The sequence below is a fragment of the Festucalex cinctus genome, chromosome 9 (genome assembly GCF_051991245.1).
Source record: "Festucalex cinctus isolate MCC-2025b chromosome 9, RoL_Fcin_1.0, whole genome shotgun sequence".
NCBI classification, from domain to species: domain Eukaryota; kingdom Metazoa; phylum Chordata; class Actinopteri; order Syngnathiformes; family Syngnathidae; genus Festucalex; species Festucalex cinctus.
The window spans coordinates 2945103-3089281 of record NC_135419.1 but is presented as its reverse complement, the minus strand read 5'-3'; the positions used below and the strand labels follow the sequence as shown (position 1 = coordinate 3089281).

Below are 144179 nucleotides of genomic sequence, written 5' to 3'. Positions count from 1 at the left end.
GGCAAGCAAAGGTAAGAGGTTCAATCTTTCGAGTTGCAAGTTTGCAAGTCTAAAATCGTCAAATTCATAACATGAGTGACTCTAGTCCAAGTCACATTACCCCTTTCATAGCCAAGTTATGCGGTGTAAGAGCGCATTTAGATCATAAAAAGAGCATAAGAAAAAGGTAGAAAAAAAAATGTTTTAATGTGGCTAAGCCTCACCATCTTAGCAAATGAAGAGCTATTAAATCTAAGGAAGATTTGCCTGCAGGGGATTTTCGACAAGTCTTTGCGTTTAAGTGGGTCAACTATTAAGACCCTCTCAACATCTTGTTCAAAAAAAGAAAAGAAAAAAATCACACCTTGAAAACAATCAGCAAAAGTCTCATTTCATAACACACCAACCCCACCCGGACCCTGACACCCCATTGTAAAACACCGCTAGGCTCACCTTGTGTATTTGCTGCACCTTCCTTCTGATCGCTGTGAATGCTTCCTTTGTTGAGCCTGCTGGATGGCACCCAAGCCTTGCGAGGTAGTTGAGAGGTAGGAGTCGAGGGAGGACCCATGGAAGAGGGACACGGAGTTGCAGGTGGACGGGATACACTCAGCTGGGGTTTGACACGTGCCGCCGAGGCTTGTTCTCTTGTTCCCCAATTCCTCTGACTCCCCGCTATGAAATGGAACGGAAAAAAAAACTGGTTAGATTGGACAGACTGCTTAGTGGCGCATTTCTCAGGACTGAAACACAACATTTTATAAAACATATTCAACATTTAATACTGTTAATTAAAAAGTTAACCTACTCTATTCTTAAATGACCATACGTAAATAAAACTCACCAATGTTATGTACTCCAGACAACATGGAAAATTTACAACAACAAAAATATTGCCTCAAGTCAGAATGAATCCTTTTGGAGAGTGTCTGTTCGTGACTGTGCTATTTAAACATTAATATTCTATGTGAACAGCAGTGCTGAACTTTCCCGTTCCTCCCTATGTTTTTCCAAACACCAAAATGAGTTCTAATCACAGGAAGACTCATTTTCCTTCCCCAGGACTGCTCTTAAAAACGATGACCAAGGGAAAGTTAGGAAGAGGCTGTTTAGACTAGACAAGAAATCTGACATGAGATTATTCTAAGGGTCGTTTCCCTGAAATACAAACTGGTAAATGTCACCCTCTAATGGAGAAGCTGCTAAACTTTTTCAAAAATATTGTAGCAACCAAGCGAATAGATACTTTATAATTTATACAACTTTAAATGTACTTGCAATGTTATTATTTACCTGCAATCCTATTCTGCTTAGACTGTGGGGTGCCAACAGACTGAGGAGCAGGCCTGGGACTGGCACTGGGAGGTTGCGAAACATTTGGTCCTTTTGGTTGGTTTTGGGATGGCTCCGATTGGGTTCTGCTCTTTGCCCTGCCAGATACTGTCTGCAAAGAGGTTGGTGTAAGACTCCCTCCCAAACTTTTTTTAAAACTTCCCGTTGAAACCGATACATCAGACAAACAGATCACAGTCACATCTAGAGAATCCTTCATGTTCAAGTCTAGACCATTTGCAACTCTTTCAGGAACAGTTACATTCGTATAAACAGTATATGGATCATTGATTTTGAAAGAATGACAAAAATCTACTTACCATTAGGCTGATTTTATTCAGCACCCGAGGACTAGGGCTTGCAGCAGGCCTTTTAGAGGCCTCAGTCTGCGGGGCCAGTTTTCTCTGGGAAGAGTTGTTTGGGGTTGCTGGTTTGTTTTGCTTCTCCTTTCTCGAAATTGTAATGCTAGATGAGGATTTGGAAATCGTTCTCCGTTCCTTGGGTGGCTGAGGCGAGGAAGGCAAAGTCTCTGACGAACAACGAAGCCTTGTCTTGAGCTGACGCAAAGCTGGGCATAACTTGAACCCAGTTTTGTTTGATGTATTCTTTGGAGTTGGTTTCTGACCTTTCTGGAAACTTTTATCGGGGGATTTTTCAAGGGATAATACGCAGAAAGTTTGGTTGCCCTTGGACTGAGCTGCTGAGTGTTCTACTTGGCTTAAACCGGTTTCCTTTTCTGTGCTGGCTTTGCTGCATTGCGCTACAGAAGATTTCATTGCTGTAGTGGATACGTTACTTTTGCATGCTCCATTGCCCACAGTATTCTCAGATGACTGTGCGATTGTTAAACCCAAGTGAGCAGCGGTTGGATTGACTCGTCTCTGAGCATTGTTTGCTCTTTTTGCAGGATCAGGAACAAATACATTGACATTCCTTATTTTACTTGGACTAATTCTGATAGTTCCGCTAGGAGGTTCAGAGCATTTAGTGAGCACAATTGTATGCAGTCGTTTATTTTGTGGCGATGACACTGACACCGTTTTTTTGTGCACAGTTCCTGTCATAACTTTAGAGTTTACATTCCTCAAAGCCGACTCAATTTGCTTGATTTTTCTGAGAGATGCAGGTAGTCCCATAGCACAACGATTTGGAGGCGTGATTGATGATGGTTGCTGTTCATTGGGGAATATTGTTGGACTGCTTTCAATGCAAGGGGATTCTAAAAGGGAAGGAAGCATTTGTTTTGCAATGTTTAGTACTGGTGTGGAAGTCTGATTATCGTTATCCATGTCCTGTAGAGTTGACAGAGAAGGCACAACGGTAATACATTTTTCTGGTGTAAAAGCTCCAGAGAAATGCGTCAATGGCTCCGATTCAACACAAGCCAACTGTTTATGATCTGGAGATTCTTCACACACAAAGGTCCCCTGAAGACCGCCAGGATTTCCATTTGGCGTGAACATAGCAGATTTCGGCAAACTCAAATTGTCGTCCTCAGAAGCAAGCTCAAAGCTTTTCGACGGTGTGAAAGTCGTGCCAAGGTATGGACGCCCTGAGTTCAAACAAATTTTTTCACACACATCTGGCAGTGTGGCTGTGGGCGGCATGTTGATGTCAGGTGAGACGCCGGCCTCTCCATCACTGTGATGAGAGATTCTACCGGAGAAGTTCGGTAGTGATGGAGCCAAGAATACGTCGGCGTAAGGACTTTCAGCAGGAAGACACACATGGATGTCTTTGTGTGGTACAACAAATTCATTGTAAGTCAAGTTAAGCGTTGAATTAGACATTGAGAGGTTGTGGCAAGGTAACAGTATCACGTTCTGAAAAAGACATCCGTTTAGCAGCACTAATCCAGACAAATGTGCTGATCCTCCATGAACATCTGTAGACGAGGAAAAAAAAATTGTTGTTACTTCTAAATAACCATAAATGCAAAGTGCTACAATGTTAAAAAAATAAAATAAAAATAAAAAAAGGACTTGACTCATTTTACTTTACTTATACAATAATTTGAAAGCCAAATCCAATGAAGTTGCGATAACCATCCATTTTTAACCGCTTGTTAAATAAATAAAAACTGAATACAATGATTTGCAAAAGATCTATATTTAACTGAAAGACTACCAAAACAAGATGTTTAATGTTCAAATTGATGTTTTTTTTCCTTTGTCTTTTATTTTTTATCTAGTACAATATCTTTGAAGTACAATTCAGTTGAATTTACCTTGCAAGTAAAATACATTTGCACTTTATTTTTCAGAATTTTTTGTCTCCATACGTTTATTTAGCTCAAAGTTGTATTTCTTCTTTTCTATGCACAATGTTAATATTTAAACTGCGCATGTTGCAGTATCTTAAAAATGTTCAATGTACTTTTTAGGAATAAAATATAAAATTTTAGATTACCACATAGACCAACTATACTACTATATTGGACATTTTGGCCATACTTAGTGAGTCAACTATTTTTTTTATTTATTTATTTTTTTTTTTTAAAAAGGTGGTATACTTGGTTTTAGATGGAAACGGATGTCACGCTTCCATGACCCCAAAAGACAAAGGCTGATGATTGTAAAATGATGCTTGAAGTTTCAAAAGAGCGTTTGCTTGCACTCATCATAGTCCACCATTGTAACAGTATCTGAGTGAACAAATTATTCATGACTTTTTCGGCTCAAAGAAAGCGCTTTGTTTGAGCCACGAGCAACACAACCCTTTACAAACAGCACAGGCACAAGCTGTTTCTAAAACGAGTCTACTGAAATTCAGTAAGTTGCAATTAGCCAACTCTCGTTTTTAAGTCTTCTTCTAAGACAACAAAAGCACCATTGTGGTTCATACCACAGGAGAGCATCATATCAACAGTGTGAGCATGCAGATTGACTACACTTAAAAGTGAAGTGATATTTAAAAAGTTCTTGCTACAGCATGCTTTGCTTACATTTTAGTTTATTTCATTTGCCAATACCTTTGTTAGCAACATGATAGGAAAACCCTATTTGAGTTTCTCAGTTATAGGGAAGCAGCAAACAGCAAGATAAAGACCTAACGTCATTTGACCGTTTGATTAGTCTCGGTTTTCGATTATTCAAGTTAAGAATTCCATAGAAAATACAAAAAAAATGTTCTTACACGAACACATTTTGCTTATTTGATCCAGTATTCTTATATATAATAAGCACAAGTAAACCCCAACATCATGTATGGTAAAATTGTACATCAAGAGCAACGACACCTTGGAAAAATAAACATAAATGAAATAAAACATCACTATACGACCAACTAAAGGATATTGACCAACTGAGCTAGCAGTAGTTATGAGACTCACTTAACGGCAATTGTGCAGACGCAGCTCCCTCCTCGTGTTCAGTCAACTGTGCAAACAATGTCACATTTTGGGTCAAGGTGCTTAGCTCTTCTCTTTTTGACGGCCTTTCATCAAAAGCGACATTTCCTACAATTCTTGGTAGCAGTGCAAGGGTCAAAGTCTGTGCCCAGATCCAAGTCAGCCAAGAAATGAACACGTTAACTCATCCCTGCTGAGCCCAGGACAGGGGCGTGCGGGGGGAGTGGCCGCAGACTGCCAGGCTTCAATGGCATTCACTGTTGCTAAGCAGCCAAAGTCTCTCTTATGAGCGAAAGGATCAGGCAGCCTTTTAGAAACGGATAAGTAAAAAGAGGATCGGAATGCGGTGTCACAGAGGAATCCTGCACAATCCTAAAATTCTAGACAGAAAGCAGTTTGCAAGTAATCCTACTGGTACTCCCCCTGACAAAACATGACACAATAACTGATCTTTCAGCAAAAACATCACCTGTCCAATGACTAGACTAATGCTGAATACACACACAGCTTGACACTTGATCCCAACACTACAGCAGCAGTGTGACACCAAAGTCCAAGACCCCTAAGACACTTGCTATTTATGCTTAATCTATACGCGTTACGAGACCCTTGACAGCCAGGTACTATGGTCCAATCTGGAGAGGAGATAAATTTAACTCATGGGGAAAGAGTTAAAGAGTCTAGGAACCTAGACAATTGATATGATTGTATTTTATGCATTTTACCAATGATTTTCCAACTACAGTAGTTGTGAAGAGTCATTTTAGCAGTGAAACAAATTTTGTGTTTTAAACAGAATGAGCGCAAAACCCAAGCCATATAAAAACAGTGATTTCTACTTTCCTAAGACTTTTGACAAGTTGGCACAAAACGGATTAGGTTGCTTTCATCTATGTTAAAATACTGTTTTTTTTCCCCCTTCCTTTTCCCAACCCCCTCGACTAGCGTGCAAACAAGCTAGAGTAGATTTTCCCTTCCAAACCCAAAATGCAGGGTGACATTTTAGGGATTTTAGTCAGTAATAGGGACAAAAGGTGTCCTGAGCTCCAGAAGGCCGAGGGCTGCCTCCTCGTACCCGGGCGGCGAACTAAGGATTTGGGGCTCGCTCCGCGGGCCGGAGGTCGCTCCAGGTGGCACGGGGTTCGTGCCAGCAGGGGAAATGCCAAGAGCATGACAGCCACAGAGCACCTCTTTGGGGTGGCAGCAGCGAAGCCTGGGTGCTGCTTAGCCACTGCCAGGTGATTTTAGCTTCGTATAGCCTTCCTTTCTGTGGCGTTGGCTCCAGACACCAAATATTTGGTTTTCTTTTTACGTTTTTACAATGTGTGCGAATGATTTGATGATGATCAGCAGTGGGAGGAGAATGTGTCAGGATAGTAAAACCCAAAAATGGGGGAATTAATAGGTGTGCAGTGCATTACTTGGTGAAGACACTGGCACTAGTATATGAATGCCATTGAGTGAGCATGGGTGACTACTGTTGGGGTTATTTGCAGTAATGTTAATTTAAAATCACCTGTTTCCACACACGAGATGATTGCCAACATACATAACGGCCGGATTATCCTCCAACAAGTGGTCTCTATGTATAGATCAGACGACAAATATATGGTAAATGCTCCTGCTACTATAGTCCATAAATCATGCTTTGAACAAAGGCTACATGACAGCTACTGCCAATTTAAACCTCATTCGTTATTAAAGCTATAAATTGCAACGACTGACGATTTACTACATTTAGGAATAAACAAACACAAGTGCCACAATTAACTCGCCAGAGAGAGGAATTAGTTCGACGTCAGAAACATGACATCATTTGCTCAATTATCTCAACAGCCTCTAAATGGAATAGTGGAACAAAACTGACATCGTAACATCGTTAGCGTAAGTCACGATATGTTTGTGTTTGTCAATTTATTATCAGTTAAACTACGGGCACGGGTAGAATGAATGCAAAAGCAGTGGTTTGTAGCCTAATAAACGTCTTGAAACAAAATGTTTACCTACTGTGATGCTAGCTTCGAGGCAAAATGATTCCCTCAATTCTTCAACAATGCTGTTTTAGAGCTTTAGAAATATCAAGAGTTGAGCTCCAATTTTCGAATCACGTTCACATTTCTTGCACACGTGTGACTCGATTAGTTGTATGAACTTTGACCCTCCTGCTTGTGCTTACGTCGATTAAAATACATCACCCTTTCATGAGCCTTTTTATGTTGCCGTTTTTATTGAATCTGTCTTAAGTTAGTTTTAAGGTGTTTCGAAAGTCATCATTTGCTTATTGGTTAATAGTTCGCAATGCCAGTTTTAATTCATAAACCTGATGCTGAAAATGGTTTTGGAATTTGTCTGTGACATAATCTCGTTTTATACAAAAATATACCAACTGGTTACTCCTCTCATATACTAACTTTTTTTTTTTTTTTTTTTTTTTAACACTTTTACTTTTTATAAACAACCTGCTCAGGCCTTACAGGTGGAAATTAGCTCATGCTATACCTGGCACCATAAGTATGTTTTCTGACTTTGTCTTGGTGAATGTGTTGTGCGTTGTCCCTGTTGAAACAAATGCATACGATACCATATCAGCAAAACATCAAGTTGTCATTGGCAAAAGTGTTGAACTGTAAATATTTACATTTTCCAGTTTTTAATATGTAAATCTGGCTTAATTTGTTATACTGCTGCAGGCATCAACCCCATAATAGCATCAGGTTTTATTTCAAATCATGATGTACAGTTATTAAATACTTCCATGATTATAAACAATATGAACACACGAAGACCACACTATAAGCAAAAGACAAAAAGGGGCATTGTTATGTGACCTTCAAAAATAAAATAAAGTCAACAGGACTTTGTCAAATGGAAAAACAAAACAAAACACAACCATCCATGCCGCTTATCATCACATTTTGAATTAGTACATAATTGCCACCAATCATCAGTTACATGCCAGATATTTAATATTACATACATAATCATTCAGATGTACGATATTTTTTGTATAATATTCTGCATATTTGTTTAGTATTCTGATTTACAGCATTTACTGAAAGATATACTATGTGATTATGGGGACACAAAGATTTACAACATCTATGTTTGATATTTCTAGGACCCCGGTTTATTTGTTAATACTAATATTAGTATTCAGTAAAGGGACCAGGGACAGTGTCTGGTCGCTCTTGTCCACATTACTGTAGCTTGTCGTTTCAATTACATCAAGGCTCATCAGTGCACATTAATGAACAAGCATGTAAATAAAGTCATCTTTTGGTGCTATCAGTTTGAATGGAAGAAACACGGATGCAGTGAAAGTGCTACAAATCAGACAAAGTGCTACAAATCAAACGGACAAAAGAGTTGAAGACGAAACTACAGTGCTGCAATCAGTTGTAGGCCAGCTTGCTGCTGTCCGTTTGGGTGGTACGAGTGGAGGACTTGCTCTCCTGAGGGTAAAGTGTACACTATCAAAAGCAGCAGTGGGAGCACGTGTCTTTCAGGTGAACTGAGGCGAAAGTAAAGCAAGCATAATGTCCTTTTTCTGTCCATTGGCAACCACGACTCAAAAGGCGCTTCACTCCTTTTTCCAAATCAGCCCATATTTCATGCCCATGGTCTTCTCATTTGACACAAGTGGGCCAGGAGAGGCCGCCACAGGAAGCAGACACAATAATGTAAATGACCACCTGAAAGAGGCAGAGAGAAATACGTTCATTTTCAAAAGTGACATTGTTTGTACACTACGTATATATCACAATAGCAATGTCTTTACAGAAACGGTAGCTAACCTAATCTAATGTCAGCTTATGCTCCTCCGGCAGGGCACATTAAATGCTTATTTCCGAAAGATGCTACTCCAAAGCAGTATCGCTAATGCAGTTACATTAACCTTTATTTGATCTTATAAAAATAAATAAATTAATGAAAAATAAAACCTTCACAAGCTAACCATCTCTTGGATTGCGTGCATTACAGTTGACCAACCATCTGTGGAGTACTTTTGGGTGTTTTTTTTTTTAGCTGTCTCTTTATTGCCATTGTCCGATGCCCACCTTCAAATCATAAACATCTCCTACAAACATGGTGCAAAGCAGTAATCATCCCCTCCAAAGTCCTAAAGTCAAAGTCAATAAAATCACAGAAACAACCATATGAGCTACAGTTACTCACCAGGCACACCAAGACAATAACCAAGGTCAATTTGAGGTTTTTCATACACATGGCTCTGGCCAAATTACGACTTGTGGTCTTGAACGTGACAGACTAAATTGAAAGCAGGAAAGGAATGTCAATCACTTTACATAAATAGCCAGCTCTTATTAAGTATACACCAGCAAAAAATAAAATAAAAATAAATAAAGACAAAATACTTACAGAATCAACCAGATTTTCTGTCTTGTCAATCAACAACTCCAGTTTCTCACCTCTCCGAGCAACCAAATCTGCAAAACATATGAGGAGATAATAAAGATATAGATAATAAAGAAATATTTTACTAAGGACTTGCTCTTGCTCAACCAATTATCAGAAGACTACTTTTTATTTTTACTTTAGTTATATTATTCTAAAGTACCAATACTCTTCCTTGAGCACACTTTTTACATACTCTGCCAACCTCTGATTGCCAGGGAAATAAATCTTTTTTTTTTTTTTCTTAATCAGTAATGGATTTTACTTAATGCATGCATTACATTATAAATCAACTTCTAAACTTCGCTCGGACAGGTAAGGACGTTTTTATAAATGTGGCAGTTTAACCATAGAATGGATTCTTCTGATTTAAATCATTAAAGGAACACTTTACTTATTGATCCATTTTTAGCAGCAAAAAGTTGCTACTTTTTCAATAATTAATTTGGTGACGTGATTATTTTTTTATGTACATTTAATAACTTTTAAACCGATGTTAAAATGAATCGAACGCCGGCATGTTTGTTACACGTGACTAAATAACCCGGATGTTTACGTCACTAGTGTGTAAACGCTACACTATGGAAGCACTATGCAACGCAGCCGTGCATCTCGCGTCAAACCCGGAAGGATTAAACCTTATCGCTTCGAGCCAACACGACAAAATAACTCTACCGAAGGAAAGTCTGCCTTGGATGTGAAAGTTGTGGCGCCAGATGGTCTTTTCGGGCACAAAATAAACTTTGACGAACGAGTGAATCAGGCGGGGGGTGAGTGGTGTTCGTGCGGGAGCTGCACATGAATGGACAATCCGCAAATGAATGTGTGCTGTCTGGAAATGAAAAAACTCGAGGATCGGTTCCTTGCGGACAATCTCAACTGCATCCTGGAACATCAGACATTCAACATGGCAATACTAAATAGACATTCTCAGGATAGCTTTGGTTGCGATGAAAGATGTGAAGAAGAAAAGTCTTGGAGGAGCAAATATCCAACAGGTAATGTGACACACAGTACGAGCAATGCAAAACGTGTGGAACTGACGAAATATTTCAGGAAAAAGAAAAAATAGTAAAATTAAATGTATCGTCGTTACAGCACCCAACCTCCCCTAGCTGTTTTTTTTTTTTCTTTTTTTGCGGAGCGTCCCACTGCGGTCAGGCCAGCCGCCACTCGAAAAGACGAAGTCAAGCCAGCCGCCCCAACGATTGTTAATACTGTGCATTACGGTAACGTGCCGACGTGCCCCTGCGTTGGCCACCTTCAAATGAATTATGAAATAAAACAGTCCGTGCAGTATAATAACGAATGCCCCCCCACCCCCGAAACATGCCTACCTTTCGCTTTACATTTGCTTCGCTTCTCCGAGATCTTTCAGTGGCCGTAGGGAGACTTCGATTTGTGCCGGCTGTTGTGAGAGTGAGCTCCGTGTTGCTAGCAGAAGTAGCCGCCAGAGATCCTCCATCGGCTTGATTATTTCCCACGTCTGGTTCTTTAAAGATACTCGGTACTGCGTTGGGCTTTAGTATTAGGCGTGTGGCGTACCCCATCTCAAATTGTAACATATTTTGTATGTAAGTCCTCATGCCTGAAATGTTCGCTGCGCGCACGCCTGCTTGTCCTTCTACTCATGTCGGTTTTTTTTTTTTTTTTTTTTTTTTTTTTTTTTTAGGGGGTCTCGCGGGTTTTTCCTTGCCGACGCCTTGCAAAATTTTGCAATACACAAAGGCATAAGTGACAGTTTGTGTCCTCCCCGTTGTTATGTCTGCGTGAACTACTGTTCGCCAAGCGAGTATACACACTAGTGACGTCACCACTCGGGGGCGTTGCAACACGGAAGTACTTCTATGTTGAAGAAAAGTTAAATAAATCAATATAAGGGTGTATTCTTCAGCTCTTATGCATTTTTCGTAGCTAAACTAACTATTTACTGCCGATCAAGCCATACATGTAAAATTAAAGGAGCCTTCCTTTAATTAAAAACAAATCAGAGATTGACTAACATGACAGATTGGATTGTGTTTGGTCTTGGAGGGGCCACAGTATATACAAACATAAGTCAAAACACAACCCTCTACATTGATGAGACACACACCGATATTGCGAACCATAATGCCCTTCAGGTCATCCACGTGCATCTGTGTTTCAGTAAGCCGATCTGATCCCCGGGGATCCGAGTGGTGTTTCTGCACAGAAAATTGCATATAATATGAGAACACACATACTGTAATTTCTCCAGAATAACACTCACGCAGGTGTTTTATTTTCCAAAACTTGTTTTACACATATGGCAACGTGTTGCTTGGAAGCATTTCATATTTATTTAGCCTAACAAAATGAATAAAAAGCACTGCTGAAACTATATCAGTGGTATTATTAATGAGATATGAAAGCTACACAAGTAGAGGTAAGATTCACTGAGGGAAAAAAAAAAAAAAAGACAGCAAAAAATAACTAAAAATTCTCAGAATATTGTTGTCATATTCACCATCTGGGCAGCTAGCGTCGCTGAAAACTCGCTGTTCATGGCGTACGGCAGGGCTGTTTGTGCTCGTGAGCCATATGTGGTCTGAAAGCGCCTCTTGACCTCACTGAGGAAGCTGAATGCACGAGACCTTTCAAAGTCCTTTTGCACACACACACAATGCGTAAGAATAAATACATAACACATAATCTGAAATGAGAGACATGCGACCCTCCCATACACTGAAAATAACAAGTGCTGTGAAAAACACATTACTGTACAATAATTGCATGTGTTTTATTGCATGTCTTGTCTTGCAAAGTGGCTCAGGGGTCAAGCAGGTTATACAGAATATTAAATGATGACATGAACCAATACTTACATCATCAGTGATGCACAGGTATATGATTCTGTCATGGCAGATGTAATGGAAGAGATAACTGAAAGACAAGAGGGTATTAAAGAATATTATTTCATATTCTATCACATATGGTTAAAGAATCCTGCTGGAAAAAAGCAGTGGCTCTTTTTTCTTCCCAATGAAAAAAAAAATGAAACTCTTTCTTTAATTGTCAAAGTGCTTGTTTGAGGCCACATAGTTTATATACCATGCTCTCATTTTATACTGATTCAGTAACTGATTTGGTCATAAAAAGTCACAAAATACATACATACATACATACATACACAGGCAAATGTGGTACTATAATGACAAGTACATGCCCCATGTCATTTACTGTGGGTGAGAGGATGCAAACTTTATGCGTGTGGAGCAAATGCACACCTACCTGCCATGACTGTAGGTCAATTTGTTATTCTCGGATGGAATTTTGGCAAGGATCTGTTCAGTTACTTCCAGGAAGTTCCCGCCACACCATGCATGTTTGGCTAGGACGGTTGTTCCTCGAGCCACCACGGCAAATAGAATTGCCATGGTCGCAATTGGCCACGGATCTGTCAACACAAGAACATGAAAAGATCGGAGGAGATGAACCTGAAACATCCGTGTATACTGTGTAGAACGTTTTTATCAAGGGTGACTGGCAATGTAAATGTCTGCGTCAACGTTCATATCAGATTGTAAATACAGTAAACAGCTTGAGGTGAGTTTGCTGACAGGAGGTACGCTACCACAAAGACAGCACTAGGCATTACGCATTTAATGCTGATCAAAATATGCGCTAATAGCAATAGAATGTCATATACAACACTTACTCCAAATCCTTGATTATAAGCGGCGTTCAAAGAAGCACATTTACACTAAAGAGCAACATCTCACAAGACTTCCGCACCTAGCAAATCCCTTTCGAGTGACTTCTGCTTTGTAACTAGCAGAAACTAATTCACTAGGTTAATTGGGTAATGTAGTTCATTGTACGTGTCATAAACGCAAGCTCCGTATAATTGACTACACTCATTCACTTCCTGTTTTGTTAGCGTTCTAATTACGTCATTGTATTGCGACAGTGAAAGACTCGCTAATTTTCTCCCTATCAATATCCTACAGGATATTTGGAAAGAATTTGTTATATAATAGCATTTTATTCAACTTTTATATAGCATCAAAAATAAGATGATAACACAACTTCGGTTAATTGAAATATGTATTGCTGCGTTTTCCAGACAGTAAACAACTTATCCGACCGTTGCCTGTCAGACACAATGCCGGGTAGAGTGAAAATGATTGTCGACACTGGGCCAGTGGAGACATAAACGTACAGCATGGCTGCAGAAGGCGAGAAGAAACGAATTCTTGAAATGGTGAGAGGATTTAGACATATCACAAGCGGGGTGGGATGTCCATTTGTAAATTCATTTTGCAAACAACCAGACCGCTCCGTTAGCTTTAACTACAGTGCTGGATAGCAAAAGTTGCTATGCTAATGCACGTGAAGCATTCGTCATCAAAGCCACGACTGACTCAATACTTACGTTTTTCACATTCTCAGTGATCTTAATTAAATCTCTGTAACTCTTATCATGTCGCGGAAACGACATTTGTTTTATATCTCTCTTTTGTTTATTTACGCTGTGGGCCAAAACGTGATGCTTTCCACTAGGGAGCGCTATTGTTAGACGTCTTAATAACTGTATTATTTTTTCCATATTGTATTATTGCAGGTCCAAGCCGATGGATCCGATGAGGGCAGCGTGACATTTGTGATGCATGATGAAGACCATACCCTGGGGAACTCTCTGCGATATATGATCATGAAAGAGTCAGTGTTTTTGACAAATTTTGTCTAAAGTAGTGTTTCATTAATTTCAAGCATAAAAAAAGTATAATAATCTCACTTCTGCTTACACCAGCGAGTCTGTTGAGTTTTGCGGCTACACCATCACCCATCCATCAGAGAACAAGATCAACTTTCGCATTCAGACACGAGGTAATGTACACTCCGATACCAATAATTGATTTTTTTTTTTTTTTTTTTTTTTTTAAGAATAGTTTTGTTTCTTTAACCAGACGTGTACAAATTGCAAAAAAGCAAGAGAGTAACCATTTTCTTTGCATATGCTATAAAACTCTACAGGCTTTCAGATACACATACACCTCATTTTGAAAGAGCAATAATAATTTACAGTCAATTTTTTTCAACCTTGATACTGTCTCAAAAGTTCCATTAAATGGTTTTCATTTTTGTTTTGTACAGACAAATGGAATTCAGTTTACAAAAAAACTGGCCCAGAGTAATATCACTTTTTGTGTGAATTAAAATGAAAGATAACAGAAAAAAAAATACACTTTACATTTTACAGACATTAAACTATTGCAAATGCTAATACATTGGTTTGCCAAAAAAACATGTTTAATTATGGATTATTTGTGGCTTGATCAAAAAGAAAATTTCCCGTGGCTTTTTATAACCCACACATTCCACTTTCATGAAAGAAAGCAATGACTGCACTTACAAAACAAAAATATATTTTTTTCAACTGTGGTTTCATCACATGAATGATCTACTCAAAACTGTCTTGTTGTCGTTGGCCTCAGGAAGGGAATTCTTGAAGAATTCTCGGCCTCGAGCTTATAACCTTGTAAACAGTGACCTCTCTAGGAGCAGGAAGAATGTGACTAGTTTATTGCACTTTTTTTTTTGTCCTCTTGTAATGTGACTGTGAAAATGGGTCAATTAGGGAACTTTTTAATCATGTGCATTATTATACACCTACTTTTCCCCTAAAAAAAATAAATAATCACATGCTCTTTTTTTTATTAATATTATTATTTGACACCTGCAATGTTCTCATTGGCTATACTGTACTAGTTTATGTTGCTTTATTGCTATTTCGCTTCAACTCAATGTAATGTGTTTTGTGTGCATCACAAAATGGTAAAGCAGAAACTTTGGAATGAAGATGATAAAGAGGATTTCAAACGATACTAAGTTACGGTATCTTCAAAACAATGTGTTACACTTCTACGGATGAGAGAATAGTGATTCTAGGGTTAGTCGTTTCCTCACAGGTATCTGCTGTTGTTGTTTTTTTTTTTTTTCCCCAGATGGAACTCCTGCCGTCGAGCCTCTGAGAAGGGGCCTGACTGAGCTCCGGAATGTTTGCCAACATGTTCTCAACACCTTCGAGGTAAGCCTTCATAGACTTCAACTCAATAAAGGCAACACTGAAAAACATCCTGCTTGGGTTTGCAAACGGAGTCTCGGAACAAATTAGGTTTGGGAACCGATGTTGCATATAATTAATCGGGCGACTCACTGATGTTTGGAGCGTCTGCATCTGATGTGAAACGATTACTGTCTCTATGTGCCCCATGTGACTGGCAACCACTCCAGGGTGTAATTTGCTTTTCACTCAAAATCGGCTGGCATAGGCTCCAGCTTTCCGCAACCCAAAACAGGATAAGCGGTAGAGAAAGTCGATTGATAAATAATTTCCGTCCTACAATAACCTTGTCGGCAGTATACATACACCACACGCATCATTCCCATGCCTTGCTTCACAAAGTGCAGCTCATAATCTGCTCAACGTCACAGATGGTCATGACAGGCTCTTTCTTTCTTTTGGAACATTCTGAATCTGATCCAAAATGGGAGAAAATCTTCAGATCTGAACGAGACTTGAAGCGGCTTGGCGGGAATGTCACATCACATGTCCAATGTATGCAAAGACGAGCTTTGATGTTTTTCGTCAGAGTACTTTGAAGAAGCAGAGAGTCACGAAAGTGCATGCTATTCAATGCATGACCTCAAAAATGAATCATTTCCTTGGAAAACAAGTAGTGCCTTTGTTTCACTGGGCTCAGCTAAATGAGACCTAAAGCACTTACTTGTCTTTACGAGTGTCTACATTTGAGCAATTTCCCAAAGAAATGTAGTAATACATCATATACAATGAAATAAAGTGGAAAGAAACTCAGCAGTTGAACACCCCCCACGTGGTGTAATTTGTTTGTCAACCAACATTTTCTGGACAAAAAAAATAATTTGTTTCAATACACTTTTCAGAAGACCAATATTTCTGTTTGAGATGCTTTTTTGTTGCATGAAATATTCAAATGTGAAACTGATTTTTGGGTGTCTTTCTGCCATAGTCATCAACATTGAAACAAATAAAGGTGGTGAATGAATATAACATGGAAGTTTCACTTCGACTAGGGATGTAACGATAAGGGCAATATCGTGTTATCGTGATGTTAAGACACAATATCGTCGTCATCATGTTCACAATATTTAAAAGGAACACATCTGTTAAAAAAAAGTCAGGTTGATTTCCATTTGTGCAATTCTAGCACCCTCTAGCGGCTAGTTTATTAGTGCAATTTAATTTTCATTAGGGATGTTTTGGCCTTCTATGTTTCAAATCTATGCTAATTGTCAGATGAAGGGGAACCTAATTTGCTTGTGAAGCGATCAATGTGCGCTTGCATTACCAAGTAAGTGCATCAATATTGTTATTAGAGATTGTAGGTGGTTTATATGCATTGCTGTTATGTACAAAAGCACAATATTGTGCTTTTTTTTTTTTTTAGTATGAGCTTTTTTATTTATTTATTTATTTATATATTTAGTTATTTTTTTTATTTTTTTTACAATATTCTGATCTTTTTTAAATATCACACCCCCTAAACCCCTAAATACACTACGGCACCTAAACACTGAAATATTGGACATTTAACCCTGATAATACTAACCAACAGTTATCATGCATCTTGTTCTATATATTTGGTCTGGGTTTAAGTTGGTTATATTGCTACTAAGGCTTTGCGCCGCGACTGCCTTTGTGTTCAAGTTCAGGAATCACTTTCATCTTCCTTTAGTGTCAGCGAACGCTGTTCTCAGCTTGCGCAGTTTTGAACCCATGACACATGTCAGCAAGAGGTTCTTGTGTCCGTGTCCCAACTCAAGCCGAACGTTCTGTTCTGCTGTTCCAGGCAAGAGTGAAAGAGTTCAAAGAGAAGCAAGAGCAACCCATGGAATGAAGACCATCAAGCAAAATGCGATAACATCATATCTTCCTGTGTATATACAGTTTTTCTTGTTTATATAGTAAGTATAATTTTATACAGAAGACAAAACGTGTTCAAAGGTATTTACATCCCTTTTTTTTTGCGAGCAAAAGCTTTTTTTTTTTTTCTTGACCATATTTCCTGATTTGTCGGCTTGAGGAGTGAAAACATTAAAGTTCAGAACACAAGTGTTCTGTGTCAACTCATTTTCCCCCTTTTTCATTGTTCAATTCCTCCAAGATCTCTTTTGCGATATGTCTTGTCATAACTGTTCGTGTATGACCCCATTTTTAAGCATTTTCCAATGTATTGATGCACGTTGTCCTTGGAACACAAAATTGTTCACATCTGTCCATTTGAAGAGGTGTTGGACATCTGAAGGGAACTTTGGATCTTAAGCTTGTATAATTGGCTGAAGAATGCGGTTGAGTTATTTTGCATTGCGCTGCCAAGACAGAGGCAGAAAAAAAAAAGTGAGGGTATTGAAGTGTAAATAATAGCGTGGACGTTTTTTGGGGTTAATCATGTCCGTCTGTCAGTCACATATAAAAGCATGGTTGCATATGTGGTTGGCAGCTTTGGAAACAATTGTCAACACATTTTTGTTTTTGTTTTTGTTTTTCAGGAAGGAATTTATATGCTGGAACAATTATCTTGTGTTTCATTTTAGCCACGCTCTCAGGAGACATTTAAATGTCAAATGTAAGTCACATTATTGATGGACATGCACTGCTAGATTGTAATGACAGTAAAGTTATTCTGTCCTATGATTCCAATTAGAAACGTATACAAGAGTTTATACTAGATCAGGGGTGTCCAAACTACGGCCCGGGGGCCATTTGCGGCCCTCGATCCATTTTTTTAGTGGCCCGCGACATATGCTAAAAATGGCATTTGACTCGGGTCAAATAAAATATAAACAAAAAATGTGTGGAGATGGTCAAAGTAAGAAGGGAGGGTGTCGAAAAAACAAAGGTGCTATTAAAGATTATTTTAGTTAACTAAAACTAATGAAAAAAATAAAATTCAAAAAACAATTTCGTTAACGGAATAAAATAAAAACGAAGATGCTGTTTTAAAAAAAAGAAAACTAACTGAAGCTACATTTTATGTTTACAAAACTAACTAAAATAAAACTAACTATAATTATAGCAAAAATGTCCTTCGTTTTAGTCTTTGCTAATTAATTTAATGCATGAGCCTTTGGGGATGATTTTAAATGTGATTTTTAGTAGATTTATTCTTGATATAAACCGGAATAATGACATCACGCCCATGGTGTTTTTTTATTTATTGTTTTATTTTAATATTGCGCACAAGTAATACACATTTAAAAAAAAAAAAAAAAAAAAACTAATACTGAAACTAAACTAAAACTAAGCATATATTAAAGAACTAAATCTAATTTAAAAAAAAAAAAAAACTGAACCACCCTGAAAACTAATTAAAACTAAATTTAAAAAAGCAGAACTCAAAACGAAATAAAAACTAAAATGAAAAATTCCAAAACTATAATAACCCTACTGCCATATTACAAATAAATTAGTTTATATACTGCAGCATTTTTCTAAATATGCAAAAGCACAAATAAATTATTTGTACAATTTTTAGAACTAAACACAATTTCTCTTCACAACATTATGTGGCCCTTGCGTCCTTCTGATTTTCTGGATGTGGCCCTCAAATGAAAAAGTTTGGACACCTCTGTACTAGATGGTTTTCAAACTTCAAACTTTTTACAGGCAAGAATCTCCTTATTGGGCCGGCACATGCACTACAAAGGTTTGCACGAGTTATTAATTGCACACAATATCCATTCCAAGAGCTGTATCAAACAAAATGTTTTTATTTACAACAGTCAGAATGCTCAGTTTTGATTGACACCTTAAAAATATTGTGGACAGTTTGCAGTAATGTGTACCACATCATGAGAGCTATGCATGTCTAAATCTTACACATTTTCAATCCAACCAAACAGTCTTTGTTATTCTGCCCAGTTAAAACTTGGAACGTGTCTTCTAAAAGTGTCCAACAACAGATCAGATTTGTCTCATTGGATCCAAAAGTACAAATTGAATTTGGCATACACTTGCAAAAATGTTGTTTAATGCCAATAGTGACAATTTCTGGTCCAAGCCAACAATCTTCAGGCTTGAATTTTCCTGAACAGACAAACCGTAGTTATCCTTACAGCTAATACTTGGCCTGAAACGCAATCAAGTTGCATGTAAAATAATGTATCAAGTTTATTTAAAAAAAAAAAAAAAAGAAGTCACCAGATAGTAATGTATGATTTTAAGGTGTTGACAAGTACAAGGAATCCCTTCAAAAGTTCAGTCAAAAAGACATATCAAGCCTTGGAGTACACCCACTTTTTAAATTCAGTTTAAATTAGAAAATAGACCAAATAAAAATATCTGAATAAGATTGCTATTTTGGTTGGAGACTCTTGTTCAATGGAGGAGCTGTTGAACATTCTCCCCTCTTCACTGAAAGCACCATGAGCACATGTTGGTTTTGTGTGTTATTTCTTAATGGTGGAGTATATTTTTGCTCTTTTTTTTTTTTTAAATTATTTTTTTATTTTATTTTCATTATTTTTTTTATAAAGACGAACCAAACTGTAATCATCAAACCGTCGTTTTATTTTAACCGCAGTTCCGTCATCACTTTGTCGCCACTATTTTAGGCCTAACAGACCGAGTGTGCATTCTGTCAATCGTCAAAAAATAAATAAATAAAGGTAGTCCATCAGTGACAAATTACGTCGGTACTTGACCCGTTTATTATTACAGTGATGGGCAAAAACTTACTTCCGTCAGAATGTCGTTCCATGCAGTATTCCTTTTTAAATTGTCCTTTTAAAAAGGATGTGCCGTGTCATATATATAATTGTGTTGCTTTCCACCTCGATTATAAATCCTCGTCCATGTTCGCCGGTGTTTAAACAGTGAATTAAGCCTAAAGCATTGTGACGTTTTGCCGAAAATGATTGCGAAATAGGAGCGGGCGAGTGTTTTATTCTGAAAAGTACCCGGAAATTTATTTTGAAATTGCGTCGGTCTTCCTGTCCCGCTCGATGTGTTCTGTGCTAGCTTGTCGTTTTGTACGTCAAGGCATGTTTGCAAGAAACTTGACCATAATCCCATTTGGGATGCTCCCATTAAGCATTGTACAGTATTGAGTAATGACCTCTAACCTTTTACAAAAAAAAAATCATACTCCAACATCTTGTAGAGACAGTGTTGTCACTTTTATTCCATTCAAAGTTCCTGTAATAGTCAGGTGTCCCGGCATTCGTGTCCAGGCCGTGTACGGTATAATGGCACAAAAAGTTTAGTCACAAATGCTGAGCGAGCTTTCTAGATATTCTTGCTACATCTCTTTAAAAACATACTGTCGTTCACATTGTAAGGTCTCTCGTTTAGAAATGCAGAAGATTTCAAAAAGTTGACTTCCAGTCCACGCAATACATTTAATAGAATGATATTGTATAAAACATATGCTTCATAAAGATGTATAAACATGAGCAAAAAAAAAAGTGCTTCTTAAAAACAGCACAGTCCTTCACAACTAATTGAACAAATTTTCAATTAATCTCTTTGAAGCGGTTTCCTGTTGTGGCCGATGGGGCCGAGCCAAAAGTCGTAACAACAGCAACCACATAGCAACGGAGGTGAAAATAATAACAAGACAGCACGAGGATCCTCTTAACTAATTTTGCCTTGCAACAGTCGCCGTCATAAGACAAGATGTCATACACTGGAACGAGCAATAACAAGCAGGAATAATGAAATAATAGCAGCCATTATGACCTCCTCACTGTCACCAAATGTCAATGATCTGGTACATTATATCTTTTTCAAAACAGCTCCCCTTCGCTTGACATTTGACAACGTGACATCGCCACGATTTCTCTGGCATGACGTTGAAGGCAGCTTTTGCATACTGATTCTATTCATATGCAGAAGCATGATTTGCCATTTTCAAAGCAATGACATCTGGGTCTTCTTTTCCCACATTGACTTCTCTCTGAGCTTATGAAAGCCTCGGGGCTCTTATTTGATAGTGGCTATATCTCTCGCTAGACAGATAAAATATACAAGTATATACAGTACATTTATATGCACATAGCAAATCTATAGATGTAGATATACATATAGATACAAAGTAGATAGATGTAGTTATAAATACAGTGTATATATTCACACTCATATGTGTATGTTTATGCAATTTTGCATGGAATTAATACTGTCCAGACGTTGACTAGGACTTTAATAAATGCATTTAGCATCCTCTGAGCAGCATTCAGCCGTAAGGAGCCTCGGTGTGGAATGTGAACGGAACGCCTCGGTGCCGTCCCGCTGCAGGTACAGTCCAGTTTTGGGCTGACCCCTTTGATATCTTTCAGTCCACTTCGAAATTGAAGTCTCGAAGATTTCAACATTGCACTGATATCGCGTCCACATTGGAAAAGAAGCGCAGGTTAATCGTGTGTATGTTTATGAGGAGCTTGTGTATTTCTGACTGGAGCGGGAGCTGGAGCGATCGAGTCCATTGCCGTGGCAGGAGCCCTTCCACCCAGGGACGGAACCTCGCTCATCCAGCATCGATGTTCCATAGCACCAGCAGCACAGGCAAGACTGCGAGGACACAATTGTTATTATTAATCATGTTTCGTGCAGGAAAGGTCTTATCCGTAGGGAGCCAATTAGTCGGCCCTCGGGGACTTTCCCATGGGTGAACACATGCATTGGCACACAATGGGGATGTGTTGTATAATTAATGTGCTCATTTTGCTTGATAGTTATGAAAGACTTTGCACAATAGAAATACAGATAATGACTGGACAATTACTGTAAATAAGACACACTGTAAAGTAAAGTTACAGTATACAATCTTGTATTATGGGGTGTTGGCTAAATCTTGTCGCCTTGTGATACTTTAGCTCAGTGGTGTCCAAACTACGGCCCGGGGGCCATTTGCGGCCCGCCGTCCATTTTTTAGTGGCCCGCGACATATGCTAAAAATGACATTTGACTGAGTTCAAGTAAAATAAAAACAAAAATGTTTGGAGATGGTCAAAGTAAGAAGGGAGGGTGTCAAAAAACACAGGTGCTATTAAAAGTTATTTTAGTTAATTAAAACTAACGAAAAAACAAAAATTCAAAAAACAATTTTGTTAACGAAATAAAATAAAAACAAAGATGCTTTTAAAAAAAAAAACTAACTGAAACTACATTTTATGTTTACAAAACTAACTAAAATAAAACAAACTATAATTATAGCAAAAGTGTCCTTCGTTTTAGTCTTTGGTAATTAATTTAATGCATGAGACTTTGGGAATGATTGTAAATGTGATTTTTATTAGATTTATTTTGATATAAACCGGATAATGACGTCATTTAAAAAACACCTTGGGCGCATGGTGTAACATAAAAAAAAAATTAAACTAATACTGAAACTAACTAAACTAAAACTAAGCATTTATTAAAGAACTAAAACTAATCAAAAAAACAACAGAACCACCCTAAAAACCAATTAAACTAACAAATTAAAAAAATAAAAGAAAAAATAAAAATAAAAATTCCAAAACTATAATAACACTACTGCCATATTACAAATAAATTGGTTTATATACTGTAGCAGTTTTCTAAATATGCAAAAGCACAAATAAATTATTTGTACAATTTTTAGGACTAAACACAATTTCTCTTCATAACATTTTGTAGCCTTTGCGTCCTTCCGATTTTCTGTATGTGGCCCTCAAATGAAAAAGTTTGGACACCCCTGCTTTAGCTAATGCTAAATGCTAGCTTGGGTGACAGTTATGCTAACTTGGTTCAACAGTGCTAAACAAGTTGGCTGTTCCATTCACCTCACTCCGGCCCCGTATTATAACAAAATGCCACTAAAAAGCTCAATGGGTCGAACACCAGTATTAGGATAGTAACTTAGACACTTTGACACAAATTTAGACAGGAAGTAGTTTTAATTCTGGTATCCGCTGCGTTTGGAAAGTTGTCCTTTGGCTACATCCGTAGCAGGAATATGGTGGCGAAACATGGCAGCCTCTTGTAAGGCGTTTATATTATTTCTATTGCTATTTTCTATACTGCTTCTGTTTTTCCAAAAGGGAGGCTACGCTATGGGCTAGTAACCACGCAAGTCAACGCATATCGATTCCGCAACAATTTGTACTCGGATTCAAAATGTCGCTGACTGCGAAATGAGCCCACACCGGCTCCACAAAGACACTGAAGTCAACCAACATCGTGTTTGTGTGCCATTATTCTGCATTTTCACTTTTATAAATGCTAACTGTGAATTTAAGTATTAGCTTTAAAATGTGTTTGCCAGAAGCCAACTTCCTCCTTTCTGTTGATTTCCATCTAGCTTGACAACTTTATTTTGAGTTGTGTCTTGGCAATCTCACCTGGAAGCAGTTTTTGAACTTCTGACTGACAAAGTAGAGGGCAATGGGGTTAATGCAGGAGTTCAGGGAAGCCATGTTGATGCCAATGTAATCCATCACTAAGAGGAAACTGAAAAGAGGGAGTGGGAAGTGATGACAGGGGTTTACGGTCAATTCAACAGGAAGTCACAAGACGCAGAACAATGGGTTCTCGTGACGTGCGCAAGCGTATTTGCCTACCTGAGGAGTTCACAGCGGTTGGGGTCATTTTGGTCGTAGACTGTTTTCTTCAGAATACGGCTGAGGTGAAGTGGCAGCCAGCAGAGAGCGAAAATCAACACAAGGCAGAACACCGTCTTGGCCACTTCCCTCCTCTAGACAAACACATAATGGTGTTCAATTTGGGGGCTTTTAGGGTGACCACAACTACTAGGGCAGATTCAGTTATCGATGCATCACAATGCTTTGCACACTTCTTGTTCATTTTTCATTTGCCCAAATTAAATGTACATTTATTCACTCAGATGGCTTGTTTTGTTGGCATAGTGGTTGTCATATATAGTTATGCACTATTTTGTCCTCTCTTTATGAATGTATTTTAAATAATAACGTGGACCCCTAGGAGTTTGGAGACCAAGTAGTGGTATTTAAGTCATTCTTCTTTTTGGTACACGTTATCCACTAGGGTTGTAACAAGAAGGGCAATATCGTGATATCGTCGTCGTCATTTTCACAATCTTTAAAAAGGAACACATCTGTTAAAAAAAGTCAGGTTGATTTCCATTTGTGCAGTTCTAGCACCCTCTAGTAGCTCGTTTATTAGTGCAATTTAATTTTCGTAAGGGATGTTTTGGCCTTCTATGTTTAAAATCTATGCTAATTGTCAGATGAAGGGGAGCCTAATTTGCTTGTGAAGCGATCAATGTGTACTTGCATTACTTAGTAAGTGCCTCAATATTGTTATTTGAGATTGTAGGTGGTTTATATGCATTGCTGTTATGTACAAAAGCACAATATTGTGCTTTTTTTAGTATGAGCTCTTTTTTTTTTTTTTTTTTACAATATTGTCATCTTTTTTTAATATATATATATATATATATATATATATATATATATATATATATATATATATATATATATATATATATATATATATATATATATATATATATATATAATATGTGCAAGTTTTATTTCCACCGGCACAAATAAATTTTTTCTACCATGTGTAGTACAATGTTTTCAGTCATACCTGTTTCATGTGGTCATTGAGTGCAATCCGCATGCCTTTCTTGCGACTCAGCATCTCGCAGGACATGAGGCTGTAGAAGATTCCTGTGCAGGCAAGTGGTAGGCAGAAGTAGAAGCCGAACAGCCACCAGTCTTTTACATCCTGGTAGAACTGGAACGATGCAAACACGCTCAAAGGAAGTGCATTTTCAAACGATTGAGTATATGAACAACTCAATCAAGTTCTTAAACATTACTAGCTGTATCCCCCTTCTTTATTCTGTCAATATTCCACAAACAGTTTTTGTTTGTCATATTTCATTGTTGCACAAGGAACCATATTTGGTGACATAAAACCAAACCTACAACAATTTACAAATGTTTTGGTACTTTATATATTTTATGGATTTATTTTATTTTTTTAAAATAAATTTTGCACAGTTGTAAGTGGGCATAAATGTGCGTTTGCGCTGTTATAGGACGGAAAATAGCCGACTCCTGGCCAATCAAAGTGGTGACACCTGATCTACAATATTGCCTACTAGGGGTGTTAAAAAAAAATCGATTCGGCAATATATTGCGATATTAAATCACGCAATTCTCGAATCGATTCAATAGGCGGCTGAATCGATTTTTTAACTTCCATTTTTAATATAAAAATATTCAACAAAATGTCTTACTTCGGGTTAGGGTTCACAACTTAAGCATGGAAGAATGTTATATTAATTAATGGAACATTAAGCCTTAATATTTTATTTCAACGCTGTTCAAACATGAAACAGATTACAACCTGTATAAGACTTGAGTTTCAGATAAATAAAGAATACATTTTCATACAAATCTTACACTGGACAAGTTTACCGATTAGTATTTTCTAAATTTGAAGTAAAAATAAATAAAAAATTGTAACAACCGATTTATAAATTAGTATCGGGATTAATCGGTATTGAATCGAATCGTGACCTGTGAGTCGTGATACGAATCGAATGGTCAGTTACGAGGCAATTCACACCCCTACTGCCTACCTTGATAAAGTTGGAGTTCTGCTCTGGATGCAGCAGACACACACGCAGCTTGTTGCCTCTGTACGGCATCTCCAGCATGTCAAACGCGAGCGCCTCGGGGACCGCTAGCAGCAAGGCGATCACCCAGATCAGCGTCACCTCCACCGCTTTCCACACGGGGATGCCCATGCCCTTCACCCTGCTCCATGATGTGACCGCGTGGTAGCTGCACATGCAATGCACACGTTTGTTGTCAGCCACTTGCTCGCACTTCAGTCGCACGCACTTGTTTGTTTGTGGATTACGAACATACGCACCGGTCCACACTTAGCGCGCACAGGCTGAGAACTGTGATACCCACTGATGCTTTTTGGATGAATGGTATCATCTTGCAGACATATACTCCGAATGGCCAGTCCTCTGCTATTAGCTGCAGACGGTAATAAACACAGACACATTTGCGGTTAGGGAATGGTTTATTACATTGTGGTTCAATTGTATTGCTCTGTTTTTCTCCTTTAATATGGTAGTCCATGCCAAAAATAACAGTGCAGCGTGTCTCCTTTCAGATAAATTATTTCTCCCAGGGGCTGATCAAATCAGTTCAGCATCAGGGCAGTGTCTCAAATGATTGTGTCTTGAGAAGAAAAAAAAAAAAAAAAGTTCAACATCCTAAACCTCAATGGTCTTTTTAACACGCGCTGACAGCTTATTATTAAAATGTCATCTTACGTTCCAGCGTTACAGACTTAGCTGTACTACACCAAAGTAACAGAAATACTAAGAATTCCAGTCATCCAATTTGATTAAGGAAATTATACTATTCCTGTCCAGAGTTTTGTGATTAGCATACAGTATCTGGGTTAAGTGCAAGGACTGATTTTGTGCATTTTACCCCCACAAAAATCCACTCATTCAAAATGTTAATTATTTAATTGCTCAAATTGTAGTATAGGGTCCTTCCCTCCTTCCTCTCTTTGGTTTTTCCTCTGGTCTCTTGAGATCTCGCTAAATTTGCTGGAATTTAGAGGCTTCCGGGGTTGGCGTAAGACTTTGATTTTGTAATCATGGGGAAGGCAGGAAGTGTTTGGTCGGTGCTGGATTTCACTTTGATTTATCTTTCTTTTCTCTTTATTTTTTTCTGACCTTTTCTTTGGTCTCCTGACCATTTAAACCTCACGACTCTGGCAAGATTCTGAAGTACCTGGTTAAGGCGAAGGGTAATGGGATATTTATAAGGCTTTAGGTGAATTAATGAGTATAAATTTATACGTATTTGCACGCACACGCACGCACGCGCACGCACGCACGCAAACGCACGCACGCAAACGCACACACGCAAACGCACGCACACACACACACACACAAAAAAAAAGAGCAATGATGATAAGACGTTGAATCGGTAAGACTACCGAATGAACAATTCTGAGCTCTAAAAAAAAAAAAAAAAAAAAGGAAAAAAAAAAAAAGTATAGGGTGATAGAAGAGTCGGTGCATGTGCAACATTGATAGACCTTCAATACATATTTTCACATGGAAAGGGGTTTCACGACCAAAAAAACCTCTAAAACAAACAAAAAAAGGTAAATATTGAAAGAAAAAAAATCTGCAAATGGTGCCGAGTCGTGTATTTGGAGCTCCACTGTAATAGAGGAAACATTTGATTTCCTCCCTCCTCAATTGCTGCCACTATATACTGATAATAGACTCGCCACTAAACCACTGTTAACTTTACATCGTATAAAAATTCTGCATTCATACTGTCACATAAAGGGATGGGTTCTGAATGTACAATAAAATATTTATTTTCTAAAGTTTCACACGCTTGTTAACAAAAAAAGTGGAAAAATGTTAAACTCACAATGAAATATGGCTGCATCTTTTAGTCATTGATACAGTAATCTCATAATTCATAAAACTGAGTTAAAATTAAGAGGAAGTACTGTAAAAATAAAAAATAAAAACAAGCGTAAAATAATTTGTATTGAGGTCATTTTTCTGCCATTAGATGGCATAATTGCATTTGTAAGACACTGGTGACAGATCATTGCATTTTTATTTTCATATTAACAGTGATCTATTCTTTAAAATGAAGTATATATATATATATATATATATATATATATATGTATATATATATATATATATATATATATGTATGTATATATATATATATATATATATATATGTATATATATATATATATATACTGACTAACTGAGAACCGATAATAACCCATTTTTGTGGCGAAGCACACCACCGTGGGGCAGTGGGAAGTTTCCATCCCTCAAAGACCAATTAGTTCACGTCCTTACCCGTGACAAAGTTTAGATAAAATCTAAGCATTTGGAGGAGTAGAATATAACAATGTAATTTTTATCGGCAGAGGCCAAGAGTCCCACCATGCTTTGCCCACAAGCTGTGATGAAAATGTTGTAATTAACATGGTCGGTCCATAGCCGAGACATGACCTCCATCACTAACAAAACTGTGGCTAAGTGAATTATTTCAATTTCCTAGCTCGAGAGCATCTCAAACAGTCCTTAAATGACAGATTGCATTCCTAAATCCGTAACACTGCCTGTCTCTAGGGCAGTGCTTCTCAAATAGTGGGGCGGGCCCCCCCAGAGGGGCGCGAGGCTCCATCAAGGGGGGCGCGTTTGACCTCGGGGAACATGCTTTTTATTTTTTGTATTTTTTATTTTCATTTTTTTACTGTCCTAGAATAAAGTGCAATTGCACCTCCACTACATTAGGGGGCAGTGGCGCTCTCCTTATTGGCAGAGTGTGCGCAGGGAGCATTCGCTCGGTGGTGTCGGGGTTTTGTTTGCACTGAGCATGCGCTCTTTGCACACAGCAAAAAAAAAAAAATAAATCACAAATTATTTTAGATTTTTGTTTTGCAGGTTAAAGGTTTTTTTGTTATTTTTGTTATTTTTTATTTTTTTGTTTTTTTTAAATATTGTGCTCCTGACTTAATGTTGGTGATCAGTTTGAATGCATTGTTATTTATTGATTTTATGTAATTTTATTTTTCCGTATAAGAAGGTTTGAAATGGTCAGTCAAAAAATGTTTATAGTTTAATTAAGGATTTAATTAAATTTTTGAATTTCAGATGCACTTTAAATCTTTTCTGTTACAGTTAATAAAGCTATTCTTTGTTGTAAGTTGGTCCATATTTCTTTCTTTTTTTTTTTTTTAATTCTCTTATACGTTAATGCGGATACAGTGTTATGCAGAGGTGTGCTTATAACAATTTTATAGACAAATTATACTACGTGGGGGTGGGGTGGGGGCGCAAGATGTTTTATTCTTACAAAGGGGGGGGGGGGGGCATGACAGAAAATAATTGAGAAGCACTGCTCTAGGGCAACATAAAATGTGCAAATCCACAGAGAGCAATCCAAACGCACACATTTTTTTTCTTTACCTTATACACATTGATGGGGATGGCGATGATGATATAAAGTAGGTCCCCCAGTGCCAGGCTGCCAATCAGGACGTTGGGTCCATTCCTCATACACTTGTTCTTGTATATAATTCTCAGCAGCGTGGAGTTGCCAATGATCCCGACCACAAAGATCAGGCAGGACACAATGGTGTTGACGTACTTGAAGGCGTGCTTAATCTCTGTGGGCTTTACGCACATGGGGGGGAAGGAGCCCCTCGGCCGGGCCGGCTGTGGGGGTTGTCGCGCGGCGGAAGAATTATTCTCGAAGACTTCGGAGATGTCAGGCACAGTCGGGGAGTCCCGGATGAAGCGAGAGGCCTCCACCTCCGCAACCATCAGGAAACAGAGCAAAGCGATGGCCTTCATTGTGGAAGAATGGGAGCTTCTTTCGCTCAAAGGCACGGCAGCAGTCTCAACATACACAATCTCACATCGCCATTTTCCACACGTTATTGCTTTTGGCCTGGATTCCTTTTGCAAGATGTATGTCCTGGGGAGAAAATAGACAAATCATCATGTAGGACAAGTAAAAAAAAATAAATAAATAAGCTGTATGTGTTTAGAGGAGCTTTCAAACAGGCTCCCAAGTTCATTGTTATGAATGCTTGAGATGGAAACTTTGAGTACATCCTGAATTTATTAGCCAATTAAAGTTTAAGTAGTCAAGTATCACACGTGTCATAATTTGGCTGTGCACGGGAACAAAATATGTGTTTGTAATTATCCATCTTGTTCAGGTTCACGTAAGGTTGATTAAGAACCCGAATCTCCGAATTGCATCTCGGCTAAATGCATGTCAAGGCAAGGCAACTTTATTTATAAAAGCACGTTTCATACACAGGCAAACTCAATGTGCTTCACACAAGCAAAAGCACAACATTAGAACAAACACAACAAGTGAAGACATTCACAGAGCAAAGAGGACAAAAAGAGATTATGAAGAAGATCATATTTTGACAACATTTAAGAACATTTGCAACCAAAAGATTCGGACACTAAATGTAGGGATGTTCGATGACCCCTTTTTCAGACAGATATTAGTATGAGTACTCAATTCTTGAGTAGTCACCGATACCATTCATACTTTTGATACACAAAATACTCCCCCCCTAAAAAAAAACAAGAAAAAAAACAGAGAATAAAAAACAACAACTATATAATAATATAGCATTTATGAAAAATAATGACAATTTTCCATTCGTCTAATTTCTAGTTGCTGATTATAAAACGGCCAGAAGAGGGCAGTCGAAAGTACCAAAACCTTTAAATTAAGTCCGGGTATCTGACCGAAACCGATACATGGTATTGGTACTCGCCCATTTATAAGAATTTAGATTTGTGATTTATACCATTGAGTGCAGCATAACTGCCAAATGCTGCTTCGCCATGTTTACTTTAAAACCTGGGCTCCACTAATTGACCTGAGTCTTCCAGACCTCAAAGCCCTGAAAAGGTCACAAAATAAGAAAAAGTTGGCATTTAAAGGGCGGTCTACTGTGCCCGCCGGCGAAGTGCACATTGTTGCGGGATTCATCCCATACCAGACAAAAGCCCTTGGAACAATTTAAAATCATTTTCTCTCGGGGGATAAATTCTACAAAGTTTTGTAGCCAGAATCCTTTGACATTACATTTATGACTTGAACCAGTTTTGCACATGAAAAAAAAATAAAATAAAAAATCCCTAATGCAAACATTTTTTTGCAATGACGTGACCAGAGAGTCTTTAAAAAGAGCCAACTGTCAAACAATTGGAATGGTGATAATGGATATTACCAATTTACGAGCTGGATAGGAAAGTCGTCTTCAGGGAGTGCATGTGTGTGTCATGCATAACTCTTCGAAGGCTTTGCCAGGGGCATCTCTCAGGGTAATAAAAAAATCTGTTTACAATCACCCATACATGCGCGATATCCATCCGTCTATTTTCCCAATCCTCATGAGAGTCGCAGGTGTGCTGGAGCCCATCCCAGCTGTCTTTTTGGCAGGGCACACCCCTGAACTGGTTGCCAGCCAATCACAAGGGCACCCATAGATGAACGGACAACTATTTACACTCATGTTCACACTTATGGACAATTTAGTGTGTTCAATCAACCTGCCATGCATGTTTTTGGAATGTGGGAGGAAACCGGAGAATCTCATAGAACGCGCGGAAACTGTCTTCAAATAAAATGCTTGTGGACTTGAATGCTGATTTATACTTGCACAGCCTGCCAATCAGAGTATGACATATATTTGTATGCACAAAAACGAAATCACATGGATGAAATCACACATATAACACAAAAAAAAAAAAAAAGGAAAAAATGGAAAACTTCCACCCCAATTCTCTCTCCAGCTGATTTGTGCTGACCCATTTTAGTCCAGCGACATGGTCATTAGGCACCGAGCGTGCAAGCGAGAACAATGTGGTAGGATGTGAATTTGCGCTGTTCAATCCAAAAGATTTACATCTGACCTTTAGCTTGTGATGGCTCCAAAAATGAAAAGGGAGGAGGTCTGCAAAAATGGCAAGCTCAACCACGAATGAAGGAAAAGAGCCAGGGGATGAAGGGGTCGTGTATGCGTGACCTTTAGGCGATGGACTGCAATGACCGGGACCGGCAATTTGATTCACGCAAGGTGTCAAAGTGCACACAGAGGCCGTGAGGATGAGCTGTCAATAAAAACAGCAGCCAAAATGCCAGTGGATACAAAAGTAAACAACAGTCCTGATCAGCAGCTATTTAAATTTGGGCTAGCAGAAATGAATGTAATCACCACATTTGTGCTAAACTCTCTTTGTTCGTTAGCTCTAAAACGGAAAAAACACTTAAAATACTGCATATTGTTGATTGCGAAATAATTCCCAGTCATACACTAATGCTTGTGTTTTTCTTGTGACATTTTTTTAAAGACTTAATTTATGTATTCTATTTATTATTATTATCATTATTATTGTTATTATTATTATTATTATTTATTTATTTATTTATTTATTTTTTACAATGTTTTGGTATCGGACTGAATGTTCCTGTTAATTTATGAATGTCCTTTTCAGAGACAAACACCAATGAACGATCAAAAGAATTATCCACGGGGAGAAAACAAAACAAGCTGCCATCCACAAACAAAACAAAAAAATAAAAAATGCTCCAAAGATTCTGACTCCTACCATGAAACGTGTAGTTTGCTGCACAAAACTACAAACCATATTTGGATGAAACATGCAATCACAAGTGCTATTGTTTCAACAACTGTAAAACTGCAACATGTGTGCTTTTGTAGCTGCACATGCAGAGACTGGACATCATTTAGGTGAAATGCGTGCACATTGTGCAGCTGTTATTTTAAGTGCACAGTAGCAAAATCATGAGCTTAAGAAAAAAAAAAAAAACGTACTCGATAAGCATCTTGGAGATAAATACGTACGTACATACAGTGTCACATTTTAAACCATTAGGCTACAAAATTTGTTTAGTTATACTGATAATAATTTAGTTCCTGAAAGCATATACAACATATATATATATATTAGAAGGGGCCCGATTAAATGAATGGTCTGATTAATTTCATTCAAAGTTTTATCATCAAATGGAGATAATTGATTACCAAATGCCCAGATCATTAAAAACTGTTTGTCTCAGAGGCCAGCTGGTGTTCTGCTTTAATGCGGATTCTTTCGATTTTAGTGATCTATCAACATTTTACCATTTTGAATTTCCAAACTGAATTAATGCTTTATAAGACTACCCAAATTTTTGTCATCTCAATTAGCTTCTCGGAAAAGTCACAAATGAATCAAGAATTAACCAAGAAAGCCTTTTTTTTCCCTGTTCAGAAAGGCAAAATGACTAAATTTCAAATTAACTACAAATAAATAAGAATAATCAATGTTTATTAATGTGTTTTACTATTTTTTTTTTTACTCATTTATGCAAACAAACTTAAATTTCATGGGGAAAAACACTCAAATTAGGCACCAAAACAACATTCCAGAATTATATACAACAGATATAAATTATAAACGTAATACAAAAACTATATAGGTCAGCATTCAGTTGTTGTTGTTGTTGCTGTTTTTTGTTGCCTAATATATTTTTTAAGCACTGCAACGTCCAATTGAAGCGTCTGATTAACTTTTCACGTGACATATTCTGCCAGGATTTAAGCGTGCACTTAAATCTAAACAACCAATCGGTGTCAAAGCCTGTCAAGAGGTGTTCTAACTTATTCATCCAACTTATTATCCATCATAACGATCAATTATATTCGTCAAAACCAGCCAAATTGCTCACCAGAGCTCACAAATGCCGCGACTTGTCCTTCGGGGGGGGTGTTTAAAATTTCCTCATCAACATTCCACCAGATTTCCAGTCATTATCTTGTTGGATGGATAAATGTCTCCAGGTTCTTTCGCGTCGCGTCCAGTACGTCCTCGTTCTGCTTGGCTCTTTTCCACTCTTTTCCTTGCGGGAGCTCCTCTGATGCTGCTCGAGCACAATGCGCGGCTTTATATGCGCCGAACAGGCTTCCAATCACGTGACAGCATGGCCGACCGAAGTGCGCCTTAACTACGCTTCCATGCAACGCTTTTATTTATTATTATTATTTTTTTATTTATTTATTTATCATTTGCAAACGTATTTGGGCTTCAACCTATCCTACTCATAATGTCCTATACATTTATTGTATACAATTCACTTGCCACATAAGTTATCGTTCATATGAGCTGTTTTTAAGAAAAAATAAAAATACAAATTAAATAATTAATAAAAAAAAAAATCAAGAATTATCCATCCATCCATCCATTTTCTTGACCGCTTATTCCTCACAAGGGTCGCGGGGGGTGCTGGCGCCTATCTCAGCTGGCTCTGCGCAGTAGGCGGGGTTACACCCTGGATTGGTTGCCAACCAATCGCAGGGCACACAGAGACGAGCAACCATCCACACTCACACGCACACCTAGGGACAATTTGGATGCTCAATTAACCTGCCATGCATGTCTTTGGAATGTGGGAGGAGACCGGAGTACCCGGAGAAGACCCACGCGGGCACGCGGAGAACATGCAAACTCCACCAAGGAATATCAAGAATTACTTCTTTTTTTTTAAAGTGATAGTCAAGTAGCCTATTTGAACTTGACATTTAAAATGCACTTATTATAGTGGTCGCAGATTCTTGTAGAAATGCTGGCTGCTTCTATTTCCCATAGTAACTAAAATATGAAACAACTCTCAGTATGATGTAGAAATTAAATACACTTTAAACAGCAAGCCCATTAGTACTGTGTCAATATACAAATGATTATTTTTAGGACTTTCAGTTTAATGTGCAGCTGTGCCTAATGTTGTGGCCATATACGGTACATGTTCATAATCTTCCCTGAAATGGTGTACCTCCCCTTTGCAGAAACATAACTTTTAACATTTTTTTGTGTCTTTATGGCCATTGTATTGGGAATGAAAGAGGGAGTTTTGGCTGTTGTGTTAAAAAAAAAAAAACGTCTGTCACGAGAGCAGCTCAGCCTCTTGGGCTCTTGCCGGAATAGTTCATATTTTCAAACAAAGTCATTGGCACCGTCTCTGAATAAATATGCCTGTTGTACTTGCAAAATGAGGGCCTTTTGTATTTTGGGGCATAGTGAGTTTGCAGATCAAACAAAGAGTCATGAGCATCTTTTGAGTCATGAAGTCATAAAAAAAAAAAAAAATCCTCTCAATTGATATGCTTGTGGTATAAAAATATCAGGAATTTAATATCTTGCCATGGCCTTATATTGTATAAAGAATATTTGTTCTATGTGTGCGGCACGGTGGACGAGTGGTTTGCACGTCTGCCTCCCAGTTCTGAGGACTCGGGTTCGAGTCCAGGCTCCGGCCTTCCTGGGTGGAGTTTGCATGTTCTCCCCGTGCCCGCGTGGGTCTTCTCCGGGTACTCCGGTCTCCTCCCACATTCCGAAGACATGCATGGCAGGTTAATTGAGCATCCAAATTGTCCTTAGGTGTGCTTGTGAGTATGGATGGTTGCTCGTCTCTGTGTGCCCTGCGATTGACTGGCGACCAGTCCAGGGTGTAACCCCGCCTACTGCCCAGAGCCAGCTGAGATAGACTCCAGCACCTCCCGTGACCCTTGTGAGGAATACGCGGTCAAGAAAATGGATATTCTATGTGCATACCACACTGTAAAAAGACAAACAATCAATTATATTACACTATCTGTGACCTCTTGAGGTCACACAATCCCCAGAAAAAAAATCACTTGTGGAAACATTCATATCAAACACATGACACATTGGTCATGACACAGCCTTCTTATCAATAGTGGGCACAGATTTAACCACACTACATGAAAGCCACATTTGTGTGCTCTTTTTAGCCTAACGATCTGAGGATGCAACTTCCCCTGGCCAATTATTTTTGCCATTAGCACATTTTTGTGCTTTTATAAATGCAATATTATTATTATTTTTTTAAATCCCCTGGTTGCATTGGGTGGGTGGATGAGGGTGGGGGTCAGTCATGTGACGCCGGCAGAAGCATATCGTTGAAGAATTGCTGCATAGTAAGTCAGTCATCACTTTTCCGAAACGAGCGTTCTTCAACCCCATCGCACAGGAAACAGTGTGTAGAAATATAAAGAGACACTTTGTTTTTCACCAAAATAGTGTCTGATGAGAGAACAAAAACAAACAGAGGAGGAAGACATGGTTTACAGCTCACGTGTTTGTCGCTGATCAGCAGCAGACAAGGGCGCGATTTCTAGAGAAACAAACAAGAATAGGGGAAGGGTACAGACAAGAATTGAGATTAGATGCTTCTTTTAGTACTAGACGGCGTATGTGGTTGAGAGATGCTATCACTGCTACAGTCGTTTTGTTGTGCTGCTTATTCAATCACACAAGTTGGTTCTGAAGTGGTTTACTCCTTTAAGAAAACAAAACAAAACAGCCTGAATCACTCATATCATGACAAAATTGTTATTAAAGAACCTCGTCTGTTAAATACATTTTAATCTTTTTATTATTATTATTTTTAATTACTTTTTCATCACTTTATAAAGAACCTTGATTTGGAAATAACGAACATACATCAATCCATCCATTTTCTTGACCGCTTATTCCACACAAGGGCCGCAGGGGTGCTGGAGCCTATCTCAGCTGGCTTTGGGCAGTAGGCGGGGTTACACCCTGGACTGGTTGCCAGCCAATCGCAGGGCACACAGAGACGAACGCCATCCAGACTCACAATCACGCCTAGGAACTAGGGATGTTCGATACCGATACTCAGACCCTCAGTACTCACCGATACCAACTGCCGATACCAGTAGTACATTTTGACAAATAAAAAAAATCACTAAAAGATATTTTTAAACAAATATATTTCCTTTAATTTTGACAAAAAAAAAAAAAAACAGCACAGTCACTCTTCAATAGTCTTAACACTCAAAATTAAACACAAAAATGCTCTTTTAGTTTAAGATTCACAATTTTGAAGTATTTCCAAACCAGTGAAGTTTTGGTGAAAAACTGCTGCAAGCTATAGCGCCACTTACAGGCAGGAGGACTCACTTAACGTCTTCCCGCTCTGCCATCGCTCGCTTGTACTCGTCTGCGTCACGAGTACTCGAGTACTTGAAAAAAGGCTGGCATTGGCCCATCCCTACTAGGAACAATTCGGAGCGCCCAATTAACCTGCCATGCGTGTCTTCGGAATGTGGGAGGAGACTGGAGTACCCGGAGAAGACCCACGCAGGCACGGGGAGAGCATGCAAACTCCACCCAGGAAGGCCGGAGCCCGGACTCGAACCCGAGTCCTCAGAACTGGGAGGCGGATGTGCTAACCAATCCTCCACCGTGCCGCCCACAAACATACAATATGTACAAATGTAAAAAGTATGAATTCTGTCACACCTGCGCTTCAAGGTTGTTGGTTTTTGCGTTTGCATCTGCACTACATGTTGAGCTGTGCGCCTGAAAAATCTTCAAAGGTTTAAAAAAAAAATAATCAGGTGACCCTATTGAGAAAATCAAAGTGTGTGTTTGGGGCTGTCCAATGAACACAGCAGGTTTTTATTAAATCTTACTTCCACCTTTAAAAATAATACAACTGAGCCCTAAAATACACCACAAGTTCTTCTGTGTCTTGGCCTTAAATATTCCCCACTACCACTGAAAAGTATATTTGGATTTCAAGCATGAAATATGAATGTCTGACTTTTTACAGCTATTCTCAAGAGGCTGTGATGGTGAAAGCGCTACAGTAACTGACTGTTGTTTGCTTTGCACAGAATGTTTGTTGCTCAATGGTTGATAGTTAGCAGCAGATGCTCTTTTAGCATATGAGTAGCATGGGGGATGCGCTTGCTGAGTGTGCCCGTGAGTGCAGTTTAACATCAGAGACTCGCCCGCTGCCTCTTTTGTGTCAGTTACCACAGTGACGTCGCCACGCAAATCGTTTTCTCATTGTGAGAAGTTGAACATCAGGGTCGCAATGTCTGTGTGAATTGAAATGTAAATGCAAAGGGACAAACCAATGTACCATTATATGCTGTATGTTTATCATGTTGATCAGCAAGCACAATCATGACCCCTTGTACACGAACATCAACATGTTTATCAACAATGTAGCTGCTGATTAGGTTGTGGCGATTTAGGGAATGAATGGACCAAGATGACGTGAGGACAAACATGAAGGTTGGAAAAAGCAATACTACACAACAATGAAAGAAAACATGTCAAATGAGGCAATTTTATCAGAACATTTTGTCGCTACAGCTGCCAGGAGCAACTCTACACCATCAGAGAAAAGCCAACTGTGCCTAGCGCGTTATTGGAAAATGCTGGCAGATATTGGTAAACAAGCTGGTGTTTCCCTCAGAGATCGCCCACCACCACCTTGAGGCCTGATTTGGTGTTCTGGTCCCCTTACTTAACTCATTTGCTCCCAATAACGTGTAAATACATTTTTTTTTAAAATGTTTTAAGTGTCCCAAAGACGTATTTATACGGGTTTTTTGTTTTTGTTTTTATGCTAGAGCATACAGAAGGCTTTGATGCAGCCTCTCAACTGCAAAGAACGGTTGCAGAAATGGTAGTTATTACACAAACGGCCAACAGGTGGCAGCAGAGCAAAGGAGATCAACCAGGGCCCTGTAGAAAAAAAGTTCAATCACTTACAATTTTAAATAGATTTGTGAAAACTGATGAAACTTAGCTATATTCTAATGCTAATTGCTGCAAAACGGAAACAGATAGAAACTTACTTACTTTTTGTTTCCTGATGAAAGAAGAGACTTTAATCTTTCTTTTGATAGGTTCCATGTTTTTATAGCAATAGAACACAATTTTCTGTGGGCCTTGCAAAATCAGTCAAAATCTAGTAAAACGGCCGGGAGCGAACGGGATTGCGAAATGTGAAAATGGCGGCGAGCGAATGAGTTAAAGAAGGTATACATCTTCGAACTTATTGTACCCTGGGAGGACTCCATGGAAGAGGCATATGAATGGAAACACCTGCGATATTCCGTGCTAGCCGCTGAAGCTCGACATCGTGGCTGGAACGCGGAAGTCCGCCCAGTTGCCCAGGAAGTTGGGCGCAGAGGGTTTGTGGGAACATCTACCACAAGACTACTGAGGGACTTCGGAGTTTGGGGCCATAACCAGCGTACAGCCGTCAAAGCCGTTATCAGAGACAGCAGAAAGAAGCAGCCTGTGGCTCTGGCTGAAGAGGAACGGACCCCAGATGGGCCCCCAAGTAGCACGATAGGAGGTATGCGGTCAGCCTAGGCCCGACTCAGGGAACAGGACGCCCCTGCCATGCATAGTCCCCTAAGATGTCCGCCACTTGACAGCAATGTGACTCTCGTGACTAATTGGGTTTGGGACGCAAGCTCGGGGCTGATCATCCTGCAGCTGGCCGCCTCCGGGAAACACCCCGTGACGCAAAGGAACAGTACTGATGATGCGTCCCGTGAATTCATTTCCTCAAGCCTGCCATCCACCATTCACCGTCAAGTCCACCAGTTCATTTTATGTGCTCGCACATGGATAGCAACATCTCATTCTGTGTTTTCTGGAATTTCAAAGCTGACTGCAAAGCGTACGGTAGTGAAGACAAAATTGAGTGTTTCAAAAGCGTACCGATACCCAGGCGGAACTCACTTTTCTCCCCATGATTATTATTTCTCTCTCTTATGGCGTCCATTACAATTATATGCTGATTGCTAATTGAGTAAATTAGGTGATGACAGACATCTAATAGCTACTTTCCTTACTGGGGAGTCGAATGTGATATTTTACAATGACACAGATGTCGCTGTAGGAGATGTTTCAAACGTTCCAAAAGATCAATTCTTTTTCTGAATCAATCGAGATCTGGACATCACGTGACTATTTCTCTGACAGCAAAGTAGTGGGGCTGCGTTAATGGACTACAAGGACCAAGAGGGATGAAATTAGCGTTTATCCGTCAATTTTCTGCCCAAAAGCATTGAGTCACCGGCGAGTGCTTTCAAATTGGATCATACAAAGGTTTTACAAGTTTGTACAATCCGGATTTATTTCCCCTTTATGATGTGGGCAAAGGGCGGCACGGTAGTCGAGTGGTTAGCACGTCCGCTTCCCAGTTCTGAGGTCTCCGGTTCGAGTCCAGGCTCGGACCTTCCTGGGTGGAGTTTGCATGTTCTCCCCGTGCCCGCGTGGGTCTTCTCCGGGTACTCTGGTCTTCTCCCACATTCCAAAGACATGCATGGCAGGTTAATTGGGCACTCCGAATTGTCCCTACGTGTGGATGGTTGTTCGTCTCTGTGTGCCCTGCGATTGGTTGGCAACCAGTCCAGGGTGTCCCCCGCCTACTGCCCAGAGCCAGCTGAGATAGGCGCCAGCAGCCCCCGCGACCCTTGTGAGGAATAAGCGGGCAAGAAAATGGATGTGGGCAAAATGCCATCGAAGTTAACAGTTTCACGCAAGTCTTGCGGTGTTATTTAGTAGCGTTAGCAACTTAGTAGCTGATAATTGGGCCGCGGTCGCCATCATTTATGTTGTAATAATCTTTGTTATGGTTTTGGTCAGTTATTAAATGCAACTGTGTAATATCTATTGAACCGTAGCAGCACAAATGAACGAAACAGATTGTTTCCCCCCCACATTGTGCGTGTGGCCAACCGGTCCACATGTGCTTTGTGGACTTGGCGAAGACGTTCGACCGTGTCCCCTGGGGGATCCTGTGGGGGTTTCCCGGGTACCGAGCCCCCTGATACGGGCTGCTTCGTCCCTATACGACCGGCGTGTCCGCATTGCCAGCAGTTAAGTCGGATTCATTTCCAGTGAGGGTTAGACTCCGCCAAGGTTGCCCTTTGTCACCGATTCTGTTCATTACTTTCATGGGAAGAATTTCTCGGCGTTGAGGGGGTCCGGTTTGGTGGCCTCAACATTGCATTTCTGCTTGTTGTGGATGATCCGGTGCTGCTGGCTTCTTCAAGCTATGATCTCCAACTCTCGCTGGAGCGGGTCGCAGCCGAGTGTGAAGCCGTTGGGATGAAAATCAGCACCTCTCAATCGAAACCCGTGGTCCTCGGTAGGAAAAGGGAGCGCCCTCTCTGAATAGGAGATGAGAACCTGCCCCGAGTGGAGGAGCTCAACTATCTTGGGGTTCACGAGTGAGGATGGAGCGGGAGATCGACAGGCGGATCAGTACAGTGAAGAAGGAACTGAGTCTCACATTGAATTGAAATTGATGTGTATTATTTATATCTCAAATTCCAGTTGTACACATACAGCACAGTGTTGGAATCGTCCAGATCTTCAAATGCCGACTTCTTTAAATTCCTAAAGGTATTTCACTTTGCTCGTCAATCTTTGGGGCTTTTGCCAGAAGGATCATGATGAAAGGCTAGAGAATAAGCACTGTCCACATACTGTAAAGTGTGTACATAAATATAACTGATAATAGCTGTCTTGAAGGATTGTTGCTTGCAAGAGCTTATACTTTGCAGCTGGGCCTCTCACGACTCGCCCGTTACAAGGCAAGGCAAGGCAAGGCAAGTTTATTTGTATAGCACATTTCATACACAAGGCAACTCAATGTGCTTTACACGAGGAAAGACAACACATAAGCATCAAGAAACAGTAGTTAACATTCAGAGGAAGAAAAATAAATGAAAATAGGTTACAAACTAACAATCTTAAAACATTATTCAACAAACTTTAAAAAAATTTAACATAAGGAAGTTTAAAATGATAATGATAAAAAAAAAAATAAAAAAAAAATAATAATAAAAAAAAAATAAAAAAATAAAATAAAAAAATAAAAATAAAAATAAAAATAAAAATAATAATTAAAAAAACACTTAATTAAAGCTGTTTAAAAGTCCCTCATCAAAGGTATAAGAAAAAAGCAAAGTTTTTACAGTCTAGGTAAGTCTTCTGTTGTTTGACTGCTAAGGCAGGATGTCCAATTATTCTACTTCCTGCTGCGCTCACCCCTAAAAAAAAAAAAAATCATAAATGTTGACATTTCTCTTCCTATTCATGGATCAACTTCTAGTATTGTAGAGGTTAGTCAGCGATGACAGGACAACAGCAGGGAAGTATTTGGAAGAAAACATATGAACCTTTGGCATTTCAAGTTTGGTGGCTGCACATATAACATCGCATCAATTGATGAATCTCATGCTACACGTTGTATACTGCACATGTAAATGAGAACTGTTTACATTAGCCTGGCCCAGACTTTCCAGTCAACAAACAAGGTCGGAAGGTTAGCTACCTGGAGCTATCATTAGCCTTTGGTTAAAAACAACAATGGAGAACATTACCTTAGTGCAGATGTAGATTCCTGGTCATTTTGGAGGGATTCAATTGGTCGTGTGGTCTTCCACAAAGTTTCATCCAGCGCAGAGATTTTTTTGTAGTTGTTTGAAGGTTTAGGGGAGGGAATACACCGGACAGTGTCTCTCTTGTGTCTCTCTTACACAAGCCGTGACTTACAGCAGGACGCCGGTTAGTCTATCTGGATAACCGCGATCGCTCTTACACAAGCTGTTACTACAGCCATTAACCATTTGATTGATTTTTTATTTATTTTTTGGCTTTGGATAACCACACAATGCACCACAAGGAGCCGGATTGCTTTGTGATGTCCGTACCAAAACGCACATGCCGACACAGATATGACGTCTTGCGTGTTGATTGGTTTATTAGGTCATGTGGGCGGGTTTTATGGTCAGGTCAATCAATTATTTGAGCAGAACATCCATCCATCCATCCATCCATCCATCCATCCATCCATCCATTTTCTGAACCACTTACTCCTCACAAGGCTTGCGGGGGGTGCTGGAGCCCATCCCAGCCTCCTATGGGCAGTAGGCGGGGTACACCCTGAACTGGTTGCCAGCCAATCGCAGGGCACACAGAGACGAATAATCATCCACACCCACAAGCACACCTACGGATAATTCAGAGCGCCCAATTAACCTGCCATGCATGTCTTTGGAATGTGGGTGGAGACCGGAGTACCCGGAGAAAACCGGTCGAGCCAGTCCGAGACCAAGACGAGCTCAAGTCAAGACCAAGACTGAGCTTGAGTGTTTCAACCCTAACAACTACCACACTCGTAAAAACTAATGACTGACTTAACCACTGTGTCGGGAGAACATGAATGTTGACTTTCGAATAAAGACATCAACAAATGGCAGACGTGCTGGATGCATCTGGTTTATTATTGGCCAGCATATGTTTAGAGAGAGAACAATTGGTTAGTTAGTGTCAGGTTCCGTGGCCTGTTTTAGTCAAGATATTTAGGTACTTCCTCTCTACATTGTCGGGAGGAAACCGCTGATACACAACGATAGCAGCAGAAGATAAATTCACATCTGAGAGGTGTTAATGGTTCACATTCAATTTGGGAAACCCAGAAAAAAACGCAACCCCCAAATTGGGTTCATTTTGAGCATGTGCATTTTAGAAGTCACATGCTGATGAATTTTTTTTTGTCCATCTCACATAAAACTCCAGATACCCCAATTTCCATTCCCCTTCTCACTTCACTGTGATAGCTTATACAAAAATATATTATCTGCTAGCTTATCGCTCAAGTTTTCAGCATCTACCCTAGAGGTCAAAGTTCAATAGACCCTGACAAGAGGAAGAGGTTTGAGACATGGCCAATGGCCACTATCTTGACAAGAGCGGTGTTGGTGTTGGCCGGCACAGCGCGAGTAGCCACTGCAGCCAGTATTCCAAGCATGGTCGTTTGTATTTGTGTGTGCTGCCGGTTTGACGGAAGACTGCATGCTGATCTACTTCAGCTGCATAAGCTCAAACATGCAGTGGATGTTCACCATATGCTTAAAGTTTGCTTCTAGAACCTCACGGGGCTTCATTGATAAGTATCAGATCTGGGCCGGAATCCCATGGGTGTCTGTTTTAGTTCTGATTTATAAAAAAAAAAAAAACAGGTTGGACACAGGGTGGTATTTTTAGGGTCCATCCAATTTCCTCTTTGTGCATCTTCTGTTCTCTAAGTAAAATAACAGTTTGTTTAGTTTAGTGTCCCATATTTTCCTCACTATAAGGCGCACCTAAGAGCCTTCAATTTTTTCAAAAGCTGACCATGCGCCTTATAATCCAGCGGGCCTTATACATGGATTTAATATTGAGCCGCAACAGGTCTCGCTGTCAAGACACTATCGGTGACCCTGCACGATCGGCAGAAGATCCCGCCATCTTGGATCGCTGGCTAATACTAATACTTGACCTCAGAGAAAATAATAAAACGGCTGTTTATTCATTTTGGGAGTGAATGGAGTTGTCAGAAAGCTGGTTTGAAATCTATTCATAAAGTTTGACTGACCTATCTGACTGTTTTGTTGACATTCCCTTTAGCGCAGCACCATCTAATGGATGCATAACGTAACCCCAGCCTCTACTGTAGCGTCTTACATATGGAACAAGTTTTAAAATATGTCATTCATTGAAGGTGTGCCTTATAATGCGGTGCGCCTTGTAGTGCAGAAAATACGGTATTTGGGCATGTCACAGTTAAGACAAACATTTGTTTATTATTTATTTATAAAGCGCTTAAAGAACAGGCGTTGCTGTATACAAAGTGCTGTACATAAATATCAGTTTTGCAGTAAACAAGAACAAAGCAAACATTTATTTTATTTTATTTTTTTTACAAGTAAATACATTTTAAATCAATCAATAAATAAGAAGCAATTAGTACATTGTATTGAAGCCTAAAAGGGGTAGGCTACAATACAATCTGCTATGGATGCCCGAAGGAGAAAAAAAAAAAATACATAAATCAATATAAAAATATTTCCTCTTGAACCCGTATCTCACTGGGCTGTGCAGGCTTGTGAGGGTACACGCTTTTCATCTGGCCTCGTTCATTGTTGCAAAACGTTGCAAAGCCACTTTCGACACTCTCTCAAAATTTTGCAACAAGCCCGCCGCCGAAAATGCAACACTGGCTGCGTAATATTCGCGCACCCGCCCAAGCCTGCGTGGCTCAGTGACATACGGGCTTTACATTAGTAATTGGTGGTCGGCTTGTGAAGTGTGGACTCGCTGAGGCACCGTAGTGCAGATGCTTCAAAATTGCCGCATTCGCTGTCGTTTTAAGAGCACAAAGCACACAGCCTCTGATCAAACAAATAATCCTCCAAAAATCCCCCCCACCAATCATTTTTATTTTTCCCAGAACAGTGGAAGCGAATATCATTGCAAGCAGTGACGGACCAAAATCTTTACTCAGATTTTGTCAGTTGATTCAGAAAACCATAACAGAAACACATTCCAAATGATTTTGGTACACTAATTCGGAAAATTCCTGTAAGTATCGTAATCTTATTTTGTCTGACTTTAGACACAAATATGTTCTAATTCAAACTGACATCTGTGCAAAAAAAAACAAAAAAACAAAAACAGGACTTCCAATGTTTTTAAGTTCTAGTTAAGCAAGTTAAGTTAGAAGAAAGGCACGAGTGAAAACCCTTAGAAGGTTAGAGCACGAGATTTGTTATCTGCCGTGGGGTCAGTTTGAGTCACATTACGTTTTTCAAGGTCATTTTCTGCATTTGCTCACAGACAACAATGTTGTCCATCCCCCCCGCTTGAGAGATAGTGTCTTTCAATGGTCATCTACCACGGTGGGAGTATGTCAGTATGTGTGTGCCCCCCCCCCCCCCCCCCCCCACATCAGGAATGTTGAGTATTTGTTTTGAGAGGCTGAATTTGTCCACTTCTGTTTGCTTGCAGTGTGTTTGTGTGCCACTAAATCTTCGGGTCATTTAGAAGAAGCTCACCGCGGACCTCCTAACGAAGTTCTCATGTTCCATGTTACTGGTAGACAGACAGTGTAATTGAAGACGCAATGCTGCTCATTGTATTTTTTTTATTTTTTATTTTTTCCCTGATCAGCATACTTTGGACATCTGTGGCCGTGACATTTGGCTGTGGTTTATTATTTTGTGATACAATTAAGTTACGGGACGGTTTGGCTTTACATCATACTGGACCTAAATCCTTTTTGAACGGCGGTCATATTTCATCCACTCGTGGCGATACAGTAATTTGTTTTGATATATCAAATTGATAATACAACATTCCTGTCCGAAAGCTGGATTTCAAGCTTTGAACTCTTAACTTTGAATAGAAGTGTTCCTCATTTTGAGGCTCCATCAGAGTCTGCTCAACAGAGCCAGTTGAAAGTTTTGAGCTCATCCTGGCCATGACTGGATGATCCCATCAGAAGTGACGTACCCCCAAAATTATATGGATGGCCGCTTGGCTGCACATCTGCTTCATATTTCTCACTCCTCCGCTATGTAAACAGAGTTGTCATCGCCACTGTCAAAGTGAAGAAGGGCCTACGTTTGGAGAACAACGGTGAGCAGAATTTGTTAGCGCATAGAATGTTCTATTTTCATTGTAATAAAACATTGCTGCAAATAAAATGAGGAGCGCTGCAGATGACAGGAAGGAGAACGATAATTATTCAGACTCAGACTTTTAAGGGTAAAGGCCATATTCAGATATAGGTCTTTCTTTAAAGTGATCTGTATTTCATTTTTTTAGAGAAATTTTACGTATAAAATAGGGATAGACCTCGCAATAACGCGGTTCCCTTTTCGCGGTCTCGCTGTATCGCGGATTTTTTTTTAAGTGCAATTTTGCATATTTTTTTACAGTAATATACCCATTTTATAAAATTTATGAAGGTTTGAACATTGTCAAAGTTTGAACAAGAGAGAAATGTGAGAACATTTAAATGCCTCAATGAGAAAAGTGTATAAATTGTGCGGTCGGGGATTTTAGAGCCTTAAAAAAATGTATAAGAGTTGTAAAACATAAAGCTAACTACTTCGCGGATTTCATTTATTGCGGGTATTTTTTGGAACCTAACCCCAGCGGAAAACGAGGGAACACTGTATCGGCCAGGCCGATTATCTGTGCCGATATTTGACTTGTTAACAAATATCGGCATCGGCCGTTTTACGAATTTGAATGGCAATAAAGCTGGAATCAAGTTATGTCATTAAATAATTAATTAATTGGCGGAGGGGTGGGGGGGACAAACAAACCTAACAGACGAATGGACGCTGCAATTAATTCTGTTCTCGCAGAATTACTCACCGTTTCTTTGTTTTAATTTTAATTAAGTGTTGTTGTTGTTTTTGTTTTGTTTTTGTTTTTGTTTTTTTTTGTTTTTTTTCCCCTCTGAATGTTAACTACTGTTTTTTGATGCTTATGTGTTGTCTTTCCTTGTGTAAAGCACATTGAGTTGCCTTGTGTATGAAATGTGCTATACAAATAAACTTGCCTTGCCTTGCCTTGCCTTGCCTTTGTTGAATTTGAACAGTTCCCCCCTCCCTAAGACGACATTTTCACCCGTCGCCGTGATTGTTATGATTGATTAGCTTGATAATGTGAAGAACTCCCTTGAGTGAATCACAATTATCAATCTGGCTTGTGAGGTTACAGGGCTTCTATACTATATGTAAATTCGTGGATGAGCAGCGCTCATTGGAAAGGGATCAAAAATAAATAAATAAAAAATACTTCTCCCCTCCCTGGCGCCTTTTGTGCTCGCGAGCGCCCTTAATATTCGCCTAATCCACCTAATGACAGGAGCGCCACTGCTAAGACCTTGGCCCGTGACTGAAATAACGCCTCTCAATAATGCAAGCATTGGCAGAGTGAAACATCACGTCTTCCAGCTCCAGTGTAATGAGGGCTGTCCGGTAGGCCGAAATGGTGGAGTCCTGCATAGTCCAGTCCCAAATGAATGGATCCACCCACCGCTTCGGAGAAAGCTGCAATGCTGGATGTCAGTGCAAGATTCTGATATGGCAGAACGCCAACACTGATGTACACCACGCCATGTCTCAGAATTCTTGACGGCGAATAATAATAATAAAAAAAAAAAGCATTGAAATTGCTGGCCCTCCAACATGAAAGAAAAGCATTGATTGGCGAGGTAAAGCCTAAAAAGCTCCATGTCAAACGTACTGTACTTTCTTTTGTTATCACGGAGTTTCTTGCTGAAAAGGGACAGTGCGTAGTCGAGAGTGGCTAATGCAGGGGTGTCCAAACTACGGCCCGGGGGCCATTTGCGGCCCGCCGTCCATTTTTCAGCGGCCCGCGCCATATGCTAAAAATGGCATTTGACTCAGTTCAAATAAAATAAGCAAGACAAAAATGTTTGGAGATGGTCAAAGTAAGAAGAGAAGGTATCGAAAAACATCTGCCATTAAAGGTTATTTTAGTGAACTGAAACTAATGAAAAAACTAAAATTCAAAAAACAATATTGTTACCGAAATACAATAAAAAAGGAAAATGCTTTTTAAAAAACGTAAACTAAGTGAAACTACATTTTATGTTTACAAAACTAACTAAAATGAACTCTAATTATAGCAAAAATGTCCTTCGTTTTAGCCTTTGGTAATTAATTTAATGCATGACCCTTTGGGGATGATTTTAAATGTGATTTTTAGTAGATTTATTTTGATATAAACCGGATAATGACATTTGAAAGTATGTCACACAGAAGTGACATCATCTGTCAGCAGCCAATAGAAAAGCACCTTCAGACGTTGCACCCATGGTGTGTTTTTTTTTTTAAATATTGCGCACAAGTAATACACATTTAAAAAAAAAAAAAAAACTAATACTAATACTGAAACTAACAAATTAAACTAAAATTAAGCATTTTTTTAAAGAACTAAACTAATAAAAACCAACAGAACTACCCTGAAAACTAACTAAAATGAAAAATTCCAAAATTCTAATAACCCGACTGCCATATGACAAATTCATTGGTTTATATACTGTAGCATTTTTCTAAATATAAAATTTGTACAATTTTTAGGAGTAAACACAATTTCTCTTCATAACATTATGTGGCCCTTGCGTCCTTCTAATTTCCTGTATATGGCCCTCAAATGAAAAAGTTTGGACACCCCTGATCTAATGTGAGGGTGACTGCTTGAAATAGTTGAATCAGAACAGCAGCGTTCGTCAATGTGGTTTTTATGGGTATCAAAAGCTGCTGTATTCGTTACTGCCCGGTCCAATTCCTCTGCCACATGAGGTGTTGCACAAGGAGCACAAGTAGTAGGCGTGCGAGGCAGGAAATACAAGTTCAATATGCCCAGGAACTCAGGATGGGAGAGGTACAGCACCTTGTGGAGTGCCGCGCTGGCTAAGAAAGAGTATTGACAATCAGCAGAACTAACACTTGAAAGATGAACATTCAATGCTGTTGATTATCTTCGTAAAAGACAGCAATCTTAAAGTGTAGTGGACTTATAATGCCCGTTATTTGGGATCTTAGTCAATCAGGCCCATTGTGTCACGCGGGCATCGTGATCTCGACCTTAGTCAATTAAGCAAAATGTGAAGAGGAGGCTTCCTATACACTGAATGACGGCAACAACAAGCAGCCCATTGTTAGTATCCGAGTTCATCATTTTCTGTGTGCGTCTCTTTGTGATGGATGGTGGAAATAGTTGAAGACAACGCTGATGTGGAGACTGTGACCAGGTATCACGTGATAGTAGAAACAAACACAATGACCACTTGAAGCAGAAACTAAAGAGCTCTTTTCCTCAGTGTTGAAGGGCAGCGACCTTTAACGTAGTAACACATTCCTAATAGCATAGTCAAACACATCGCCGTTGCTCAAAAATGTTTACAATCAACCAACAACCAGCCGTTTTGTATCACACTTGTCCTCATTAGGATTGTAGTTGAACTAGAGCTTCTCCATAAATTGTTCACATGTAGTTGAAATGATGGGATTACCCGCTAGCGTTTGATAGCCAGTGTTGTGAATAACGGCGTTTAAGATAACGGCGTTTGGTAACTCCGTCCTTCAAGGTTGCGAATGCATGAACAACAAACCTCCGTCCGTCACAATAAAGCTGTTTTGACAGCTGGAATTGTAGTGACTTTTATTTTGTAGGAAGCGTGCCATGACGAGTCTTAGTGATGTGTCGGTCACGAACGGATCGAGTCTTTTGAACGGCTCTTTTGAACGAGTCTTTATCGAGAGCTGTTCATTCGCCTACCCCCCCTGACAGTTTATGTCATGTTTATCCTCCCATTAAAACAAAAAAATGTATATATTTCTCTCTCTTTTTCAATTTTCAAACCTTTTTAAAAAATCTCCAGGGAGCCACTAGGGTGGCGCTAAAGAGCCACATGCGGCTCTAGAGCCGCGGGTTGCCCAATTATAAGAGAATAAAACTTCATTGAATGTCATTTTTTAGACTATTCCATATGTCATTTTTTTGCCATTTTCAATCCAAAAAATGCTAAATACAAAAAACAAAAAAAAACATAAAAGAGCCAGTCTTTTGAACGGTTCTTTTACGTGAACGGCTCCCGAATGAACGGCTCCCCTGAAAGAGCCAGCCCCGTGTCCTGCCCCATGTCGACTTTCAGGCAGGCCTTGGATTCCATTCCCCGACCAGGAACTGCTCATTTCGGACCTTTGGTTGATTAAAATCGCCTTTTCTGCCAATTGGGCCCTCCAGAGCCTTGAACAGCTTGAACTGGCAAAAATATGGGCCCAGCAGAGACTGACCCGGCTTGCCGGACGCTTGCTGGACAAGGAGTGCTCATGATGATAGGTCAGGTACGTGAGTTTTCACAAGACTTTGCAACCCTCCAAAAGTAGCGATACACACACGTCACCCAAGTTGCCTTTTGGATAAAATGACAGGAAAGAAAACCTGCAGCAGTCGATTCAACACTGTGAGAGCTGTTACAAAGTCACAAACACAACTGAGTGACATCAGCAACAACCACCAGAGGCACAACCGTTGGGAACGGCTCAAATGATCGTCTTTGATGGTGTAACATATGATGGCACTAAAACGGGATCAGATGTTTGGTAATTTGCCAGGTTACATTCCGGAGGACCAAAGGCAGGGGGGGTACGGAAGGAATCCATTGCTATAAATTCAGCTGTTTTGTTAGGGACCATTTTTATTGTGAAGAGACTCCTCACTTGTGTGTACAAGCGCATTTCATTTATGCATTTCACTTTTTTTTTTTTTTTTTTTAGCTTTCGTAACATTTCAAACGTTTTTGTAATTACATTTACAGTATAGCAAAGACACCTGTAGGCTAGAAAGATCTTCTGTATTTTCAAGAGCCGTCCGTACTGGCTTCTACCAAACACTCACATTAGCTGAGGGAGGATATGAATACTTTGGGAATTGAACCATCATGTGCATGTATTATTCAAAGTATAGTGCAGGTAGAGTTTTAGCTGTCTCATTGAAGCCATATTCTCCAACCAGGCTTGAGTCTCATTAAGATGCCCCCCCCCCCCCCCCCCCCCCCGCTGCGAATAACCATTTTGTTTTTGCATCACCTTCCTCCAGTCGGAAACTGCACAATGACCTTTCATTATGCCCTGTAACCTTGCACACCGAAATTAAAATAACTCAAAACAGAATGGTTCCTTTGAGATTCAACAACCATATTTGAAGTATATTTCCCACATGCATGTGCATATACAGCTTATGGCATGTGTGTTTAACTAGCCGCATTTGGCTCGTGGCTTTCATCTTCCTATTGTGGAGGTGACTTCATTAGTATAGTTGTGCTTGAAAGTTTACATATCCTAGGGGTATGTAAACCGAAGAGCGCTAATTCTGTAAGGTGAGAAAAAGGCTTAATGGTCATAAAATCCAAAATACTGTGCCAATTGATTTGATATTTTCAGAGTTTGAAGTTGACATGTGTATGCTTGTGAATATTGGCAACGATTCATCGTATATTTGTGTCATTAAAGGCCCAGTATGCCGGATTCACTCAGAAAAATGCACTTTTTAAATACAGGATGTACACACTTGAACTTTCTCTCAGTCTACACATTTTGGGTTTATGTTAATCTTTAGTGGTGATTTTGTCCTAAACAACCGACCCCCCCCCCACCCCCAGCCTGTATTTTGTCATTTTGTGTTTGTTTTGTAAACAGCGGGACGTTTCTGTTGAAAGACAGTGTTTACACCCCTCCAGCCAATCGCAGAGCGGGGAAAGCACACACGGATTTTTTTTCTTTTTCACTCACTCATTCACACATGTAAGCTTCTGTGAGTGAGTGAGTGAGTGAGTGAGTGAGTGAGTGAGTGAGTGAGTGAGTGAGTGAGTGAGTGAGTGAGTGAGTGAGTGAGTGAGTGAGTGAAAAAAAATAATAATAATCCGTGCGTGTATTCAAATTGCCGCGGGAGTGACGTCACGCAGTCGACACGTTCGCCCGGCCCCGTTTGCGACACGCCACCCCCCTGCTCTGTGATTGGCTGGAGGGGTGTAAACGCTGTCTTTCCACAGAAACGTCCCGCTGTTTACAAAACAAACACCAAATGGCAAAATACAGGCTGGTGGGGTGATTGTTTAGGACAAAATCACCACTAGAAATTAAGAGAAGCCCACATCTGTAAATTGAGAAATAGTTTGTTTGTTTAAATCCTGTATTTAAAATGTGCATTTTCCTGAGTGAAACCGGAAGACTGTGCCGTTAAGTGATGTTGAGCTTTTGTGCATTTACAGTTGCACTCCTGTTTACATACCAAAATGGTGTAAACTTTCAAGCAAAACTGTATATGAGGTGAAGTTGCATCGCAGATCAAACAGCTCATTGTTCTTCATTTTTGAAGGGTCCACCATCGGTGCACCAATCAGGCCACTATGGTAGCGTGGCCAGACGGAAGTCCCTTCTTCCGTAAAAGGCACATAAACCCACTTGGTGTTTGGCCAAAGGCACATGAAGGACTCTCAGACCACGAGACAGAAAATTATCTGGTCTGATCAGACACGTTTGGAGGAAACCAGGCACTGTTTGTTATCACCAGCTAGGCCAAATGCTATCACTGCAATGAAGCATTGTGGTCGCCGCGTCATACCGTGCGGATCTTTTTCAGGGGCAGGAATTGGCTGACTAGTCAGCATTGAAGGGGGAAAATGACTGTAAATATAATAAGAAAACCCGCTTCAGAGCACTCTTGACCTCAGACTGGGGCAAAGGTTTAGGACAACCAGCTTAATCACGTGATCAATATATCAAGAGATTGCCTTTTGGACAACGCTGTGACTGTCCTACTTACGTATGAAGTCGATGCTGACCGCACACATCTTTTTAGTTGTTATAGTGGGCGGCAGGATAATACGGCTGTAACGTGTTGTAAACTTATAAGCTTGTATGCAACATTTGTAACATGAACATCATGCAAATCAACTTGCGATTGTGATTGGTTCGTTAAGAGCCAATCATGACCCAGAAGTGTTGACATTATCCAAATTATGCGTTTTATTGGTTTAGACATGCAAATATGTCATGTCCACTGCAACCATCTATGGGTTCGAAGGGGTTAAAGCATGACAGTAATTGGCCTCACAAACAATGACTTCTCAGCCAAGTAGGACACTAAGATGTTCTGCACTTCATGTACCAAAGTCAGATGAGCACTCCATGTACTAATGTCACTCGTGATGATTATTACCGCTTACAATTTATTTAGTTACGCCCAATGTTGGCAAATCGTGTTTATTATAATCAAATGAGCTGTGCGATTGATTGCCAACCACGACAAGGTATACCCTGCTGCTGCCTAAAGTCAGCTGAGATAGGCTCCAGCTCACCCGTGACCCAAATGCAGACAAGCAGAACAGAAAATCAATGTAACGGTGGTCAAACGGTGAGAAATCAGCAAAGGAAACATCATTTAAGCGCGAATAGCATCAGACAGCTTCAAATGCGCCAATCAATTATTTGTTACCAGTGATATCCAACGTCTGTGTCTAGCGTTATGACATAACATCAAGACAATGAAGGTTTTGTTCAGTGACGTGCATACGAATCATGTGGCTGACTTGAAGCAAGGATTGTTTTTCACAACTAGACTAACCTTTCACTTTACAATATACTGCACTGTAAACGAAGGCCATGATTGTTGTTTCAGACTGCTTTCATATTTTGGCCACCAAAGTATTTCACCATTTTAACTCTTTGACTGCCAAAAACGTCTAATGACGTATTCTAAAATCCTAACGAATTCCACCATAAACGTTAATTGACGTTTAGTATGTATTTTGTTTCTTTTTTTTCTCACTGGGCAGTGCAACATCTTGTGCAGCGCTGCCTTGTCATTGGGGTTGTGAAATCAAAAACAACCACTAAATATGGCCAGCAGATGGCAGCATTGTATCTCTTTTCAATGGTGTAAAAAAGAAGTTATGAAACAGAAAAAAAAAAGTTTTAAAACTAAAATAATAAGATCTGAATCCGAAAAGATAAATCATGCAACACAAAAAAAATAAGACTTCAAGTGTCAAAATATAAATTATGGAAGTGAAAAGTGAAAATAATTTATTCAGAAGAATGACCAAAACGAAATGACCTGAAAAAAAAAAGACACACTTAATTTGATTTTGAATACATTGTTATATTTTGCAAAATTTTCAGTTTCACATTTTATTTATTCAAATACAAAACTTTTGACTCTAATTTAACTCCATAGTTTACCCTATGCTGAGAAAGCCCACAAAGGCAGCAGGGCCGACGACCCACGGAGGAGCCAGTGATGCCTATCAGGCAGCCATCAGTGGGATCCAGGAAACGCCAAAGTCAGGATAAATCAACTTAATGTGCAGGTAACAAGAGGCAACATTCTCTGTTGGTTGCTAGCCATGAATTCGTCTGTTTTGAGTGACCTCACATTCCCCTTAATGATGGGTGGAAGGAACTGTTTACATCCTGGCCTTCTAAATCCTTTATCTTAATTAGGCGACTCTTAAAAAAAAAAAAAAGGCCCACAAATGAATGATAAACTGTGTTGGCTCGACCTGTTTTATTGGGCAATGTTGCTCCAGGGCATGCACATCAAAGCCCTAAAACATCCCCAACAATACTTTCTAACGTTTGGGAAGCCATAAAAATAAACATACATTTCTCATGTTACCCATAATCATCCCAAACCGTTTTAAAGATGCTTTACGTCTGCGTTTTAAATGCTAGAAGATGCGTAACCAACTCACAGCGTGACCATGGTCCGCGTCGGTGCTTTCCGACAGAAACAAACGTCTTTTTGTGCAAACGGAGGAGGTAGTTTTAATCATGTGCTCCATATAATCTGTTTATGAAGCACTAATATGTGCGCAGCAGCATGGTCAGTCTCAGCAGTCAAATCTCAGGGTTATGTTCTTGCCTGTTGTCTTAACACAGTGGTGTCCAAACTACAGCCCGGGGGCCATTTGCGGCCCGCCATCCATTTTTTAGTGGCCCGCGACATATACTAAAAATGGCATTTGACTCAAGTTCAAATAAAACAAAACCAAAAATGTTTGGAGATGGTCAAAGTAAGAAAAGTAAGGTTGAAAAACACAGGCGCTATTAAAAGGTGATTTTAGTTAACTAAAACTAACGAAATAACTAAAACTAAAATTCAAAAAGCAATTTCGTTAACGAAATAAAACGCTTTTTTAAAAAACGAAAACTAACTGAAGTTATATTTTCTATTTACAAAACTAACTAAAACTGTAATTGTAGCAAAAATGTCCTCCGTATTAGTCTTTGGTGTGATTTATAGTAGATTTATTTTGATATCAACCGGAATAATGACGTTTGAAAGTATGTCACACAGGAGTGACGTCATCCAGCAGCAGCCAATAGAAAAGCACCTTCAGATGACGTCGCTCCCTTGGTGTTTTTTAAATATTGCGTACAAGTAATACACATTAAAAAAAAAAAAAAAAAAAAAAACTAACTAAAACTAAACTAAAACTAAGCATTTGTTAAAGAACTAAAACTAATAAAAACAGAACCACCTTGAAAACTAAAAAAAAATAACTAAAATGAAAAATTCCAAAACTATATTAACCTTACTGCCATATTACAAATAAAATGGTTCATATACTGTAGCTTTTATATGCAAAAGCACAAATAAATTATTTGCACAATTTTTAGGACTAAACACAATTTCTCTTCATAACATTATGTGGCCCTTGCATTCTTCTCATTTTCTGGATGTGGACCTCAAATGAAAAACTTTGGACACCCTGTCTTAATAGCTTGATCGATGTACCAGTGACAAGAAAAAGGAATGAATCAATTGTATCTCTTGGACTAATATGTAATTTTTAAGAGGGAAAGGGGGAAAAAAGAATGTAAAATAGTCTGCATAGAATATTGAAGAGCAAGGACAATATCTGTGTTGTTGTAACACCTAGTGGACACGAGCTGCAACTTGTCAAGTTGTCAGAATTAAATATAGGTCAACTTTTTTTTTTTTTTTTTTTTTAGAAACAGAGCTACCGGTACTTTTGGGATCCCGATTAATTCAAATGGTTACCAGCTTAATACAACCCCCTAAAATAACAAAATCAAGTTGCCTTTAAAAACAGAAGCAAAAACACTGATCATGGTAATTGGAAACGGATGTCAAATTGAATATTTATTCAATAAATATCTGCAAATGTTTCATTCTCAAATGATCACTTCGATAACATTTGTTGGAAATCACTATGTACCTCCACTTCTGAGCTATTTTTTTTTTACAACAGACTGGGCACCTCATGTGGCCTTTATGGGGTACAGGCAAGGGCTAGTCAGCATCCTTATGCCCTTTCTGGCCTCGTGCTTACTTGACATAAGCAAAAAAAAAAAAAACAGATTGCAGTGTACACATTCACAGTTAACTGCTTGTATGCAATATTTATTGCGATTGTTTGATCGTTATTATGAGATCCACGAGAGGGATTGCGAAAGCAACGAAACCCAAAGTTTTGCTTGCTTTAGCAAAATCCCCGAGCAAATTGTTTTCAAGTCATGTTGTGGATGATGACGATAAATTGTGATTTTGTGGGGGATAGTGGTGAAAAGCCAAGATTAGCACATAGCGACACTCTCGGCATTACCACAAATTGTCATGCGATACAGATATGAGACAGCTTGGTCAGAATATAACAAATTCTTCTGAGCCCTTGGAAATTGAATTTCTAATGGTACAGACCACATTTTATGTGAAATATCTATCTAAACTGTGTTTACACATCCTTATTTTATTTAAAACTTATTGTGATGAAGACTGTCAAAATACAATCCACTGCCATGAAAACCCCTTTTTTTTATACACTATTTTATTTTCAGCGCTTTCAGAACACATAACATAAATTTGATTCCTTGTTGAATTCCCTTTCCAACAATACCTGTTTTGTGAAGATTGACCCAGTAGTTCCCGAGATATAAAGTTTCAAAGGCAGGCGGCCACGCCCCTTTTTAGAGAAAATGTCCAAATTCGGTGGGCCGTCGCGCTCAAACTCTTGCTCCAATTGACCTAAAATTTGACATGTAGTGTTGTCTCGTCACTATCAACAAGTACACCAAGTTTCATTAAAAATTAAAATCTGCTTGGAACAACAGTAATTCACAGGATGCCTGCTAATTGCAGTGCTTCACATTTTATTTCACAAATACAAAATTCTTGTCGAAACAGGCTGCTTTTTTCAACGTGTCATAATTCCACCTTATTGGACAGCACTCCTGTTGGGCGTAAAAGAAATGGCGTTGAGCTGTCGGTTGACTCCAGGCTCCATACTAGCAACATTTAGCCTAATGGAATGACTGTAGGTGCTAGCTGACCGCGACAGACGCATGGAGTTAAGACGGTGGAGAAAACCCTCCCCGGAGAAAAAATAAAGCAACGGGTCAAAGCAAGAATTGGCCGCGGCGAGACACAGCGTCACAACAACTGACTTTTGCATAACAACCCTTTCAGAACAGGAAGTGTCAGTCCGGTACAAGGAGTGAATGTGGACCGTGCGTTGCACATGATACGGCATAAAGCTACCGAAGAAGGTCAGTAGGACGATGACGATCATTCGAATGGCTTTAGGGCCCGTGTCTTGCTGACGTCGAGCCCCCGGGTTGCGGTACAGCAAGGTCTGGATAATGCCAGCATAGCAAAGCAGAATGATAAGGAAGGGGAGGAGAAAACCCAGCACCAGAGACAAATAGTTCAACATGACTATTCTCGACACATCTTGACCGATCGGAGGTTCAAAGCATTTTGTTTTATTGGTGGCTGGGTCAAACCTCTGGCCAAACATTAGGAAGGGTGACGATGCCAGGCAGATAAAAACCCAAACGCCCGCACACACCAGGCGTGCCCGTTTCACCGTCACCATGAGTCGGTTCTGCACAGGGAAGACAATGGCCAAGAAACGCGTCACGGACATGGCCGCCAAGAAGTAAATGCTGCAGTAGAGGTTGACGTAGAGGGCGACGGAGGAGATGCGACAGAGGAAATCTCCTTGCTTCCACTGTCCCTTGTTGACGTAATAAACAACCCGCATGGGCAGCGTGCTGACACACAGCAGGTCGGACACAGCCAGATTGAGCATGTAGACTTGGAAAGGAGAACTTGGCCGGTACGTTCGGATCAGCACCACCAAGGCGAAGCCGTTTCCAGCCAGGCCTAACACCGTGATGAGGGAGTAGGATGTGGAGTAAACCTGATTGCGGAAGTCATCGATGGAGGGACAGAGAGTCGAGTCGCTCTCCTCACTGTGCGTCTCGTTAACTTGTTCCATCTGCGGCTGCTGAAACCAGGACAAATCGTGACATTGAATGTAAGACAATCAGAAAAAAATCACAGTTGGCAGATTAGTTCACAGATTTTTACCTGCAGCGCTGATGAGAAGGAAACCCAGAAATGTGATTAGCATGGACATTTATCCTGTCACATGCGCCGCCACAGACTACTTTTCTAAAAATCTATCTAAAATTTTACAATAAATTGGAAACATAAAAAACATGTTAGACTCAGGGGCCTATTCACTAAAGGTTTGAGTTGTCTTTGCGCGGCACTAACCGGTAAAAATGGAGCAATCACCGAGCGCCTAATTCACTAAACACGCGCAGATGCAGAAATCCGCCATTAAGTGCGCCCCGGTGTTATTTGCGCGTATGTAAATTAGGTAATTTGCATACATTTGATGCAAAATATATGGCCACCCCAATGCAAATGAGACTCATTGATATACAGTCTCTAATTCATTAACGCCAAATAGCCACAAAGAGTCTGCGTGACGCAAATAACATTTTTGGAAAGCATGTATAAACCTGCCGCAACCTCGATCCCGGGATCATGACAGCAGTGCATGGCATGGTGCACGTCGCTCTCTGGCTGATCACGCAGAGAGTAGAGAGAGTAGAGAGAGTAGAGAGAGAGAGAGAGAGAGAGAGAGAGAGAGAGAGAGAGAGAGAGAGAGAGAGAGAGAGAGAGAGAGAGATTTTTCTATGTTGGTTTAGGACACATAACGTATCCCGGGCTGATCGGCAATGGCGGGAAGGCATTTTACGATCATTTTTACGTGCCAGGTGCATACTGTACGCCCACGCCAACCTCTGAAAATTATATATTTTAAAAACGATCACACCGATAACTTGTACTTTATGAATGAATGACGTCGTTGTCGTCCTCTCTGCTCTGTACAGCTTAATGGCGCTCTAAACGCTCGGTCCAACCTCGCTTTCTGATAATGTCACCTTTCTTGCAACTGTTACTATAACAACAATGTTCTTGGCGCAGATCCGTTGCCATGTGTGGTAAATCACGTGCAAATTTGCTCCAAGCTGTCAGTTTTTGTGGGCGTGTTTACCCCGTATATGATTAGAGCATTATTCTTAGTGAATAGGTGGGTAACTGGGCGCAGACTACGAGTGCAGTTGTGGTGCAATATTTCGTGCTGTTACCGCATTCTTATGGAATATACCCCTCAGTGTACCTTTTTTTTTTTTTTTTTTTTTTTTTTTTTGGGGTGTATTTCAAACTCCTGAAGTGAAGCTCTTGAGCCAGAATTACTTGAAATTGTGTCACAACTAGAATATGTTTCTCAAAGGGTCTTTTAAACCATAAAATAATCACTATGAAGAAAACTTAATACTCGTGCTGACATCTCCACACTACATTTGCACATACTAATGAGATCCACATTGAGTTGGCAACAGTTTCCAGCATTGTAGAAAGGCAGAGCATTCTTCTGAGGGGAGCCTCGTTGGAACTAAAATTGCTCATCAATCATCACAATTGTTTTATTATGCAATGCAATATTGTAGTGCACGCCTTTTAAGTATTAAATCGTGCTTTTACCTCACTTGCGGTGCTTTTATTGGATGCAGGTGTATGAAAATATGTTGTATGTAGTATAATTCAGTCAAATAACAGAGCAGAGATTCATCTGACACGTCAAACAATATCTCAGTATTAATATAGGAAATTTACAGTAGCCTCATCACTGCACTAGTTCGACGCTCATGATTATGCATTTAAAATAGGGAAATGATCTTGCATAATAAGAACATTGAGCTTTTGTGTAACAAAACAAATCTAGCTAAATCTGAATTGAAGTGTGAATGAAATGTGAACGCTCACCAATAAATCCATTTCCAGTTGCTTGATCTTCACTTCAGTCCCACGCACGGTCAGCGGCGGACGGCTGCTCCTCTCCGCCTGATGTCAAAAGCGTGCTTGAAGAAGAACGCTCCAGCAGGTGGCTGCTTCTGAAAGAGCGTCATCTAGTTTGAATCTCTTGAAGGTGGGACTTCTCTTCGCTGTCACTGTGCAGCATGCCTGGTGATGTCATCATCTGTGGGAAAATATCTTTGGTGACCTCCAGGGGGGTTAACTTTCGTCATCTTGGTCATTGCATTGCTGATATTATAATATTCGACCACAGCATAATGTAGAAATACACTCAATATAGGAATAAATTTCCCCCAACTTAACCCAATTGTATCACTATCCTGAAGTAAAGATGTTTTTTGGTTCATTTATAAACGATAGGATCAGGGAAGGACTGGGACTCATTTTCAGCCCTGGAGTTTGAGGACACTTCAGTTCACGTTTTAATACATACCAGTTACATACCGGTAAAAGTCACTGAGACTGACACTTCTTGTATTTTCCATGATGATGAGGGTCTGTTCATGCTAATTTTATTCACGCACAAAGCGCCAAGTTACATTAAATTTGCGTCTTCCTCGACATGTATATTCCACCTACTCTTACCTTTTCTGCTCGAGCGCCCCTGGCGGCCGTCAGAAAAAATACCGCAAATTAGCCGCATCATTGTATAAGCGTGTGAAAAAAGTCGCGGCTTATAGTCCGGCAATTACGGTACTATATTTGCTAATTAAATTAGTTGCCGTTTGAGCTGTGTTTGGGGCACGTAAAAATGGCATATATATATACTTGTCGCCCCGGTTCTGCAGTTTAATTTGATGTGCAAAATCATTATTATTCTTTCATGAGTTTGTTTCACACAATGAGTTTTTCAAAGTCCGAGAGGACCCAATTGGGGGGTGCTACGGCTTAAAGGCCTACCAAATATAAAAAATGAAATGCAACAAATACAGTGTTTCCTCACTTTTCACGGCCGATACTTTCCACGCCTGCCAACGACACAATTTATTTTAAATTGCATTCCATAACAATGTATTCTTATTATTGCAAATTTATTATCTATGATCTTAAATCAACCTCCATTGTTTTTTTTTTTTTTTTGTTTTTTAACATGCTGTGTGTCTGTATGATTGTGTTCTGGCGAACTGCAAAGGAATCACAAATGCACATGTAAGAGTCCTCTTCGTCGCAATTGTTTGAACGATTCTAAATAAATGATAGTGGTGTCGTGACTTTGGTCAAGAACAGCTTTCTAATGGCTCTCAGTAAAATGAATTCCAAAGGTGACATCATCCCCCCCACTCTCATTTTCAGCTGTGAATAACCAGACCTAAAACATTGTAACTACTGTTTACATTTGCCCGATTCATCTGAGTTGCTTTTACTTTGGCGGTCCAAAAGGCAGATGTGAATTTAAAATTACAAAAAGGTACGCACCAGATCAAATAAAGTGATTTCTTGGAAGTGATTATAGAGGATGTTGGTTTATTCCGCAGTATTTCCTTTGGAAGTTGTTAATGAGTTTGCCTTGCGGTTAGCAAATCAAGTCCGGATGCCTCGCTGGAAATGAACAAACTCATTTTCACAGTTGAATGGCCTGTGTGGTGAAAGGGCGGCACTTCTGCTCTAACTCATTTAGCCATTACGCACTAGCAAAAAAATAAACGTCAAGCCGAAGGTTTACACTGAGGAATCATGCAAAAGTGACCTCTTCGTATAACATTTTTTTTCTTTGGTGCTAAAACTTTGTTGAGCTGTAAACGTTGTCAATCATGTATTCAAACAAATGGGGGGGGGGGGGGGGGGGGGGGGGAAACAACTTTGTGAACTACTGTTCAATGTTTTTAAATCTTTTAATTACTTATCATGTGACATATTAATTATAATTCATCAAATTTATTGTTCGTATATTTGTTTAATCGTCTTAATTAAAACTAATGGAGCTTTCCAATTTTACTTTTAGTGTGTACACCCATCACCACACAAGAATGTTGTGTACTGATAACTTGCACTGAGTTGAACGTGGCAGGAAATGCTCCAGTTATAACAAACTAAAGTGGTTTTCTGAGCAATCTCGCATGTGACCCTCCACATTAGACAAGTTCGGTGATCCATCCTTGCTGCGCTTACATTTGAAAATATACTTGTAATGTTAATGCAAAAAAAACGTGTGAAATTTGTGTGCTCATGAAAGGTGTTTATGTTCCTTTAGAGCAGAGAAACTCTTGTGCTCATGAGTCACTTTTGATCAATAAAATCCAACAGATGGGCCAAGTCATTAACAGATTAGATATACGCTGTTAAAATGTGTATCGACGATATTAATAACAATGAAGTCTTTCGTGCTAATTTACAAATATGGCACTTTACCGTACTTTAATTTATTTAATTCAATCTCCGGTGTAATAACCTTATTTATTGATTGATTGATTTTTTTTATTTTTTTTTATTTTATTTTATTTTATTATTATTATTATTATTATTATTATTATTATTATTATTATTATTATTATTATTATTATTATTATTGTTATTAATTCAATCTCTGGTGTAATAACCTTAATTATTGATTGATTGAATTTTTATTTTTTATTTTATTTGTATTATTATTATTATTATTATTATTATTGATATTATTATTATTATTATTATTATTATTATTATTATTATTATTATTATTATTATTATTATTATTATTATTATTATTATTAATTCAATCTCTGGTGTAATAACCTTATTTATTGATTGATGGAATTCTTTTTTTAAATTTTATTATCTGTTCTCATTGCTGCTGGACATGTAAATTTCCCAGAGTGAGCCATCCCAAAGGGATCAATAAAGTCAAGTCTAAGTCTAAGTCTAAGTACATAAGAAATCATGTACCCAATAATTTATTAAGGATCAAGGAATAAAAACAAGTGAACACAAACATTGAATAAGGCAACTAATGAACGCAAAGGTGGGCCAGATTCCGGGTGAAAAAAAAGATCAGAAAAAGATACACTTTTTAATTTTTATTTATTTATTTTTTTACACAGTAATTAAGTAATCAAGAATATTTGTGGTCCAGTGTTGCGCATTGGCAACAATGTCAATAATAATTTCTTTGGGACTATTTTAACAGCAGTATCACGATGTATGAGTGAGTACAGAAAAGTGAATTTAAACAACATGTATCAAGCTCAAGATTCACAGGTAATATTATCTTTTTTTTTTTTTTTCCTGGGCTATGTTAATAATAAGCTTCATATGGAAGGTGATCATAGCAGTGGAAAGGCTGTTTTTGCTTTGGCCTTGGCCACAAGTTGGACTGTTGTTGGTTGTTAGAACCAAAGTAACAGCCAAGTGCTAAAAATCTATAAAGTTTTTAACACGTGTTATACTGTTGTTGTATACGTGGTGAGGAATGTTCTCTTGATGTCTTGTGTTTACTCGATGTTAGTGCGCATATTTGAGCCAGCAGCTCCAGCTCCATACATGGAAGTGAGAGCAACCTCTCATCTCAACTGTTAGGACTACTTTCACTCCTTTTACACTTAATTGCAAAATGTTATGTCCAGTTAATGCATCAAATTCAAACAGATTTGATGAGTGCAAATTGAAAAGTTTTTATTTTATTTTTTTTAAATGAAGCACCATAATAAATGCCTGGGTGGCCCGCTGTCAGTAAAATCTGCAGAGAAGCATTTTTGAATGGTCCATTTAATGTGCACAGCATGTAAGATATACTCTGCAGATATTTTTTATAGGTCATGTTATCTATCATATAAAATCTCTTTGCGCAACAGTTTAACGATCTGATAAATAGAACAGTTTCCCCAACACAGACATTTATTGAAACATTTGCAATTTCAGCGACTAACCTGTTTTCTTGGACTACACAGTGTGTTAGTAGATGCAGATAAAAGCTTCCAGTAAGGATTGAGTGATGATAGACTCGATTGCATGGTGAAGACTGCCCCAAATAATCAAACAGACATAATGACCATCATGTTCATATGTTGATAGAAAATTCAGTATTATAGTAACTTGTATTTCCATATGCAGAGTGGGCCTACTTTGCCATGTTCCTAACCGAAAACAGTTTGCGTAGACGGCGATGAACCTTAGCGCTCAAAAACTACAAGTAATAACATACTGCACACAAGCACAATCTAAATCAGAGAAGTTCCCCCTGAGCTGATAATGTCAAGCCACTCGTTTATACATTTCTCCATTTCAAGGGTCCGAGGCATTTTATACCAACTTCTTTGTGCGACATTGACATTGCACGATTTGGCATTAGGGCTGTCGGTTTAACCCATTCATTTAGATGAAAGGGGGCTGTCTGCCGGATCCACTCAGGAAAATGCACTTTTGAAATACAGGATGTTACACACTTTAACTTTCTCTCAGTCTACACATCTGTGTTTATGTTCATCTTTGGTGGTTATTTCGGCAATTTGAAAGCACACACGGATTATTATCATTTTTTTCACTCACTCGCTCACTCACTCACTCACTCACTCACTCACTCACTCACTCACTCACTCACTCACTCACTCACTCACTCACTCACAGAAGCTTACATGTGTGAATGAGTGAGTGAAGAAAAAAAAAATCCGTGCATGCTTTCAAATTGCCGCGGGAGTGACGTCACGCAGCCGACACGTTCGCCCGGCCCCGTTTGCGACACGCCCACCCCCCGCTCTGCGATTGGCTGGAGGGGTGTAAACACTGTCTTTCCACAGAAACGTCCTGCTGTTTACAAAACAAACACCAAATGGCAAAATACAGGCTGGGGGTGTGGGGGTTTAAGATGAAATAACCACCAAAGATTAACATAAACACAGATGTGTAGACTGAGAGAAAGTTAAAGTGTGTACATCCTGTATTTAAAAAGTGCATTTTCCTGAGTGAATCCGGCAGACTGCGCCTTTAATTAATTACACACAAATTAGTGTGTTAAAAAAAAAAAAAAAAACACAAAAAAAACAATTGATCGCGAGTGGCAAGTCAATGCGCAATTTGGCCCATTGATGTCATCATGGTCTGTTTTGGTTTTGTTTATGGGTGGGTCATGTTTTGTCAACCATAATTGCAACAGAAGAATGAGAGAGAGAGAGAGCACCTAATTTACCTGGCAAGAGTCAAATAAGAGAAGTACCAGCACTTATTTAATCATAACAAAACATACATACAACAAATATAGCTAACAAAATCCGGAAGACACCACCGTGAGCACTCGTACTTGTGTTTAAGAACCTGTTGTATTATTCTAGATGCCTGCATTTGGAGATGTTTTGGTTGGCTCTGTGTTGTGTTTGTGTGCGCACTCGTTCACGCTCATCGAGCAAAAAATAACGCTTACATGTTTTCTATCAACCGTCGGCAAAAATAACCTAAGTGTAGTGTCTGACATGTCGAGCGATTAGCCTACCGACAGTCAGCACAAGAACGACAAAACAACAACACATCAGCAACTCTTTCCAAATTGGTGAAACCGAAACGTGTTAAAAAGTTCGACATAATAAGCTGTCTTCATAGTTGACAATGAATATGGGGCTGATGTTACAGGAGTCAGATTACTCACCAGCAAGTTAAATCCTGGTCTGCATGTTTGCAAAGCATTCTCTGTACACAGAGTTCCTTTTTTGGCTGTGACTCGAGTGGAAAAAAAAGAGAGACACAGGTTTAAGCATACAGTCAATGATGAAGGGGAACCCGTCAGGATCGGATCTTCTTCCAAGCATGACTCGGACACACGGTGGCTCGTTTCCAGACCAGACATGACGGCATCGATGTGGAGAGATGCTGCGAGAAAGAGAAGAGACGATAAAGACAACAATCTCGTGCAAAGATGAAAAGCTTTGGAATTTGCTGAGAAAAGATGAAGATGACTTTAACTTATCAACGTTCTGTCCCTTTTCAGGTGAGTTGTGGAAACCAACAAAGATAATTTGTCACTTTTACTGTAAAATGCAAGAAATGTTCGGGGGGAAAAAAGAAAATTGGAGGTGATGGATTTGAATCACTCATCAAAGGTCAGCTTACAAAGTAGGTTACGGCTCATTTGTCACCCTGAACATGATATGCATCTGTACTATTTTTGATTATTTTTTTTTTTCCACTGTGTCAGCCTTCTTTTTGGAAATTTGAAGTAACAATACCAACGAGTATATCACCCATGACTCTGCTTACATAGACTGAGCCAAAGAGAAAAGACTCGGTGTGAAAGAGAGTTGAGGGGTTGGTGGGCGGTCAGGTCCGGGTTCACAAAGCGACTTTTCAAATCTTAAAAGTCGTTTTGTGGCAGACCCACACATAAAGTTCAGCCAATGACAAGTTTTGGTCATTTGTGTGTGTGTTTAATTACTGCTGCTTCCTTGTTGGTCAGTCAACGCACTTACTTACTTGATTGGCAGCGTCACAATCCATCGAGTCAAACGGCTCGACAGTAGTAGGCTCCTCCCTCTCACATTTTTGGTCGTAAATATTACAAACTCATTTGCTCCCAATAACGTGTAAATACGTTTTTTTTTAATGTTCTAAGTGTCCAAAAAGACGTATTTATACGTTTTTTTGTTTGTTTGTTTTTTCTATGCTAGAGCATACAGAAGGCTTTGATGCAGCCTCTCAACTGCAAAGAACGGTTGCAGAAATGGTAGTTATTACACAAACGGCCAGCAGGTGGCAGCAGAGCAAAGGAGATCAACCAGGGCCATGGAGAAAAAAAGCTCAATTACTTTCAATTTTAAATAGATTTGTGAGAACTGATGAAACTTAGCTCTCTTCTAATGCTAATTGCTGCAAAACGGAAACGGATAGAAACATACTTTAATATTTCTTTTGATAGGTTCCATGCTTTTATAGCCATAAAACACAATATTCTGTGGGCCAGTCAAAATCCAGTAAAACAGCCGTGAGCGAACGGGATTGCTTCTGTGAAAATGGCTGGGAGTGAAGGAGTTAAACACGTTTAATATGTAAGATTATCGATCCCACCCATTTGAGAACCTATTATCGAGACAAACTTGATCACATCAGATATAAGATAATATTATAGGACAATCTAGCAAGACAATCTCATAAGAAACAAGATACAGTCAAACCTGTGTTTTCAAATGCTTCTGTTCTCAAACAAATCGCGGTTGGAATGGGAATGATGTGGGAATTTCTATCCATTCATCCAGAAGAACCTTTCAATGTTCCTTTCAAGCTCTACCACATCTAACACACAATTTAAATCTGGCACGTTTTATCCACCGTCAGAGCAATTAGCTTGATGATGTATTTTCTGCTGAGTCATGAAGCTCACTTTTTTTCCCCCTCAGTATTAACAAAATCATACTTAAAAAAACCCCAACAACAACATATTTCATCTGTCCAATATGTCAGTTGGTCATCAAAAGAAGGCACAAGATTAAAAAAAAAACTTTTACTTTTTAGGTGTTGCTCACAAACTATTTTGAATTTTCAATGATATTCAGGAATCACTTTCACTACAACTACAGCTACAGTTTGTATTTGAACAATTATAATTTTGACAAAAAATTTATGCTTTTGTACTTTGTGTATGTTTATTCATTTATTTATTTGTTATTTTATGTGTGAATAGAAAATGTCCACCAATGCTGCAATGACTCGGCTATTGTTGCCCAAGATGCGCAGCCACCATCTCTTTTTTTTTTTTTTTTTTTTTTATCTTAAATTTACACTAATATTCCATGTCTCTGCAGATTAAACCAAGTGACCTTTGAGGAAAAGCTTTTGGCGCTGGCCTGACCTAAGATGGCTGAGTTGCTTCCTACAGCTGAAACTGGTGCAGCTGTTCCCTCTGCTGGTCAACTGCGTGCTCAGCCTGTGCATCATCCGGCTGCTGCAATCATCTTGCATTTTCATTTTCACCCAAACCCTCCAACATGTTTCTGGCACATCTCACATCTGCACATGGCTTCTTCTAGTAAGGGGGAGAAATATTGGTTTGGTGGCCTGTGAATGAGGGTAATGGATGGACCCAGTGGATTGAATGCTGTGTCATGAAATGCTTGATGCAGCTCACCACTTGGCTTCATTGCTCCTGCTGGGATATATATGAAAAATGTACATGTGAGTATGTGTAAGTGATCTAGATAGGTATTATGGTATATGTTTAGTAAATTTATGTATATATGTTTTTGGTAAATGTGAATATGTTAAGTGCACTTGTGTATATATATATATATATATATATATATATATATATATATATATATATATATATGTATATATATATATATATATATATATATATATATATATATATATATATATATATATATATATATATATATATATATATATATATAACTTGGGTTATATATATCATTTATTATTTTATTATTTTTTAATAATTAGTAAATTAAAATTGTATTAATAATGAAATAAGTTTAAATATATTTAGTAAAAGGGGTAGGACTAGATAAGTTTTTAACTTCTTCCTACTCCCTTTTGAACATGTAAGTTATGATTAATTGAATGATTATGTTATTGGGATTTTCTTCTATTTTGATTGTTGTTGTTTTTTTGTTTTATCTCTGCTGTTCATTTGTTTATATGTTCAAAAAAATAATAAAAGGAAAGGAAAGGAAAGGGCTGCTGGGACTAGAGGCCAAGCTGATTTCACAACAACTTCAGTCGTCTCACAATTTCAGAACTTCTCAGTCACACACTGTTGTGGATCTTGTTCTTCCCAAAGTACTCTTCCAGGACTCAAAGTCCGTGCAACGTGCCAGATGTCAAACCTCTCTCTCAACCGTGCATGATTTTGACAGCGTCTCTCAAGGTCTGATGCCTCCCCTTCTCCCTTCACATGTTCTCATTCTTTCGGAGCAAAACATTGTGGCTCGGGTCATTTATGGCTGACTCATGTTCTTCTCCGCGGCAAACCACAAAACACAGAGAGAGATTTGCTTTTACCAAATATTTTACGAGACCGAGTGATCTATTGGAACCCTTTGGTGCAATTTCAATTATTCAAAAATACAATTCATTAACAAATGCTACCACTGTTATAGTTATTTGTCTTGCATGCTAAAATGTGTTGAAATCAGACAAGCGCAGAAAACCAGCAATAAGTGCAATAAGAGATTTCCACAGCTTTCATGTGACATCCTTGCGAACTCGACTGTACGTTAATTTTAACAGCAGGAGATTTTGATCCGCTCCGTATTGTAAACATACTCTCATCCTGCAGTCTCTCATTTGTTTAATATGGAAGACAGCCTCGGAAAAATGTGTCAGAAAATACAATTCTTTTCAACAAATTTATGCTGTAGCGTAATAAAACAATTATAAACTGTATTGTGACACCGTGGATAATATTGTTTATATTCAGTAATGTTAGTTTTCAATATCCATTCATCCATCCAGGGTTGGTTGGTCACGGGGGAAGCAAAATATGCAGGGAAGCCAAGACTTCCCTCTCCCTAACCACTTCGTCCAGCATTTCAAAAGGCATCCAGGCTAGCCAGAAGTCTCTCTAGAATGTTCTGGGTCATCCCAGGGTCCTCCTCCCGGTGGGATGCGCCCCAAACACATTCCCAGCACCCCCCTTAGCCGTTTCCAGATGAAGGAGCCTCTCTAAGGGAGAGCCCAGACACCCTGCAGAGGAAAAAGAGTTTAAGAGGTGGCTCGGAGCTTGCATCCGTGATCTTGTTCTTTCATTAATGGCCGACAGCTCAGGTGCTTGACCTCTTCCACCTGGGGCAGGATCTAATCCGCGACCTGATGAGGGCAGACCGCCATTTTCTGACTGAAGTCCATCGCCTCAGATTGAGAGTGGTTTCCTTCCAAAACGCTTCACACTTTGCAAACCATTCCAGCGGGAGTTCAAGACTGCCAATAGAACTTCTCTATTTGCAAATAGGATCCAACATTGAGGCCACCAAACCAGAAATTCATTTGTGGTATTCTATTCATAAAGGTTATGAATAGAATCAAAGACTTACACTCAATTAACTCATTCACTCCCACCCATTTTCACTGAAGCAACCCCTTTACTGGATATTCTCTGCTTTTGCGAGGCCCACAGAGTATTGTGTTCTATTACTATAAAACATGGAATCTACCAAAAGAAAAATTAGCATCTCTTCTTTTATCGGGAAAAAAAAAAAGTATAATTCCATCTGTTTCCGTTTTGGAGCAATTAGCATTAGAATATAGCTAAGTTTCATCACAAATCTGTTTAAAACAGTGGGGAAAAGATTTTTTGCAACATGGCTCTGTTTGATCTTTTATACTCTGCTGCCACCTGCTGGCTATATTTGTAATAACTACCATTGCTTCAAGCGTTTTCTTCAGTTCAGAGGCTACATCAAAGACTTCTGTATGCTCTAGCATAAAAAAAAAAAAAAACATAAAAAAACGTATAAATACGTCTTTGGGAGCAAATGAGTTAAAGCCATTCCAACTTTCTGCAGACCATGTGCATCAAAAAGTCTGACAAACGTCTCTTCAAGTCCATGGAGCAGACTGCTTGGATGAACTCCCATCCACACTCCAGAACTCACTGCTTCTCCTGAACCAAGATTCATTTCCCTCCTCTCCAGAACACCCGAATGGCGGCTGAAGACTGATCACCCAGTGGCCAAACTCACCTGCGAGGTTGTGGGTTTTGATCCTCCTCACCCCTGAAGTGTCCTTGAGCAAGACACTCAACCACAATTTGCTCCCAGTGGACCTGGCAGCGACCACTGCTATGTGAATGTGTGTGCAGTTTTCAACCCTGTAAAACGCTTTTGTGTCTGCGAAAAGCTCTATACAGTACAAATAAAATGTAGTTTCCACTTTCAGTTCTGAGTGGATGGATTTTAAAGTGCACTACAAGAAGGTTTAGTTGGCCCTATGCAGTTCTGTCATGCTGGATTTCGAATGAGGAAGACCAAAGTTGGAGTGGGTCAGATGATCAAATCTCGTCAGATAGGCTTCCACATTAGGGAAAAGAACAATTCCCATCCTGAGCACTAGATGGAGCCAATTTCAATCTCAGCTATTATTCTGGACCACAGCGGTCTTGTTAAATATGATTTAGCGTTGAAATAATTTGACAGGTGGATGAGATTTAAAAAAATAAATAAATAAATTGATTTAAATTTTTAGTGACCTACTTGGCTACCAGCATCACAATAACTACATAACTGTATGATTAGTAGGGGTGTTAAAAAACAATCGATTCGGCAATATATTGCGATATTAAATCACGCAATTCTCGAATCGATTCAATAGGCGGCTGAATCGATTTCTAAACTTCCATTTTTAATGTAAAAATATTCAACAAAATGTCTTACTTCGGGTTAGGGTTTACACCTTAAGCATGGAAGAATGTTATATTAATGGAACATTAAACCTTAATATTTTATTTCAACGCTGTTCAAACATGAAACAGATTACAACCTGAATAAGACTTGAGTTTCAGATAAAATAAAGAATACATTTTCATACAAATCTTACACTGGACAAGTTTACCGATTAGTATTTTCTAAATTTGAAGTAAAAAAAAAAAAAAATGCTACAACCGATTTATAAATTAGTATCGGGATTAATTGGTATCGAATCGAATCGTGACCTGTGAGTCGTGATACGAATCGAATGGTCAGTTACGAGGCAATTCACACCCCTAATGATGAGTATTTTCAGCATTGTTGGCTGACTTCTTTCTAAAAAAAGAAAAAGGGAAAGAATAAGCCAATAATGTGAAGCTGTCGTTGAAATGTCACAAGTGGACAAATGCCGTTTGACAAGACAAGAGCGCTTTGATTTACCTACCGCAAGACCCACTTTGCACACCAGCATCGCCCCCCCCCACCCACCGCTTTCTCCGTGTTTGGTAACGGTAACTAAGCTGTGCTGCCCCAGTCGAGGCTTTGTGAGTCACACCAACTACAACAAAGACTCTGTTGCAGCACCCTCGCTCAGGACCCCCCCCCCCCCCTCTTCTTCAGCCCCCCCCAGTGTCCTGCCCTCCTTGAATGCAATGATGAGTGTACTTCCTTTACTTTTCTCCACATCCTCTCATTCGTGTGCTCCAGGAGGCTTTCGTGGCAAGCCCATCGTGCCATGCATACCTCTGCCCCGACAACAGGACCAGACAAAAGGCAGCAAGGCGCTACAACTCGGGAAGACTCGAGTTTTATACGCTTTATGGACTAACTGACAGGACATGACTTAGTGATGTCTGCAAAGGGGTGCCACAGCGTTTGTATGTGTTTGTCCAAAACAGCCCCTCTGACCCCCCCCCCCCCCCCCCCCCCCCTCGTGATCTATTACTCAACTCTGACCACAATCTTCAAGTCTGCTGATTGGGGATCAGTTTTGACTGAGGCCACATGAGGGACGCTTGCAGCCCAAGAATGAACAGCAGGCGTTTACGTTACATCACTGCGAGATTAAGAATAAATACCGGTACTTACAAGTGCAAAGGAAAGTGGGCAAAGATGCCAACCTTTTGAATAATGTCCATTTTCTTTGAAAAAATAATGTAATATGTACACCAAGAAGTGTGCCTATGTAAACACATCTGCAAGGTTGTTAAATCACAAAACACTGCACTTGTTTTTAAATAAATCTATTTGTTTTTAACAGCCGTTTGATTATTGCCATATAAAATCATATAAACAGTTGACGACATGGGCGTTTATGGTTACGTCTTTCCCACATTCATATTTTACATTACATATATAGCAAAAGCCAGTACACCTGGTATCTTGTTCAATTAATTGATTACCCACCACAAGACTCTCATATCAATATTTAAAACAAGTTTGCATCCTTTAAAAACGCACACGCACACACATAGAGGCGTATTTCTTAGTGTCAAAATATTACATCGACTTAATAGGACAAATGATTTAAAATACGATAATATTTCATGAACCTAAAAATACTTGGTATCGGCGATATTGGCACCAGTATTTACTTGGTATCAATACCAAAATCTCAAGTATCGCACAGTTCTTAACTGGCATGAAAAAAAATACTTACGTGTTATGATATTTTGAAGGGGAAGTGTTAGTTGAACAGAGTGATTGTCACAGAAATTAAACAAAGGAAATAGTGCTGTCAAAGTTAAGTCATTGATTAATCACTAAAAAAATTATCACATTAATCATGTATTAACGTAGATAAACCACACTAATTTTGACCCCAGATTGACCTTTAGCTTGACAGCCGATGGTTACGTTAAAGGTAGAACAGGTTGTGTTTGAGCAATACACATAACAACATGCATTAAAGTAAAGCATTTTAATAAATGTTTGCGTATGACATGCGAAATATTTGTTCATCATTCATCATCATTTTCTACCGATTTTAAAGTATGCAAGTAATCAATTCGAAAAAAAAAAAAAGAGTAAGATGAGAGTTTGCAGTGGATCAAAAATGTTGAAGACGTCTTCATAACATTAAATGTCAAAAAAATTAACACATAACAGGTACTCTTCAAATTTGGCAGGCAAAAAAATGTTGAAAAAAAAAAACCTTTTTAATTAAGTGATGAATCAAAATTCTAAAATGTGATTAATATTGATTAAAACATTGAATTGTTTGACACCGCTAGAAGGAACACAAGCTTTTTGGATTGTGATATGGAAGATCCCCATCATATTTTTATTACGGTGCATGACTCATATCGCACACTATAAAGGCAAATCCAACAATGGAGATGTTCAACATCTGACGGTGTGCATTGTACTTCGATAGTGTGCGCGCACGTGTGCGTGACTTCAGCTTATGCAGTAAGCAGGATATCCTGTCCTCCCTGGTGCTATTGTGGTTTGGCCAGACGCTACCCCCAAAACCGTTTCCCCTCAGTTAAATGGCCTTTTTTCATTGTCACACACGCAACTCACGCAGACATACACACACATATAGACACGCACACCCCCACACAAACAGCTCCATGCCAGCCTGAACACAATGGGAACCTGTCCAACACCACCCAGTCAGTTGCTAAAAATAACTTTTTGGTCAGTAATGATATGAAAATTGAGTAACAATGAGATTTCTGAAATTCGATCAGTACACAATGTAGCACTATTAGTGAAAATTACATTGTGGCGCTTTTACAATTGAGCATTTGCACAAAAAAAAATAAATAAATAAATAAGAAAAAGTCAGCTGTAGGCTATACATGGGAACAAATATCAATCAATCAATCAATCAACTTTATTTATATAGCACCTTTCATACATTTAAAATGCAACTCAAAGTGCTGGACATCCATAATGCAGTAAAATAAAAGAAAGAAAAAGCCCCCCCATCCCCATGATCGTACCCACAGACACACCCAAAACCCAACAAACACATGAAAACCACAACATGGCGGGGCACAGATGTACCCTGTAAGGAAAGGCACCCAGGAGGAGTTCATCCACAGTGAGATGGATGAAGACCAAGCATCCCTCTCACTGTGGAGGCTCCCCCATGAGAAAACACTGGAGCTAAAAATTTTATAACTACCAAATAAAAACATTTAAACACTAAAAGAAAACGGTTAAACACGATAGAAAAAATAAATAAATAAAAACAAAGCTACAAGACAATATAGATTAAAAGTTAAATAAATAAAAGGAGATAAAAAAGTAAAAATAATAAGTAAAATAAAATAAAATAAAATAAAAATAAAAAAGGTCAATCAAATGCCAAACTAAAAAAGTAAGTCTTAAGCCTCCTCTTAAAAACATAAATATTCTCTGCAGACCTGATGCTCTCTGGCATGCCATTCCATAGGTGAGGACCATAGTGGCTAAAGGCAGCTTCACCATGTGTCTTGGTCCTCACCTTTGGAATAGTTAAAAGGCCGCTGCCAGAAGACCTCAGAGGCCGCGAGGGGTAATAGGGTAAAAGCAAGTCAGATAAATAAGATGGGCCAAGACCGTTAAGACATTTAAAAACTAATAAAAGCACCTTAAAATCAATCCTGAAACGCACGGGGAGCCAATGCAGCGATTTTAAAACTGGTGTAATGTGCTCCCGCCCTCCGGTCCCCGTCAGCACACGTGCAGCTGAGTTCTGAAGGAGCTGTAGGACTGAAATATTCTTTTTGGGAAGACCAGAGAGCAGGGAATTACAATAATCTAAACGACAAGAAATAAAAGCATGCATCAGCACCTCCGTGTTGGCCTGTGAGAGAAACGGGCGGACTCTGGCAATATTCTTAAGATGGTAAAAACCGATCTTGGCTACATTTTTAATATGAGGACTAAAAGTTAGCTCAGAGTCAAAAAGGACGCCCAAATTCTTTACACATTGCGTGGGTTTAAAATCTTGTAGTTTAGGTAAAAGTTTCTCTCTCTGACCTTCAGGACCGATGACTAAAACCTCTGTTTTGTCCTGGTTGAGCTGCAGGAAATTTTCTGCCATCCATGACTTAATATCTAAAATACAATTTAAAAGGGTATCAATAGGCCCCATGTCATCAGGTGACACGGCGATATACAGCTGTGTATCATCAGCGTAACTGTGGAAGTTGACGCCGTGTCTCCTGATGACTTCCCCAAGGGGAAGCATATAAAGATTAAAAAGTAATGGGCCTAAGATTGAGCCTTGGGGAACCCCACATTTAATTTCATGGGTTTCAGAGGAACATGTATCCATACTTACAAAGAAATATCGGTGTGTGAGATAGGAATAAAACCAGTTAAAAACTGTACCAGAGATGCCCACCAGGCTTCTAAGTCTGTTTAATAAAGTGTGGTGATCTACTGTATCAAAGGCAGCACTTAAATCCAGTAGCACCAAGACTGTAAGCTTTTTCATATCTTCATTACACCTGATATCATTTAAAATCTTTAAAAGGGCAGTCTCGGTACTGTGGTTCATCCTAAAACCAGACTGATATTTCTCTAAAATATTATTTGTATCTAAAAATGAATTCAATTGAATAAAAACAATTTTTTCTAAAATCTTACTTAAAAAGGGTAAGTTGGATATAGGTCGATAACTATTAAAACTGCTGGGGTCCAAATTGCTTTTCTTCAGAAGGGGCTTCACCACCGCCGTTTTAAAGGCGGCAGGAAAGACACCCGTCTGAAGAGAGCAATTGACTATAGTTAAAATCTGTTCCTCAAAAAATCCATAAAATGTCTTAAAAAGTGATGTGGGAATCGGATCTAAAAGGCAGGTTGTTGGGTTGACCTGGGAGAAAACTCGACCAAGTGTCCTTGCATCAACCAGGGTAAAACTTTCCAGTGTTTCCTCAGGTAAAAGTGACTGTCCATATTTATTAAAAATTATATTTTGATCAACTAAAAGACTGGACCTAATGCCATCAATTTTACTTCTGAAGTGGTCTGCAAAGCCATCACAGAGAGTGTTTGATGGAGTCTGTGATGGCTTTTTAAAATCAGGATTGGTTAAAAGATCGAAAGTGGAGAAAAGAAATTTAGGATCTTTTGAATGAACTGCGATTAAATTTGAGAAATAAGATATTCTTGCCTGTTTGACTGTTTTATTGTAGGATTTAAGTTGTTCATGTAAAATTTCATAATGTATTGAAAGTTTAGTTTTTCTCCACCTCCTTTCAGCACACCTGCATTTTCGTTTTAATTTTTTAATCTCGTCATTTCTCCACGGGGGAATAGTCTTTAATTTTATAGTTTTGGTTAAAAGTGGAGCTACTTCATCCAAAGTTGTTCTTAAGTTCTTATTAAAATTATCAACAATAAAATCACATGAAGCAGGTAGAAAGTCTGCAGGGATTCTCTTAAGATTCTCAATAAAATTTGCAGCCACCTCAGAAGTTAGGTAGCGTTTCCTCACTGTTCTCACCGGGGCATCCTGATGATTAAAACTGGCGATGTTAAAAAATACACAATAGTGGTCAGACACAGCCAGGTCAACAACAGAGGACACACCAATGGACAGGCCATAGGTTATGACCAAGTCCAAAGTGTGTCCTCTGTTGTGAGTCGGCTGTGTGACATGCTGTTTAAAATCAAGACAGTTTAAAAGGTTTAAAAATTCTCTGGACAATGGGTCCGAGATATTATCAACGTGGACATTAAAATCGCCAGTTACTAAAATTCGATTATAAGTAGTAAGTAAAATCGATAGGAACTCTGAAAACTCACTAATAAAAGAAGTAGAATGATGGGGAGGTCTATAAACTAAAACACAGAGAATAGGAGGATTGCTACAAACAAAAGCATGATACTCAAATGATAGATAAGTATTAAAAATAACTTCCCTTGAAGCTAAAGTGACTTTAAAAATTGATGCAGTCCCACCTCCACGTTTACCATCCCTGTTAGAAAATAAAAAGTTAAAATTGGATGGGCAAGCCTCGGTGAGAACAACTGGGGCATCTGTGCCGAGCCATGTCTCTGATAGAAGAATACCTTCTAGGTTGTTGTCTAAGATCAGGTCATTTATAATAAAAGTTTTGTTTAAAAGAGAGCGCACATTCAGCACAGCCAATTTAATGTTTGTGCCGAATGTGCGCTCATAGTCACAATTAAAAGAATTGTTAACATATAAAAGATTATTAATGTTAAAAATGTTTTGTTTGTGTGTGGGGGGAAATCGTCTGCCTGTGATAGTAGAAATTGGGAAACTGTTATCTGTATGCATTCTAACTGTAGTGACTGTACTAATTGTAGGAATTGGATACAGAACTTCAGACACCGATATATATGTTATTGTTGGATGAAAAGTTCATTATCAGGGAAACATGCATTTGTACAATATGCATAACATTTTGAGTTAGGAAGTTATGTAAGAAGAATAAAATGTTCGGGGGAAAAAAACAAAACAGCAGAACAGTAGTGTATGTAAGGCCAAGTGGGGGAAAAAACATTCACAGTAATAAGATACTGTAATACAGTATAAAAAAAAATTATGATATTAATTCATCCATCTATTTTCTAACTGCTTGCCCTTATGAGAGTTGCTGGAGCCGATCCTAGATGTCTACCGGCAGTAGGCAGAGTACAACTGGTTGCCAGCAATAATAATAATAATAATAATAATAATAATAATAATAATAATAAAAATATTATTATTATTATTATTGTTATTATTATTATTATTATTATGATCGATTATTAATTAAATATTGTTATTTAATTAATAATAATAATAATTATCAATTATTAATTACCTATTATTATTTTTTTCCTTTTTCCTTTTATTATTATTTTTTGAACATATAAACAGATGAACAGCAGAGATAAAACAAAAAACAACAACAATCAAAAGAGAAGAAAATCCCAATAACATAATCATTCAATTAATCATAACTTACATGTTCAAAAGGGAGTAGGAAGAAGTTAAAAACTTATCTAGTCCTACCCCTTTTACTAAATATATAATAATATTAATAATAATATTTATATAATATAATAATAATATAATATATAATATTTAATTATTATGATTATTAATAATAATTATTATTATCAATTATTAATTAAATATAATTATGTAATTAATAATAATAATAATAATAATAATTATTATTATTATTATTATTATTATTATTATTATTAGGCGAAAAAAACAAATTTGCGTTCTCTCGCAAAGAACGCAAAGTTGTTTTGCGAGTGACCGCAAAGGTTTTTTTTGTTTTTTTTCTACCATGTCACCTTATGAGCTCCGTACAAAACAATATCATCTCACAATAACAAAAATACAAACAAGTGGGTATAAAATCCGCGGGTGCCGAACCGCGAGTATGCGGGGGTCCACTGTACCTGATCAAATAAATCTGCTCTAGTGCACGCGGTACACTTCACACCAGTTGCCAGTGTCGTGGGCAATAAAAGTGTTTGTCCGCAAGTGTGGCCACCAGCCCTCCCTTCTCCCCTTCCTCCTCCTTCTCGCCCCCTGCGGCCTGACCGAGGTGCTATTGTGTGGCTTCCTGTGGCCGTGGAAGCTTTTGCTGGGCTCGCTGGCAAGCTCGCACGCGCACGCGCAACAGGGACGAGCAAGCGAGGCAATCCCTGCAGACGCCACAAGCAGAAAACACGCACGCCTTGGAAAGATCCCTGGAAAAGAGGCTCGCGGAGGTGTCAAAAAAAGGAAAAAAGACAAAAAAATAAAAAAAGCGAGGATTCCACCTTACACGGAAGGTCCAAGCTCGTCAAGTTTTGGAGACAGAAGTGCAAAATATGGAATTCTGTCGTGAGTCGTGACAGCTGTATGCACATTGCAGCTATCAAAGGGAGATCTGTCATCATTGGTTCACCACAGTGAGTCTACACTCGATTGTGTTCTTATACTTGTCCGAATACAGTATGGGAGAGTTCAGATGTTGTTGCGTGTCACGTGATGATCGATTCGCTAACTTTGCAAAGTCTTTGAAAACTATTACTTGAACAGATAGGCTACCTGAACAATCGACGCAAGTACGGTTTTTGTGCTTTGTCACTTTGAAAAAAAAGAAGAAAAAAAACACGTGCTTTATCTGTTCCATTTATTCATTATTCATTTGGTTTGTGCAATTCATCCGAATCATCAGCTGTAGCCCAAATTCAGGTGGGATTGTCTGCAGCTCACCTGCAAGGCTGCGACCCTAATGACAAGCAGTCAGCAAACGTATGGAATTGAAGTTGACTGATTACACGTCATAATAGTCCCACGCAAATATTCCCCCACAACGTCGATGCTCTAAATTGTTGTGATGAAATTCTTAGTTACCGTTCTACACTTTGCCACTTTTTGTTTTTGTCATTTTAAATCATCATGATCAAGGTTTTTTTTTTTTTTAGGAAAATAATTGAAGCTTTCAAAACCATTTTTGGGGGCAGAGAAAACTAATAGCTCACCCGAGCCATCATTTTGCAACACAAATCTATACATTATTCTATTTTTATTCCTTGTAAGTTTAAGGGCTGATATGCTAATTGTTCAGTCCTGATGAAAACGACTTTGTTGTCTTGCCCTCTTATGCTTATTGTATGTCATTATTGTTATGTTGTAAATATAAAACTGTCTTCTCATCATAAGAGGCAGACATTCCGATTCGGACTGCAATTTGATTTATCTAACAGGCTACTTAGTACAGTGTCACAGGTCTCATTTAGCCCTGCATTGTGTTTAGAACACACCTGATTCAAATGATCAGGATCGTTATCAGGGTCCTGTGCAGCTTCCTGCTGAGCTCATCAGAAACATTTTTAACATGAATTTAAAAGCAATCACAATTCGGGACTGAATTCACTGCTGTTGTTTGCTAATTCCATTTGTGAGCAGCATAACAGCAACATGCTGTTTCACCGTGTTTGCTTTGAACTGTCTGCAGACCTCAGAGCTCGACTGGGTTCATATTCAAGATCCAGACCATTCAGTGATTTGTAGACCAGGAGCAGAATTTTGAAATCTGTTCTACAGCTGACTGGGAGCCAGAGTTAAAACCTTTATATATATTATATTTTGTCTATTTCCTGTGGCGTGTATACATCTGAATACAGCAGCATGTTTGGTGAAGTGGTTAGCTATAGAAGAACAAACACTCACAATTAACATAGTCAGCAGAGAAAGTAGTAAATATATTCTAGAAGTGACTATTAAAAGTAATTGCAACTAAAAGGTCTATTATGTTAAATTGTTGAATTATTCAAACATTTTTAAAATACTGCTGTTTCTCAATGTTTTGCCGTGCTAATTTTTTTTAACGCTTTTTAAGAGCATTCTTTTTATATTTATTTATTTATTTATTTATTCAGTTTATTTTACTTTTATTTTTTCAAGAGAGAGATCTCAGAATGGTTCATTCGGCAGTCTTACCGATTCAACATCTTATCATTGCTCTCTCTCTTTTTTTTTCTTTTTTTTTCTTTTTTTTTATTTTTAACTTCTTTAAAAAAAAATAATAATAATAAATAAAATATTTTGTGCGTACGTGTGTGCGCGTGGGTGTAAATTTGTACTCATGAATTCACCTAAAACCTAATAAAAATCGCATTACCCTTCACCTTCACCGGATACTTCAGACAGAGTCTCGCCAGAGTCGTGAAGTTCAGAAGGTCAGGAGACCAGAGGAAAGGTCAAAGAAAAGAAAGATAAATCCAAGTGAAATCCAGCACCGACTAAACACCTCCTGCCATCCACATGGTTACAAAACCAGAGTCTTACGCCAACCCCAGAAACCTCTAAATTCCAACAAATTAAGGAGATCTCAAGAGACCAGAGGAAAAACTAAAGAGAGGAAGGAGGGAAGGATAGATGAAAAACAGAGTGAGATCCACAAACACCAGCACCCACTGATTCAACAAGCAGTTTTGTTTTGTTTTTTTAAATAATGTATGAACTAGAAGTTGATGTATATTATTGTCTGTTTATGTCCTGGATCCCGCTGATGTAAGCGGGTATTTTCTTTTGAAATGATACCAGAACAAAATTGAACAGAACAACATTTTTTTTTTTTTTTTTTTTTTTTTTTGGTCTCACAATCAGGAGAATAATTTTATAGAAGTTGGATAGCAGCAACACACAAAACTAGAAAAATGTGATATAAATTTAACAAGATAAGGAAATGTGATTTAAATGGCAGCTAGTGGTCAAAACTATGTTTTGGTCAGAACTCTTAAAAAAAAAAAAAAAAAAAAAAAAAAAAAAAAAAAAAAAAGAACATTCTTGAACTTATCATTGTGTGCTACTTTCCTCCAGCCATGTGAATGAGGGAAGGCAACAGCTGGATGCACAAACTAAACTCAAGCCACACGGATCAGCGGATCCCAGAGGCCTGTTTCTTTCTGTCACCGTTGCCGTCGAAGGGGGCTTGCTCGCAAGTGCAGCTGTCCGTGACCTGTACGTGAAACCAAACGCACATGTCGGAGGCTTGTAATCTTTTGGCCAACATAAGCAACAGCATGCTGAGATGTCCATCTGTAGCGCTCTCATGCACAGCAGCCATCGAAACCGCTGCGGTCAGGCTTTCTTACTGTGTGTGCTCGTGAGAACTGGCATATGTCAGTGTTTGAATGTCGGTTCTATGAGAGCGTGTATTTGGTGCAGACGGGGTACAGTGAGGGCATTGTGGAAAACCGGCCGGGACTTTTCTGAAAGGCGTGTGAAAACGCCGTAAAAATGTCACTGCAGCTGGCACAGGACGCTGCTAATGGACTGCGCAAGCTCGCAGCGTTTCCTTTGCGGTGACTCATCGTGTTGTGTCGCTCACGACCGATTCGTTCTTTAGAACGAATCGTTTCAGTGAACGTGAGTGAACGGGGTCACTTCTCGAAGTGATTCGTTCTTCTCTCAGTTCATTTGAGAGCAGCCGCGCTCATGCCGTCAGTCTACGCAAACGACCAATCAGAAGCGAGCGTCAGACGTGGGCGGGATTTTACCACACACGCAGCCTCACTATTGGTGTGCAGGAACGAGTTAGTGGGTGAACGTGTTGCCACTTCTGGTTCAGGGACGAACGATTCAGTGAATGAGTGTTGCGGCTGTTGCCATTTCCCCGTTCGCGTACGATTCATTGAGTGAACGTACTGCCATACCAGTTCAGTGAGCGAGTGAGTGTCGGGTAGAACGATTCGGTGAACGAATCTTTTGAACGGTTCTTTTGAGTGAACAGATTCTAGTGATTCAGTTCACCTAAAAGAACTGTAATGGCCATCACTAGTGACTCATATCTAGTAGGGGTGTGAATTGCCTCGTACCTGACGATTCGATTCGTATCACGATTCACAGGTCACGATTCGATTCGATACCGATTAATCCCGATACGAATTTATAAGTCGATTGTTGCGATTTTTTTTCATTAAAATTTAGAAAATACTAATCAGTAAGCTTGTAGAGTGTAAGATTTATATGAAAATGTATTATTTATTTATCTGAAATTTCAGTCTTATAGAGGTTGTAATCTGTTTCATGTTTAAACAGCATTAAAATAAAATATTAAGGCTTAATGTTCCGTTCATATAACATTCTTCCATGCTTAAGGTGTGAATCCTAAAAAAAAAAAAAAAAAAAAAAAAAAAAAAATCGATTTTGCCTATTATTGAATCGATTCGAGAATCGCGCGATGTAGTATCGCGATATATCGCCGAATCGATTTTTTTTTTAACACCCCTAATATCTAGTGTTTGTTTTTTGTTGTTGTTTTTTTCCTCCTCACATATAGTGGTGCAACGGATCATCTTTGATCCGTGAGCCTTATGGATCATGCCATACGGTTTAGATTGTACACGATTTTGTTTGTCCACATTCACTATAATAGCATCAGATAGAGTTGAAAACCCTCGTGGATCACGTAAGTCACATGTATCGGAACATTTTGGCAACTAGGAGTGAAATGAATCCTCAAATTAACTCTTTTACTGCCACACATGATCAAAAATACAACCCCCACACAGTGCCAGCCGATTTCGAGCATTTTAAGTCATTTTTCAAGGCAAACAGAATATTGTGTGCTTTTACTACATATACGACGTGGGTACACATGAAAGATTGGATTCCATTCTTTCATTGGAAAAAAAAAAAAGTATGTTTCTACTAGGGGTGCACCGATCGATCGGCCGGCCGATTTATCGGCCCCGATTTCCTTAATTTTGGAAGATCGGTGATCGGCCGATCTCTTAAAAATAAGCCGATGTTTTCCACCAATCTCAATCTCCATCCTCGGAGGTCTGAAAAAGTCAGCCAGCGTCCTCTTCTGCTGAGACGATTAATAGGATTTTCATTTTTATTTGAGAGAACCACTTCACGTGCACTTAAAACAACCCGTTTGTTTTATTTCGCCGATATTGTTCAATATTTTCCGATAAAACAAGATTGGAACGCTGATGATGGAGGTTAATATGAGTAGCATGTGTTGTACACGCGTGACATGAACCGCTTGGACTTTCCGCGGCTACAGATTTGAAATGTGATGAGGAAAACGTCATCTTTTTTTTTTTCCCTCCACAGGAGAACCGAGCATCCTGACTGCCTCCATTTATGTGTCCACGATGGCGTGGAGAAGACTTGGGGGGACCTCCCGCTGATACGTCAATTCCACACATATCGGCGCCCTTTCCTGCTCGCGACGACTTTCTGGCGTGAGCCCGTTCCACAGTCACCATGGCGAGTTTGGTGCTCAATGAGACTGGGATGGAGGATTGCGGCATTGACGACTCCTTCAAGTACAACTTGTATTCCGTGGTCTACAGTGTGGTCTTTGTCTTGGGCCTCATCACCAACTGCGCTGCCCTCTTTGTCTTCTGCTTCCGCATGAAGATGCGCAACGAGACCACCATGTTTATGACTAATTTAGCACTATCTGACTTGGTGTTTGTTTTTACGTTGCCGTTTAAGGTCTTCTACAATGTTAACCGCCACTGGCCATTCGGAGACGGACTTTGTAAGATCTCAGGGACAGCCTTCATCACGAACATCTACGGCAGCATGCTCTTCCTCACCTGCATCAGCGTTGACCGCTTTTTGGCAATCGTCTACCCTTTTCGCTCCCGCTCCATCCGCACGCGCAGGAACGCCGTCGTGGTGTGCGCGGCTGTGTGGCTGACCATTGTGGGAGGGGGCATATCAGTCACCTTCTTCTCGACCATCAACAGCACAAATAGAGCCACGGCCTGTTTCGAAGGCTTCTCGAAGAGTACCTGGAGGACCTACCTTTCCAAAATCACCATCTTTATTGAGGTAGGGGACTCGCAGTGTTAAAATAACCTCCATTTTGATCATCTTTATTATTAGATACAGTGCTTTAAAGTGCAAAGTTAACACAGAAATGTTCTTTGCATAGGTTATATGCACCCCCACTAGTGTAAACACGGCATTCTAATTAATATTGAGTTTGTGGAACATGAAAAAAGCAGTAAAAAAAAACAACAACAAAAACACTTGTTTTTCAGGGGGCAGCCATTTTGCCACTTGCTGTTAACAGAAAAATGACATCACAGTTGCTCAGGGCTTAGGTAATGACCAATCGTGGCTCTCCTGTTTTCTGAGGTTGGTCATGTGGTGTTCATAAGCTGAGTCGTGATTGGTCATTATGAACTGTTATGTAATATTCAGTCGACAACAAGTGGCAAAACGGCCGCCCCCTTTTTTTTATAAACTTGTAAAATGTACTTCCTTTCATTGCAAAATTTACTTGGAATTTCCGAGTAGACAAAAAAACTTACTAGGATTTTTCAAGTAAATGTTATTCTATTTTATTATTATTATTATTATTATTTAAATAAACTTGTAAAATGTACTTCCTTTCATTGTAAAATGTACTTGGAATTTCTGAGTGAAAAAAAAACTTACTAGGATTTTTCAAGTAAATGTTATTCTATTTATTTTTTTCTTTTTTTAAATAAACTTGTAAAATGTGTTTCCTTTCATTGTAAACTACTTGGAATTTCTGAGTGAAAAAAAAAATACTAGGATTTTTCAAGTAAATGTTATTCTATTTTTTATTTTTATTTTTTTAAATAAACTTGTAAAATGTACTTCCTTTCATTGTAAAATTTACTTGGAATTTCTGAGTGAAAAAAAAACTTACTAGGATTTTTCAAGTAAATGTTATTCTATTTCTTTTTTTCTTTTTTTCTTTTTTTAAATAAACTTGTAAAATGTGTTTCCTTTCATTGTAAAATTTACTTGGAATTTCTGAGTGAAAAAAAAAATACTAGGATTTTTCAAGTAAATGTTATTCTATTTTTTATTTTTATTTTTTTAAATAAACTTGTAAAATGTACTTCCTTTCATTGTAAAATTTACTTGGAATTTCTGAGCGAAAAAAAAAGAACTTACTAGGATTTTTTAAGTAAATGTTAATCTATTTTTTTTTTGTGTGTGTTTTTTTTTTTTTTGCCTGCATGTTGATATGGTCAATGCCAAGACTGGTAAAGATCATGTACTTTTCTAACTATAATTTTTTTTATTCCTTTGCGTGTAAGTGTGATGACGTATTCCTATGAGGACCCCCCCCCCTCCTCCCCCCATAAAAAAAAAAAAAAAAAAACTTTACAAATGTGCTCCATGTTTCTTGTCTTTCTAGATCGTGGGTTTCCTCCTTCCCCTCCTGGCCAACTTGGTGTGTTCCTCGCTGGTCCTAAGAACGCTGCGTCGGCCAGTGACGGTCGGCCACGGCTGTGACAGCAAGAGACGCGTCTTGAGGATGATTCTCGTTCATCTGGGCATCTTCATCATCTGCTTCGTGCCTTACAACTCCATTCTCTTTCTGTACGCCCTGGTGAGGACCCAGGCCTTGGCTAACTGCTCCGTGGAGCGTTTTGCTCGAACCTTGTACCCCATCACTCTGTGTCTGGCCAGTCTCAACTGCTGCCTGGACCCCGTGGTCTACTACTTCACTTCTGAGAGCTTCCAAAAAAGTTTGACCTCGGGAAGCAAAGGATCCGGCTCGCGGCCCGAGAGTATTCCCCGGAGCGACGCAGAGACGCAGGACCCGGCGACCGCTCTCCCAAGCGACACGCACGCGGGAGACACCGTGACAACGAATGGGAAAGACACTAAAGTATCAGAGAGTCAGTTTTGACAAGATGAGAAGCACAAGTGGGTATTAAGACACCCAGGATTTCAAAAGTAAAAGCAGCAGCTGTTCGGTCCTTGAAGTGGCAAACGCATAACTCGGCAGATTAGTCCTGTGGTAAATCCTAAACTGTGGTCTGGGATTTACCGGTACCGATTAATCCACCACTTGAGAGCAAAGGAATGTACTTTAGGTGTTTATTACAAGTTAACACCGAGAAGAAGCCACAGCAGGACAACACTGACAGTCCTTGGGACACAGACATGAATACACTTATGCACTGGATTTTCCAATATGGTATTAATGACTTTTGTAACTCACTGAGCCCATATGATTGATTGTTTTTGAGCACAGGCTTTTGCAGCCAAACATCAGTGTTACGACACAGCTTAGACCCGTTCTTAGCCAATCGGGAGAGAGAAAAATGTGTCAAGTTTGGGACCATTAAAAAAAAAATGTTTTGAATTGCTCCGCATTTATTATTTTTTGCTCCCCTGCCTTCTTAGTTTGTTAGTTTGGTCAAACCGAGTGCGGACAGGCCTCAAGCGGCATCGTCGTGCGTTTGAACTCGAGTAGCAGCAGTTTGTCCTCGTCTGTTTTCAGCGGGCAGCCAGTGTGTTCTTCTTGTCGTCAGGTGCAAGAGGCGGTGGGGATCCATTCGAGGACTCTGGCCTGTTTTGCTGTGTCACGGGACAAATGCTTATTATGGCCGAAGCAATGGTCCATTGTTCGCTTGTGAATGAGGTCTCTCTGTCCTAATCTGGCTTTAGACCGTAGATCTGCTCAAAGTCTCGCAGCAATGTGTACACACTCCAAAGTACGGCTAAACTGTGTTGACTAACTAATCACCCGAAAGCACATGTAAAAGGGTACAAAAAAAAAAAAAAAACTGTGAACGCATGAGTCAGCAGATTTTGGAGATCGAGGTTGCCATTGGTGAGACATTGGTGAGGGATCATACTACCTTTTGTTGGGATTCATTTCCATTTAGACATTTTTTGTGTCCAAAGTGAACTTAAATGGCTAGTTCACTCTTATAGCTTGCCAACAGATGGGAACCCCCGTGAGGGGGGAGAACTGGTTGTTTTGAAATACTTTATTGAGTGGCGAACTGTTGGCATAGTAACGGTTGGCAAGCCAACTACAGTATGGTGTTTCATTAGGCTATACACAGTCTTGCAAAGAGTTACAAGCTCAAACCGAGAATTTTTTTGTCACAGGCCTAAATCAGGCCAATGTCATACAATACAGAAGGGATTCAGAAACTTTGTGCCATATCAAGTGTGTCATGAGGAATTATCCTTTTTTCCTTTTTTATTATTGTTATTATTATTATTATTATTATTATTATTATTATTTTTATTGGTTTGATCTATGCCAGCAATTTCCACTAGATTGGAGCAGGTACAATTAACCTGTGTAACTGTTGTCATTTATATAAAAGAATAATAGCTTTTGTGTTCAACTAAACAGACTCAGATTATACACAAAATAAATTTGTGAATAAATTGAGATGGTGTCATTTCAGCATCCATCCACAGTTCTACACTTTTTGTGATATTGTGGTTTTTAGCAGTGTCATGAGTTTTATTTTCAATGTAATATATGTGGGTTGGCTCAGTAAAGTTCGGGAAACTGCAGTTTAGGATGTGCACACAAGCTGTGCTGTGTTACTTTGAACTCTAGTGTGAACAGGTTGACAATGATGACATTGCAAAGAGCTACTGTATTTTTGGACAGCTGCATTGTCTGTGCGGGTTTTCTTTTTTTTTTGGGTCATAAAAGCTACTAGAGACAACTGGTTTGTTGGTTGGCTATCCATAGCAACTTTCAAGCGACAGTTTTGACTTACTTTGCTAGTGCAATCAGTTTACCAGAGAGTCAAGGCCGTATATAAAAAACATATTTATCACTCACCTAGCCCCCTTTGCTGCCGATTAATGTTTCGGAGGCAATAACAGTAGTCAGGTTGATGATAATGCAAAGCCCGACCGAAATATTTGCATGTGGGGGCGGCTACGGTTCAACTGAGGACAAGTGTTTCAAAAATACGGCCAATTCCAAAGCAGCTCGTCGACAATCGACATGTGGTCGTGATGCTGCCCAATACTGACCTCTAGCGACGCCATGAAAACATCACAACCTAATGGGATCACTCACGCTTACTGTGAGTATTCAATGCTTTTATTTTAATGTATAATTTCCTCTGACATTCACATTAGGTGAAATACAACTTCATTGTCAGTTTAGTAAAATGTTGAATGAGTACATTTGTATGTGTGTAGGAAGAGGGCACGCGGTCACATTTTTGGGGCAATTATGTGAGGTTTGTGAGCATATGTTTTTGTGCTTATGTGTATTGACAAAAAGCTTACGATCAAGCATTTATTGAGCGGCAGAATTGGCTGACCTCTAATGTGCTTCGACACTGATCCTGTTTCACAGTTTTGTGCACGTTCTGAGTGGCTTTGCAATGAGGTAACCACTTCCCTTTCTTGTATGGAGAAAAAAAAAAAAAAAAAGCATATTTGAGCCTGAGAGCAGCGGAACACAAACTGTATGACCACGTGATGTGCTCCTGCAGCAGCAATGAGGTTGGCACCTTGAACCCACAGTGCGTCAGTCGACTGTTTACAGGGGAGTGTGAAGCCAAAACAGCCGCATGGAGCACACTGCCGCTGGTGGTCACACCTTGGTCTGATCTGCCCTCGTTGTGCTCATAGAGAGAAGACAAACTACAAGGTAATGACACTGTTACTGTTTACGGCATTTATGTCTTCAAGTTTGTTTGTTTACACTTCTGAACATTTGAGGTAACGTTCACTGGCCACTCTAAACAGTAAAAACTGTGATTACGTTTTCATTCTTCATTTGTTTGCATCCAGTGTTACCCAAGCATGAAGCAATCTTGACTGGGGCACTGTATAAAAGTATAAAATATAAAGTATAAAAGGACAAGTGATCAGAATAAGGTCATCATCTCTCATCAATTGCGACCCTCCGCCTTTGGCGACAAAAGGAAGGGAGGTGCCTCGGGTTAATGGCTGCTGTTTCCTACAATAACCATTGCTATGGAAACTCGTGATTTATATTAGTGTTCTTGATATCAAATTTGCAATAAACAGAGTTTGGTTTCTCATATATATATATATATAGTGCGTGCACTGATCAACAATATTTCTAATACAATGAAGGTGTCCAAGTTCCCAAATCTTTTAGAGATCTTTTTTATTTTGTATTTTTTTTTATTTTATTTCTTTGCTATGTGATGTTTTTAACTCATTCACTGCCTTTGACGGAAAAAGACGTCAAATGATGCAATGCATTTTTGCTGGGCTGGCAGTGAATGTGTTAAGTAGAAAATTGAAAAAAAAAATAACATTGAGTACTAAGTTGAAATATAATATTTATAATATTATATATATTACTGGCTCAATACCAACACATTGTAATCATTACCAGGCAAAATTTTGCTTACTGCATTTACTGTTCAATCAAGTTGCTATAGGTAGACATTAGCTGAGTTCTTTTGTTTTTTCCCAAGCTAGGAAATGCTACACGTGGACAAACAGTTGCCACTTCCCTTTTTACTCGAGTGAGAGAGTAAGTGACTTTCATCCAATGTGCCGCGGCACGTGAGTGTACTGTGAGAGATCTGGTGCCATGGGAAATCATGTCAATCAATGAAATTTTTTTTTTCCATTTTTTTAAAATTGTTTTTAATTTATCTACGCAAACAAATATTTTAAGTAGCAGCACAATCATAACTGAATAACCTACATCAACTTTTTGTGAACCATTTTTGAAGAGAAGTGAAGAGATTTTTTTATTTTATTTTTTTGTTATTATAATTATATGTCTTGGCTCATTAAATGTTGGGGAACCCAGCTCTTGTTTGTGCGTGTGTAATAAAAATTGAAAGATTTTTGTTTGTTTGTTTATTTGTTTTTTTTTGGCAAACAAGTGTCAAGTTAAGGTAAGAGTGCTACATTAAATGTTCTATCCTCGAATGATGTAAGTTGAATCAATGCATCAGTTTATAGGAACATGTCTCAATGGATATAAAACACATTGATTAGTTATATGTCTTTTTGATTGATGGTACAGTGAGAGCAGGGAAGGGAATTTATATACTTTACTAGTATTCATTCAATTATTATTATTTTTTTTTGTAATCACCTGACGTCAAAGTCCGGTACTCGAGGGCCCGAGTCCTGCATGTTTTAGAGGTTTTCCATGTTCAACACAGCTGATTCATATTTAAGATCATCAGCAATCACTGCGGGAGCCTGATAATTATGCTGACCATTTAATCAGGTGTGTTGGAGTAGAGAAACCTCGAAAACATGCATGTCAGTGGACTTCCCTGTGGCAGAATTGCATGCATTCTCATTTGTTGGCGTGGTAATAAGTGCAGAAATATGGAGCCACAACACTGACAATAAGATTTGGTATTGAAAAAACCCCCAAAACCATTGTGGAAAAAGCTGCATTGACATTGAAACAAGGATTGGCATTGTAAAACAAATATTGGTATTGCAAAAGGTTGTATTGAAAAAAGGAATTCAGGTATTGCCTTTAGCCGACAGAGGGCGCGCTTTCCTCTGTCCTCTCCTGAAAAGCTCAAAGGCGTTGTGTTGTGGTGGTCAAAGCCCCGCCCCCAACCCCGCACCCGCCCCTCCACGTTAAAACACTGCCAATAAGTTGTATCTGGAAAAAAAAAAAAAAAAAGAAGAGAAGTGAAACTGAAAACCAAAGAGTTGAAACTGAAAAACCGTTACACTCGAATAAAAGAGAAAAAGCGTAAAAAAAAAAAAAAATGGTTAAAGAAAATAGTGTTTTTTTTATGTTTGTATTTTATTTTTCAACAACCTTTTACAATGCCGCATCCTTGTTTCAATGTCAATGCAGCTTTTTCCACAATTATTATTATTTTTTTCCCTCCAATACCAAATCTTATTGTCAGTGTTGTGGCTCTATACAGAACTAGCCGCCATCTTGAATTGGGAATCCCCGGCGAGCACTTCTATTCAATTGTATTGAGGTCATTGTATTTGGCCCCAATAAATTAATCATCATTCGTCAAATTCTTTTCCGATTATTCATGTGGAAGTTCTGAAATACTGTATCTTTTTTTTTTTTTTTTGCTGGATATGTCCAATACCATATTGTGTTGTGTTTTGATGAATAAATGTTGGTTAAAGCTTGGACTAACTGTTGATTTTTTTTTTCTATGACAGTGGGAATGACCTTGACGACATCCCAATCATTGCACGGGTCTCAAGGGAACTCATCGTGTGGCCAAAACATGACTGAATGGGAGGAGCTCATGGACAAGCTGTACACATACTTCTACCTGTTGCTCTTCTTCCCAGGGTTGCTGCTCAACACCATGGCTCTGTGGGTCCTCTGCAGGCACATTAGGTACGCACGTGCACGCACTACAAGTTGGACAACGCACTTCTCTCATGTTTGTTCTTCTGCCATGACAGGAGGAAGACCAAAACGGTGATCTTCATGATAAATCTTGCCTTAGCAGATCTGATTCACATCCTCTCTCTGCCCCTAAGGATTTATTATTATTTAACACACACGTGGCCCTTTGGACACAGTATCTGCTTGCTCTGCTTCTACCTCAAGTATCTCAACATGTATGCCGCCATCGGATTCTTGGTAAGCAGCAAATGTGAGAATTACCCTCATGCACGTACTGTCCGATGGGTTTCCGTTGCTGTTTGTAAACACAAAATTCAAAACTGACGCTTGAGGGAGCCAAGCACAGCAGCCAACCAGGAATGAGCGTGAAACCAGTCCACCAGTCAGCCGAATTTGCATATGCAGACAGGACACAGGAATCAAACCAGTCCGCCAATCAGAAGTGGGTGGTTCGCACAGCAAAATTTGCATATGCTATTGCTTGCTTCCAAGGCTCGGCTAGAGGGTAATCGTTGAGTCTCCGCCCATAAACCACCCGAACAGGCCAAAACAAATCCGTTGGACCGTACCTTTAACTTTCTTTGAATGGTTGGCTGGATTAAATCACATCTTATATTATAGCATGGAGTGAGTGTGTTTTGTTTCCCAACCTTTATTCATCCAAGGCAAATTTATGTTAATTAATAATCTTGCGGCACAGCTCCACAAAAACAGATGAAACCGAAATAATGATGGTCTTGTCTCAAAATTTCAAGGCCTGCTTAGCTGAACACAAAGCTACCATTCGGTTGTATGAGGGGAAACAGCTGGGTACACAAATTGTACTTTCTGCCATATAGCGGAAGAGCATTCACTTATGTCTGTCACTAAAAGTTGCTGGCCTCGGTAGATGATTAAAAGACAAAATTGGCTAAGTCAACCGGTGGCAATGTATTGTAAATTCATTCCATTGTTATGTAACAGTTTGTCAGAAGTAGAGAACGCTTTGCTCACAGAAACGTTTTTAGAAATAGGCCAACTTACTTTTGAGATTAACCAGAATTTCTTGTGAACAACATGCACTCAAATATTACACACACCCTAAAAATAGCTCCTAAAATGCTTATTTATCTATACCACATGCTCTTGTTTTGCTAGTTGTTACATATTCGGTAGGGTTGGGGGAAATACAGGCGGGGTCAGCTACAAAGTCAGGTCGACACAGAACCGCTGCCTTGATGGCGACATATTCTTGGGCAATTTCCACACAGATATTTTCAGTCCACATCCAACTCCCCACGAACGCTTCACTGTCGAGTAGCACCCTCTACTGGTGGCAAGTTAGTAATTCAGTCAAGCTTTGTTGCCTGCGTCTTTTTGCTTGAGCTACGGTTAGTTTAAAAACACCATCATATGATACATATATGTGCTATCTCTCGTCACTGCTCAAATTGAAGTGTTCTCGGCATTGTAATTTGTATTTTATTAGCTTATTTGGAAGAAATTTGTAATTTCTCAGAAGCACAGGAAACCGGAAATGCCTACTTGCACGGTGCCACTACTGCGCATGCGCTGACGATAGTCGTAGGCTATTCCTACTTCCATATTTATCAAATGTCTGTACTTGCGATGTTCTATGATTCATAGTGAGTAATAAAAATTGTTTTTAGTGGTGCTTCTCAAAACCCCACAAAGCAGCGAGGACATAAACATGGAGGCTATAACCTGCCTGCCGGCACACAGAAATAAAATCACACGTGTGGAACATACTTAAGATGCATGGATGGTGAAAACTAAACACTATGTATTCAAACGTATGCAAACGACTCTACTGTATCGTCCACAGCTTGTTGAAGTGCAGCTATAGTGAGTGATATTTTGTTTTTATTTTGGTCCTTGAAAATGTCTTCACGTCAATGTTTGGGGTCCTGAGTTTATTTTATTTAGAAATATTTTTGTGTGCGTATATGTGTGTGCAGTTGTGCATTGTTGAAATGTCACTGCTTAGTAAATAACGTTGTGAGTGATTCATTCTTTGAAGTGTGCGATTGGCTGGTAACCAGTTCAAGGTGTAAGTATTTAACCCTATAAAGCGTGAGCCATGAAATACGAGGAGAAAAAAAAAATCAGATTCTTTGTAAATAGAGTATTTATTGGTCCTTTTGAACAAACAAACTTTTTTTTTTTTTTTTTGTCATCAACTTCCACATGATTTTGATTTGTGTCATATTTGATACATCCGGTCACACTGCTTTAAATTCGTACATTTAAAAAAATATATATAACACATATCAAACATGTTAGTATTTCCAAAAATCATAAGAAATTGCCACTATTAATAAGTATAGGTGTCTCTCCTTTCTCAATGGGTGCGATCTTGCGAGGTCGCAGGAAAAGCCACCAGCTGGGTCATTACTGCCCTCTAATGGATTAGCCGTGCAATGCAGTGTCAGATCATAATAGATCAGGGTTTTATTGGGGGGAAAAATATTATACTCATGAAATAGAGGGATCAAAATGTCTTGTATTTAATATGGTATGTTTGGCTTTATCGGTTGACTGTGCGTCTTTTGATCCCAGGTGTGCATCAGTGTACAGAGGTGCGTCTTCCTGCTTGACCCCTTCTCGACTCGAAGGTGGAGGAGCCGCTATGACCTCGTGATCAGTATCGTGGTGTGGGTGCTTGTCGCTCTGGCCTGCTCGCCCTTCATCCTCATGCGTGCTAGCACCCCTGACTCGCCCCTCCTATTCGACAAGGCGTCCTTTCTGAACGTCACCTTCACCCAGCAGCCCGCGACTTACGTAACGCTCACCGTGACATCTGCGACCTCCGGCGTCAGCCGATTCGAGGAGTCGTCCAAAACGAACACGACTCAAGTCCGCTGTTTTAAAGACCTGCCCACGCGTCATGTGCCCCTCCCTCTGGCTGTCACCTTAATGGCGCTCGCGGAGCTGTTTGGCTTCTTGATTCCTCTGGCTTGCATCAGTTCGAGCTCCATCTGCATCAGTCGCTCCCTCTACCGGAAGAAGGACCAGGTTTCAAACAACGTGACTCCTGTGAGTCCCACCACGCGGAGTCGACTCTCCTCGTCCACCCGCGCTGATAAGAACCATGAGAAGCGGCGCGCCCTGCGGATGGTGCTGAGTTGCTCCTTGGTCTTCCTGCTGTGCTTTGCCCCGTACCACATCAATTTCCTGCTCTATCTGATGGTGCAGCAGGACTTGGTGTCCGAGTGTGCCACCAGGGTGGCCGTGCGCCAGTTCCATCCCGTGTCCCTGTGTCTGGCCAGCTTGAGCTGCTGCCTTAATCCACTGCTTTACTACTTCCTAACGGCAGAGTTCAGGTTGCACCTCAGTAAGCGTTCCTCCTCTTTCACGTCCTCTTTGGCCAGTTCTCAGCATCCTGCAGTGCACAGATTGTTGAGCTTTGAGAGTAGCTCTTCCAAATGAGAGGAGTAGTCACCTAGCTAAACTAAAACATCTTCTGAGATATCGAGACGAACAAACTGAGCCGAACATTCTCTGACCTTAAATCCACCCGGCAGAAAAAATGTTCCGTCATGGGTTGCACATTACAAGCAGATGTTTGAGTCTTTTGTAAATTTCTCATTGCATAAATGGAAATGTCTTTTTTTTTTTTTTTTTTTTAATTTGTAAATAAAGCTTTTGCTTAGCAACAATTTCTGGCCAAAACATTAGTTAGGCAATATAAGGTGTATCACAAACGTGCTTTTACAAAGATAAACTTTGACATTTTTGTGTTTATGTGTTTGTATTGATGGCAACCTGTAGAATGTCTATTAACTTATTTGATCCCAAAAAAATGTATAAATATGTTCTATTTTAAATGTTTTAAGTGTCCCAAAAACGAATTTATTAGGGATGTAACAATACCGGCAATATCGTGATATCGTGATATTAAAACTGCCACAATATCGTCGTCGTCATGTTCACGATATTTCAAAGCTACACATCTGTTAAAAAAAAAAAGTCAGGTTGATTTCCATTTGTGCAGTTATAGCACCCTCTGGTGGCTATTTTATTTTATTTTTTTAAGTGCAGTTTAATTTTCATTAGGTATATTTTGGCACTTCTATGTTTAAAATACACTAATTGTCAGATGAAGGGGATTGTAAAATGGTTTGAAGAGTCAATATGTGGAGGAACTCAATGTGGTCAGCGTTGCTACACTTTTTTTTTAACAGGCAGATATTAACTGTATTGGAATAACTGCATCGAAATCTCCCTTTTCGAGGAGACCATAAGACCACTAAAGCACAAACTTTATTGCACAGAGAACATAAATTTAACAGTAAATACTAATAAAATGGTCTGCACTGGCCAAAAGCAAATCTTCTGTCTGCCTCTTAGAAATTGAATTCTAATGAATTCTAATAGAATCTGGTATAAAAGAATTCTTGAACTGTTTAATCTGCCATTTTGACACCACACCGACCGTTTGTACATCATTTGAAACTAAAAAAGTGAAGTTATAGTGATGAAGGTATTCAAAACTGCTCTTGTGTTGTCACGTGTTGCTCACCACTGCAAACTGCAAACACAATGATAAAAACCTGGTTAAATAATATCACTGCCTTGCTTATCTTTTGATATCGCTCTTACTGTTCAGGTTGCTCCAATATGGCCTTTCATATGTAATGGATGTCTTGTCAGATTGCTGTAGAATGTTAACTTCCTCTTATCATACACGTTGTTGACGGTTGGCAGCAGCTGCGCAAAACCAAAAACCGCCTTCATCTGATCTAACTGCTCGAGCCTTTGAGCACTTAGCGTGTTGCTCAAGTTCAAGTTTGGGGCCAATTGAATTACTCAATTGCAGCACTTCATAGTTTAATGATTTCTATTTCAAAATAAAAATAAGAAATAATTGTGCATTTGTTACCAGAAAATATTAGGTTATTTTCCATTTCCATTTCCAAGTCCATATATTTTTTTAAAAGTGCCCTTGAAGAGACAATGTGTTACAAATTCTTGTAAACCACTCCCACCCCGCACAGGAAGCTCCATGTGGGCCGAAAAGCTTTTGGGGCACATAGACAAGTGAGACAAAGGCAGAGAGAGATAAAGAGGACATTGTTAGACCATAGCAACAGGAAATAGTGATATCGGAACAAAAACAAACTTCATAGCAAAAGTATGAACAATCGGACCAAACATGGAAAGTGAATAATGGATTGAAGAAAGGATGCTGCTCAGCTGATGGTTCGACCTTGTGCTTCCTCACCTCGCAATGCAACATGGCGTCAAAATGGAAGACGGAGAGAGGTGAGGTGCTCTAATTGTTAATTATATAAACAATGCTGAAGAAAAAGTGTGAGGATGAGAGTTGCTCGTTGCCGGGTGTGTGACGCAATGTCTCATGGGGAAAGATTTCTTTCTCAAATGGGAGGAATGGAAGTTATGTGAAAGTGGTGGTGCATGTTCATGCATATTTTTAATTTTCCACTCGTGTTGTGAACGTAACAGTGATGTCACAGTCATACACATGCCCACTAAACATTGGCGCTGTGTTGTGGATGGATGTGAGCGTTGTGCACACTCAATTTACGCACAGAAAATCATTGACATTCAGATTCTCATTTACAGAATGAGCTACATGATATATAAGTATGTAATTCTGTATGTATATTGAATAGAACACCAATACAAAGATCTGAACCTCACATTTCTTCAACTGTCCAGTTGGTTCAATACACCAAGTCAGTCATTTTTCCGTTTGTGATATGCAGTGTATGAATTTCACCCTTATCCGCCTGACTACCAGGAAAAAAAAAAAAAAAAAAAAAGTCCAATCATGTTTATTTTGATATTCCCCAATCTTTGTGAATAACTGGAATACTGCAAAATAATTTTTTTGAAAAAAAAAAAATATTTTTTATTTTTTATTGATGTCCACTACAGAGGACAATTTTTTAAAACTTAAATGCTAAGCTCAAATACAGTTAAAATACTTTGTGTTCTTAAGAGTCTTATAGAACACATGCTAACAACATTTAAAGCCTAAATATGTTCAATAAAAAGTGTTATACACATTCTTTTGCTCTTCCCTAAAAAGTGCTTGCGCTGAGGGAAGCCATTTTCTTTTATGATGTAATCAAAGGTAGCATTTGGTATCATTGGAAAGCACTGAATGTCCTCTTTTGAGCACAAAAGGAGTTAATTCAATCGTATGCACTGGGTGGGAGATATTCAGGTTTAAAAAAAGGTCCACTACAGAGGACAAATTTAAATTGCTGGTAGTCAGGAGGTTGTGGATATTTAACCAGGCAACCCCTATAAAGGAACATTTTTTAAGTGATGGCCATTGACCCGTTCCTGCTTCCTATTGGATTATTGACTGCGTGTTGACCATTAAGGAAAACTACTTTGAAATTACGGAGAATTATAAAGCTACTATAAATAAATAGAGTATTTTCGGCGCGCTCCACTTGTTTTTGTGGTCTGTGTTCTGCTGGGAACCACCAAATTTTCCGAAGCGCATCACTGTGGGAGTTTCCACACGTTGAAATAGCTCGAGATGGTGCGGTGTCATTTGTGCTGCTGTAAAATGCTTCAGTTAGAATGACAGTAGTTAGAAAACATTTTGTATAAAATGGTCATTAAACAAGATCGAAGTGGAACATTAGCCTCTTGGGAAGACCCGAAACACATACTGTGCTGTTTGTCCGTCCTCACTATCTTTACCAAGTTTCAATGGTTAAAATCGGCAACGATAAGCTTGAGCCTGTGGGCAGGTTATAGTTTGTATTTTGAATTCACAGATCCTTCGTGACCTCAATCCTAGAACGTTTATGGAATGACTCATAGACAAAGGGCAGGTTTTTGACGCCAGAAGTCTGATAGGTCAACCACACATCTGAATACATTTGCCTACTCTGCTAGTTTCGCTAATGTTTTTTTTGCACTGAGATGTTTGTAACAGGCACTCGTGCGGACATGGACTTTGCTGTCGGTGCAGCGTCTGTGGCGTTTGCATATGTGTCGAAAATAACCACCGCAGATGCTGTTATCAGATACGTCCTGCACATCGACTGAGGCGGGCGTGAACGTGCTTGTTTGTTTGCCGCGATCCAGTAAGTTTCGTTTTTGCCTCAGCAGGGTGTCTTCAAGTGCAACAGAGGCTGACAGGCACACGGCAGCACGCTTTAAAGCTTTCGTATGTAAGTACTTAAACACACACGTACAAATACTGGTACAATTGCTGGAAATGTGCCTTTTTTGATGTGTGGCGCCATCGTCACATAGTTCGATCCAATTGAAGTTGATGCATTTTTCTTTCATCTATCAGGACTGACCTGGATAGCATTTGGCGCACGGACAATTTGGAACAATTTCGTTGAAATAGATTTTTATTTTTTGATGGCTGCCATGGACACGCACGCACCCATCAATGGACTATGGCCAGCGTTACTGAAACAAACTCAGAATTGATCGTCAGTGTATCCGTGTTTACGCCACATGGTATATACGATAATAATAACAACAACAATGAATGGGAGTTGCCAAGACGCAGTGGGGCTGCGGATGTATCAGCACAATATGTATGCAGTGGTGTACAGTGTCATCCTTGTGCCGGGCTTGCTGGGGAACATCGTGGCACTGTGGGTGTTCAGGGTTTACATCCGAGAAACGAAGAAGGCGGTGGTGTTCATGATGAATCTGGCGGTGGCTGATCTGATGCAGGTACAGTTCTTTTCATGTATTATTGTTTCTCCATCTTATTTTTTTTTTTTTACCCCTTACATGTACATTATATGAGTAGTAGTTGAATAGACACTTTTTATCAGGACAAATCCACTCTTAACACATCTCAGACGATGGTCTAACTGTGCACATGGAGGGAGTATTTTTTCTTTTGGTGTTTTTGCTGACACCTACAGTTAGAAATTTGCCTTTGCGCCTTTGTTGATATGGAAACACGCCAGGTGGCGTGGTTAATATGTAGGCCAGTGCAAATTTATCAAAATTCAATTTCTGTACTGTATTACACTCCACAATTACAAAATCGGCATGATTGTAAAAATAATAATAATAATAATAAAATAAAAGTTTCACAAAAATAAATAAAGAAAAAATCGTTTTTGAGTTTAAATTTATATATTTGCATTTTTTTTTTTTAAAGAGCTAATTTAATACATCTTACTTGGTCCAAAAGAAACTTGCATAATTATAGTGTTGCAAAGAAATGTATTGGTCTTAATTTTGTATTTTTAAATTTTTTTTTTTTTTTACATGTGTAAACATGTTCTTGTATTGTACCAAAAAAAACAAAAAAAACAAACAAACGATTGTCCTAATTGTGATTTCAAATATTACCAAATGAATCGTGATTAATATTTTCCTCATATAGCATAAAATATGATTCCCGCCCGCCCATCCAGACAGATCAGTGAGAGAGTGATTCAAATATCAGACACAAGTCCACCAGGTTTTAATTTTAATAAAAAAAAGAGAAAATCAATCAATCAAAACGGAAAACAACTGCTCACATTTTAGGTAGCTAAATAAATAAATAAATAAAGTACTTTACATGATCAAAAACATAGTTCAATGCATGTATAGATGCCAATATGATCGATGATAAAATTCATAACAAATAAAGGATATTTTGTTCTCCCATTTAAAACTCATTCACTGCCAGTCATTATAGAAAATTTTTACATTTCCAATACTCACGTGATATTACATTCAATAATTATATATAAACCGAATCTACCAAATAACAGAATAGACTCCCTACTTTTTGTCCCATCCCGTTCTTTTATAATTGACAGCAGAAAAATGTAGGTTTGCCAAAATACAGCCGTTTCTCCCATGGACTCTGAAACTGTGTTTATTTCCTATAAAATGGGGCAATGATGTCATCTACCGGTGGTTGGGCATCAGTAAAGTTGTTTCCAAGTTTGATATTTACAGTGGAGCATGCTCAGATTCGCCCCCATTTAGCACCGCTCTAAAAAATACAATTGACAAGTATACTTGTCAAAGGCAGTGAATGAGTTAAACAGCCTTGGTATAACCACAACAACAATGTTGGGGAAAAAAATAATAATCTTCAAGGTTTATTTCCGTACGACGGAAGCGTATTGCATTCACTTGAAAAACAAAAAACAAAAATTTGTTTTCAGCCTTTTACATGCTACATGTGCTTATGCTAACCTCTCCTCTACCGACTTGCCAGGTTCTTTCCCTGCCTCTGAGGATCTACTACTACCTGAACAACAGCTGGCCATTCGGCCATGCTCTCTGTATGATCTGTTTCTATCTAAAGTACGTCAACATGTACGCTTCCATCTACTTCCTGGTGTGCGTGAGCGTGCGCCGCTGCGAACTCGTCATGCGGCCGCTGAGGTACAACGCCTCCAGGCGAAAAGTGGACGCGGTCGTATGCGCCCTGGGGTGGCTCTTGGTCTGCCTCGCCTGCCTGGCCTTCCCTCTACTGAGAAACGCCGACTCTGATGATGGCGACGGTGGCGCCCCACCTCAAGCGGACGCGGTCTGTTTCTCGGAGCTGCCCATGCAGATGGTCAGCACTTCGGCGGCTTGGGTTATTTTGATCATCGCCGAACTCCTCGGTTTCATCATCCCCTTCACCCTGGTGCTGGCTTGTACCTGCCTGACCGCCGGGAGCCTTCGGACCAAGACAACCGGGGCCATTCACGACCGGGGGGAGAAGCGAAGGGCTTTGAGGATGGTGCTAAGCTGCACCGTTGTCTTCTTAGTGTGCTTCGCGCCTTATCACGTCACTATGCCGCTGGACTTCTTGGCGAAGGCCAACACGTTGAGCAGCTGCGCCCTTCGGGACCTGATCTTGAAATGTCACCCTGTCGCACTGTGCTTGGCTAGCCTAAACTGCAGCCTGGATCCAATCATGTATTACTTCACAACAAACGAATTCTGGAGGCGACTGAGCAAGCCAGAAATACCAGAGCGTGCGATTTCAAGCCGGTGAACGTCTCAAGTGGAGGATTTTGTGTTTGTGACTTTTTTTGTTGTTGTTGATGAACCAGTAACTGAAACCACTAACCATGATGTTTGCACTTTGAAGAGGAAATGTATGTGTAATTTACATGCAAAATCGAATGTGAAACTTCTTTTTTTTTCATATAATGGAGATGTGCGTACTTCTTTTTAACTCATTCAGTGCCATTGACGGCTATACACGTCAAAGTAGGGCTGTGCAATTAATCGAAATTCAATTAGAATTTCAACTATGACACTCCACAATTACAAAATCAGCATAATCACAAACTAAAAAGATTATTGAGTTGTTTAAATGGATACATTTGCACCTTTTTTTAATTTTAAAATAACTAATTTGATCAATTTTTTTTTCATCCAAAAGGAACTTGCATAAATATAGTGTTTCAAATAATTTTATTTGTCTTACTATTTTTTTTTATTTGTTTTTTATGTTTAAAATTGTTTTTGTTTTATACCAAAAAAAATAAAAAAATATTGCTCTACAGCACAGTGCATATGCTGCACTCCAACTTTCATGTTTTTGCCAACATAAATAAATATATATTATTATAAATTCTGTTTGGTCCAAAACTTAATTATAGTGTTTGTATTTTTTTTTTTATTTGATCCTAATATTTTTAAACGCTTAAACATTTTCTTGTTTTGTGCCAAAACATAAATAACCGTTTGAATAATCGTGATTTCAACTATTGCCAAAATAATCCTAATGATTATTTTTACCCATAATCGAGCAGCTCTACGTGACGTCAAAGATCCGTTTTTACTGGGCTGGCAGTGAATGAGTTAAACTTGCCTGTTTGTTGTGACGAGAGATCCACTGTAAATTTGAATTTGTGCCAACAACCGGTGTCAGGAAACAGGCCCTAAACGGACTTCTCTTTTAACCCATTTGCTCCCAAAAACATATAAAAATGTTCTATTTTAAATATTGCCATGGTCCCAAAAACATTTTTTTTTTCATGCTAGCACATACAGAACTTTGATGCAGCATCTGACATGAAGAGGTCGCTTAAAGCAATAGCAGTTATTACAAAAAACGGCCAGCAAGTGGCAGCAGAGTATAAGAGATCAACATCAGTCAGGGTATGTTGCAACAAGCTCTTTTCCCAAGAGTTTTCAACAAGTTTGTGAATAATGACGAAACTTAGCTATATTCTAATGCTAAATGCTGCAAAACAGAAACAGATACAAATATACTTTTTCTTTTCTTTTTTTTTTAAATCATGATGAAAGAAGAGATTCTAATCTTTTGGTAGATTCCATGTTTTTATAGATAATAGAACACAATAATCTGTGGGCTTTGCAAAATCAGGCGAAATCCAGTAAAAGTGAGTGAATGAGTTAATATACAATATAGCAAACAGTCGTAAATGGGCAATTAAATGGTTACTATTACTTCAAAAATGATTCTACTATTTCTACAATGACGAGCAAACACATGAAATGAATGTTAAAGTCATCTTTAATCGTCAAACAAAGTGAGATCTGTCAAAGGGCTGTACATGTGGCTCGAATAATAATTGTGTATTCTGTTAAAAACATTTACAAGCACACTTCATGTTCGATTGTCTTCCTGGACAGCCATCAATGAAGGACACCACTGAAAATCGCTGGAACCTCTCACAGACGTGGGCAATTGTAATAAGCATACTTGCTCTAACCCAAAACAAATTAGATTTTTGGAAAAAAATTGGCTCAAACCTAACTTATACTCTTAAAAAAACAGTTGCGTCAAAAGTAACACATAATGGATCAAAAATGGACCGATGCACTTCATGGGTCAATTTGACCCAACCTCTCTTTTTTTTTCCTCTTTTTTTGGGGGGTGGGGGGGGGGGGGGGTATTTTGTTTAAAAAACAGAAAGTAGAGGATCTGACCCAACTCTATGGATTGTTTTATACAAAATTCATACAATTTTTTTTTGTTTAAAAAAAAAACAAAAAATCTACTTGGGTCAATTTGACCCAACTAGATTTTTTTTTTCTTTTTTTTTTCCCAACCCAACTTTCTGGGTAGTTTTATACAGTATGACCAATTTTTGACACAATGTTGGGTCAAATTGACACAAGTTGAGGATCTGTCCTTTAAAAAACAAAACAAACCAAACCAAACCATGATTGGTTTATTTTTGACTCAACTGTTGTTAAGAGTGCACAATTTCATTCCACTATTGTACGACACAAACAATTCAAATGATCACCTAACCAAAATATATGTTTTAACGTTCACGGCTTGAAACAGAAACGAGGTTAAACACGGGTCATATTGTTTAGGACGCTACACTGTTCTCAGGTATGTCATCATTAAATATTCTATTACAGCAGTACAGAAGAGACTTCAGGGAGGGGCTTTTCTGGATTTGTGCTTCTATCGTTTACACTGCAACTGTAACATTTCTAAAGTGATGTGTGCTATCATACTACAACAAAACCACCCACAATAACTACACTGTACATATCATGAGTATACAAAGCTGCTCTACTATTCTTTCTGAATGTGTGCAAACAGTGGAGCTGTTGTGGCAACACATACAGGTCTGCTGTAAATACAAACGTTGAAATACAGAAGCATAAGTTAGAGGAAGTTAGACTAAAAAGATGAAACTCATGTTTTGTAAATCCTCACTTGCTAGTAATTGGAAGGATGCCGTATTTGAGCACAAGACTGCAAGTTAATAGTCGAAATCGAACACCGGCGAACGTTGAAAGGAATGTAGCAGAGGAGACCAAAACACATCACTGAGGGTCAAAGCAAGGGAATGCAAACCAAATCTGGAGATGCACTTAAATACGACGAACTTCATCCGAAGCTTTGTTCCCTCTGCCGCCTACTCGCACCCCGACTCTCTGCCTCCGTCGCTCGGGTCGGCGCCTCCACGCTCGCGCCGCGCTCCCATCAGGCCTTGCAGATCCGAGTCTCGGTGACAAACTTGTTTTCAAAGTGATGGAAGGTGAAGCACTCCTCTGCAGAGCGCTTCTGGATACCGCCGCCTGGCAGACACAAACAAGTTCATCCCATTTTTTTTTCTTCCTTCCGTTACCTCCATAAACCACTCAATCGTCAATATTAACTCATTCACTGCCTTTGACAAGTATACTTGTCAATTGTATTTTTTAGAGCGGTGCTAAATGGGGGCGAATCTGAGCATGCTCCACTGTAAATATCAAACTTGGAAACAACTTTACTGATGCCCAACCACCGGTAGATGACATCATTGCCCCATTTTATAGGAAATAAACACAGTTTCAGAGTCCATGGGAGAAATGGCTGTATTTTGGCAAACCTACATTTTTCTGCTGTCAATTATAAAAGAACGGGACGGGACAAAAAGTAGGGAGTCTATTCTGTTATTTGGTAGATTCGGTTTATATATAATTATTGAATGTAATATCACGTGAGTATTGGAAATGTAAAAATTTTCTATAATGACTGGCAGTGAATGAGTGTTAAGAGCACATTTGTTACCTAGTCCCCATTGTCCATGAATAATGCAGCGTTGCATTCACTAATGTTTTCTTTCTTACTCTAAGAATAACTCTTACCAACAATGAAAAGTATACAAACACGCAAGCAAAATGATGCCAATATCGAACATACTGGAATGAGGTCAGTTGTTGCATAGTAACATACTGTACAAAGCAGCAGGTTAAGGTTTGCTTGCTTATTTACTTTGTCCTGGCATATTCGGCTTTTTGACGAATATCGAAAATGGGCCTTTTGAAAAAAATTTGACGGCCGATAAAAGATCGACGGTATGTGTTAACCTCATGGAGGCTAAATTTTCGGTTAACTTTGTAAGAGATGCTGCTGACCCTGGGAAATGCTGTGCACCTTTTGGGATTGTTTGAAATTATAACAAAGATGAGTAAAAACGTAACATTTCATATATTTCAAAATTTTGGAAAACATTACTTACTGGAAAGATTAATAAGGAGCCATTTACCTACATTTTCTTTTACATTTTTAAAGACACATTGATGAGCCTGGGAACTCCCTGAAAAAGTGTATTTTCTCATTAAAGACTAAAACAATTAGAACATTTTGCAAATCTGAAAAGTTGTTCAATAAATTCAAGAATTGGAATTTGTATTTTTAAAAATGTTCATTCCATTCCGTCTCTATTTTACTGACAAATAATATTGACTCCAAATATCAGTTATTAGCCTCTTTCGCTATTAACTTATTCAATCCCCAAAACATATAAAAACATTTTTTTTAACAGTTTGTCCTTCCCTCCCAAAAACATGTTTACACGTTTCATGATTTTCTTATATTTTTTTTTTAATGCAAGCGCATACAGAAGGCTTTGATGCAGCTTCTCAAATGAAGAGGTGGCTTAAAGCACTGGTAGTTATTGCAGCCAGCAGGTGGCACCAGAGTATACGAGATCAGCAAAGGGCCATGTTGCCGCAAGCTCTTTTTGTCAGTGTTTTTACCAGGAATGTGAATATGGACGAAACATAGCTATATTCTAACGCTAATTGCTGCAAAACGGAAACAGACACAAATACACTTTTTTTTTTTTTTTTTCCCTGATGAAAACAAAGACTCTAATCTTTCTTTTGGTGTGTTCCACGCAATTGAACAAAATAATCTGTGGGTCTTGCACAATCAGTCAAAATTCAACATAACAGGCGGAAGCAGTGATAAAGGCTGGGAGTGAATGAGATAATAATCGTAAAAAAATAAATAAATTAAAAAAAAAACGTATGGGTCTGTCTCGCTGCATTAATGAGCAACATCAACACTATTACGACTCTTCTACACTCAACAAAGCAGCATGGATAAATAGAAGACGAATGGAAATTAAAACCTAAGTAACCTTATGAAAATAATAGACAGGCTTCCTCCCTGTCAAGTGAAATGGCAACATGCAGACCTGGTAGGCTGGCACGGCGCTCCATTCGGTAGGTTTCCTTGCCAGTGCACAGCCTGCGGATGTAGAAGCCGAGAGGCTTGATGTCGTCGATGCGCTCCGTCACCACGAGGTCCTCTTGCACCAAGTAGCTGCGGTACGAGCCAGACTGGATCGGATCACAGGAAATTGGATTAACTGCTCGTACATACCACACAATCTAAATTTACAGTCAGTGCACCATTTTTGTTTTTTGTTTGTTTTTGTTTTTAGAGCTGTCAAACAATTAAATTTTTTTAATCAGATTAATCACATCTTAAAATTTTGATTAATCATGATTAATTCCCCCCCCCCCAACATATTTTGCCCGCTAAATTTGAAGCGCACCTGTTGTGTTAATTTTTTCGACATTTAATGTGATGAGGACGTCTTCAAAATTTTATATTCACCGCACACGCTCATCCTGCTTTTTTTTTTTTTTAAATCAATTACCGTAATTATTTACAAAATTTAAAACGGGGGGGGGGGAGACCTACGGCATGTGTAAACATTTATTAAATGCTTTACATTGATGCATGTAGTTATGTTTATTGCTCAAACACCAACGGTCAAAATTAATAGTGTGATTAATCTGTGGTAATACAATGATTAATGCGATAATTTTCTGTGATTAATTAATTAACTCTTTAACTTTGACAGCACAATTTTTTATTTTTTTTAATTTTTTTACTAATTATTCCACTGGATTGCTTGAATCTGGATTTTCTTATGAATTCAGAAAAATTGGCTCTACTAGTTGATAATTTAAAGATAATTTATTTATTATTCCATATATATATATTTTAAATGTTTTTTTTTGTTTTTGTTTCTAACTGTTGGGGCAGTCAGTGCAGTTTGCTGTCATTTGTTCACCATTGCTCTCACCATCAGCTGCGAGAAGAGGTCAATGAGGTCTTGAGGAGGCAGCACCACCGATGTGTTTAGTGGAATCACAAAGCAAGTCCTCAGAGTCAAGTCCAGATATGCGGTAAGCTTCTGCTCATACACACAAAAAAAAAAAAAACAAAAAAAACATGCGTACATCAAGAAAGATTTCGAAATTCACTTTCCGTGCACGAGTTGCACCGCTCCCTCACCCGGTTGAAGTCATGGAGGATATAAGCGGGGTCCCCAGGCCTGAAACGGGGCGGTGGGACGCTGATGACGGCCATGCTGTCGCTAATCTCCACCTCTTCTTCCACCCGTGGGAGATAGTACGGCTGTCTCTCTGTATCGCCAACAGTTGACATGTCGCTGAACTGCATGGCGCCGTGATACAGCCTCTGAACCACACAAAGCAATAATAATAATTTATTATGATGCACAAAAGCTCACTGGATTTGTTTAAGCTAACTTACTACTCATGCCATTAGCAAGCCCTTTGTGGCAGCTAAGGCTGTTTGAAAGCACGATATAAATAAAGATGACTTGAATTGGTGAGTGAGGGAGGCTCCAGCAAGAATTTTCAAAATTATAGCACCATACTGAAAATCATCAGTGACTAGTCAACGTTGACTCTGACTCTCACAACAATTGTGTTGACCTAAAAATTCTCAAGTCGTGCATCGCCTGAACCGCAGTGTCTGTAAATATCACCGAGCACGGTACTGTCGAAACGCACAGTAACAGGAATTAACACACCTACACATACATGTAGGGGTGCATTTTTATTTTTAGACTGGGTAGCAGGAAATGCACATTGTCTGTATCAATGAAATCTCACAGTTAAGTAGGCGTATTAAGGCCACACTGGAAGTAAAAGAAAAACCCCTACAAGATTAAAGTTATAATCTTAAAAGAGCACAGAATTTATTTTCAAAAAGAATAACATTGTATATTTCAGAGATGGCTACATATTTTGAAGATTAAGGTGGATTCATATTTTTGAGATAAGGCATAGTTTGACATTAAACAAGTGAAAGAATCTCGAAAATGCAACAACTTTAGTCTCAAATACATACAACTTCATTCTAATAAAAAATATTTGTAATTTTAATGTCATAGTGATGTAGTTTCCTTCACTGTGTCCCAATAACGTGTTCCTTTGTAATATGCAACCAGGGGGGGCCAAAGCACATTTAATCAGTGAAACTTCATGTATGTTCCCCAAACTTTAATGAGCCTCGACTTACATTTTACATTAGAAAAATCTGACGGCACATCAATTTACTATAGAGCACAGTGGCTCTGATACACAAAATTGATCGACAGATTAGATTAGATTAGATAGATAGATAGATAGATAGATAGATAGATAGATAGATAGATAGATAGATAGAAAGCTAGCAAGATAGATAGATAGATAGATAGATAGATAGATAGATAGATAAAAAGCTAGCAAGATAGATAGATAGCTAGCTAGCTAGATAGATAGATAGATAGATAGATAGATAGATAGATAGATAGATAGATAGATAGATACCTTCGGAGTGAAATATCGATAAAGACATGCTCCCCCGACGATGAGTCCACTGAGAATGAAGGCGATGCCCAGTAGTGTGACCAAACAACGACCTGTGGAGCCTGTGATGCCCACCGGAGCGGTGGCGAGCTCGGGGTCCTGCACACAACGGAAATGAAACGCGTACGTTATTCATTTTGCATGAATACATGCACCAAAAAATAAAAATAAAAACATTACAACCCACCCACTTGTTGGCATTTTGTAACATTTGTACAGTTTACAACAAAAGCTGTTCTTGCAAACCAATTCCACAAGTACAACACAACGAACGGGCATATTAATAGGAACACTGCCCTCTAATCGTCATAGTATTTGGCGTCATCACATAAAGGACACGATGCACCGAATGCAAATATTTGTTCGCAGTTTGCACGGGGCAGAAATGCAACGGACCGAGTTATGTGCAGCGGCCGGTGCAGGCCTGCTAACAGTTATTTACTAGGCAGACGTTGTCGCTCACCTTCACCACAGGCTCCTTGACCAGAGCTTTCTGCGCCAGCGCCGGGTTGAAAGCGATCTTCACCATTGTGTCGCAAACACGTTGGATTCCGAACACAAGAAATCAAGAAGCGTTACGATGTCCGTGTCGGTCTGTTGGGTTGTATGTAGTGTTAATTCTCAGCAGCTCTGCTCTGTGACGCACTTTGCAGCCTCAGTCTGGGTTTATCCAGCACTTCCGGTGGCCGTGGCTGACTGGGATTAAAATGGCAGCCGAAACAATTCCCTTTAATTCCACGATGCAAGTATGTATACAAGCATTGTGCTGCTAATTTGAACAATATTCGCGATATTGATAGTTCAACAGCAAAGTGTTACCAATTGCCACGTCCATTGCGTTGCGTTTTATGTAGTGTTTATGGTTTGTGATTAAGTAGCGTTGCATTTGGCGCCATCTTGCGGCTCCCAGTGAAAACGTTTAATCCACAAAATTTTAGACTCATATTTTATATTTGAAAAATGTCACGTATCACCACCGAACAAACATGTCAAAAAACGCATATTAATTATGCACCTTCTGCCATCTAGTGGGAGAGCAATTAAATTTTCTTGGTGACCCTAAAATGACGTAACACAGATGTGTTCCACTGTACAGTAAAATCCCATCTGTAGCAATAAGTCACAATTTCAACGGTTATATATTAAAATTGCACAGGAGGAGTCAATCAAATCCACAGGATTTATTTTTTGTTGTTGTACAATGAATATTCATGTCTTTGTATACACATTGGATACAACTTAAGGCATACTAGTTAAATTCAAAGATACTGTAGTGGTTCATTTGCCTGACTTTTTTTGTACAGGCACCATGGTTTTGGTTACCAGTCGCTTGAAAGCATGTCTGTCTCTATTTTTGCCCTCTGATTGACTAGCAACCAAAATGGTTGAATTAAATGTTAAATTAAAATCATAGCACAGATCATTTTATTCTTCATTTGTTCTTCTGGCAGATTGCATTACTTTCTCAGTTTTCATAAAATGTATGAAAAAAAGTACCAACATGATATCAAACTCAAAATATATATTTTTTGCTTTATTGTGTCTGCAGGACAGTTACTCAACTGTGATTGGATATTTTTTTCATCTGAGAATGCCTAACCATTATTATTATTATTATTATTATTATTATTATTATTATTATTATTATTATTATTATTATTATTATTATTTTATTTTTATTTTTTTACCACTGAAACCAAATAGAAATTACATAAAGTTACTTCTTTTAGAAGGTAATACTGTCGATACACAGATTTTGAAAACCAACATGCATACCTGCCATTGTTGCATGTGCTGCTCTTAATAATTAAACCTTCTGTTGCCCAGGAGCGGTAATGCACATGACAAAAAAAAAAAAAGAGTAAAATTCGCACTGTAATGAATTTAAACAACCACTCGGTGAGCATAATACTGCCTATTCATCTCTATGAATACGCCATTCTGTAAAGTGAGCCGGCTGTCTCCAACAGGCTTGCAGGCCGCTTACTTGCTGCCCAAAGAAACATCTTTCACTGCACTGTGTGGAACCGCTGGCTCGATTCATGGCACTACAGTAAGTCTGACACATATCCTCAATCGCCTGGTCTGTGGTGGTCCTCTGCTTTCACTCCCTTGGCTTAGTTAGGCTCGCTCGGATGAATAAATAAACACTTATTGCCGCGCTGACGCTCTAATTCCATGCAAAATTGTGGCATCGCTCCGCTTCTTATAGAAAACGCAACCATAAGAATGTCCCGCTCCCACAAACCCACGCACTCCGCCGGGCTATGATATTTCCTCCGTTAAACAGACAGATTGGACCGGTAATCACCACTGAAAGGTACATAAACAGAGCAGCTGATTTCTGTACCCAAGTCCCTCTCCTCTTAGCCCCCACCACTCACTCCAATAATCCTAAATGGTCCCGAAGGCTTGTTTATGGGCTCGTCTTACGCTGTGTTTGATCTGAGAACTTGCCCGCACACGCGCACGCGCACTGCGCGACCAATAGCCAACATTTAACAGTAACAGCGTAAGCAGCACACATACAGATAATCTAGACTCCCCTCGGCCAACAAAATCAACAAAAGGTTGATTATCGGATGTCTCTCAACATTATTATGAACCCTCGTCCTGAAAACAGTTGCGGACAACTATTGCGAATTAACAGGTTCAAAATTGATATTAAAAACCTTCAGTGTGTGGCAGATATCAAAGATGTCAGATGTTGAAAATGTTTTCGGTTAGCTTCTTAACTCATTCACTGGCAGCCATTTTCACATTTCGCAATCCCGTTCGCTCCCGGCTGTTTTACTGGATTTTGACTAATTTTGCAAGGCCCACAGAATATTGTGTTCGATTGCTATAAAAGCATGGAACCTATCAAAAGAAAGATTGAAGTCTCTTCTTTCATCAGGAAAAAAAAGTATGTTTCTATCTGTTTCCGTTTTGCAGCAATTAGCATTAGAAGAGAGCTAAGTTTCATCATTTTTCACAAATCTATTTAAAATTGTAAGTAATTTAGCTTTTTTTCTACATGGCCCTGGTTGATCTCCTTTGCTCTGCTGCCACCTGCTGGCTATTTGTTCTTTGCAGTTAAGAGGCTGCATCAAAGCCTTCTGTATGCTCTACCATTCAAAACAAAACAAAAAAAACGTATAAATACGTCTTTGGGACACTTACAACATAAAAAAAAACAAAAAAACAAAACGTATTTACACGTTATTGGGAGCAAATGAGTTAACAATCCCGGAGTCCAAACTAGTTCAGATATGCTTCTTTTTGACCCCACACAACAGAACCTTTGATTGAAGATGTTTAACGTTAACAATTGTCGTCCCAATCTTTCCTCAAGCGGCTTCATTGGTTGAAGGGTAAACCTCACACCACAGGGATAATCGTTAGACCAAATCAGATAATTGGGACTTTGCTGACTTTGGTCTGAGCAGAGCGAGATTGAGATCAAAATCAGACAGATTATCTTTTTCGTGCGTATCCTCTTACCATTTAATGCTAATGGCTTGTCAGCGCCCCACACAAGCGAGGAAGGTGAGGAGAGAAGGTGGTGCTCTTGATGAGAACGTGGAAAATTGCTGGAAGGGGAGGGACAAACTGGCCAAGAACACAGACAGTCTGATGCTTGGAGTAGTTTTCTGCTAATTAATAGCAGATTAAACTCTCCATCCACATAGCTGACATCTCAGGTAGAATTTCTCCTTTTACCATACAATACCATTTTATTCATAAAACGGCAAAGTTGAAACAAAGTAGCCTACTGTACAAATTAAAGAAGAGAACAAGCAAATGACGCATAAAAAAAAAATCTTGTCGAAGTCAGACTCTGCTGCTTTAAAAACAAAAGTTTTAAACTGGATTTCTGGACGGCCAGGAGAAGCTGATCAGATAATCTGAGGGACTTTGAAGAGACCGTTTAGCAAATGAGCAGCAGCGTTCTGGACTAACGGTAAACGAGAAAAATGGAGGCCTCTCAACCTCTTTCCATAAAACGTCATTAAAAACAACTAATATCAGCACATTTCTGTAATGTTAAGCATTACTGGTAATACTATACAACTCACTATATTCCATTCTAGGTCATTTAATTTTAAAATGTGATGCTTTTAATTAAACATGAAAAACAACCTGAAAATAAGGCAAAATCCTACAAACTGTATTTTAATTATGGAAAAATAAATTATTTTGCTGAAAACTAAGTAAGAATAAGTTTGTTTTTTTTTCCACTGTATTGCTTACTGTATTTTCAAATTAATACAATGAAAGCAAATAACTTCAGAAGTCGGCGGCAAATTGCATGAGTCAAAAAGTCCATTATTTTCTCCTGTGTGGTTGATCCTCGTGTTGTAGGTTTGTTTGTTTTTCATATGCAGCAGCGACCGACACGTGTACGTCCAAACTGACACGAAGATAAAGTTACGTATTACGTCATCACCTCAATTTTGCGATATTTCAAATGTTTATCACCCCAAAAAATATACCGGTAATACCGCAGAAGGTATGATATGTATGTAACACCCCTAGTTGGTTACTTTGTTAACAAAATGGTGGCCCTAAGTGGACATTATAATTGTGTACTGAATGCCAGTATTTCCTTGTAGCCTGTCGTAAATGTCCAGTAAATAATAATGCAAATAAATAATAAAAATTCACATCATCATACACACATATGGTCATGCATGTATATACGGGCACACACGCAAACTCCATGCTTGCTTTGTCAGAAAAAAATCACAAAAAATCGGTCAAGTGAGTAGCTGGCAGCTTCAAGTGTGAAAAAAAAGATGATATTGCACATGACATCACTTACCATGTACATACACACTGAGTACACACATCCATCACATTAAGAGATGAGCATAGGCCAAATTGTTCAGTACCGCTTTGCGCTTCAGAACATCGCTGACATTTCTTCATGTGGAACCGCGATGAGCTCCATGTGTTTTTTGTGGAGGGGGATGCTGCGGTTTCAAGGAGCAAGGAGACTGGGAACGGATCGTAATGCACATGTGGTGGCGAACGGTGATGCCGCTTCAAAGACAAACTTCCCGGTATCGCACTGGCGTGATCCGTGCCCCACGTACGCCGTCTTGGTCATCGCATATGGCTCTCGGACAAGGGTGACAAATGAGTCTTTCCTGTAAGTATCAGCTTCTAAAGCTACGTTGGTGTCTTTGACTTTTCTTTTCATCCGCAGTGCTTGACACCCCTGAGGGAAACGTAAGGAGAACTGGTGCTGGTGGTCGGGAGGGATCAGGGTTCGGTTGCAGCGGCTTTCGGGATGTTTGTGTGAAGTCGTTCCTAAATTAGTCTCAAATGAGTGAATTGCCAGCACACGCGGCGCACCACCAAAAGCTGACATACGTCTATAAGCCAGTTGAGACTTCGGAAATGAGCAACTCAGTATAGGAAACATGTGTTGACCTGTCCAGGTTAAAGCCATCAAGCATGTGAAAAGTCAAACTTCCTAAAATTAGGCACATGTCACATGAAGGCAAATAATGAGTTCAGCTAATTACTTGACAATACATTTTTTTTAAAATGCAATCACAAGTATGTATTCTAAGTCACAGAAAGTCAGTGTCAATCAAACCTAATTCTTGTGATGTATTTTTTGTCATGACTAGGGTCATGCAAGGGTTATGTTTACTGTCATGACTAGGGTCATGCAAGGGTTATGTTTCCTGTCATGACTAGGGTCATGCAAGGGTTATGCTTACTGTCATGACTAGTTTCATGCAAGCTTTATCTTTACTGTAATGACTAGGGTCATGCAAGGGTTATGCTTACTGTCATGACTAGGATCATGCAAGGATTATGCTTACTGTCATAACTAGGGTCATGCAAGAGTTATACTTACTGTCATGACTAGGGTCATGCAAGGGTTATACTTACTGTCATGACTAGGGTCATGCAAGGGTTATGTTTACTGTCATGACTATTATTAAATTCGAACCCATTAATATACTGTGTTGACTTAGGTTGGATAGAATAATAATAATAATAATAATAATAATAATAATAATAATAATAATAATAATAATAATAATAATAATAATAGGGCATCACGGCATGGTGGTTGAGTTGTTTGCACATCCGCCTCCCAGTTCTGAGGACTCGGGTTCGAGTCCGGGCTCCGGCCTTCCTGGGTGGAGTTTGCATGTTCTCCCCGTGCCTGCGTGGGTCTTCTCCGGGTACTCTGGTCTCCTCCCACATTCCAAAGACATGCATGGCAGGTTAATTGGGCGCCCCGAATTGTCCCTAGGTGTGATTGTGAGTATGAGTGGTTGTTAATCTCTGTGTGCTCTGCGATTGGCTGGCAACCAGTTCAAGTTGTACCCCGCCTACTGCCCAAAGCCAGCTGGGATAGGCTCCAGCATCCCCTGCGACCCTTGTGAGGAATGGACGTTGGTAGTATTATTAGAAATATTACTACTAAAAGAGCAAACAAGATACAACATGGCCCGAAACGACTTCAAAAACTATTTTTCATGACAACGCACGTGTGTCTGTGTTTCATGCGGCACCCTTAACACCATGTTTCTCACCATGTCAAAGTTCACCACGCTACAAAAGAGCACAAATGTGATGAGATGAAAGAAAGTGATAGCCTACTTGTGCATGTGTGCTTGATTGTCTTGTGAGGACTTTCCTGCCTTTCAGAAGTTTTAAGCCCTGCTCAGGATGTAGTTATGGAGCGCTAATTTGCCAGCAGTTTGATTACAGACCTTTGGCGGACCCCCACATGGACACACAGTGAGACGCTCTCTCTCTCTCTCTCTCTCTCTCTCTCTCTCTCTCTCTCTCTCTCTCTCTCTCTCTCTCTCTCTCTCTCTCTCTCTCTATCAGGTGCCATTAGTGGTGGGAGGATGGCCTGATTGGAACCAGAAGGAGACAAAATGATGTCACATAACCTCACTTTACTGCCAGAGTGCTCATGTGTGTCTCTTTTCATCCCCGTCTTCGACACACGCGCACGCAGACATGCATGAAAGCACACACTCACTCACAATGGATGGGCCTCGTCTATATGATTGACACATTCATTGAAAAAGTAAGGAAAGGCCCATAGGATATTTTTCAGTGTGTCATGAGCTCAAAAAAGTTGAACTCCTTCACATTTTATGAAATGAAGAGGCTTAAGAGTTTGGCACAAAAGAACGATTTAATACAATGACATCCTATTTATCTTACCATTTACATGTCTTTAATCCAATAAAACTGAACACAAACGCTGGCGGCCATCTTTGGAGGACGTACTTCAGTTTACCATTGACAGTAATCCATTAGTGTGTGCAGCCTTTTCAGGATGAACGTGGATCTCTTTATTAACACTGACAGTGACTCATTTTCTTTTTCAGACCAATACCACTTTGAGTACTCAAGTTTTGAGTATAAATACCGATACTATTACTACTCTGGATGCATAACATTTCTCCAAATAATCAATGACAAATAATTTTTGTATCCTAATGTAGCATTTTCCCTTAAGATTACATGAAATAAATGGCAAATGTCTATTCATCTAATTTCTAATGTTTTGTTACTGTCTATAAAACGGAAGTAAGTACTGATACCTCGAAATAAGGCCCAATATCAATACCTGGTATCGGTACTCGCACATCCCTAATTAAACTTAAAAACAAATATCTTAGACAAGACCTTTTAAGTTAATCTCAAAGATAAAATAATAAAATAATAATAAATAAAAATAATAAAATAATACAATTATGATGTTCTTGGCCATATTTTCCTGATTAAATGGGAGAGAGAGAGGGAAAAAAAAAAAAAGAAGTCATTTCTATTTCCATAATTTGACGTTACCAAATATGTCTCCCTGAAAATTTGATACTGCTGGCTCCAAAACAAAAATTCTCGCTATATGGTTGGTATTTCCCGATTGCCATTTCTATGCTCGGTCTGCACCATCTAAATTGTAACCCATGTCCAGACTTTCCGCATTTTGACAGTTGACCCTTTCCTCCTGAGAGGTCACGCTGACTTGAACGACATCCAGTCAGACTCAGCTGGTATCAAACAAATCGTACCCTGTAATCCCATTTTTACAGAGACACAGCAATGAACATTTTGATTAGGGCCTGCTGGAAGTATTCAGAGGGCAGCCCCTGCCCCTCCCAGCCCTTCACCTCAGACAGCGGCCCCTTCGAAGCGGCTCATCTCGCACCGGCTCCGCTTTGCTCCCACCCTATGATTGACATGTGAATTACAGTGTGTGGTGATGATGATAATAAGTGTGCTAACCGGGGCCAGGCCTGCGTCTTTGCTGCCAAAAGCCAATCCAAGCAGGGGCCGGCCTGAAAGACGACCGCTGTGACCATTTGAAGAGTCAAATAAAAATGACAAGCTAACTGTTAAAAAGAACTGCTGATTTTTTCACATGTTGTTTTGAAAGAGTTTGCGGCTCCGCTGGCTTTCTATTCTCCGAAATTTTCACTTCTCCACCCAGCCACATCCAGATATATGAAACCCATCATTTATCAGAGCAATCTAAAAATAATTTCCCCTCCACAATAGAAAAAAAAAAAAAAAAAAGTGTTCAGAATGATTGCCCTCAGTTGGAGGAAAACATACCCAGACGTGTGTGACGGTACGCTCGACAACAACTTCCTACCGCACACATGCACATAAGCAATGGATTTCCTCCGAAATTATCGCTACGCTTGCTAAGCGTGCATGCAAAATAGCTCTTCAAAATCCTACTTCAACTTGAAAGCGTTTTAACGTTTGAGAGCGCCAGCATTGTTCAGAATTATTTCATCCAAACATCACAATATATTATACTAGCTTTAAATTATGGCAGTGCTTCTCAATTATTTTCTGTCATGCCCCCAGTAAGAAGAAAACATCTTACACCCCCCCTGCGACTATAAATAGTATCATTTGTCTGTAAAATTGTTAGAAGTACACCTCTGCATAACACTGTACCCGTATTAACGTATACGAGAATTAAAAAGAAAGAAAGAAAGAAAGAAAGAAATATGGACCAACTTACAACAAAGAATAGCTTTATTAACTGTAACTGAAAAGATTTCAAGTGCATCTGAAATTCAAAAATAAAATAAAATCCTTAATTAAACTATAAACATTTTTTGACCTACCATGTCAAACCATATGATATGGAAAAATAAAATTACATAAAATATAAAATACAATCAGTTGGAATACATAAAATGCATTCAAACTGATTACCAGCATAAACTCAGGAGCACAATATAAAAAAAACCCAAAAAACTTTAACCTGAAGAACAAAAATATATTAAATAATTTGTGCTGATTTATTATTATTTTTTTTTATCTGTGCAAAGCGCGCATGCTCAGTGCAAAAAAACAAAACAAAAAAACGACACCACCGAGCGAATGCTCCCTGCGCACACTCTGCCAATAACGGGAGCGCCACTGCCCCCTAATGTAGTGGAGGTGCAATTGCACTTTATTCTAGGACAGTAAAAAAATAAATAAATAAAATACAAATAAAAAAATAAAAAAGCATGTTCCCCGAGGTCAAACGTGCCCCCCCTTGATGGAGCCTCGCGACCCCCTGGGGGGGGCCCGCCCCACTATTTGAGAAGCACTGCATTATGGTATTAGGAAATTACACTGTGGATTTCTTTTCCCACCCACTCACGTTCATCTGGAGAAAAACTAGCGGTATCCCCGTTCCCAGGGATCTAAAGTATTCCCAACTTGCCAAAGCCCTGCGTGGCTCCTCGTGCCCTTTCGCATTAGAGTCTGCATTGGCAGAGCCGACCGTCTTCGCCTCCGCTAACAGGAGCCTCTCGACTGAGATGGCGAGCCTGACTTTCATTACCAATTACGTCTGTTTTTGTTTCTTTGAACCACAATCGTTTACCACACAGTTACTGCCAGGGAGAGACAGGAAAGGAGAAAGGAGGAAAAAGCATTTTTTTTTCTTCAAAAAATAATTACATTGCAAATTTAAGCTATCTAACCTAGATTTAAAGACTTATATCAGGCCATACAGTCTTATTGATCTTGTTATGAGAATTAATTACTATACAAGAGCAGAATCTCTAAGATTATTAATCTTGTTTTAAGATTATTTGTCTTTTATTTTTTACTTAGTTTGTAAATCCTAAAATTAGTTAATTTTCACTCATAATAAGCTAAAATAAGCTTAGACTCTATGTTCACAAAAGAAAACAAAATCAGATATCTAACTAGACTTAAATGCTTATGTCAAGTCATAATCTTCTTTGTCTTTTTTTTTAGAATTATATACTTTGCAAGAGCAGAATTTCCAAGATTATTAATCTTGTTTTAAGATTATTTGTCTCATTTCTCACTTTGTTTGTAAATCTTAAAATTGGTTAATTTTGATGCACAATAAGCTAAAACAACCCTACAACATACTGTTGCAGTTTATTGTAAGCAATTTCCTGGTCATACTTACTAAGCTCATTTGCCCTCTTTCCAGCGAATAAGCTAACAGCTCTGTGGTCTACCCTCAGATACGGAGGTTGTGGGTTCGATCCCAGGCTGAGTCAAACCAAATGCAATTAAAAATTGTGACATCTCCCTGCTCTGTTTCAGTTGTGCTTTAAAAAAAAAAAAAAAAAAAAAGATTAAGTGTTTATGGCTTATTTTAAGATTTAATTGCTTATTTTGTTACTTGGATAAGTGCATACAGCTTATTTTAAGATTTAATTTTCTGATTTGTTGCTTAGAATAAGTGTTATGAGCTCATTTTAAGATTAATACAGAGCTACACATTTTTCTTATTTCAAGAAATCTAAGTAAGTAAAATTATCTTACTGCACTGGCAGATAATTTCACTTGTTTCGAGTAAATTAACACTAAGAACTAAGTGTATTTGATCTCATATTGAGCAGACGTGTTTTTGCAGTGTAGCAATCAAAAGAAAAAGAAAAAAAAAGAGATGAACATGGATTCAGGTGCCGATGTCGAAACAGAAGCGGCTTAGCAAAGGTAGACAAAAGAAGGTTACGATAATCCACAACACACTTGTGGTGAGAAAAGCGGCCGTGTCTTGGCAGGAAGATTCGTCTCATCTTTTCCTCTTAGCCTCAATCATTCTTTATTCCCTCGGCCAAGGTGAGGCACACACACAAGCATGAGAGTAAAGGCTGGTTGCCCTGGCATATGAGCCATTAAATCTCCCCCCCAAACTGTGGGAAGAGGCAGCACAAGGCTCCGCGAATGCTGCCAGCCCACAAAGCGTGAAGTTGGAGCACAGAGGTTATACATTTAAAAAGCATAGACAACACATGCTCAGTCTCCAGAGACGATGACTGACTACTGCAATTCTTGGTCATTCTCCAAAAATTAAACTAAACCATCAATCTGAAGAGTCTTCAAAGAGCTAAAAAATAAACACAGTGTAGTCATATTAAAGGGCTATGGCGGGCATTTAATATTTCCATGTGGTTGAAAGACAGAAAAAAAAAAATGATTGCTCAATTGAAGTAACGGTAACCTTGTGATTTTTTTTTTTTTTTTTTTCATGGGTCCCTGGATATTGAACTCACACTATGCTGTGGTTCGAAAACATTTGTCATGTTGACAAGGCATCATATTGAATGCCAAAATGATCATAAAGATCCAGCAGCAATAAAATAAGGAGAACACAGATACACACACCACTTACATTAATCCGCTAAAATTATTTACGCCAACGTTTTGAATTTGGGGGTCGCGTACAGAAAAATGGAATAGTTGCAGATGCACCCTCCATTTTCACTCTGCCAACTCCACCCATTTTTTGGAACCTTGTGGGCCGTGTTAAATGTAATTTTTGTGCCAGGCCACTGAAAAATTGACTGTGTGCTGCAAATGGCCGCAAGGCCGTAGTTTGGACACCACTGATTTACGCTATACTGTATATAGGTATTTAAAAATAAAAACAATTGTGGGAATATGTTATTGAGATTTATATTCTCCACATGTTTTTGCCACGCAAATTTCAACTTGCTTCAAAAAACTCACGCCTCCCGGGGTATATATCATCTGATTCAACATTACTTACAGTATTTGCACAATTTAACGTTTAATATCAACTTTTCCCCATTCATTTTCAATGGGACAGACATTGAAATTTTTCAAAGTATCAATTTTCACGCCCACTTCCGTACATATAACTTATCATCATTACCAGGTGTCTGAGACTGCTTGGTGGCACAGTTGGAAAAGTCCACTGCCCAGTAACCAGGAGGTCATCATTTCATAATTTATCTCTCATATTGACTTCATAAGCATTCCACATGCATTCCAAATCTTAGCATTCAGCTTTCAGCATTCCCACGCAATTTCTCCAGAAATTGCACTTATTCTAGTTGCATTCAAGTTTATTTTTCACGATTTAAACAGAATCAGATGCATTGACCAAGTGGTATGTAAAAACGTGAGATTTGTCTTCAGTCACAACCCGTTTGAGAAACACACAAAATGACATTGATCCACAGGGGGAGAACCGGAAGCCTGGCGGTTCGCTAATTAGTGCCCCAAGTTTCTTAGATGGAAAGAACGAAAAAAAAAAAAAAATGCTTTTAAAGGCAAGTACATGCCAAAGTAGGTGCAACCCGAACTTGGAAGACCATTTTAGCCAATCAAAAACCAGAATATTTTCGTGGCTGAGACAATTGTGAATCAAGGAAAAGTGGAACGATACTCTATACCAGGGGTGTCAAACTCCTGGAAAATATATTTCCAAGTGGGCCACATCGGGAAAACAACGGTATATAACTTAAAATCGATTGCAGTCATTTATACGCAGATTTTTGTGGACCAGTCCTAAATTACGGACCTAAACTATAATCATATTGTTCCGAAAAATAACACAAATGCAAATGGGATGCGGCAACACTGAGTTTTGGACGTGTTAAATCTACCTGTGCCTATATATTGTTCCCAGAATGCATTGCGTGGCGCAGTTAATGACATTATAAGGCCGTTAATCTTTGTCATAGCTATTTGTGTTACCAGTAATTGAATTTGTGTCATCTTGTGTCATCTATGATTTAAAAAATAACTAATTAAACAAACCGTAACTTTAAGTTGTGTGTAAAATAATCACATGCAGGACGATGCCCCGTACAAGTTGCATTGCTTGTCTGAGGACTGCTTGTGAAATTACATTTTTTTTTTTTTTTACAAAATCATCTTGCGGGCCGGTTTAAACCCCTTTGCGGGCCCGATCCGGCCCGCGGGCCGTATGTTTGACACCCCTGCTCTATACACTTGAATCTAAAGTACGCAAACGATCAAACAACTTTGTCTCATGTGTCAGTCAGCTTGTTCTTATGCCAACCATCGACATCCACATCCACGGGCAAACATTTTTCGACACAGAAGTAAAAGTTTCAGAGTTTCATAGGTGTGCCAATTTGCTCATTTTTAACAGAAAATCAAAGGTCGGTGAATTGTGTGCACCAAACATCAACAGCTCACACTCGCGCTCCCATGAAGAGCGTGCCGAAGCTGCTGCATTGTGTCGAGAAATTGCGCAGACATCCGAATACCAGCAAGGAAGGGACAAGAGGGAGCTTATGAGTTACAGATGGAACATTACACACATGCATGCAACTGATGAAATGTCGGGCTCAGAAGAATTTGTCACCCCAATCAGTCATGTAGGAAGATTTGACTGCGTGCGTTCGACTCTCGACTTCATCATTCTTCCACTTCCACGCTGGAGGTTTTGGCGCACTCACTTCACATGACTGAGTGCCAGATAACAAACATCCAATTTGTTGGCTGACTGTCGAAAACAATGAGAACAGCATAGAAAGCAGGGCTGTCCAAACTTTTTCATTTGAGGGCCACGTACAGGAAAATCAGAAGGACGCAAGGGCCACATAATGTTATGAAGAGAAATTGTGTTTAGTCCAAAAAATTGTACGAATAATTTATTTGTGCTTTTGCATATTTAGAAAAATGCTACAGTTTATAAACCAATTTATTTGTAATATGGCAGCAGGGTTATTATAGTTTTGGGATTTTTCATTTTAGTTAGTTTTTAGTAGTTTTCAGGGTGGTTCTGTTAGTTTTTATTAGTTTAGTTCATAAAAAAAATGCTTAGTTTTAGTTTAGTTTGTTAGTTTCAGTATTAGTATTAAGTTGTTTTTTTTTTTTAATGTGCATTACTTGTGAGCAATATTAAAAAAATAAAAAAAAAACACCATAGATGACGTCACTTCTGCGTGACATACTTTCAAACGTCATTATTCCGGTTTATATCAAAATAAATATACTAAAAATCACATTTAAAATCATCCCCAAAGGCTCATGCATTAAATTCATTACCAAAGACTAAAACGAAGAACATATTTGCTATAATTATAGTTAGTTTTAGTTAGTTTTGGAAACAAAATGTAGTTTCAGTCACTTTTCGTTTTTTAAAAAGCATTTTCGTTCATTATTTTATTTCGGTAACATTATTGGTTTTTGAATTTTCGTTTTAGTTTTTCATTAGTTTTAGTTAACTAAAATAACCTTTAATGGCACCTGTTTTTCGATACTTTCTCTTCTTACTTTGACCATCTCCAAACATTTATTTTATTTGAACTGAGTCAAATGCCATTTTTTAGCATATGTCGCGGGCCACTGAAAAATGGACGGCGGGCCACAAATGGCCCCCGGGCCGTAGTTTGGCGCGCACCAGATGAGCTCTCAATAATTGGTTGATTGATTGCATTATTTGACCAAACACAAAAAAGAAAAGAAAGAAAGGGACTCGCGTGTCATTACTGCTACAATGCGCTAAGTGTGTACAGCATTCGATACTCAAACACTCCACATATTTCACAGCTGACGGGCTGCTGGAAGTTTGACATTTGGCAGCGAGCGGGCATCCGCTCCCGCAGCCCGTGCCCAGAATAACCCTCACGCTCCCCGACACACAAACACATACTAACTGCTCAGCATCAGGACCTAAGTTAAAACAAACCATCAGGAGGTCCCGTCACATCCACTCAGCACTTAGCAACGGACAGGCAGCCGTGTTTATTCACTTTTTTTTTTTTATATTTTGGTGCGCGTGTGCTCGCGAAAAGTGCAGAAAGACGCCCGCCGTGGGTGCCAGCTTGCTTGCGATTACCGCTGGACAGCGGCGGGCACGCAAGTGCGATTTAGACACACCAAGTGAATCGAGCAGATTTATGAACGGCTTGTAAATGCTGTCAAATGCTCTTTTAATCCAGGATTTCAAGGTCGGTAAGAACTTGATTTAGTGATTTTTTCACATTATCTCATTTGCTCCCAATAATGTGTAAATACGTTTTTTTTATGTTCTTAGTGTCCCAAAGACGTATTTATACGTTGTTTTGTTTTGTTTTTTTATGCTAGAGCATACAGAAGGCTTTGATTCAGCCTCTCAACTGCAAAGAACGGTTGCAGAAATGGTAGCTATTATACAAACGGCCAGCAGGTGGCAGCAGCGCAAAGGAGATCAACCAGGGCCATCTAGAAAAAAAGCTAAATTACTTTGAATTTGAAATAGATTTGTGAAAACTGATGAAACTTAGCTCTCTTCTAATGCTAATTGCTGCAAAACGGAAACAGATAGAAACTTACTTTTTTTTCCTGATGAAAGAAAAGACTTTAATCTTTCTTTTGATAGGTTCCATGCTTTTATAGCAATAGAACACAATATTCTGTGGGCCTTGCAAAATCAGTCAAAATCCAGTAAAACAGCCGGGAGCGAACGGGACTGCTTCTGTGAAAATGGCGGCGAGTGAATCGTCTTTGGGGCACTTAAAACATTAAAAAAAAAAAAAAAAAAAAAAAAAAAAAAAAAAAAAAAAAAAAAAAAAAACGTATTTACACGTTATTGGGAGCAAATGAGTTAAACTTTTCACACGTTTTAGTAGTTTGATCAATTATTAACTACTGATTTTTTTTTTTTTTAGGCCCAGCGAGCATGCTCAAATATGGATATAAGAACGTGAAATCAGCTTGAAAGTAGTCATTCCTGGTCAAAAATGGGAAAAAAATAAAAATAATAAAAGTCAAGCGCTCACTGAAAATGAAAGAATCTGCATTAAAGCACTTCATTATGCTAAATCTACAATAATTTCAACATGTCCTGCAATTGAATGAGCACCTGTGGCGTCCAAACTTTTTCCTTTGATGGCCACATACAAAATAATCAAAACATGTCAGGGCCACTTTAGGTTTTTCTTTTTCTGATTTTTTAAAAAAAATTTTGTAAGGTTTTTAGCTATTTTTAAACAAGACAAACAGTTTGGGATTTTTCATGATTTATGGGGTGGCCCACGCCCCAAGAATAGATCCGCCCCAGCCCTGAGCCAATCTCCATAGAATCAAAGGAAGCGTAAGCGATAATAAAAAGACCATTTTTAAAGCAGTGTTTGCTTGAGGATTCTTCGTTAATCGTGAATGTGATATGTTCACAAATCAGTTATTTTTTTTATATATATGCTGAGGACAGCTAGAAGAACGTCAGAGCTGACCTATAGTCAACTCAAAGACCTGCAGGGATTTCCCAATGCATTAATGACCTTTGACCCCACAAGTCCTTCTGAATGATCTGACATAACAAATCATCACTTACAAGGAGCTGCATATAGAAATAACTGATTTGTTCACAACTGAAATCCACTGCCATAAATTTCAGGTGTAATCCTTTGGCTCCTATATCACCTGACACATTTAAAAGCCAACAATCATTTTGGCATGTTATTAATGAGGGGTGTTAAAAAAAAAATCAATTCGGCAATATATCGCGACATTACATCGCGCAATTCTCGAATCAATTCAATAGGTGGCTGAATCGATTTTTAAACTTCCATTTTTGATGGAAGAATATTCAACAAAACGTCTTGGGGTTCACACCTTTAAGCATGAAAGAATGTTATATAATATTTTATTTCAATGCTGTTCAAACATGAAACAGATTACAACCTGCATAAGACTGAAGTTTCAGATGAATAAATAATACATTTTCATACAAATCTTACACTGTACAGGTTTACTGATGAGTATTTTCTAAATTTGAATAAAAAAAAAAATCTCAACAATCGATTTATAAACTTGTATCGGGATTAATCGGTATCAAATCGAATCGTGACCTATGAATCGTGATATGAATCGAATGGTCAGGTACTTGGCAATTCACACCCCTATTATTAATAATGGTTTGATTATAAATGTCACACAATTTTCACAATTATTATTATTTTTTTTGCATGTGACAAAACGCAGATCGGTGCTGAATTAAGAATCATAAAACAACCACAAAGATCTTCCTGTTTGCTTTAGGAGCGAGCCAGACATGACTTGAACGCACTCCATCATTCAACTGACACCACATCATCTCATGATGGTGATTTATTATAGCCTGTTTACGATGACAGCAGCATACATCTCCCAAAAATATGAGGAAGAATATGAATAAGGCCTGTGCTTAGTTCTATTTGTATATACGCGTTCCCCTATAGACCGCAAGTTTTATTGGGATGCACTTTGAAAGCAAATGACAAACATGGGAGAGCATAAACATAAATCCGAACTGCGGTCCGAAACAGGGTTATGATGACAGGGAAACATGTGATTTCTTGTGGTCATAGTTCTCCATTTTCCCGGCTGTTGTCAGAGATTTCCATCACTAAGCTAAACCAACCGTGCTGTAAACACAAGCGCTCATTTGTTTTCTCCTCACAGAGCAATTATGTCATGTGATTGAAAACATTTTAAATAGAGCCCGCGCCGACTTTTATTTGTGTAAAGCGGATCTATTTCATGTCGGGCAGTAATGTAATAATCCCGAGCTGTCATTACGGCCCATTGCCCCCCCCCCCCCCCCCCCCCCCCCCCCATGTGCGCCAAACTCCATCTGATCTCCGCATTTATGAGAACCAGACGATGGCGCACAAAATCAACGGCGGTCACCAGAGAAAAAAAAAAAAGAATCCGACTTTTACACGACGAGGAAAGTCTTCAAATTAATATGTTTGCTTCAAAAGAATTTCACCTCAGATGGTCTGAATAAACAGACGAAAATATTTGCACCGCTAATTAACCATTTAGTGCTCCTAAATGTTCTCCCTATTTATGCATAAAAGCAACGGGAAAACATTCAATATGGTTAAAGCAAATTAAACAAAGCACTTCGGATATTTAATTCAATCAAACACACTCAAGAGGTTCCATCGCCTATTAGACAATTTCCATTTTACTGGAGTTGCATTTTTTCTTTTTTCTTTTGTGCGAATTTAGATGCAACTCCACCGACTGAGATTAAAACGATTAAGGCCTCTGAATAATTTGGTTGGGGTCATGGGTTGAAAACTTGAATCAACGGTTCTAAAATTCCCACGATAAAATTTTGTAGATGAGATTTTCGTTCGAACGTGTTTAAAAAAGAAATCACTGGCGGATTCTCGTTCTAACGTAAAAAAAAAAAAAAAATCCACTGACGGTGGAATTATTATTATTTATTTATTTTTAACTGGCTGGAGCAAAAAAAAAAAACCCTCCCCCTTTTTTTTTTTTTTTTTTTTTTGTTTCTTACTGGCAGGAATGGGCTTCTGCTTCCATACTAATTCAACCGAGAAATAAATGCGAAATAATAAATAATAAATAATATGAGGCGCATGTGGAGGGGCATGCGCACTGGATCTCCCCTCCCTCTCTCCTTGTGACGCACATGCTTACGGAGGCAGAGAAATTAAGGCGGGGGGGGGACCTCTGAAAAGAATGAAGTGGAGCAAAGGGGGGAGGCGTGTCAACAATCAAGGACTTGGATGCAGGGGAACATCTCGGAGAACACATGGAATGGAACCGGATTAATTCCCAAGCGCGCCAAGGACCCGACGCGAGAGGGGGATCGCATGCAGCTCCCTGCGATTCTGCAGGTTCTGCTATACGAAAAAGGTGCAAAGTTTGGGATGTCGTCCGGCAAAATGCAAGCCGGTCTCAGCTCCAAGGCGCACGCCTTTTCCGTCGAAGCGCTGGTGGGGAAACCCAGCAAGAGGATGAAAGTGTCGGAGGAACTTGTCGTAAGTTCACGCGGACGCAATGACACCGACGCGAGCATTTTCACCGGTGAGGAACAACATTAAGAATGATTTTTTATTTTATTTTATTTTTTTATTTAATTGACACACAAACCCGCAGTATTTTTTTAAGTGTTCCAGTTTTCAAATCAACGTTCAAATAATCCACAATTTTATCGAAATAATGATTTCATTTAAAAAAAAAAAAAAAAAAAAAAAAAGGAATGAGGAGTAAAAGGTTTCGCTTTCAGGGTCATCGGAGTGCCGGCTCATGCATGAGACAACTAAAGAGGATTGTCAGGTGACGGAGGCCGAACCGGTCGGGTTCTGCAGCAAACCGGAAGAGAGTGAACGCACTCCGGAGAGAGAAGTTCGGGTTGAGTTGCAGGGCTCAGAGCTCTGGAAGAGGTTCTTTGAGATCGGCACGGAAATGATCATCACCAAAGCTGGAAGGTGAGATGCTTTTTATTATTATTATTATTATTTTTATTTTATTTATTTATTTATTTATTTATTTATTTATTTATTTTTTTAAGCATGCCGTGCATAAAACCTTATTCGCAGATTAATTGACGAACATGCAGACTCACCATAAGATAATATTAAATGTTTTTTTTTTAAATCATTATTAATTCAATCTCTGGTGTAATAACCTTATTTATTAATTGATTGAATTGTTTATTTTATTATCTGACTCATTGCTGCTGGACATGTAAATTTCCAAATAAATTTCCATCCCAAAGGGATCAATAAAGTCTAAGTCTAAGTCTAATATTTTCTGAGTAAACAAATTTGAACTGTCTGCTTAAAAAAAAAAAAGATATTACATGCAATATTTTGTAGACAGCTTAGTGTATACATCGAGTTTGAAACAGAATTGAATGTGACGATGTTGCAATAATATGAAATAACTTTCACATCAAATTAAATTGTAAATTCACTCAATTAACTTTTTTTTTTTTAACCATAATTCATCAAATGCATATATGGGAACCTGTCAATATAACGACATCTGAAGTCGAAAATGTGCCCATATGTTTTTATTTGCACTAAAATGATTTAGTGGTCTTTAACCGAAATCTGGCTTCCGTTAATTTAATTACCGAGAAAAAAATGGTCATAAATCTCTGCAAGTGCTGATGGCTGCACGCAGGGGCCCCCCTGACCTGAACCTTTGATCTCAATTTGGCCAACCCATGAAAAGAGAGAAATAGGAGCGAGATTCCTCACTTCAAAATTGCATTGAAATGTATTTATGAATGTATTATTTATTCGTATACAGGAGAATGTTTCCATCCGTTCGCGTCAAGGTGCGGAATCTGGATCCATGCCGGCAGTATTACATCGCAATGGACGTCATGCCCGTCGACTCCAAACGTTATAGGTGTGTTTACTTGTGTTTGATCATGTAAATACTCCTACAAATATTGTAAACGTGGCAACTGTCATCTTTACAGAATTGAAGTCGATGTATGCCAACATTTGCTACAGCAACAAAAGTAAAGCTATTCTTGTAAAAAGCTATACACCCCCCCTCCCACCTCTAGGTACGTTTACCACAGTTCGCAGTGGATGGTGGCGGGAAACACAGACCATTCGTGCATCTCACCCAGGCTGTACGTGCACGCGGACTCGCCGTGCGCGGGAGAGACGTGGATGCGTCAGGTGATCAGCTTTGACCGAGTGAAACTCACCAACAACGAGATGGACGACAAGGGCCATGTAAGTATCAACAAGTCAAGTCGAGTCAAGTCGAGTCGTCTTTATTTGTATAGCGCGCTTTCAAATAGCATTTGGTGCCAAAAAGGGTTTTACAGAAACAGAAAGCGACAGGTTGAATGAGTCCAATGTCGTTTTTTTTGTCGAGGTACTTATAGGCCAATTTGTGCAGAAACTGAAAATTGTGATAATTAACATTTCTCAGTATTAGTTGAATTTAATTATCATCATATTGGAGGTTAAAAAAAAAAACGAAGCCTTAAAACAAAAACAACAAAAAAACTTGATCCCAACTAATATACAGGACTGTCCCAGAAAATTAGAATATTGTGATCAAGACCATTATTTTCTGTCATGCAATTAAATAAGCAAAAATGTCATCATACATTCTGGATTCATTACAAATCAACTGAAATATTGCAAGCCTTTTATTGTTGTAATATTGCTTATTATGGCATTCTCAGACAAATATACTATCTCAAAATATTAGAATATTTCCTCAGACCAAGTAAAAAAAAAAATGCCATAATCAGCAATATTAAAAATAATAAAAGGCTTGCAATATTTCAGTTGGCTTGTAATGAATCCAGAATGTAATGCATTTTTGATTATTTAATTGCATGACAGAAAATAATGGACTTTATCACAAGATTCAAATTTTCTGAGACAGTCCTGTATGTGCAGAAACTGAAAATTGCGATAATTAACATTTCTCAGTATTAGTTGAATTTAATTATCATCATATTGGAGGTTAAAAAAAGAAGCCTTAAAAAAAAAAAAAAAAAAAAAAAAATTTGATCCCAACTAATATACAGGACTGTGTCAGAAAATTAGAATATTGTGATAAAGTCCATTATTTTCTGTAATGCAATTAAATAAGCAAAAATGTCATACATTCTGGATTCATTACAAATCAACTGAAATATTGCAAGCCTTTTATTGTTGTAATATTGCTGATTATGGCATTTTTTTTAACTTGGTCTGAGGAATTATTCTAATATTTGGATATTTGAGTTTTCTTAAGCTGTATGCCATAATCAGCAATATTAAAAATAAAAAAAGGCTTGCAATATTTCAGTTGGTTTGTAATGAATCCAGAATGTATGACATTTTTGCTTATTTAATTGCATTACAGAAAATAATGAGCTTTATCACAATATTCAAATGTTCTGAGACAGTCCTGTAATCTCGAAATGATGCTGCAGGACAATCATTATAGAAACACATCACAATGCTTCATTTCCAACACAAAAGCTATCAAGTGTTTCATTTGGCCTCTGTGCATTTTATGCTGACTATAAATTTATAGTGTTGATTTTCACGTTGGTGATCCGAATCACTAGTAGTGAGCAGTCAATTTTTTTTTCTTGATCTTTAAGAAAGACTTTGGTCTTCTTCTTATTTTTATATTTTTAATGTGTTGATTATTACACCTTTAATGTAGCGAGACGAAAAGCAAACAGGTTAATTAATATTTGCATTTTAGCATAAAATTACATCCCTAAATAACAATAAATGAGGAAAGACAGAATTATAAGACTGAGACAATCATACAAGTGAACAATAATCAAAACAAATGCTAATTTGGAAAGTTTATAGGACTCAAGCCAATGATTTGTTACAGTAGAAGCTTTATTTAAAACAAATAAACACTCAAATGAATAAGTTTATTATGAAACATAACATAAACATAAAATCTTGACCTAAAAAGATTAGGACCAAACTTAATTTTTAACTCTTTTATTTGGTCGGACTGCAATTTGGGAACGACAGAAGACAAATAATACATTTGTATAAAACTGTTTAGCTCAGAGGAGTTTTTATTTATTTATTTATTTATTTATTTATTTATTTATTTATTTATTTATTTATTTATTTGCAGCATGCATCTTATATTATAGTTACTATATTATAGGAAATGTATGTAGTTATTTTTTTTATTTCAATTTATTATAGGAAAATGTGAAACACATATTATATGTTGACAATCAGCAATACTTGTATTAGTAATGGCATAATTATTATTTTTTATTTATTTATTTTAGAAAAATAAAACAAAACAAAAAAACAAAACAAAAAAACAAAAAAAGTAATGACATAATTGTTGTCAATGTGTGATTTTGTTTTATCTGGCACGAAAAAGTAAATGGTCTGTTTTGTATAATATTTCCATTTGCAGCATTCAATTTTTCTAAAATGACATGTTTAGACTATTGGTTAAGATGGCTGATGACATCACTTAACCTTTTTAGGAAAGTTTGATGGGTGTTTTCCCACTATTTTTTTTTTAAACGTGGTTATGCCACGCTTGGCGTGTTATTTGCATGTTATGTTCAATTTACAGAAAAATAGAACTACTATTGTTTAATAGCACCTTTTCTCTCGACGCAGATAATTCTCCAGTCCATGCACAAGTACAAGCCACGCGTGCACGTTATCCAGCATGACCCGAGGATGGACTTGTCCCAGATCCAGTCGCTGCCTGCTGAGGGAGTGTTCAGCTTCTCCTTCCCCGAAACCGAGTTCACCACCGTCACAGCCTATCAGAATCAACAGGTAACCGAAATGCGCCGCACGGTAATTAAATATAAAAAATTTTGAGCGACCCAGTTTGACTAACAACTTGAAAAAAAAAAATAAATACATCAAATGAAATCTGGTGCTTTCCCGTGCCAAATGTATTTCAAAAGCAGACGTGCATTGATTATTATGGCGATTCGGTCAGAAATTCTGCTCTGTGTGACCTCGCAAAGTTTTAATCTCAACATCTTGAAGGTGATGAGGCTCGCGTTCATGCATCGTGACATACAGCGCCGGTGTGTGCGTGTGTGCGTGTGCCTTCAGTAATAAACGTACTCCGCCAGGACTGCCAGCCATTTTCATCAGAGTTCACTTTTTACAATTTGTAATGGTATTATTACGGAAACAAAATAGCACCCTATGACTCGGTTGCCTGTTCGGGTCCAGAGACTTTTCACTCGTTTAATCCCAATAACGTGTAAATACGTATTTTTTTTAATGTTGTAAGTGTCCCAAAGACGTATTTATACGTTTTTTTATTTTATTTTATTTTTATGCTAGAGCATACAAAAGGCTTTGATGCAGCCTCTCAACTGCAAAGAACGGTTGCAGAAATGGTAGTTATTACACAAACGGCCAGCAGGTGGCAGCAGAGCAAAGGAGCCATGTTGAACAAAAGCTCAATTACTTCGAATTTTAAATAGATTTGTGAAAACTGATGAAACTTAGCTCTCTTCTAATGCTAATTGCTGCAAAACGGAATCAGATAGAATCATACTTTTTTTTTTCCTGATGAAAGAAGAGACTTTAATCTTTCTTTTGGTAGGTTCCATGCTTTTATAGCAATTGAACACAATATTCTGTGGGCCTTGCAAAATCAGTCAAAATCCAGTAAAACAGCCGGGAGCGAACGGGATTGCGAAATGTGAAAACGGTTGGGAGTCATTGAGTTAAGAAAAAAAAAATCTCCCTGAGAACCAAATATAACATGAAGGAGTAGTAAAAAGTAGGGATGTTCGATACCACTTTTTTTTTCAGACTGATACCGATACTCAGACCCTCAGTACTCACCGATACCGATACCAACTGCCGATACCAGTAGTACATTTTGACAAATAACAAAAAATCACTAAAAGACATTTTTAAACAAATATATTTGCTTTAATTTTGACCCAAAAAAAAGCACAGTGACTCTTCAATACTCTTAACGCTCAAAATAAAACACAAAAATGCTCTTTTAGTTTAAGATTCACAATTTTGAAGTATTTCCAAACCGGTGAAGTTTTGGTGAAAAACTGCTGCAAGCTATAGCGCCACTTACAGGCAAGGAGGACTCACTTAACGTCTTCCCCCTCTGCCATCGCTCGCTTGTACTCGTCTGCGTCACGAGTACTCGAGTACTTGAAAAAAAGGCTGGTATCGGCCCGATACCGATACCTGGTATCGGTACTCGCCCATCCTTAGTAAAAAATTGTAGAACAGATGTTCGTGTGTTGTTATGATCATTTATCCCAACTAACACATTTCCTCCTCATGTCTGAGCAAGATCACAAAACTGAAGATCGACAGGAACCCGTTCGCCAAGGGCTTCAGGGATCCAGGAAGGAATCGGTACGGAAACCCTCGCACGACATCAACACGTGTTACAAACTGCAGGAAACGCTGCACGACTGGTCCCGAGAGAGACGTCAGGTTGAACCACCGAAACGTGATATTACATAAAACCCTGAAATAAAATCGGCTGCAGACGGTCACACCTCCCACAGCGAGTATTTAAATACCGTATTTTCCGCACTATGAGGCGCACCTAAAAGCCTTCAATTTTTTCAAAAGCTGACCATGCGCCTTATAATCCGGTGCGCTTTATATATGGATCAATATTGAGCCGCAACAGGTCTCGCTGTCAAGACGCTATCGGTGGATCGCTAGCTAATGCTAATACTTTACCTCAGAGAAAATAATAAAAACAGCTGTTTATTCATTTTGGGAGTGTCAGAAAGCTGGTTTGTAATCTATTAATAAAGTTTGACTGACCTATCTGACTGTTTTGTTGATATTCCCCTTTAGCGCAGCACCATCTAATGGATGCATAACGTAACCCCAGCCTCTACTGTAGCTCCTTATATATGGAAAAAGTTTGAAAATATGTCATTCATTGAAGGTGCGCCTTATAGTGCGGAAAATACGGTATCTTGTATTGGGTTTTTCCATATTTCTGTAACATTCTGTTTTGTCTTTGTGTGGACAGGGGAGTGTTGGACGGTTTACTGGAGTCTTACCCTTGGAGGTCCCCGCTCAGCTTGGACTTCAAGCCATTTGACATCCAGCTCCAAGGTATCCATGCTTGCATTATTTCTTCTCTTCAGTTCTTCAAGGCTGTCTTCCAGAGGTGGGCACTTCCGTCTCTTCGTTAGCCTATCAAAAGACGGATGCCCACAATTTCAGAAAGTGCTTTATAATGTGAAAATACACGGAACGTACTCGCCCGTTTCGTGGGACGAAAACCTGATCTGTGGATTCTTTGGGGGGGTTTCACATCACCAAAAATGTGGGTACTTTAAGGTGGGCACAGTGTAAATTCTGTAGAGTTGATTTAACTCTAAGATGGGACCAAATAGACTCAGTTTTAGAGCAATAGTTATACTTGGAAGGGAGTAAAATAAGAAAATTGGTTGATAATTGCTGATAATGTTCGGCAAATTTCTTTATTATCTGCTTTATCAATTTGACATCAAATTGGTCGGTAATTGCCGATAATTATGGGCAAATTTCTTTATTATCTGTTTTATCTGCATGATGTCAAATTGGTTGATAATTGGCGATAATTTTCGGCCAATTTCTCTATTATCTGGATTATCTTTATGACACCAAATTAACAATTGCCGATAATTATTGGCGAATTTTTCTATAATCTGGTTTATCTGTATGACGTCAAAATGTTTGATAATTTTCGATAATTTTCGGCAAATTTCTTTATTATCTGTTTTATCTGCATGACGTCAAATTGGTCGATAATTGCAGATAATTTTCGGCAAATTTCTTTATCTGGTTTATCTGTATGATGCCAAATTGGTTGATAATTGACGATAATTTTCGGCAAATTTCTTTATTATCTGCTTTGTCTGTTTGACGTCAAATTGGTCGATAATTGCCGCTAATTATGGGCAAATTTCTTTATTATCTGTTTTATCTGCATGATGTCAAATTGGTTGATAATTGCCGATAATTTTTGGCCAATTTCTCTATTATCTGATTTATCTTTATGACACCAAATTAACAATTGCCGATAATTATTGGCAAATTTTTCTCTAATCTGGTTTATCTGTTTGACGTCAAATTGTTTGATAATTGCCAATAATTTTCGGCAAATTTCTTTATCTGGTTTATCTGTATGATGCCAAATTGGTTGATAATTGACGATAATTTTCGGCAAATTTCTTTATTATCTGCTTTGTCTGTTTGACGTCAAATTGGTCGATAATTGCCGATAATTATGGGCAAATTTCTTTATTATCTGTTTTATCTGCATGATGTCAAATTGGTTGACAATTGCGATAATTTTTGGCCAATTTCTCTATTATCTGATTTATCTTTATGACACCAAATTAACAATTGCCGATAATTATTGGCAAATTTTTCTCTAATCTGGTTTATCTGTTTGACGTCAAATTGTTTGATAATTGCCGATAATTTTCGGCAAATTTCTTTATTATCTGCTTTATCTGTTTGACATCAAATTGGTCGATAATTGCTGATAATTATGGGCAAATTTCTTTATTATCTGTTTTATCTGCATGACGTCAAATTGGTTGATAATTGTCGATAATTATTGGCAAATTTCTTTATTATCTGGTTTATCTGTATGACACCAAATTGGTTGATAATTGGCGATAATTATCGGCGAAATTCTCTATTATCTGGTTTATCTGTTTGAAGTCAAATAGGTCGAAAATTACCAATAATTATCGGCCACCGATATTATCGTGCATCCCTACTATTTGGTCACACTCTCAATAGAGTCAAATTTCCTGCGCATGCGTCAATAATGGGCTGACAGAGATGGAAGTTGTTGTTGTTTTCATTCATGTTTCTGGCATCTGCCAACAGGGAGCTTGGGACCCCCAACCAGCACCGCGTGCCCGCTGAAGAGTCTCCTGCCCCTCTCATCGTCTTCATCCCTTCTTTCGCTCTCTACGCTCTCCTGCCAGGACACCGCTCTTCACACTCTTGCACTTCCTTTCTACGGAAAAACGTCGCCCAGCGCCGCATTGCCCGGCGGAAGTTTCCCCGCCGCGGGAGCAGACAGACTCCGAGGCCTCTCGCCAATATCGCCGCTAACGGACCCGTCGTTCTTCTCGGTGCTGCAGGGAAAGAAAGCTCCCAACTGTCGTGATTCAAGTTTTTCTCGATCATGCCTGATGCCCCTCCCCGGCCATCTCAGCCCTCAAGGATCTACTTCCTCTTTCATGCCTCATCTCTCGGGAAGCGCTGGCCCATTTTGCCTTTACCGCTATAGCCTCCCCTTGAGCACTCAACTCACAACGATTTCCCAACAAAGCAAACTGTCTGAAGACAATACAGATGCCCGACTGCGGCAACCTTCATGGCATCCGGCCGCCAACTACCGTCTTTGACCGGATCCAGCCCAAGGAGAGTAGCAAGCCAAAGCTAAGTGTGCTACAGCTCTCTGGGGAAAAAAACAAAACAAAACAAAACAAAAAAACCCAGAAGAAGTCAATACAGAACTGTCACTGAAGGGATTATCTGTACAGTCAAACCTCGGTTTTCAAACATAATCCGTTCCAGAAGGCTGTTCAAAATCCAAAACAATTTTTCCCATTATAATAAATGTAAATAATTTTAATCCGTTCAAAGTCTAAAAACAAATTTTTCCAAGTATTTTTTTTTTTTTTTTTTAACTATTTTACACCATAAACTGCACTGTATACTGTTTACCATAAATAGAAAAGGTTAGCAATAGACAGTGTTTTATTTAGATGTCCTATCTAAAACGCAAACATTTCTTTTTTTAAATTCAATAGTTCTGCGCACTACTTTCCTCTTTTTTTCACCAGCTTTACTACTTTCATTTGCTTTCCCCATGATTAGGGGCTATTACAGGATGCAAAACTGAAAAAAAAAAGATTTGTGTAAATAACAATGAGCAGGTCTGCTCCGAACGAACTTTGAACACGAATGTGCTATGGGAGGAAGCATTCGAGTTAGCTCGGCTCCCTAGTGAGTCGCGTTCAGGTACGCTCGGCTTTTTTCAGTTTGGTCGAGAGCCCAATTTTTGGACGAGTTCTGAGACGTAAAATTCTGGAATTTTCTGGTGGAAAACCGATTTGGTTGAGAACAGAAGCGTTCGAAAGCCGAGGTTTGACTGTATTTCAAAAAGATTTTGAGCACTGTGTCTGTGATGCTGACCTTAACGAAATATCAAACCTTCAAGAAAGCTAAACTCACTACGCACTCAAAACCGAAACCTTGCACGTAGCCAATAATAATTATGTGACCAAAGAAAGCATCTGATAATGAGTTGTCCACGTTAAATTAACTGATAAATACTCAATGTATTTTACAAACATCATTCAAAAATATTATTTTTAAGGGAATTTGATGTCACAATAATTCAGCAAATTCATCAGTTCGTTTTTTTTTTTTTTTTTTTGTTTTTTAACATGTTATAAAATGAAATGCCCTGGTATTAAATTTGTACAGTGGAAAGAACTAGTTTTTTCATGTGAACATGTGCTGCAACGGAATTTGGCGATTTACAAAGTTGTGAAAAAATTATTACTAGAGGTGGGCATACTTCCAGGACTGATGAATGATAATTTTTATTTTTTTTATTTTATTTTTTTTATTTTATTTTTTTTAATGACAAACAAGCACATATATATATATATATATATATATATATATATATATATATATATATATATATATATATATATATATATATATATATATTTGTGAACGCTATCTGGACCCTTGTGAAAAGATAATTGACCCCCTTTTTAAATCATGATTTAACTGTGGCTAATCACCTTTTAATAAATAAATAAATAAATGAATAAATAAATAAATAAATAAATAAATAAATAAATAAATAAATAGAAAGCTGCGTCCATTTTCACTGACCACGCACAAGCCCTGATTACCTCCAGACCTGTTCAATCAAAAAAAAAAAAAAACTGAAATGGAACAAAAAAATCTGCAACAAAATGCACGATTCAAAGAAATTCAAGAACAGATGACAAATAAATTAATCTACATCCATCAATCTAGAAAGGGCTTCTAAAGTCATTTCTTAAGCTTTCGAGCTCCAGCAAACCGCAGTGAGAGCGATTATCCGCAAATTGAGAAAACATGGTGCAGTGGTGAACCTTCCCAGAAGTGGCCGGCCTATACTGAGATTACGGCCAAGAGCGCAGCGACGATTCAGCCAGGAGGTCGGAAAGGGAAACTCGGGACAACATCTAAAGAACTGGCAGGCCTTCCTCGCCTCAGTAGGGGTCAGAGTTCATGACTCAGCAATGAGGAAGTGACTGGGCAAAAATGACATCCGTGGCAAAGTTTAAAGGTGAAAATCGCTGCTTGAAAGACATACAAAAAAAAAAGACCATTTAAAAACTACATTATGTTTACTTAGGTTATCTTTGTCTGATATTTCCATTTGCATGACAATCTTAAATATTAAAGGGATACTTTACTTATTTAGCCATTTTTGGCGGTCAAACATGAATATTTTTCCTATAATAAATTTTACATTTTAATTATTTGTCATGTACAATTAGTACCTTTAAAAACACATTTTGCAACTTGCTGTGGTCTGAAAATGACATCACAAGGGCTCAGGTAACCAATCACAGCCCAGCTTGTGAATGTCACATGACCAAACCTAGAAAACAGGTCAGCTGTGATTGGTTACCTGAGCCCTGAAAAATGATGAAAGTATCAAATTAATTATAGACAAAATATTGACTTTTTATTGCTATAATGAGATCAATAAGTGAAGTATCGCTTTAAAGTAGACAGCTTGGACAAAAAAAAATAAAAAAAATGACATTCGTACTTTCGAAGTCAATTTATGCAAGTACCGACTCCTCTAAAATGGCCGTGTTGTGATTGTTGTAGTTCTTACTCAAACTGTTCCAGAATGGCCAGGAAAGGATTACCGTATTTTCCGCACTATAAGGCGCACCTTCAATGAATGACATATTTTAAAACTTTTTCCATATATAAGGCGCTACAGTAGAGGCTGGGGTTACGTTATGCATCCATTAGATGGTGCTGCGCTAAAGGGAATGTCAACAAAACAGTCAGATAGGTCAGTCAAAGTTTATTAATAGATTACAAACCAGCTTTCTGACAACTCCATTCACTCCCAAAATGAATAAACAGCTGTTTTATTATTTTCTCTGAGGTAGAGTATTAGTATTAGCTAGCGATCCAAGATGGCGGGATCTTCTGCGCATGCGCGTCACCGATGGCGTCTTGACAGCGAGACCTCAATATTGATTCATATATAAGGCGCACTGGCTTGTAAAAAAAAATGAAAGGCTTTTAGGTGCGCCTTATAGTCGTGGAAATACGGTACTTCTGAGAGTTTTGAAATACTTTCAGAACAAGATATGAAGAAAAGTCGGAGCTGGCTGACAATTCCGTGATTGGTCTCATGACTCACACGCCCCTCCCTCTGGGAATCTCGATTTTGTGCAAAGCGGGGGGAAATGAGCCGTTTCCCGACAAACGCTCGTAGCCAAACAGCAATTACCTTGTCATGGCCGAGCATGACAGTGAGCTAATGCATCGCTGGACGTGGAAATAGCAGGAAGACGTTAATTGAAGAACTCGGGCAAGGGGATTGCCCGTGTTTGAGCGAACGGTCAGGTGCGTTGCGATCAAACAAGCGTGCCCTTTGTCCGCGGACGCGTGTAATCTGGGCTGCCATTTGATACTGGCCGTCATTTCCACGTTTGCCTACGCTGACAATCAGTTTTAACTCCCAACTAATTCCTGATTTTTCAATTAGACAAATTGCTTTCAGAACCGGGAGAGCTGAACTTTGCACCTGCTTCCAGAACACGCACGGACACGCACCCCCACATTCTCGTAAATTGTGAGCACCTGCTTAGTCAGTACTGAAGGTCTTGTTCATCAGATGTGGGACATTTTAAGGCATCGGTGTCCAAACTACGGCCCGGGGGGCCATTTGCGGCCCGCCGTCCATATTTTAGTGGCCCGCGACATATGCTAAAAATGGCATTTGACTCAGTTCAAATTAAATAAAATAAAAACAAAAATGTTTGGAGATGGTCAAAGTAAGAAGGGAAGGTGTCGAAAAACACGCAGGTGCTATTAAAGGTTATTTTAGTTAACTAAAACTAACGGAAAAACTAAAATTCAAAAAACAATTTGGTTAACGAAATAAAATAACAACGAAGATGCTTTTTTTTAAAAAAGAAAACTAACTGAAACTACATTTTATGTTTACAAAACTCACTAAAATAAAATTAACTATAATTATCGCAAACGTCCTTCATTTTAGTCCTTGGTAATTAATTTAATGCAGAAGTCTTTGGGGATGATTTTAAATGTGATTTTTAGTAGATTTATTTTGATATCAACCGGAATCAAGACGTCACGCCCATGGTGCTTTTTAAATATTGTGCACAATACTACACATTAAAAAAATAAAATACAAATAAAACTAATACTGAAACTCACTAAACTAAAACACCATTTATTAAAGAACTAAAACTAATATAAAAAAAACTAACAGAACCACCCTGAAAACTAATTAAAACTAACTAAATTTAAAAAAACAAAACTCAAAACTAAATAAAAACTAAAATGAAAAATTACAAAAGTATAATAACCCTACTGCCATATTACAAATAAATTGGTTTATATACTGGAGCATTTTTCTCAATATGCAAAAGCACAAATAAATTATTTGTACAATTTTTAGGACTAAACATAATTTCTCTTCACAACATTATGTGGTCCTTCTGATTTTCTGTACGTGGCCCTCAAATGAAAAAGTTTGGACACCCCTGTTTTAAGGTACGAAAACAGATACAGCTGTAATTTCTTTTAATCTTGACACTTTAATGACATAATATAGCCAAACATCTTCTCATTTTTTATTGAATGAAACTCAACATACTTTGTTCATAAAGTATTTCAGTATCCAGGTCATTTAAACTGCTCCCTTGCTTACGTTCCCATTTCGACTTCCTGCTAAGCTAAGCTAGGCAACTCGCTGCTAGCATCAATTGTGTTATCCTGGCATTGATTTTCTTTTCTTTCAACATTCTACCTTAATTCAATTCTGTCAAATAAACTCTATCTGGTTTTAAGTTATTGTGGGAAGGCTGTTGAAATGTTTTACCTGTTATCAAGAAGGAAACCGGTTTGATGAGTTTGCTTATTCTTGAAAATGGCAGCTAAAACAATAAGGAAACTGCTGATTCAACTTAGTCAGCGAGGAGCTTCCTGGACCGGGCTCGTCTGATTGACAAGGAGTGAAAGGGAGAGAAATTTGACCCAGAAAGTCATTTGCTTCCAATCATGTGAAATGGGAGAAGCCAGTCTGGAAGTGTAAATATACTCTTCCTTCATTAGATTAACATACATTTCGCTCACACACGCGCAAGTTATCGTCTAATAATAGCTGCTTGTGTCGTGTCTGACAAGCTCATCGATTTGCACGCTTGCACTTCAGTCTGCCTTGTATTTGGCTCTCTGAATCTTGTTTACACGGGATGCTAGTTTCTCGACAAACTTAATAAAAGCCGCTTATTTATTGGCTCGGATTATTGAACGCGACTGACCTCGGCTGTTAACGTCTTTAGTGAGAACAGCTGTGGCTGAAACTGAATTACGCTAAGTGAGTGATGTGAAAAGCGAGGGCAGTTTAACAGTTATGAAGCGCTCTTCTGGAGACCAATCAAACAAGAGGTACTCCTCCAGGATAGTGAGATTCTTCTGCTTCTGCTTATGCTATTTTTTTTCAGCTGTTAACATCGTGAACGCTCATCATGGACTCATCGGCGGTGATCTTTGTACACGCTCAGCTGTAGAACTCGGCATGCCGCATTGGCAGGGTTTGCGCATGCTCCTCGTAGAAAATCAGCAAGTGCGTTTGTGTCGATGGAAGTGCATTGGCATGTGCTCCCTGACAGACCCCTGCCTTACAGGAGCAGAGGTTAAATGATTGTCGGACAAACAGTTTAAACACGTGGCCCTGCACCTGGCTTGCATGTGTCTATTCGTGTGTGTAGCTAACGCAGTACTGGGTCCAAAAGGGCCGGCTAATTTATACATTGGGCTGATGAATTGAGGCAGCACATTGGTATAAAATTTTTCACCAACAAGGACTAAACACGACCGTAGTAATGAGTTACGCCAGATGCCTTTCTGGACTCAATACAACTACATGCTGTTGACGTTGTCCACCCAGATGGACAATAATGATATATATGAATCCCCATGTCTAAAGTTAGCAATGTTTTCTGAGATTAGTTTTAAATACACAAACGTAAAACTGTCTAAAATGGCGGCCAGCTTTCAGCAATTCAGTCCACTCAAATCTCATTTCAACCCAAAAATACTCAACTCAACATTGACAAAAAGTAACCCAGTCTTCAAAATCAAAAGTTCTGACCAACTCTGATGTAATTTTCACTCGACACCAAGTGGCAAAATGGCCATCTTCTGATATTGATAACAATTTATTATTTTTTTTTTAAATGCTGGATTTTGCTGCTTAACTGATATTCCATTAACACAATATTAAGTAGAATATCGTATTGATACTCATGGTGCTGCATAGAACATATTGGTAAGAAAAAAATATTGGGTTGACTTCCCCATTAATGGCTCATGGGCTTAATGTTGTTATTGAAGTAAAGGATTTGTAACTACTTATTAAGTCTTATTCACAGGCCATTCGCATTCTATTTGTTTCAGTAAATTTGTTTAAGTCATGTATCAGATAGAGGTGTCAATATCAGGCAATACAAACTAAAACGTGATTTATTGTTGCACATTTGTCTTGCCACGTCAAACTCAAATGTTTTCAGTCTTCTTTATAAAAAAATAAATAAAACAGATGGCAATTAAAATTCATGAATTGAAAGACGGTTACGTGGTGGTGAGTTGTTTGTGCATCCACTTCCTAGTTCAGAGGTCGTGTATTGAAATCTGTGGTTCGGCCTTCTTGGAGTTTGTGTTTTCCCCATGCCTGTGTTGAGTACTCGAGATCAGTGGTGCACAAGATGGTACTAGTCTGTGGGCTATTTGATACCAGACCTTACAGATAGATTGAAAAAAAAAATGTAGAGGAGTGTATATAGTTAACCCCTGCCTGGACAGTGACTAAAAATCCACATATAATTGACACCCATTGAAATGCATTTGGGGTGAGCAAGCAATTCTTCACCAAATGCTGATAAACATCGACTACACAGCATCAACAAACACACACACATCTTTCTTACGAGTGATTTTTGTGTGACGTTGCGCAGTGTTTAAGTGTGAAACGGAGAAAAAGACACAATCTCCAGTTTGATTGAATCCGAACATATATCAAGTCTTGTGGAAGACCAGAGATATTCCTTTAAGTCTATCATGGAT

The 144179-nt window shown here is 38.8% G+C and overlaps 10 protein-coding genes across 18 annotated transcripts in view; 5 read left to right on the top strand and 5 right to left on the bottom strand.

Annotated features, from left to right (window-relative positions):
- The window catches only part of mtus1a (microtubule associated tumor suppressor 1a), a 21051-nt gene extending 14224 nt beyond the window's left edge, over window positions 1–6827 (bottom strand). Inside the window, exons 1-5 of one of the 5 annotated variants that reach the window (XM_077532524.1) lie at window positions 6664–6823; window positions 6177–6242; window positions 1632–3196; window positions 1273–1423; window positions 433–654 (exon numbers count right to left, since the gene is read on the bottom strand). In XM_077532524.1, the coding sequence (XP_077388650.1) occupies window positions 433–654; window positions 1273–1423; window positions 1632–3196; window positions 6177–6207 (1969 nt within the window). In that variant the 5' untranslated portion in view covers window positions 6208–6242; window positions 6664–6823. Of the gene's footprint in view, window positions 1–432; window positions 655–1272; window positions 1424–1631; window positions 3197–4642; window positions 4826–6176; window positions 6243–6663 lie in introns of those variants that run through there. The other 4 variants (XM_077532523.1, XM_077532525.1, XM_077532526.1 and 1 more) reach the window with 4 other exon arrangements.
- A 535-nt stretch (window positions 6828–7362) lies between these two features.
- sybl1 (synaptobrevin-like 1) lies at window positions 7363–12924 on the bottom strand. Its single transcript, XM_077532670.1, has 8 exons — window positions 12756–12924; window positions 12329–12494; window positions 11923–11980; window positions 11565–11702; window positions 11172–11262; window positions 9041–9108; window positions 8837–8929; window positions 7363–8352 (listed from the first exon to the last, which is right to left on the bottom strand). Exons 2-8 carry the CDS (start codon window positions 12472–12474, stop codon window positions 8287–8289), a joined length of 660 nt encoding a protein of 219 aa, XP_077388796.1. The 5' UTR covers window positions 12475–12494; window positions 12756–12924; the 3' UTR covers window positions 7363–8286.
- Window positions 12925–13003: 79 nt separating this feature from the next.
- On the top strand, window positions 13004–17213 carry polr1d (RNA polymerase I and III subunit D). Its single transcript, XM_077532299.1, has 5 exons — window positions 13004–13301; window positions 13662–13759; window positions 13851–13927; window positions 15046–15128; window positions 16933–17213. The coding sequence occupies exons 1-5, from the start codon at window positions 13263–13265 to the stop codon at window positions 16978–16980; spliced, it is 345 nt and encodes a 114-aa protein (XP_077388425.1). The 5' UTR covers window positions 13004–13262; the 3' UTR covers window positions 16981–17213.
- Window positions 17214–19767: 2554 nt separating this feature from the next.
- LOC144025897 (endothelin receptor type B-like) lies at window positions 19768–33584 on the bottom strand. Its single transcript, XM_077532298.1, has 8 exons — window positions 33388–33584; window positions 29088–29598; window positions 25974–26086; window positions 25678–25882; window positions 24675–24824; window positions 23663–23796; window positions 23444–23552; window positions 19768–21650 (listed from the first exon to the last, which is right to left on the bottom strand). The coding sequence occupies exons 2-8, from the start codon at window positions 29472–29474 to the stop codon at window positions 21510–21512; spliced, it is 1239 nt and encodes a 412-aa protein (XP_077388424.1). The 5' UTR covers window positions 29475–29598; window positions 33388–33584; the 3' UTR covers window positions 19768–21509.
- Window positions 33585–57132: 23548 nt separating this feature from the next.
- cysltr1 (cysteinyl leukotriene receptor 1) lies at window positions 57133–58197 on the bottom strand. Its single transcript, XM_077532839.1, has one exon. The coding sequence runs from the start codon at window positions 58195–58197 to the stop codon at window positions 57133–57135; it is 1065 nt and encodes a 354-aa protein (XP_077388965.1).
- A 20645-nt stretch (window positions 58198–78842) lies between these two features.
- lpar4 (lysophosphatidic acid receptor 4) lies at window positions 78843–88037 on the top strand. Of its 2 annotated transcripts, XM_077531348.1 has the most exons (3): window positions 78843–79276; window positions 83943–84671; window positions 86020–88036. In XM_077531348.1, exons 2-3 carry the CDS (start codon window positions 84096–84098, stop codon window positions 86515–86517), a joined length of 1074 nt encoding a protein of 357 aa, XP_077387474.1. In that variant the 5' UTR covers window positions 78843–79276; window positions 83943–84095; the 3' UTR covers window positions 86518–88036. The 2 variants fall into 2 exon arrangements, with proteins under 2 accessions (XP_077387474.1, XP_077387475.1); XM_077531349.1 differs by lacking the exon at window positions 78843–79276 and having other exon boundaries at window positions 84090–84671; window positions 86020–88037.
- A 531-nt stretch (window positions 88038–88568) lies between these two features.
- On the top strand, window positions 88569–95778 carry p2ry10 (P2Y receptor family member 10). The gene is made up of 5 exons (XM_077531346.1): window positions 88569–88678; window positions 89149–89253; window positions 91752–91935; window positions 92004–92184; window positions 94507–95778. The coding sequence occupies exons 3-5, from the start codon at window positions 91757–91759 to the stop codon at window positions 95374–95376; spliced, it is 1230 nt and encodes a 409-aa protein (XP_077387472.1). The 5' UTR covers window positions 88569–88678; window positions 89149–89253; window positions 91752–91756; the 3' UTR covers window positions 95377–95778.
- A 1209-nt stretch (window positions 95779–96987) lies between these two features.
- gpr174 (G protein-coupled receptor 174) lies at window positions 96988–102037 on the top strand. 4 transcript variants are annotated; one of them, XM_077531353.1, is made up of 4 exons: window positions 96988–97212; window positions 99046–99107; window positions 99236–99630; window positions 101129–102037. In XM_077531353.1, exons 3-4 carry the CDS (start codon window positions 99406–99408, stop codon window positions 101897–101899), a joined length of 996 nt encoding a protein of 331 aa, XP_077387479.1. In that variant the 5' UTR covers window positions 96988–97212; window positions 99046–99107; window positions 99236–99405; the 3' UTR covers window positions 101900–102037. The 4 variants fall into 4 exon arrangements, with proteins under 4 accessions (XP_077387479.1, XP_077387477.1, XP_077387476.1 ...); XM_077531351.1 differs by having other exon boundaries at window positions 99043–99107; XM_077531350.1 differs by having other exon boundaries at window positions 99046–99630.
- Window positions 102038–103375: 1338 nt separating this feature from the next.
- On the bottom strand, window positions 103376–110106 carry LOC144025398 (integral membrane protein 2A-like). Its single transcript, XM_077531354.1, has 6 exons — window positions 109751–110106; window positions 109249–109386; window positions 107924–108109; window positions 107712–107822; window positions 106812–106956; window positions 103376–104922 (listed from the first exon to the last, which is right to left on the bottom strand). Exons 1-6 carry the CDS (start codon window positions 109814–109816, stop codon window positions 104828–104830), a joined length of 741 nt encoding a protein of 246 aa, XP_077387480.1. The 5' UTR covers window positions 109817–110106; the 3' UTR covers window positions 103376–104827.
- A 19474-nt stretch (window positions 110107–129580) lies between these two features.
- tbx22 (T-box transcription factor 22) lies at window positions 129581–137167 on the top strand. The gene is made up of 6 exons (XM_077532669.1): window positions 129581–129678; window positions 129842–130016; window positions 132405–132569; window positions 134080–134144; window positions 134782–134867; window positions 136641–137167. Exons 1-6 carry the CDS (start codon window positions 129581–129583, stop codon window positions 137165–137167), a joined length of 1116 nt encoding a protein of 371 aa, XP_077388795.1.
- The last annotated feature ends 7012 nt before the right edge of the window (window positions 137168–144179 follow it).

Coding starts and splice junctions, on each gene's coding strand:
- sybl1 (XM_077532670.1), bottom strand. CDS start 12,474: ATGGCAATTCTATTTGCCGTGGTGGCTCGAGGAACAACCGTCCTAGCC. Junction 11,263..11,564: donor CGACGCTAGCTGCCCAGATG/GTGAATATGACA, acceptor TTTTCTGTGCAG/AAACACCACTCGGATCCCCG. Junction 8,930..9,040: donor CAGAAAATCTGGTTGATTCT/GTAAGTATTTTG, acceptor CTTTCAATTTAG/TCTGTCACGTTCAAGACCAC.
- polr1d (XM_077532299.1), top strand. CDS start 13,263: ATGGCTGCAGAAGGCGAGAAGAAACGAATTCTTGAAATG. Junction 13,928..15,045: donor CTTTCGCATTCAGACACGAG/GTAATGTACACT, acceptor TTTTTTCCCCAG/ATGGAACTCCTGCCGTCGAG. Junction 15,129..16,932: donor ATGTTCTCAACACCTTCGAG/GTAAGCCTTCAT, acceptor CTGCTGTTCCAG/GCAAGAGTGAAAGAGTTCAA.
- LOC144025897 (XM_077532298.1), bottom strand. CDS start 29,474: ATGAAGGCCATCGCTTTGCTCTGTTTCCTGATGGTTGCGGAGGTGGAG. Junction 24,825..25,677: donor AGAACTCCAACTTTATCAAG/GTAGGCAGTAGG, acceptor GCATCGTTCCAG/TTCTACCAGGATGTAAAAGA. Junction 23,797..24,674: donor TCAATGACCACATGAAACAG/GTATGACTGAAA, acceptor GTGTTTGTCTAG/AGGAGGGAAGTGGCCAAGAC.
- cysltr1 (XM_077532839.1), bottom strand. CDS start 58,197: ATGGAACAAGTTAACGAGACGCACAGTGAGGAGAGCGACTCGACTCTC.
- lpar4 (XM_077531349.1), top strand. CDS start 84,096: ATGGCGAGTTTGGTGCTCAATGAGACTGGGATGGAGGATTGCGGCATT. Junction 84,672..86,019: donor AAATCACCATCTTTATTGAG/GTAGGGGACTCG, acceptor TTGTCTTTCTAG/ATCGTGGGTTTCCTCCTTCC.
- p2ry10 (XM_077531346.1), top strand. CDS start 91,757: ATGACCTTGACGACATCCCAATCATTGCACGGGTCTCAAGGGAACTCA. Junction 91,936..92,003: donor GTCCTCTGCAGGCACATTAG/GTACGCACGTGC, acceptor CTGCCATGACAG/GAGGAAGACCAAAACGGTGA. Junction 92,185..94,506: donor ATGCCGCCATCGGATTCTTG/GTAAGCAGCAAA, acceptor TTTTGATCCCAG/GTGTGCATCAGTGTACAGAG.
- gpr174 (XM_077531353.1), top strand. CDS start 99,406: ATGGTATATACGATAATAATAACAACAACAATGAATGGGAGTTGCCAA. Junction 99,631..101,128: donor CGGTGGCTGATCTGATGCAG/GTACAGTTCTTT, acceptor CCGACTTGCCAG/GTTCTTTCCCTGCCTCTGAG.
- LOC144025398 (XM_077531354.1), bottom strand. CDS start 109,816: ATGGTGAAGATCGCTTTCAACCCGGCGCTGGCGCAGAAAGCTCTGGTC. Junction 107,823..107,923: donor TCCTCCATGACTTCAACCGG/GTGAGGGAGCGG, acceptor GTGTATGAGCAG/AAGCTTACCGCATATCTGGA. Junction 104,923..106,811: donor GCGCCGTGCCAGCCTACCAG/GTCTGCATGTTG, acceptor TGTGTCTGCCAG/GCGGCGGTATCCAGAAGCGC.
- tbx22 (XM_077532669.1), top strand. CDS start 129,581: ATGTTTCCATCCGTTCGCGTCAAGGTGCGGAATCTGGATCCATGCCGG. Junction 129,679..129,841: donor GTCGACTCCAAACGTTATAG/GTGTGTTTACTT, acceptor TCCCACCTCTAG/GTACGTTTACCACAGTTCGC. Junction 132,570..134,079: donor CAGCCTATCAGAATCAACAG/GTAACCGAAATG, acceptor TGTCTGAGCAAG/ATCACAAAACTGAAGATCGA.